The sequence below is a fragment of the Sebastes fasciatus genome, chromosome 20, assembly GCF_043250625.1.
Source record: "Sebastes fasciatus isolate fSebFas1 chromosome 20, fSebFas1.pri, whole genome shotgun sequence".
NCBI classification, from domain to species: Eukaryota; Metazoa; Chordata; class Actinopteri; order Perciformes; family Sebastidae; genus Sebastes; species Sebastes fasciatus.
In genome coordinates this window covers 14,482,973-14,622,901 of record NC_133814.1, presented here as the reverse complement: position 1 = coordinate 14,622,901, position 139,929 = coordinate 14,482,973, and the positions used below count along the sequence as shown (strand labels likewise).

Sequence of the window (139,929 nt, the reverse complement as noted above, 5' to 3'; positions counted from 1 at the left end):
ACATGAACATTGTAGCCTATCGATAAATTACAGCAGCCTCGTTCTCACCCCCCGCATTGTTTTTGTATTCATATGGCTTATGAGGCACGCCGTAAATACGCTGGCGCTGCGCCCTATGGCATGGAACACCCTGCCATTATGAATCAACCAGAGAACCTGATATGGAGAGGGCAGAAAAGAGTACCAGCAACTTGTGAGACCAAAGAGTAAAATATAGAAGTGTCTGTACTGTGACTACCGGCCCACTTTGGGCACTGGAGCTACTCCCAATGGATCGGGATGCTGGAGTCAGTGTAATAAAATAGAGAGACTATAGATAAAGGCTCAAAAGGAGTGCACATTCATGTTCTTCTTTAATGTCTTTTTCTTGAAGTACAAAGGAGCAATAGTATCAAGCATTAATTTTTTCCTTTTTCACACCAGCCTGATGTTCCATAACGTCATAGCTCACACCAACCTGCTGGCCAAATGAATACAAGTGTCTGGCTTTGCAGTGTCACTATTAACCTGATAAGCGAATAATCTGCTTTGTCAAGTAAGACTAGAATGGAAAAGGTCAGTACCCATGGTACAAGTGACTCACTTTCCTGCCTTACCAATTTGTCCCCAAACCATGCAGTGATTAACCTCACCCAGAGGCTGTAAATCTGCCTGGCAGCAGTTGAATAAGAAAGACGGTTCGGGGCACAGATGCAGTTTCTGCACAACTTACCTCCTGGCTAGCGCTGCGTCATTTTCCCAGAAGACAGACTGGCATTGTGGCCAGTCTGGGACGTGTGTACTCAACATTTGTGTGTTTGCCAGATTGGAGAGCTTGTTTGCTCAGCTGCTGTTTTTGCACTGGTGAATGTGCAAGACAGCATTTTATTGGTCATTATTCTGCTGCACTGATAGCAAATCTGTTCAGAGTTTCCAGTTTGGCAGTCAAACGCTTGTAGTCATGACAAGTTTTGTGTCCAAAAATCCTCAGAAATAACTGTTTGACCCAGATACCACTTTGCTGGTTGTTTTCTTTACTTTCATCAGATATAAACTACGTGATTCTCAAACAGGGGTACTTGTACCACAGGGGGTATTTCTGCAGTTTTGCCAGGGGATACATTGAAAGACTGAGTAGCCCAGCTAATTCGATAAAATAGAATTTACATATTGAGTCAGCTATCACACCTGGAATATGTTGCATTTACTGTAGAGAGTGTGTGAAAAGTAGTTGGTAAGTGAGGAGAGAAGTTGCAAGTTAATGAATAAATGGTTGAAATAGCTGCCTCACACCCGGACCACACTGCCTGCATGCGTGACAGCTACCTACATGGAGTTTGCCTTTCACACTGGCCATTTCTTTTCATTATAAATGGCATTTATTTTTATTTTAGACAGAAAAGGGTTAAGAAATGTGTGCTCATTTGTAAATAATAGTATTCATCCACAATTAAATGCCATTACTCCATTAATTTATGGAGCTGTGCAAGTCACTGTATTCTCCACAACACTGTCCTGCAAATATTTCAGAATAAAAGCCTTGTGTTAACAAATGAAGGAGTTCTGTCTACAGAAAAACATTAGAGGGCTTTTATTTTGAAATTGAAAGAAGAAGTGTCGAGTTAAAAAACTATTTTTTTTACTTTTTTCATGTCTGTGACATATTCTACAGATACAGATATTGAAATTGTAGGAGTGTTGCTGGTATGATGTCAATATATTGTCCAAAGATAATTTTCACTGTCTATTTTTGCTGTCTATTTTGGTCGCCTGAACCCTGATGGGTAAAATAACATGTGGTCAACTTCACATGCAATAATTGTTAGACTTTGACATATCGCCAGTGAAGTGAAGGTGACACATCTGACTTGCTGACTTGATCGCAGTCCTAGGACCACATGGTTGGACCCTAGTTTTCACAAAGCCTACTGTCTTCAGTGTAAATGCTTGTTTAATGCTTATTGTGTTACCATTTTAATAAAGATGAAATAATCAAAATACTTAAATTGTGCCGACTGCCTGTTTACACAATACACAATATGTGTTATCAGCTAGTCAAATGTCAATAACATGTTTTTTCTATTCAGTTTTAGTTTCATCTCTCTCTCTCTCTCTCTCTCTCTCTCTCTCTCTCTCTCTCTCTATCTCTCTCTCTCTCTCTTTCTCTCTCTTTCTCTCTCTCTCTCAGGAGTCATTGAGACCTTTCAGTTCTGTCGTCCTCCACTGTACAAACAGGGAGGCAGTTTGCAAAGGTTAAGTTACGTAATGTTACTTATTTTAACACAAATCGTGATATTTTCTTTCCTAAACCTAAATTGTTTCCGTGGTGGTTTAAGAGGTCGTGGTCATTTCATGTACGCTATTTCTAACTAGGTTCCTAGAAATATGGTCCTGAAACTGCAGCCTCCTCTATTGCAGGAACATGATATTAGGTCTGCCATGGCAGCTGAAAAAAAACATTTTTAGGAAAGAGAAAAGTAATGTATAATAATTCAATAAAGTGTTTTTTCCCATAACCACTTAATGCTCAGAAATGTCAACGAAAATTAATACATATTTCTGATCTTTAAATAATGTTTATGCTGTTTGAAGGCTAGTAGACGGAGGGAGATTTGTGTAGTCAAAGTTTATGCAGGTTCATATTCATATCAGAAACCTCATAAGCCAATTGCACTGATGAGCACATTTTGAACCGGAGATAGTAACGTCCTCCAATAGACAATATTACAAATGATCAAGACAAGATGACAGTTACACAAATATACACTCTAATAATATCATTTTCCAAGGTGTAATATAAAAAGTCAAGAGAGGTGGTCCCTATTTTCATTGCTTGCGCTATTAATAATTGCACCTTCTTTTTGTAGGTTGTATTACTTAATTACCAAGACAGTTTTTTTTATTTAATAATAAAAGGCAGAAAAGGGCTTCCACAGTTCAACTGTAACATTTATCCACTATTAAATCCACTGTTATATCATTAATAGTTAAATAACGCCCAGTTTAAAAAGGACGCGTGATGTCCATGAAGGGGTTCATCTGACAGGGCTGCGGGGATACCTCAGACCAAAAAAGGTTGGAAACCACTGACCTGTATATTTTCACATTTCTCTATGTGAATTTTGAATGAAAAGACGTTATTCCTGCCTTTAAACCGAACAGGGTCACTACAGGTCAAAACATACATGTTAGTTGTTGCGCTTCACTTCCTTAAAGAAGCACTTAGTTGCAGCCTCCTCACTTTGGAGAGTCACAAAAGCTGCCGCCGTCTCAACTCAGCTCTTCTGGGAATTGCTTCCTAGCATCTGGATATAATAAAAGTTTAAATTATTGATCAAATTTAGTGTGCATGAAACATCCAACTCTCAATCAGCTGTCACAGCACTGTGCTGAATCAGTCTGTGTACTCAGCTAATCAGATTAATTTGTGTTGGAAGCAATTTAATTTGATAGGATACACCTGAACAAAGCTCGGAAATACTGATCGGGGTAGAGAATATTAAAGCCAATTGAATTTACCAGCATGCTGTGGGTTGATAAGTCTGAGGGAGACTGGAAGTTGGAGTCAGAAGTTTGAAAAACAAGCAGCAGGGTAGTATTTCCAGTATTTAAACGCTTCTCATTTGCAGATGTTTGTGTGCATGTCTCATAGTTAGCTGAATATTATTACACTCTTAGCCTTCCGATTGAAACAATGATTAGCTGACATCTTACGTGTTACAGACAAAAAACATCCTAGTTGTGAGAATGATGTAAATCATCAAGGAGAGGAGCTGAGACTTCTTCGTGTCCCAGAAAAGATGTAAATTTTCTGAAAATATGCAAATTTTCTGGGACACGAACAAGTCTTCATTCTCGAGCCTCTCTTTGAAGATTACTAAATTATCCCACACGGTATTTACTGGATGTGTTACTTAGGTAATCCACAGAGGGGAGATGATTTAATATGATGAAGAACAGTGTGAGCAATGCAAAGGTCTTTTGGGAAATCAAAGATTTTTGTTTTATTGGCCGAGTGCTGGAGGTGCATTTCTTTCTTACGTATCAAAGACAGGAAAAATTATGGCTGTCAGTCACCGAAGGTCTCGCCTGAATCAGGACTTGAAGCAGAGCGGTGTGTGGGAGAGTGACAGAAAAGAGTGCAAATTTATTTGAATGAAAGATGAATAACATGACAGCTTTGCAAAGAAACAAAAGGAGATAAAGATGCCTCTTTCCTGTAAGTTTGTCACCAAAAAAGCAAAAATGATCACTCATTCCTTAATCTTTGCACCACCGAACCCCTGTAATAATATGGCTCTCAGGCCACTTAACCTAAAATATTCAGGTCATCTTTTTTATCTAGTGGTAGACCGATGAAGTCACACATTTATACAGGAACGTCTTCGCCCAAGCAGTGCTTTTCATTTATTAAAAGATCAATCAAATATTTATGAGACAAGCGTGCTTTTCACAAGAGAGATGAACATGTTCATAAATTTTCAGTCATGTAGCAGTTTGGCTCAGACAGGCCATAAATGATTCTGTCTGCTTCGCTAACTCTTTACTGAAATCACTAAAGAAAGGATTCCTTGCATTTAAAGAAAAGAAAAAGCCCCGTGAAGACAATTACTCATTCAAAGCAGCAGCCGCTACTCCTGAGGTGCATATCTGCTAATGTGCACTGAGTGATTTTGTATTCACAGTGTTGGGATTGTTATTCAGAGGGTTTGAAAAAAAGTCTTGGTGGGAAAACCCAATTAGGGTGGCAAGAAGGGGCATGTAATAAGATTCTGTCACTCTGTAATGGAGTGACAGGGCTGGTAATAAGGCAGGCACATGTTGAGCTCTCACTCTGAGCAGATTTCAATCAGGGTCGTCCTGGGGATACAACACCCTCCCCTGCTGGTTAGATGATTGTGAAAGAACACACGGTAACTTTTTAAGACATATGATACATTGTACAGCTTCTACAGTCCACAATGAATGTACAAGAATTAACTGAGAAGGCTTAAAGGTCCCATATCGTAAAAAGTGAGATTTTAAAGCAGGTTTAAGTGCTTTATAAATACTGTTTAAACTATCAAAACGCTCACTATACGGAGAAACACACACAGCCCGTACTCAGAAACTGTGCGTTTGAAACAAGCCATTAGGATTTCTGTCCATTTGTGATGTCACAAATATACAATTATATAGACCATTACACGGTTTTAAACGTAAACATTCTAAATGTGTCCCAGTTTATTTCCTGTTGCAGTGTATGTGAATAACATCAGCTGACAGGAAGTAAACATGGACCCAAGCTGTTGCCTAGCAGCGCAATTCCGTTGAAATGCACTAAAACGGAGCGTTTCAGACAGAGCATGAATACAGGTATATTCAGGCAGACAGTACGTGGAAAATAATGTTTTTTTTTTTACATTACAGCATGTAAACAAGTTCTAGTAGAAACACGAAATACGTGAAAATGAGCATGATATGGGACCTTTAAACATTTCTTAAAATATCCATGATCGACTAATATTCGACTAATCTAATGCTGCAATAATTAGTTCATCAATTGGTCAGTAGCCCAAAATAAATTAAGAAATAAACACGTACATAAATTTTGAATTTCTGTTTTGACAGCCCATTAATGATTGAAGGTTTTGAGAGCTAAACTCTTAATAAATAAAATAAACTAAACTTCATCTTTGATTGTTGCTTATTTAGTCATGAATATTCAACCTTGCATTAAAGGAACCGTGTTTAACATTTAGGGAGATCTATTGGCAGAAATGGAATATAATATTAATAAGTATGTTTTCTTTAGTGTATAATCACCTGAAAATAAGAATTGTTGTGTTTTCGTTACCTTAGAATGAGCCGTTTATATCTAAACAGGGAGCGGATCCTCTTCATGGAGCTGGCTGTAGTTCTCCTACTCGCTTGGCACATTGGAGAAGTTTCAGCTGGTTGCAATCTACAACCTCACCGCTAGATACCGCCAAATCCCACACATGCACTTTTAATTTTATTGTTAAAGTGATGGATTTTCACTAAAAAATGATCGTGACCAAAAGAATTCACGTTAACGAAATTATCGTGATATCTATAGAAAGGTTGAAGAAAAAATTGTGCCATCCGAGTTTGTTAATTGTGCGTTTTTGTGTCGTTTTTGGCAAATGAATTACACTCAAAATTGGGAGGTGGAGAGAGAGTCTGTAACCATAAAACTGTATTTATCGCGACACCCCTAGTATAAAGTGAGACTGGTGCTGAAATGACTTAATCCTTCTCTCAGAGAAACAAACTGCATTCTTTTATTCAGTTTTATCTCTTATTTTGAAAAGATTATATTCTGTAAATAACTTTACATCACAATGCTGCTGACAATGTAAGTGAGCAGTGAAAAAAAGGCCTCTGAGATTGCATTCCTTTTAGTGTAAGCGGTGAAGTTGAAAAAGCTGAGAAAATGGATCTTGAAATAACCATTTTTCAAGTGAAGAATGCTTTTCTTTTTATCAGAACTTATTGTGGCACTCCTCACTCTGAAGCACACCACGGAAATAAAGAGCACTTGAATTGATGTATGGTGAGTCACGGAGAAAGGAAAGAGTTTCTGCAGGGGGAGAGCTGAGCACTATTTACCTAGACGGCCCAGAGCGAGCCTGTGGGCACAACACAGCTGACACCACAAGTAAATTATGCCTGCTCCGATCTCGTATAATGATCAAAAAGAAACTTTAAAAAATGTGGGAGGTTCTCTCATGACCATTTGGACATTTTCTGTTAAATAAAATATCCCATTTGAGTTAAAGTTTTATACCCTGTGATATTTCTGTCTGTTTTGAAGACTAATTTTGTTGAGGTGTGTGAACAAAAGAAGTGGTGTGCATTTACAAAAAGACTGTCCACTTATTCAGTAGGTTGGTGGTTGTAAAGTGAGAGCAAACTCACTTCACACTTGTGATGTTAGCACATAGATACGGATTTATTCATAGCTGCAGGTATCTGTAAATGACTGTATCCATGTCAGGAGGTTAAAATACAACAGAGCTGAATCCTCACATGCCAGATGATCTCTCAATTCACATGATCTCCCCGGCTCACCAAGCTAATGGCGCTGTGCTTTTTAGAGGAGCGACAGTTTCCGTGCTCATTGACTATGGATGAGCATCTGGTCAATGTGGATGTGTGATCTGATCGCTGCGCTCCCCCTCTGAGAGCATCTCGCTGTGTTTCCCTATGCACACAGATAAACATGCAGGCATACAGAGTCACGCTCTGCACCCACATCTGCCTCTGTGCTGGCAAACAAATGCAACTTTTGACTTTACCTGACAATGACTGGAACTCTTGTAAACACGAAGGAGCCTTGTAACTGTAATTGTAAACAGAGATCACACTGATTATTAATGGTTTTGGACTGTTAAAATTTGTGAACAAGTCTTTTTTAGAAAAAATAACCAGTATCCAGACCACTTTTGATGCTGCTTTATCTGATGGACTAGTTCATACAGTACATGCTGTGATAATACACTCAGGTCATTTAATAGGACACAGCCGTTTTTTGTACTTCATAACATTTTTAATATGACTGAGTCCATAAAATGGAAACATGTAGCGCTAGATATTTGCCCTTAGGCACCATTTTAAATATGCAGTTGTAGAAAGTACATTCATCCATTCAAGTGGATACAAGTGTGTGTATACAAACAGTTGTGCATGAGACAGGTAATCTGAAAAAACTCATGTGCATCTGTGTCCTCCGATGTCCTCCAGTGCTCCTAATGGCTTCTGCAAGATTTCACAGACCGGAGGAAAACAACCAAACAGAGCCGAGCTGGAGCCTGTCGTCTCTGAGCAGCTGTCAATCACTCGCTAACTCCAATCAAACGGTCAAACTAGGCAGCCCTGATCAGATGTGAATCAATATTCTGTTACTGTAATGCCTATTTCTCGCCTCAAATGTTTTCCGAAACATCTTGTAGTGTACTGTTTAACTGTAAAATGAGAAAGTTTGTGACCCAGCAGCCACGTTTAGATCAGTTGAGGAAATACCAAGCACCGCCCACCAGCCGGAGCAAACTTTCTCATTTTACAGCTAAACAGTACACTACAAGATGTTTCTGATATTTGATCAGCGCTGATGATTGACAGCTGCCTCTGTTGAATGAACAGCCAATAGGAACGCTCTTTCTCTCTTCTCTAGAATTACAATATGCTGAAAGGTTATTATAGACTTTTTGCCCAATGATGCCAAAAACATTCTGCCTACTGAAGCTACAGTACTTGAGTAAATGTACTAATTGAACTGTCTCAGATTCTATGAGTTTCTTATGAAACTGATTCATTCAATGAGTTTATGTCCATTCAAAGTTTCCAGATGAGTTTGGGGCACAGTGTTGTGTGAGATTAGATTCACCATGAGGTAAGTAAAATATCATGGCCTGATTCAGACGTGAAATTAGTCCAGACTTACATACAGTAGCATGTTTATTCTATTCTACAGATGTAATAACCGTCATTAACTAAGGTAAGTGTAACTGAAGTGAAAATAAGACTAACCCATTTCCCAGACACAATTTAATGACTGACAAATGAGCCAAACAGATTTTCCTTTACAGTTGAATCCATCATTATACAGTAATAATGTCTGTGTGAAGAATGGTCTGTGATTCTTCCCCCCCATCATTTATCGGAGTTAATTTTATCTTACGCTGGACGGAGGTCATTTTGCACTGTCAATGAGTTACATAATCTAATTTCTGTTTCATGCTATTCTTTGCAGTATGACTAATTAGCTCAGGACATCCTCAGATGTGTAATGTCTGGAAGATGGCCCTCCTCTAGAGCACTTTTATCTCCATAGCCACAGTCAAGAAAAAATGAAGTGCCACTGACCAGGCCGCTGAACAGCATGACTTCTGTCAGCTACAGGACAACTAAAATAATCATCTGAAGCTGCAGCCAGATAAAGGCTATAAAGGCTTAGATTTCAAGTGAGCAGAGGAAGGAGTAAAGTACGTTAACTTAGCAGCCAGGGTTTTAATTCCAGAGGATTTTGTCTGGAGTTTCCTCCACTCTGAACTCTTGCCCTCCTGAAATTAGCTTCAAGATCGAAACGACTCACATTCACATTGAAGGCTTTAATATTTGATGAATGTTGGTTTAACCATCGCGGCAGTTGGCACGTGAGCTGCTGGTGCATTTTGCACGCTGAAATACCGCAGGGTGTTTAAATGCTGAACTCAGTCTCACATTTCTATATGGAAAAAGAATAATGTACTCACAGACACACTTGTCATTTCAAATAATTTATTATTTAAGCTGTTGCAATATGAAGTTGTATCTTACCTTTTATATTAACAATAATACATGTGTCCCCTGATGTCAGCAAACCCTGCATTCCCAGATATTTGTTTTACATTTTAATAAATCAGCCCGTGATGACGGAGTCCAAAATTGATCTGTGATTACATTTTGTCACCCATGCGTATAACGGGCCAATGCAAACACTGCACCCAGAGGTAAAAAATAGTTCAAATTGTACAGTAGTAAACATACAAATCAAATGAGCATTCAAACAAGTGTTCAGTACAAGTGATTAATAAATATAGTGTATCAACCTGACTTGTGTTTCAGGGTTTTTATGACTTTTTGATTGACCGTTAGCTAAGCCCCGTCCACCTTAGTTGCTGTTGCTTTGCCCATTATGCTTCCATTATCGCGCGGCACATATGCAGTTTACAATGACAACGGTGGCAGATTTACCACTCAAAATCCTTAGTAATATTCAAACAACGGGTGCTTCATTTCACACAGAGGTAGACAAAAGCAGGTTTTCTCATTTTCTAGCCAGCAACCATCGATTTTGCCAGCTGTATGTTAGCTAGCTAATTAAACTAACGTCAGCTCCATGAGTTGGTTGAAAACTCGGTCTCCAGCAAATTTTCCCAGCTGCTTCTTTTTTAAAATTATGTAAAAGGGGATTTTAAGTATGCACTTCTTGGCTACATACATGATATTGCGCTAAAACACTGAGGCTAAAGCTAATAGCTCTGCGTAAAAAAGTCAGACAGTCCGAAAGTTTCCAGGATGGGCTTCCAAACAGTGTGGAAATACTACACTGTGGATGTGCTTGTCGTGAAGGGGGCTTTTTTTTTTTCATATGACCTGTAACCCCAACTACTGTAGGTCAGTCTTGGCCTTGGAAGTAATTATCAGTTAGCACTATAGGTAGTAAGCTTAGCCAGACATGCTGATATTTGCAGCTTACTTTAGAGCATATAAACGCAGTTTCATCCATTCCTCACACTTCTGCTCTTGTGTTTTTTGGTTTTGGAAAGGTTAAAAAAAAAGACACCAACATCCAAACTCTTTTTGCCAGATGTATCACTCTTAAGGCCCTGACACGCCAAGCGTCCGTAGTTCTAGTTTTTCTGGTTTGTCCCGTTCTGTCGGCTCTAGTCTGTCTGTGTTTGAGGTTTTTCGGGCGATTCAGCATTGTTGAATTGAGAGAAATCACTCTGATTGGCGGTTCAGCTCAAACGAATCAGTGCACGAGAAGAGAAACCGAAGGGAGGAAAGCAAGAGTACAATCAAGAGGAAAAAACACTGAAGGCTCTTCTCATTTTTAATTTTTATCTCATAAAAGTGGTCGGCAAATGCCCGCTTTGTGGCATCTACGTATCATAACAACATTTTGTATATCCTCAGTCCTCGGTCGTCCTGTTTCCCTTATTGAATGACGAATACAGACTACCGCCACCTGCTGGTGTGGAGAGGTTATTTCATCTCACGCAGGCGCATAACGTACGTGCTAACTGGCTGTCGGCCGTGGTCTTTGCGGTGTGTTTGGGTGCAACTTGTCGACCAAAACAAAGGCGACATGAGGCGACATGAGGCGACGAGACAGGCGGCCTTCGTTGCCGCTAGTTCTCTGATGTTGGTGTGTCCCCAGCTTTACAGAGAAGTCCCACTGGAAGCGAACAAATCAAATTTCACCCTCATTTGCTTAAAATTGAAAATGTTCAACTTTCAACCCCTCCCTTTTGTCGAACCGCTGGTCAGTCCCGCAACGCCCGCACCTTGCAAATCGATTCGCTCATGTCCCATAGAAAATGAATGGGGGCAAACTTTTGGAGGCATGTGGGGAAATCCAAAGCTCGACAGACCTGCCATGCCTTACAGTTGCTAAGCTACGATTGGACAATCGCTGCTCGGGGGGGAGGGGTTTAGCAAATGGTCAATTTAGGTCAGTCTTATTTATGACTGCCACTTTGGTGCTTGATTAATTGAAAAAAGTGTAGTTGTTTGAGATAGTAAAGTGTTTGATGCAACTGTATGAACAGAAGTGAAAGAAACAAGCACAAGGGCAGAAGTGTTAGAAGTCAGTGGGGGGCACAGATGGTGATCTATCAAAAATGACTCACAGTATGAGCGGATGGATGGCTTATTGGCGTTGTCCTTCTATTTGTGGCAATGGACAACTTAGTAAAGAGCCCGTTAAGTAAATGTAAAATACTGGCCAAAATCTGCAGAAAAAAAATAAAACTTAGATCACAGTAGTCTTTATTTATACGCAATGCCCATCAAGCCTGATTCAGTTTTCAAAAGTCTTAAAAGGTAGTCTGCAGAAGTCAGCGGTCGGCATTCATTCTGCGCAGTTTGGCGGGCAGGTTGTCCTCTGGCCGACTCCCCATCATGGGGATCTGAACTGGGGTTGGTGTTGTGATGGTGCTAATGGCTGCTGGCAGTCTGTGTTTCTCCAGCTCGCCCTCCTCGACATCTCCATCCAAAGACAGCAGCTGGACCTGCTCCTCCAGCTGTCCTTGCCTCACTACCGGGATGGAGCTGGACCTCAGCCTCTGAATACTAAGCGGAAGGTCTCCTACGCTGGCGGCCTTCCCCCCAGGCAAGGCTGGCCCCGTCTTCAGTCCCCTCCACATGAGCTCCTCCCTGGTGGAGCTCATGCGTTGGAGTTTGCTGGGCCGCCTGGAAGATTGGTCCTCTGCGTGATCTGCATAGTCAGCTGACAGGAGCCTTTCCCTGCGGCCTCCGCGGCCACCGTTACCCAGCTGAGGGGAGGAGGGGGTGGGCGCAACAGAGACAGAGTTGGGCGACGTCAACGAGGACTTCTCCTCCTGCTCTTTGACGCTGTAGGGAGGCGTATTGACCGCAAAGTTGTTGTGGAACTGGGAGTAGTCGACTCTGAAGAAGCCCTCCTCCAGCGACATGACGGGGAGGAAACGATGGCCCCACAAGACTTCATCTTCGGTGTAAGATGTCCTCGCCTGGCATGTCATACCTACGATGGAGAGAAGAGACGTGAAATATTTCAAATACTGACAAGAAAAAGACAAAAAAAGCACTGTAACATTACAAAGAAGATTGTTGAAAGTGGTCTATCAAATAAAAATGGACAGACAGTCAGGCAGGGAACAGAAATGAAATGTGGAGAATTGCTTCAGGGAAAAGACAGACAGAGATATGAAGAATATGACACAGACGGAGAGGAGCTTGTGCCATTGAATAATTAAAGACCCTGAAAATTAAACATTCCGTCATAAATTTTACTTCATGTTACTGAGAAATGCTCTATGCCACAGGGTAAAGGATGATGAAATAATGATTAGGAAATGGGAAGTGTATTCAAAGATGAAAGAGGGGGAAAAAATATATAATAATAAAATAGTAATTAGCTCTAACCAGTGGTTTCCACGATGCCCTCTAGGATGACAACAATCTCAAACTGCTCGTTCTTGAGCGAGCGCTGCGACAGATCAAAGAACGGGCTCTTGGTGTTGATCTCATGGCAGATGGTTAGAGGCGACACCAAGAAGAGCTGGTCCGCCCCCGTCCCAAAACCCACGTCCAGCTCACACTGATCCAGGGGAAGGAACTCACCCTCTGGGGTCTGCCGCGACTGGAAACACAAATGATCAGGACATTTAACGTTTAAATTTTTATTTAAGAGTGATAATTCAGGATCATTTTCAACTTTCTGCTCCACAATGGGGTCAGAGCAAGCAAATAATAACATAATTTAACCACCACTGAACGCTTAATGATGAATTTAAATACCACTGAAATATTTAACTTAAAAAAAAACATATTTCTAAATGTATATGGTTTAAATGATCCTCTTTGAAAATACTAGTAGTTATTTTAAATAAAAAACTTTTGATTTTTGATGAAGTTTGAATTTTTTATATAGAAATCTGGTGTCTGAATTTAAACCGTCCAATTTCAGCAACTTTTTTTTTTTTATTTGGATTTGGGAACACAAAAGAACTGCACCATTTAAAAATGGCATACTGAGAGGGAAATTCAAACAACATAAATTCAGATAGATGATTAAATATTTCAATGCTATAAATTAAATGGTATTTAAAAGAATAGTTTGACATCTTGGGAATTAAGGCTGGGCGATACAGCTAAAATCTTCTATCAGGATATAACTCACTTCATATCTCGATAGCACCGATCCGACTTTTTCAGTCCCGATACCGATAGCGATATCTGGGCTTTGGGTATTGGCCGATACAGAGTACCGATCCGGTACCAGTGTTTCATTAACAAGCTGTATGCCTCACTGTGTGGAAGACATTTTTAGATCGTTTTGATGGTATATATCATCATAATGCCCAGCCCTTTTGGGAAATATGGTTATTCACTGTCTTGTATAGAGAAAAAGACAAAAAGATCAATACCACTCTCTTTAAATCTTCTCATCCAACTCTTGGTAAGAAAGCGAATAAGAGAATTTCCCAAAATGTTGATTCATTAATGTGCTTTTTATGAGACTGTTAGGCATAGCAGGTGTTCCCGATGCACAAGATGAAAAGGAGAGCAAATGGAATCCCTCCAAAATTCAAGGCACGTCTTTGTTGTTGTGCAAAAAGATGACTGTGTGTGCAGTCTGCAAAGCCACATGGCCAGTTTTGTTGGATAATATGTGTGCATGTATTTGTTGCAGGTTTAACCCTGATGGGAATGTAAGTGAAGCTGTGTTAAGGGTTCAGTGAAATTGCTTTTGAGAAGACAATTTTCCTCCGTGATTAGACATAGTTCCACATGAAATAGGATGTTGGGGTTGGAGTTAAAGTGTGGAGGGAGTTAATTTTAGAGCACAAAAGCAGGCGGAAAAAGACTCCAAACTATAGTTGTGGAGGATCGCTTCCATCATCCCCAATAAGAGGGGAAGAAGAGGGGCATGCTTTTGTTCTGAGCCTCAGGCTTTATGTTGATGTTGCTGCAAAATGAAGTCATGTAAATGCACACCTCTGACCTGCTGCTTTTGTTTGCCTGAGCAGACCTGCATGTTTTGTAAAATGGAAATGGGCGGCTGAATCTCCCCAAAAAATCTATGATGACATTTAACAGGATGGAATATTCATTTGCCTCGGAGACTTGGGTTAGTCAACAAAAAAATCTTGGCAGAGACATGGATGGATTTTGATGTAAAAATACACAGAAATGAATATTTTCACATATTTTTGTCATGATAGACAGCAGAACACCCAGGAGAGGGAACAAATCTAAAAAGGTGTTATTAGGACCTTTTGCTCCGTACGCACTTACTGGTAGACATGCTTGGTAAAAGTAAGAATGTGGTCAGTGATCTCTCACATCTCTGTCAGACATCATGAGCATTGGTAACATTTATAGTTCAAGACACTAATCTTTTACTCTCATTGCCAGCACATTAGAGCACTTTAAAACTCTCCGCGGTAGCCTGGCCTCTAAGAAAAGCGTCATTAGATTATGGAAAAGACACTATTGCTCGCTCTTGGGAAACTAAGCTCAATCAAATAAAGTACTCTTTTAGCTGTTAAATTAAAACATGGAATTAGGGAGAAGGCTTTAACTTCTCTATGAGCTTATAAAACCTCTTTTCCTGTCAATTGCAAGCCTCTTACTCCAGCTGATGCGTCAGGAGTGAATGATTTACAAAGGAAAAGATGTTTGTTTCATCCAGAGGGCAAAAAAAAAAAAAAAAACCTGCTCCAACCCATTTGAATTCCACCGTCAACACGAGTCAATAAAAAAGCAAAAGAAATTGCACATTTATAACCTATCCTGTTATGCTCAATTCACATAGCTCTCCCTGCCGCCTCATGTTAACTTGTATGCATGCAGCGAAGCCTCCCTGGCCCTTTGAGCGAGGAGCCACTCGGTCCACAGATGGCAAACAAACTGTCAATTTGTATTCACAGTGATGTTGAGGACAGAAGGGTGTGACATTTCACAAGAAGACGTCTGTGCCCACAGATCCCTGGCTGGGTGAGGGAAAGTGTCACCCATCACGCTGTATCAGTGATGGGTGCTCCCTGAATACGCAGGCAGTCTACTGAATTTAAATCAAAATGAAACTCAGAAAGCCGGAAAGGCGGATGTTTTGCAAAACAGAACAATGTTGAAATGTGTGGACGCCTGGGGAAAAAAATGAAAATGCAGAGAAGAAAAGCTGTACATTTAAAAAAAAAAAAAAAAAAAAAAAGCCACACCACTTGCCTGTCCTGCATGATATATATTATATATTATTTTAATATATTAAATAAATCCATCCATTATCAGTAACAGCTTATCCTATTAAGGGTCGCGGGCCCAATGTCATCGATCCCAGCTGACATTGGGCGAAGGTCGCCAGACTATCACAGGGCTGACACATAGAGACAGACAACCAGTCACGCTCACATTCACACCTACCTTTTTGTAATGAATACGATTATTCATCTAGGCATTTCCCACAGAAAAAGGTTTAGAAGACGCAGCGTGAATGCCAATGCAGGGGTTTTGGATCTGAATCTATGCTTATAGTGTTGAAAAAATAGTTTGTCATTTTGGGAAATATACTTATTTGCTTTCCACCTACCAGCACCTTTAAAGCTCATTAATTAACACGTTTTATCTTGTTTAAAGGAACCGTGTGTAGGATTTAGCGACATCTAGAGGTGAGGTGACCTCCCGCACGCAATGACCCTTTCTGGAGCCAGTTGTTGTAAGAGTAGCGTAGGTCATTTGGAGAATAGCAGAACCAGAGTGTGTGTGTACGTGGGAAGTGAGTGGTGAAGCAAGAGAGAGAGCGGCAGCGAATGTTTGTGAGCGAACAAGTGAGTTTAGCTCTGAGAATATCAATTGAATGTACAGTACAAGTTGCAGTTTGTGCAGAAATAAATGATGCGGATCCTCAAGACCAACAGAAGTTTCCCGTGTCTTGTTTCCCGGCGGCTGAGTGGAGTGACGGGGGTTAACACCGGAGCGAGTAACGTTATTGACTCCGGCCCAAGCAGGAAAAGTTAACACAGTGTTTGGTTTGTCCGTTCTGGGCTATACTGTAGAAACATGGCGGCTGGCTCCGTGAAGAGGACCCACTCCCTATGAGATAAACGGCTCATTCTAAGGTTACAAAAACACAACAATTCTCATTTTCAGGTGATAATACACTAAAGAAAACATACTTATTAATATTATATTCCATTTCTACCAATAGATCACCCTTTTTGTTACACACTGTTGTTTTAATACACACACAAAAATATTTTGCTATCTTCGGACAGTTTTATGAATAGATTTGTGAATTGATACTCCTTTCCGTTTGATATTTTGATATAATTGTACTTTGCATGCAGTTAATTAATCAGCTTCCTGCAGCATCAGGCAAACATGACATTTAAAAACAAGTGTAATACTTTTGCAATTGATTTTTCCATATTGCTGTTGATCTCCGCTTCTGGAAAAAAGCTTCCTCCGTCTCCTATAAGTGGGAGGAGCACATGAAATCATTTTAAAAGCCTGTCAAGACTGTATATTAATTTATTTATTTCATTTAAAAATGTAAATTGTCACTTAGATACTGCAGGCAGGTGTCCCATTTGTCAGCAACGCTCATACAAGTCAGTGAGATTGGAAACCAATTGCCTGGGAAGTCACATTTGAGCCAATTCTAGTCGTGGAAGTGAAGCTGCTGTTTTTTCACATACTGTTTGTAGCCCCTTTGCAACAGAATTATACCTCTGCCAAGGAGGTAGAAACCTGCTCAAAACCAAATGGTTTTAACAAGGTGAAAGCTTTGTGTGTTCTCTTACTGCCGCTAAACAGTTAGTGCCACGAGGGGGAAATTAATGGCCCTTGGAAGAGGACCTGATATAGAGGGAGTGCTTAATTTACCGAGCCACCTGAGATTGAGGTTGAGTGGAAGCAGGCCCTCTCCCTGGTGACTCACTTCCTCCTCAGTGACAGTGTGTGTGCAGGTGTGTGTATGCATAAACACTGACAGTGAAAGTTAGGAAGAAGCGTGTGTGTGTGGACGTTGCTCCTTATAATGCAACTGTGCATTTGTGTGTCCAGCTGGAAGCTTTGAGCTGGACATCAAACGCAACGCTCACAGTTGAGCTGCCATTCCCGATCTTTCGACAGCACCATTAAAGCCAATCCAACTGTCTTTCTCTTTGTGTCTTCTCCTCTCTTTCTCCTCCTCTCTCTCTGCTCGTCCTACAGCGTTACACAGTGGCAGATGTGGCGAGTCGTGTCCGCCTGCCTGTCTAGCTAAACGCCTGTCTATCTGCCACAACTAGCCCTTATCACTTATCTCCTGCTGTGGACCAAGCTACTGAGACGAGCGTCTGTTGACATTGACGAGCACCACCCAGCTGTCCCTCTCTCGCTCTGTTCCTCCGTCTTTTTTGTGTTGTATTTGAGCATTTTTTCCTATCAATGTGTTTCCTCCATGCACTGCTGGCATACCACACACAAACAATGTTCCTTTACATCAAAATCTTATTCTGCCAGAGCTGCAGGGGTCAGCGCACCACTGCATTCTATTGATTTATTAATGAAAGCTGCATTAATATTAATTGAAATTCAAGGACAGTTATCTTTTTGAGTTAATATGCATTATGGATGAAGAGAAATGCACAGTTCTGCCAAGGAATAATGTTTCCGCTCATAATTAAATTTGTTATCCAAGTCACAAATTGCAGTGTGGGCTCTACCAACTCCGTGACTTTTGATACGAAATTTAAGAAGTTTAACTGAAATAAAAATAGCATCTAATGAAATATAACTCAGAAGACCGGGTCTTCTTCGTTCAGTTCTTTTAGTGTGAGTACATCCATGTTAATTTTGTCAATATGTGCCTTTAATTTTTTTAAATAAAATATTTCCTAGTAGGTATCCATTACTAGAAAGTTCTTGCACTCCAAAAGGTCTTCCCACACACTATCACTCATGTTATAGAGTTGTGAAGTGGGAGAAACTATTGTGGGCGCCGCTGGTTCCGGATGTAAAAGTCATTTTTCATTTCTCCCATAGACGTCTTTTTTTATCTTACCAAAGATTAAAAACTGTGTTAGAAAATATATGGTTCGGGTTCTGCACTCCCATGGTGCAGAAACATTGAATAAAGAATAAAAATAATAATGAAGAGAGAATACTGACAACACAATCTGCAGCTTAAATCAATTTACTTTTGGGTTCTGGGTCAATTTTAGATTAGTTCAGCAACTATTGAACTTTACGACTAAGTGTTTTTGAATTTGCTACCGCTCAGATTTGTGCCTCTGACTGGCTTCTTCTCCATTGCAACAGTGGCCGAGGCTCACAGGTATTGTTGTATTTAGACCTGTCCACCATGCCAAACCATAGATAGACTGTATACAATATAAGAAGTGGACGTAGTCACCGTGACGTCACCCATTGGTTTGCGGACTACGGTTTTGAAGCCTCAAGTTCGGCATTTTGGCCGTCTCCATCTTGTTTTTTTGCAACCAGAAGTGAAATGAGAGGGTGGAGCAAAGCACAACTGAACGCTGACTAAGACATGTTAGGCGACCAAAATCTTCCAATGAACTTTCATGAACAGAAAACACCCTGTGAAGGGGTTACATTTCTGAGCTGAAAACACAGTAGTGACCTGTCAATCACAAGGTAGCCACGTCCTAAAGCATACCCTGCTTTATGGTCTATATGACTCTAAATGAGACCATAATTTACTAAATGAACATCATGCTGTATTGAAGAAGACTTGAAACTAGTGATAGAGACCATAAACTCATGTTTACAATGTTTACTGAGGTAATAAATCAAGTGAGAAGTAGGGTCATTTACTCATAGACTTCAATACAATCTGACTTCTTTTTGCAACCAGAGGAGTCGCCCCCTGCTGGCTATTAGAAAGAATGCAAGTTTAAGGCACTTCTGTACTGGCTTCACTTTTCGAAATAATTCAGACTCCATAACATTGAGGAAAGAATATTTCATTAAACTTGGCAATGTCAAGGCTGACACTGTTGTTGATTGCCAATGGAAACATACTGCCAATGTGAGTCTTTAAAGTCTTCTATCACTGCTTCCTGAATCATTATGAAAAAGTGTGAACAAAATAAAGTTGAAAAGAGTTAAAATACTGCACCAAAATATGCTTATGTAAGTTACTTATTACATACACACCATGTATTTTAGGCAGTTTCCCTGGATAGGTTTGCTGCTTTAACAGCAGTAAATAACCTGAGTGCTAATTAAGAATGTGACGAACTTTATCCAGGTATCCAGGTCTCATAAGAATTTACGACCCTGCCTCTCCCTTTAGATAGATTGCAGTTGCCCGTTCACAGTGCGTTTACACAGCTCCGTCATTAGGATTTACTGCAGCATGTCTCATTTCTCCAGTCAGCTTTGTGGGCAACCCATTTGACAGTGACCTTGAGCTGTGCATTACCTGAACACTAGCCATGGCATTGTTTCCACGGTGCAGATATAGTACTATGGGGTGATGTGGAGTAATTTTACTGCACAATAGCCCACTGTATGGTCTGACACCACAATGTCGCAGCTTTATGGGCTCTAAAACATCACTGTCTGTTAACATAAAAGACATATTAGAATACTGCATCTATTCAGCAGCAAGGTGTCCTGCACACTCTTAACGAAAGAAATAGAGGTTTGACCTTAAAGTAAGGTATTAATAGTATCCAAGAAAATCCATGAAACATGTGTATAAAAGTGAGCTTACAAAGCACGTTTTTACCGTTGTCCTCGGGGCATGATTGATGGAACATGAACGTGATGCTTTTTAGCAGCCAATTAGCAAAGTCCCGGATGTCTGACCTTCCGCCAATACACGAATAACTGTGGCTTTAAAAGATGATTTAATGAAAGATCATCGTTTACTGGCAGAAATCCCAGATCAGGATCGTTACATAAATCTAAACCGATCGTTGAAAGAAAGCCAAGGTGTGTTGAACTCAAAAATCTGAAAAACAGATGGGTGAGAAGAACACTTAGACATTCACTTTTGCAGTTATTACATTACTCTCAGGCACGTTCATTTACTTCTTTTTTTTTTCTAAAAGACCTTGGCAGTAAAGGCAAGATTGAGTGAGGTGCAGTGTAGCCAAAGTACAGGTGATGTATCTACTCTGCAACAGTACTGCAGCAGCTTGTTCTGCTTTTTTAATTTTACCTGCTCACACTGGGAGTTTTCCACTTTCCCACTGGGCCTTAAGGTATCAAATAAAGACCATAAATTATACTAACAATTCTTTAATAATAATAAGTCTGTAGTGGCTCCATGTGCCGTAAAAAGAGGTAATTCTACTAAGGCAATATCCACAATATTGGCACACAAGGTCAAACCTCACAGCCTGCCCCATGGGTGAATATCCTGCTGCCTTTACTCTGTTTGAAATAACCATCATAGACGACTATTAAACTCTCTCAATATGACTATTGGTCTCTGTAGAGGGAGAAAAGTTGATGATATAGCATTTGTGCCTCTGTGATGCTGTGTTGATTAACTGCAATTAATTTTATTTTACTTCAGAGGCTGTTAATTAAAGGGGAAATGATAATGAAATGGAATAAAACTCTTTGCAGAGAAAGCTGGAACATTAGCGATAATAAGTTATTGAGTCGTGGCTTTTAATGTGTTAAACTTCTCTTTTTCTCTAATAGATGCTTTTACTCTGATCAAATGAAAAATGACTTAAATGGTATCATAAGCCTGGGAAAATTCTGAGCGCAACTAAAAAAAAACCATTAAGTATAACAACATTAACATACTGGGAGCTTTCTGGTGGCTCTCCCTTGAGGTTCAGAGAGTAAACTGTCACTTGAGATCACCACGCTGCTCCGCGGAGACGACCAAAGCACGACTAACTCTCCCTGTCACAACAAAGCACCGCCGTCCTTTAGATATCTGCTGATGTTTGGACTGGAGAAAAGTAGATTTCCTGTATGAGACATTCCTGCTACAGTGAGAAAACATGCACATAAGACACACAACTGTTAAAAAAAATCAGCTTCTGATCAAAATATATGTGACGTATTATTGTGGTGCAATTTTTTTTTTTTTACAATTTAAAAAAAAAACATTTAACGCCAGAATTGATATATTTGCTTAATTTAAGTGTTTGCCCAGGTAGAAGGAAGTTACCGCTTTTATTGTTGTAGTCAGAGTAACGTGACGCCATATTCGTTCCGTATCCGTCACCAAAACAAAACGCAGCCGGCTGTAGTGAGCCAAAAAGACAAAGCAGAGAACGGCGGAGGGTCCGCGTGGATACCACCTGCACCCTCACATATTAAATCCAGAGTGGTAAACACTACACATACAGTAAAGTATGGAAACACTTTGGCTTTTACACATTGCCAGGGAAAGCAGAGCTAGACATCATGGCTAAAGCTCCATGCTAACTCTGTCATAGAAAGGAAACGTTATCGTAACGCGCGGTCAAGCCAGCCGCCACTCTCATCTCTGTGGTCAAATCGGCCGACGCTACAACTGTAGAGCACCCATATACTGACATTTATGTTAAATACATTCAAACAGCCCTGATGGAGCTGACTATGGATGTTTAAAGAGAACAGAGCTGACGGGAGGGCTAGCGGTGAACTTGGCGAAGTTAGCGGACATATACACGTGTGACTACGTCCGGTTTTCAAAATAAGGTGTTAACAAAAGGAACTGTATATACAAAATACATATATGGAAATAAGATTTATTGGATTATATTCACCAGAAGTGTAAAACATTACATGTCCCTTATATATTAGGAGATACCACTAATTTGTGAGGGAAATGTCTTAATAAATAATGCCCGACAGTGACGGATATATTTGACTTCAGGACATCTCAGACTACATACATCATCAAAAAATCAAACATTATTACTATATAAATTTAGATGTTTTCCAAAGTAAAAGTCCCTAGAAGTGTATGATTCAACTTTTTCCCATGGTCTAGTGTTAACAAAAATCGCAATAAAGCATAATATTGAATCGCAATACTTGTAGAATCGCAATAATACAATTAAATATTGTAATACATATCGAATCGGCACTCAAGTGTCATGATATTATCTAATCGGGGGATCGGTGAATCGTCTCAGCCCGAGTAGACAACAAGTGCTGTCCAGCCATAAATTCTGCAGAAAGCGAAAATATTGTCGAGACCTCAGAAACACATTTGGTGAAAAAACAACCAGGTGTGATTTTAGAAACTGCAGTGATTGACACTGCAGTTTCTTTTAGCTGTGAAGTTGACACACTTTTGTTTTATATCCTAGCAGCAGCTGCCTCAGCTCTTTTCATCCTCCATCAGGATTCCTCCAGCTCTGAAACCAGCATACACTTCATACATCACCGTCCAGTCTCAGTTCTTCGGATGGCATTTTGTTTTAAGGCAAGACTGACCTCAAGAAAACGTCTTTAGCACATTGAGGCCCACTCAGTAAAGGAATTGGTTCAATTGATCTTTCAGTCAATAAGCCCACCTACTGTCCCCCGGGGGCCCATTCATCTCATCTGTGTACAGTCGTACCAGGCACACACCAGAAACACAACACTCCCAGGACAAATCCTGCTACTAGAGTAACGTTAGGGTGACCGGGTGTCCCATTTTACAAGGGACTGTTGTTGTTGTTGTCCCACATATTGAGACGATGTCCCACATTTTCATTGGCTCTAGGACAGAAGCTTTTCTAAAAATCTGGCTTTTATCCAATGACTGTGAAGAAAGCAGAGAAACGCTGTCATCACAGCGGCTGTGTTTGCTGTCAAACTGCACACACAGTGGGTCAAGTGCAGGTTGACCTGTCACCGTCTTTGCTACGCTATGTCCAACGGGGCATAAACTATGCAGATTTAGGCGGAATATTATGGAAACTACCACAAAGAAAAGGAAATGCAACTACAAAGACTACATACAAGTGGGTGAAACTGGTGTAAGGCGATTTCTCAGAGTTTTTTTTATGAAATTTGCCAGTTATTTTTCAATTTCACACAGTGGGGAATACGACATGAAGAGACACAGGACATGTGAGTCTCACAAGAAACGTCAAAAAGAGATGTGTGCCGGTCTATGGATGCTTTCGGGCAAAGCATAGAGATGTCACGAAGTAAAAGGACAGAATAGAAATGTTTATTTTTAAGTTAGATAGACATAATATCAAAATTTTGGACTACATCTCAGCCTTGGTAACGTGTCCCACATTGTCCCACATTGTCCCACACAAACACTCTTTGTCCCACATTTGATTTGTTGCTGCTCATTAAAATAGCCCTAAGAAGCCTCATATTAAAACCAAAGCTTCTGCAAATCACAGAGACCCCTCAGGGAATGCCATCAATTGTGGAGATGAATGGGAAATTCAACGCATGACTTGGAAAGCACTCATAAAACACAATGAGTGTTAAGCAGAGACGTCTCTGGTTAGCTGGCCTTACAGTTGCAAAGCCACTACCGATTTTTTGTTGTTTGTTTTTTTTCTTTCTTTTTCCTGTTTTTTTTTTTTTTTTTTTCTTTTCTCTTTCTGTAGCTAGCTGTGGTTGTCTGTGCAGGGAATTGAATTAAGAGTATTTAAGGAGCAGATTGTAATGTGCATGCTGTAGTTGTCTCTGTGCACTCATTGCTGTCTTAATTTCTGCATCTGTGTTTTAAATTTCTAGATGGTTTTAATGCATGTGCATCATTTTTCTACTGCAGCTAAAATGTAATGCTTCTGTAAAGTGTTTGCTGGTGTTGACTAACATGTTTTTTTTTTTTTTTCCCCTCCTATAGCTGAAAGTGTTTACTGTTGAAATGTGACCAGCTGTGGTTTGTCTGTGCAGGGATGAAGGAACAGTACAAAGCTGTAAATTTCAGCGACAGTATAATAATGTTAATTTTACAGTAACATAAAGGCAACCCTGCTGCCAGTTCTTTACTGTTATTTTACTGGGAAATTCTTAACAGTGTAGTCTCAGCCTTGATGGTGGCATTTCAAGGAGGCTCACTGCAGCAAAAGTGTGCCAATACTTTTATTTATAGTGGACATTTTGCTGCACCTTTTACTGTGTCACCTTACCTTGATGAGTTTGCACCTGATCTGCGCAGACACCATGTGGCTGTTCCTCAGGTTCCCCACCCGGAACATGAGGCACAACTTCCCATCCCTCTGCGAGATCACCGAGTCCTGGCTGAACATCAGCGTCTCTGCGCGCTTGTTCGGCTGCGACATCTTGATGAACATGCAGCCGATGAGGAAAGCGTCCACGATGGAGCCCAGCAGCGACTGGAACAAGAAGAGGACGATGCCCTCGGGACACTTCTCTGTAATGTACCGATAGCCGTATCCGATGGTCGACTCCGTCTCGATGAAGAAGAGAAACGCGGAGGGAAAGTTGTAAACATTGGCGACGCACGGCGTGTAGGACTTGTCGTGTCCGCCGCTTTGTCTCAGGTCGCCGCGGATGAAGGCGATCACCCACCACATCGAAGCCATGACCAGCCACGCCACCGTGTACGTGAGGATGAAGATGAGCAGGTTCCAGCGCCACTTGAGGTCCACCAGCGTGGTGAAGAGGTCGGAGATGTAGCGGCTGGTCTCTCCGCCAAGGTTACCGTGCTGCACGTTGCACCGGCCGTTCTTCTCCACGAACCGCTGCCTCTTCCTCTTCGCAGGTGCAGAAGAGAAAGAAGAAGTCATGCCCTGGTTGGTGTTCACCACCTGGTAGTCCTCGCCAAATTTCCTCCGTAAGGCTGACATTGTATAAACACTTGTGCAGAATCAGGCTCTTTTACACACGTTTGGTACTACCCCCCCACCCTGGCCAAAACCATGCATCAGTGTGCGCCTCGCATCCTCCTGTGAGGTTGGAGATGCGCCTCTCCTCTCCTGTAAAAATTAATCCCTAAGTGAGCAGAGATTCATTCACATGAGTCTGCTGCAACTTTTTTTGTTCAGGTCTCATCCGCGGAGGAAAAAAAACATTTTAAATGCATTCATATAGAGCTCGATTCAAAGGCTGTGTGTCCTCCTCTTTTACGCACGTTTGGTACTATCCCCCCCGCCCCCCACCTGGCCAAAACCATGCGCATCAGTGCGCGGCTCGCATCCTGTGAGGTTGGAGATGCTGTGGGGTGGAGATACGCCTCTCTGTGAGGGTGGAGATGCTGTGAGGTTGGAAATGCGCCTCTCTGTGAGGTGGAGATGCGCCTCTCTGTGAGGTTGGAGATGCGCCTCTCTGTGAGGTTGGAGATGAGGTGGAGATGCGCCTCTCTGTGAGGTTGGAGATGAGCCTCTCTGTGAGGTTGGAGATGAGGTGGAGATGCGCCTCTCTGTGAGGTTGGAGATGGAGGTTGGAGATGAGGTTGGGGATGCGTTTCTCTGTGAGGTTGGAGATGGAGGTTGGAGATGCGCCTCTCTGTGAGGTTGGAGATGCGCCTCTCTGTAAGGTGGAGATGCGCCTCTCTGTGAGGTTGGAGATGCGCCTCTCTGTGAGGTGGAGATGAGGTTGGAGATGCGCCTCTCTGTGAGGTTGGAGATGTGCCTCTCTGTGAGGTTGGAGATGAGCCTCTCTGAGGTTGGAGATGAGGTGGAGATGCGCCTCTCTGTGAGGTTGGAGATGCGCCTCTCTGTGAGGTTGGAGATGGAGGTTGGAGATGAGGTTGGAGATGCGCTTCTCTGTGAGGTTGGAGATGGAGGTTGGAGATGAGGTTGGAGATGCGCTTCTCTGTGAGGTTGGAGATGGAGGTTGGAGATGAGGTTGGAGATGCGCTTCTCTGTGAGGTTGGAGATGATGTTGGAGATGTGCCTCTCTGTGAGGTTGGAGATGCGCCTCTCTGAGGTTGGAGATGCGCCTCTCTGTGAGGTGGAGATGAGGTTGGAGATGTGCCTCTCTGTGAGGTTGGAGATGCGCCTCTCTGTGAGGTTGGAGATGAGGTTGGAGATGCGCCTCTCTATGAGGTTGGAGATGTGCCTCTCTGTGAGGTTGGAGATGCGCCTCTCTGTGTGGTTGGAGATGTGCCTCTCTGTGTGGTTGGAGATGTGCCTCTCTGTGAGGTTGGAGATGAGGTTGAAAATGCGCCTCTCTATGAGGTTGGAGATGTGCCTCTCTGTGAGGTTGGAGATGCGCCTCTCTGTGAGTTGGAGATGCGCCTCCTTCCTCTCTGTGAGGTTGGAGATGCGCCTCTCTCCTCTGTGAGTTTGGAGATGCGCCTCTCTCCTCTCCTCCTGTAAAATTAATCGTTAAGTGAGCAGAGATTTATGCGCAATACATGATTCAGACTTTTTTACGCACAGGAGTCTGCTGCAACTTTTGTGTTCAGGTCTCATCCGTGCAAGAAAAAAAACATTTCAAATGCATTCATAGAGCTCGATTCAAAGGCTGTGTGTCCTTGGTAGGTAGATATCCAGGTGCTGCTTCAATGGACCCTGTGAATGTTGTGAAGAATAATAGCAGGCTATACAGTGCGCGCTTCTGCCTGAGGGAACACGCTCTTGTAGGAGTGACTTCAAATTAAAGATTGTGGACGAATTGCAGCTCGGGTGGTTAATCCCTCTTCCACAGTGGAGGGAGGGTACAGAGAGGGAAATTATTTTTTTGTTTTGGCCTGTAGCCAATCAGGTAAAAATCATCAGAGCGAGTAAACAGTGTATTACCATGAAATCAACCTTGGGCAGCCTTTTAGCCTTTATTTTTACTTTTAAATTTGTTTCCTGTTGTCTAATTATCTCAATCTTGAGGAAAACATTGTTCTATATAAAACTGGTTATTCTAAGCAGTGTGGTTGGATTGGTGGCCATGTGGTTCCCCCTAGTGGTACTGCAGTGGAGGTAAACCTGAGGTTGTTAGATATGAACTGCATTATACACTATAGAACAGAGGAGGAAGAAGTACTCAGATATTTTACTTAAACCTGCAGTAGGCAGAATGTTTTTGGCATCATTGGGCTAAAAATTCCACAATAGCCTTTTAGCATAATTCATTGTTCTGAGAGATAACTAAACTTCTGCTCCTCCTCATGGCTCTGTTTTCAGGCTTTAAAAAACAGTCCACAGTTTTTTATTTATTTACTTATATATTATTTTATTTATTCTTCTTTATTTTTCCACATTTATTTATTTACTTATATATTATTTTATTTATTCCTCATTATATTTCCACATTTATTTACTTATATATTATTTTATTTATTCCTTTTTATATGTCAACAGTTTTTTATTTATTTACTTATATATAATTTTATTTATTCTTCTTTATTTTTCCACATTTATTTATTTACTTATATATTATTTTATTTATTCCTCATATTTTTGCATTTATTAATTTACTTATATATTATTTTATTTATTCCTCTTTACATTTCCACATTAATTTATTTATTTACTTATATATTCTTTTATTTATTCCTCTTTATATTTCCACATTTATTTTTTACTTATATAGTCTTTTATTTATTCCTCTTTATATTTCCACGTTTATTTTCTTATTCTTTCAGATTTATTCTTTATTATTGCACTCTTATGACTCCACAGGCAATGGCACTAGTCCCAATATGATATAATATCAAGTTTGAATACATGGAAAATTTGGAAACATTGTGATTTCCTCTGTAGTTGTTTCATCATTGTCAATTTATCATCTCACACTCCTACAACAGCCCTCTAACCTTGCTGTTTTAATTAATTGGAAATAAAGGCTGATAGGGAAAACAGAACGACGGAGACACATCCAGTTGGACGTAGTCCCAGGCCTACAGGAAATGAGTTGTTCAGTTTTAGGAGTGTGTACACAATAAATGGCAATGAAAACAAAATGGAAAAACACTTTAACAGGCTGGAGTTTTTTGGATTTGGACATAATGACGGGGATTTTTGTATGAAGGTACAGAGGACATGGGATGTTGGAATTGGACTGTGGCCAAATTAACCTTCAGTGGTCAAGTGTTTTTTTTAATTTTTAACAGAAATATGCTATGATTCATGTAAAAAAACATACTGTTTTGTTTGACCTGACAGGTCTGTGTACGATCTGTAACATAATTCAAACAGGGGCGTGATCTGATGAGTCAACTCAAACGTAATGTGCCACAGTCACATTCAACTGTTATCTTATTATTTTATTTTGTTGCTATAAGCTCCTCTGAAGCACATGCCCTGAACTCATGACTGAAAAGACATAAATCTGATAACAGGCAATTACAAATTGATAATGAAAACCACATGTTTATTCAGTGAATTATTAAAGATGAGGTGTTTTTTGCTCTTATCTCTTGGCAGAAAAACCCTGAAGTGTGCGATATAAACTGCAGAAAAAACAGTATTTTTTTCTAATACTTGCTGATATTAAATATCAAATGAAAATGCATCAGCAGAGAAAGGAAAGCTCTCAAGGGTTATTATGTAAACAATCGAAATAACCAGTTCTACCGAACCACAAACATGAGAGTGTCCTTTCCTTTCAACATTTGAAAGGAAAGGACACTCTCATCATGTGAATCCATCAAACACCAACAGAATATTTTCTATTCAATCAAAGGACCATAGTAAGAGGGCAAAAATTGGGCCATGATTGACCCCCACGGTAATTTAGGTAATAAGTTCAGTGTGAAGACAATATCTTCACAGAGTCCACCATGTTGCTCCACCATGATTCTACAGTAGCCTAAAGCCCAATCCCAATATTCCCCTAAAGCCTTAAACCCTGAACCCTCAGGGCTTAAGCACCAATACTGACTTTATTAAGTTAATAAGGCAACTGCTAAATGTGACCAATCCACATACAGTTTCTTCATCCAAGTCATTATACAATTCAGTGTTTCCACTACTAAACTATTCAGTCATGGCAGGCCACTAACTCTAAATTTAGGGCCACAAGCCCTGGCGTCATGTTACCTGAGCTGATAAAAATGATCTTAATGAGTGAAAGCACTGGTATACCTTTATACCTTGAGTTCAGATATCTGGAGTGAAAAGTTGGATTGATCCATAATTTTGTTTATGCGAAGCACATCTGTGCAAGCCTCAGTAGGATCTGAGTTGAGCATATTTGTGCTGCCCCTTTGAGAAAAGCCTATATCATGCAATCATGCATGCAGAATACAGCCTAAATTATCACCACGGTTTACTCAATCCCTGTATGATACACTCTGAACTGAACATCTAACCTCCTCTGGAGCAGGTTCTGTTCCAGATAAGAGATCAACTCGTATAAAAGCACTGCCTTCTGACCAATCAAAGCTCGGTGCACGGATCATATGATAATATTACGCAAAGATGCCGCTATCTTAGCCAGGACACTCATGAAAATGCGATTTTCAATATGTTGCCCATTCCTGATTGTTTCTATGGTACGACGTTACGACAGAGTATTACGGCCACATTGAAGAAAAACAATAAATCTGAGATTTTGAGAATAAAGTCATAACATTACAAGACTAAAGTCAGAAGTTCACAAGAAAAAAGTTGTAATTTTACGTGTTATTTTCTTTTTTTCTTGTAAAGTTATGACTTTTTTTTCTCGTAAAGTTATGACTTTATTCTTGTAATATTATGACTTTTCTCGTAATTTTACGACTTTTTTTTCTCGTAAAGTTATGACTTTATTCTCGTAATCTGTTGACTTTTTTCTTGTAATATTACGACTTTTTTTCTCGTAAAGTTATGACTTTTCTCGTAATATTCTGACTTTTTTCTCGTAAAGTGATGACTTTTTTTTCTCAGAGATATGACTTTTTTCTCGTAATAATACGACTTCTTTTCTCGTAAAGTTATGACTTTATTCTCGTAATGACTTTTTTCTCGTAAAGTGATGACTTTATTCTCGTAATATTACAACTTTTTTTTCTCATAAAGTTATGACTTTTTTCTCGTAATATTATGACTTTTTTCTCGTAAAGTTATGACTTTATTCTCGTTATATTACGACTTTTTTTTCTCGTCAAGATATGACTTTATTCTCGTAATAATACAACTTTTTTCTCGTTAAGTTATGACTATATGACTACATTACAGTTATGACAGATTTTTTTCTCCTTTTTTTTGCCTAAAATGGCTCTTTTGATAGTAAAGTTTGCTGACCCCTGAGTTATACAGTATTCAACCAGTATTGCCCAGCAATGCAAATCATTTTTTTCTGGTTAATACAACAGGCCCTAATATGATTAAAGCAGCAGTAGGCGAGACGCCGATCAAAAGGTCAAACTAGGCAGCGCTGATCAAATATTAATCAATATTCTGTTACTGTAATGCCTATTTCCCACCTTGTGGTCGTTGTTTTCAGAAACATCTTGTCGTGTACTGTTTAGCTGTAAAATGAGAAAGTTTGTGACCCGGCAGCCATGTTGAGATCAGTTGAGGAAATACCAAGCACCGCTCACCAGCCGTAGCAAACTTTCTCATTTTATAGCTAAACGGTACAGTACAAGATGTTTCTGAAAACATTTGAGGCGAGAAATAGACATTACAGTAACAGTACATCAGCTGCCTCCGTTGAATGAACAGCCAATAGGAACGCTCTCTCTGAAATGACCTGTGATTGGCCAAAGTCTTCCGTCACAGATTTTTTAAAGTCTGAAAACAGAGCCAACCCAACCCTAATTACAATATGCTGAAAGGTTATTATGGAATTTTAGCCCAATGATGCTAAAAACATTCTGCCTACCCTCGCTTTAAATAAATTGCCAACATACAATACCCGGTATCATAATTTAGCGCTGGGGAATCTGTGCTTTTGGGACAAAAATCACACACCGTGTACCTTTTTTGTAACAAAAAGTTTTTATTGGCTTCTCTAAACCGTTCATCATCTCAATAACAGGTACAGCCTGGGAAATCATATCACAAGGGGTCTAGAACAAATAAGACAAAGGGATGGGGAGGCCTCTGCTACAAAATTTGGTATTGAGGTGACAGTCAGAAAAAAAAGCCATACAAAAATGTCTTTATCATGCATACTGGAGAAAAACTCAAAAGAAATTGAGAACACACATTTTTAGTGTTTTTGTACATTTTTGTAAACAATATCCTTCTAGAGATCATATCAAAACACATTATGGCAAGTAACAAAAATAAGGGATATAACATGAGAAAAATGAATGTTCTATGAGGCATCTAGAATGCAACACTGCTTGGCGTGGATGTTTTTTACAGAAAAAAAAAAAAAATACATTTGCATTTTGACGAGTCATTTGCTCTATAATTGTAAACACAGGCAGTGTTAAATGATTATACAATATGTCGAACCTATACTACAAATATTTCCACTACATACATGAAACGCGTGTCCCTGCTTTCTTACGCTTTAGTGATATGAGGTATATTTAGGTCAATCTTATTGTCTTTTTCTTTTCTTTTTTTTTTCTTCTCCATCTCTCACCCACTCGTTTTCTCTCCTTTTAAAAGCATAGTGTGTGTTTGGAGTGAGGTGGCTGGTCAGTCAGTCTTTGTTCCCTGTGATCTGAGCAGCTTCAAAGTCTCTTGGCTGTGGAGCTCACAGACATAGGAAAAGGAAAAGGGTGCGGGGGGGGGGTTTCGGCTCACAGGAAATCAACTAAATTAAATATCAACCCTGGCTGCCGGGATAGAATGGCTTTAGCCACGGAAGACAAAGAAGGCCATTGTTTATTCTTGTGAGTGCAGGGCTGCATTTTGGGGAGGGGAGCTGGGTATAACTTAACTTTTCGGTTTTTTAACTGTATTATTGAAGCAGTTTTTTGCAATTACTACAACAGTGGGGTTAAAAAAAACGTAGATGGAAAGGGGGGGTAGAGGGGGTGCAGGTCCGGTGATTACCTGCCAAAAATATCTGCTACTGAGTTCTGTTGTGGCTAGTGGAGAATAAATAAAAGGGTTTGGGTATGCAACCAACACACCCAATGGGTTCAAAGATATAAGGGTTCCAGCATGTCAGCCCGTCTCTCAAAACACTTAAATACAAAGATGTACTCTCAAAATATTGTATAACAAAATTATGGCAAATCATCTTTTTACAACATCACCCGACAACCCGTAAGAAAAGAAAAAAAAAATTCCCCCCTCCCCTTCTCTTCTACCCTTGAGAAAAAGCAACAAAATACATTTAGATGCCCATGGTCATGCCTAGTCAACCCCTATCAAACCCTATTAAACAATAATCCAGCCCTCCCTTTCCGCCCTCCCTCCCACTCATCCACCCAACCTCCTTCCCTCCCTCCCTCCCTCCCAACCCCGTTCACAGTTTTCTCCTCTTAAAATAATATTAATAATCATTAGCATAATAATCACGCATCACATATGCAAATTGAATGGGTTGTTGTTGCTTCCAATGATGATTTGTTTTTAAAAAAGTGCTTGTTTGATTCCATTGACACAAAAAGGAACAGCAAGGAGTGGAGTAGAAAAGTGGTGACTTGTTTTTTAAAAAAAAGAAATCACTTCAGCAACAGCACGGTGAAAAGTTAACGGATTGATGTTCATTGCTTTCTGAGACGGCCGTAACAGCAAATGGGTTGCATTTTTGTATAAGCTGTGTCTTTTTCTACTGGCCACTGGGGGGCACAACCGGAGGAGGAGTGCATGGGTTAGACAGGCTTCATCAACAGTCAAGTTATGTTCGAACATCCTCTTCACTTCAGAACATGCAGCGTGCTGGACTCCACTACGATTTTTTCAACTACCTCGTGTACAACATGTGGCTCTCAAAAGAAATGTGGATGTCTTCACATTGACACAACAGTACCATAATCTCAACAAAGCTACACGCAGTAGAAACCAAACATGATCATGTATTGTAATTTGTTGTTCTGACGAGTTTAAAAAAAAAAAAAAAAAACACAAAAATCAAAGCTTTGTAGTCTCAAAGTACACCTGTAAAAACTGTGCTAATTGCATCTCATAATACAAAGTCTTATTACACAATTTTGCCTATTTTCCTGAGTTAATATGTTTCTTGTAACAGACAATATATACTTTTTTTGCAATTTGAATTCTGGGCCTTTCCCTGCCACAAATGTTATTATTGAAATTATCAACATTATTCATTATTACTTTACAATGGTATGATGATTGATAAAACACAAGGGTTCAGAAAAAGAAAAAAAAAGAAAAAAAATTCAAGCAACTTTATAGCTACCCTCTAAATGTTTTAAATTACATTTAAATCTACGGTACGTTCATATCAAAATCACTACTCTTAAACAAAAATTAAGCGACTAAATACATAATAAAAATGAGAATAGTTTAAAAAATTGCATTTTGAGGCCATGAAAGACCCTCCCTGGTCATTTTGTATTAACATTTAATGGCAGTGTTTAAAAAACAAAACTTTGCTACAAGAACAAAATTAGGATGGGTATAGGGACTGTATGGACAGTAACAGAACAGCCTCCTACTGGATTCACCTCGTTTGACCCTTATCTGAAACTTTGGCTTGTCTGGGTTTTTGATCCTGTACTCACTGGCTCACCGACGTCAGCTAACAAACTGGTATACCCTGAGAATTCTGACACTGGAGTCCGTATTCGGTGGTCGACCTCTGCCCCAGGATCACTGCCATAGCTCAGAGGGGTCCCCCGTCCTGACTTGAACTGGGAGCCAAAGGCCTGGGCGAAGTTCTCGATCTGGTACGTGGTTTCTTTAGGGGGGATCAGTGGGGACAGGTCTGGGTAGCTGGAGCCGTTGGACGGCGCAATGCTCCCTCCGGCCTTGGGCTGCTGCCCCTTGGAGCCCTCTGCCGAGGCAGTCAGGTCCTGGGGAGGTAGGTTGAAGGCGCCGGGGGAGTGCTGCTTCTCCAACTGCTCGGTCAGCTCCTGAGATGGCGTCAGCTGCTGGTGGCTGGTGGGTTCCAAGCTGAGGTGGTAGCCTGCCTGGGAAGGGGAGCTGACGAGCATGCCATAGTGGGACTTGGAGGAGGATGAGGAGGAGTTTGATGAAGGGGCGGCGATGGGCAGAGGGGAGGAGACAGCAGGCGGGTAGACACAATCCAGTGGGGATGTGTTGTACACGTGTTTGTCTGAGAACAGGGGCCCCGTGGGACTGGAGCTGCTGGACAGGAGTGGGAAAGGCCCCGTTTGGCCGAGGATGGGGAAGGGCCCACTATGGCTGGTGCGCTCCAGGGCCTGCAGGAGGAACTTCGAGTACTCGCTCATCACCGCCGTCTTGTCACCGCCGTTAGGACAGTCATCCTCCAGCTCGGGGGTAACGGGGGCTGCTGGCTGGAGGTCTACGTGGTGCGGGTGGTCCGACAGGTCGAACGTCACGTCGTGGTGGTGTGTCCCCTCTGGCTTATGGCTGTAATGCTCTAGCAGGCTTTGCAGTACCTCATCTGGAATGCCCGACTTGTCGTGCTTGAGATCCAAAGGCGAGGAGTCCAGCATGGCCAGCGTGGGCTCCGGCCCCAGGGAGCCCTGGATGACACTGTTGCCCTGGGATGCCATGTGCAGTGAGCTGGCTCCATAGTCATTGTTAACTGCATGGAGGTAGCGCCGCTTTTTCACAAACTGCATTGCATCATCGTAGTTGCTGCTGGTGGTAGGCCCCTGCTTGTTGCCCCCGGCTCCCTGGAGCAGACCCATGTTATCCAGGCCAGACACCTCCACATGATCCATGGAGCCAGGCTTCTGCCCCAACCGCTTTTGTCCGTCAGCGCTGTCTTCCAGAGAGAGGAGGCCCTTGTCCAGGCCCTTGCGGCCAGCTTTTTTAAAGACCAATTTAGGCGTGCGTCCCTGCATGGTTGGGCCGGAGCCCGAGGGGTGCTCCATGCTGAAGTCCTGCAGGCCCAGGTCACGGGCCATCCCCCCGGAGGACGAAGCGGCTGATGCTGAGGCATTCTTCTTCCTCTTGCCCTCACCGTTTTTGGACTTGGCCCTCTTGCGTCCGGAGGTGGTAGAGTTTCCCTGAGTGAGTGAATAGCTGCCCTGGCCTAGCTCCGCATCGCTGAGCTCCAGCATGCTCGGGTCCAGGCCCTTCTTTATGGCTTCTCCACAAGTCCGTTTGTGCTTCAGTAACCGGTCTGTTCTTGAGAAAAACTAAAAAATGGAGGGAAAACAGACGAGAGGAAAAGAGAGATATCAGCTCTAAAAATCCTATAGATGTTTATTTTCTTAACAACAGAAAATATACTGCAGAGGTACCATTTAATTTCACGAGAGCATTAAATTCCCTGACCTCTTCTGACACAACTAATCCCATTGAAACAGGGCTTTATAAGGGATTTAAGTGGGGGAAGTACAGAAAGACACATTTTTATAATTGCTAATGATAATAATGCATGTTACTCATACACCCTGTTCAATAAAGGATCACTGAAAAGGCATTCAAAGTATATACAAAGCCAACTGGCAAAACACATGAAATTGAAAGACAAAACAGGGGTAAGCTACTTAGCAAAGAGACTACATATAACCTACTTGTTGGCAGGTATCGCAGCGATATGGCTTCTCGCCACTGTGTGTCCTTTTGTGTCGCTCCATATGGTACTTCTGGATAAAGCGCATGTTGCACTGGTCACAGCTAAAAGGCTTCTCTCCTGCAAAAGACAGATTACAGTGTCAGGTCATGTGTCACAACAGCAAAGTTTATATAAACTGATACTGGCAACAAGTGAAGGCATTCATTCCAAAAAACACTTCAGTATACTAGTTATATCTAAGTGCAGAAACTCACCACTGTGGATCTTTTCGTGCCGCTGGAGCAGATACTTCTGGATGAAGCTCATGTTACACTGACTGCACCGGAAAGGCCTCTCACCTGTGCGATCAAGAGTACAACAATCCGCTCACCACATTAATTAACTCAGAGCCTGTCACATAACTGTGTCTACCACATGGTCGCAATGACACATGAAACACCCGTTGCGTGACTGCGCATCAAAATAAGATGTATGAGACTCACATCAATTGTGATATGCCAATACTGCAGAGACTCTTTTGTCAGATAAAGTTACACTTCAAGTAATAATGACAAAACAAGGGAAATGGTTTAAAATAAACTGAGGTTGTAAAAAAAAAAGAAGAAAAAGTTGAGTTTCCCTTTAAATCATTTATGAGTTCAAGATCAAAGAGCCAAATGAGGAATTCCCAGCAAAGAGAATGACTAAGACGTCCAGAAACACATGAGTAAGCACCGAGTCATCCCTGGGTTTAGCGATTGTCTGCTTTCAAGTCCCCAAGCACTCATGGTGAATGGGGGATTAGTAAGAGAGAGTGCTGTTTGCATTAATGGTAAATCGTGTTTTTTGTGTAACCTTGGTAATATAGCATTATACCAGATCCCATGCATAATGGATCTGGGGCTGTATATTTAATCAAAGCTACAACAGGGATCTTCAACACAAGCATACTGTTTTGTTAATCTGTTAGCTACATTACAGTCTGACACAAACGTCTCTTATGTAGCAGAGACACTGCCTCCTGTAGCTGTATCTGTTCTGCTTCTGAACCCAACATATCCTGCGTGCATCTTATATCCCTTTTATCAGCATAGGAGATCTAATCCACAATGGTGCATTTGGTGAAAAAGGAGTAGTGGACTTAGGTGGTTAAAACATATTTTCACTTAAGACAGACTTTAAATTTATAAACTCTAGGAAACTACTAACAGTCTAAGGAGAAAGTAAAGCAGTGACATGCAGCGAAAGTCTCTCACCTGTGTGTATGAGCACATGTCTGCGCAAGTGGTAGGAGCTGCGGAAGGCCGCATTACAGTGCTCACAGATATGTGGTTTTGAGTTGGGGGACATGCAGGCTCCATCTGCATCCAACATCATGGACTACAAGGAGAAAAAAACACAAGTACAAGTAAGATACTGTTTCCACATCATGTTAGCACAAACTAATGTAGAGGCTAAAACCATATACATATTTTTCTGGTGTAGTGAAGGACATGAGGAAAACGGATAAGTGATTAACCTTTGCAGCGTCGTTGCGTTTCCTTCGTGCTTTGCCTCCCTGCCCATCCCCGTTGCTCCTCCGCCCTCTTCTACCCGACGACTCTTTTGGCTCTTTATTAACCGGTCTCCCAGGCATCTAAGTAAAAACAACAAGGTAAATTCTATAAATGGGCAATTAGGGACAGAAATCACTACTGCAAGAGGAAACAAAAGTTCAAATAAATAGTAACAATCACTTGAAACAATATTTAGAACCACAACCCCTCCTCACCGGTTCTCCAAGGGAGCGGACGTTGCTGAGGCTGAGGTCATGCAGGAGCATGTTCTGGTGATTCTGGTGATTTTGGTGATGGTGGTGGTGGTTGCCGTAAGACATGTCCGGCATGTCAGTGCCGCTCTTCCCCGCGCCCCCTCCCGCACAGTTCACCCCTACTCCTCCACCCCCGCCGTAGAGGGGCATACGGTAATCCAGCTCGCTTAGCCGCTCCTGCTTAATGCCCATGCTGTGGAGGAAGCCCCCCGTGTTCATAGTAGTGGCGCCCTGGTGTTCTGGGGGCGAGTCGCGTTCTTTCTTCAGGATCATCTCCTGAGGGAGCTCGCCCATAACGGACTGGGAGGCCAGCCGTGTGAAGCTGGTGACGGGCGGCAGGTGGCTGAACATAAGCATACCTGGTGCAAAATTGGGATCCATGCCACCGTTGCGCAAAAACTCATTGCCTAATTTGTCTTGGATAATACTCATGGTGGTGGTTTTGCTTTGTGCAGGGAAGAAGGGGGGCAATGAATCTAAAGAGGAATGCAGGAGGAGAATATCCTGAAAGAGAGGGCAGATAAAAAAAAAAGAGTCATGTTAAGTATTGATGATTTCAGACATGGATAAGTATACAATCCAAAGTTATTGTCACATTTTGTTGTACATCTTTATTATAAACACCTCATCTCTTATAAGTCGCCCAGTTAAGTATATTAAGTCACTGTTACATAGCCTTCACAGTGTGTACTGTGTGCACTACAGTGTTCTCTGAATTTCCTCTGCCGCCGATTAATTACTTAATTGGATTTATTAGGCTTTACGTAACGGAAGCACTGCGTACAGTAATCGGAAATAAAGCCTCACTTTGAGCAACTTTATGAAATACAGCAGAGCATATTGAAAAATCTGTGAAATTAATAAATACTGTTAATAGTAGATTGAAATGTATGCATCAAAAGTGGAGAAGAAAAGATACAGAACCACTCAATATATATCAATTAGTGGCAATTCTAGTTATTTCTCGATCTGAGCACCAGACTTTTGGCACAGCTTACTTAACATGCTTAAATCTAAATGCAATCAATATTACAATCATAAATATTTGAAAGAGATATAAGTGTTACAATGGACCAAATTCCATATCAAACCCCAAATAAAAAATGAGGTTAGCCATCATCAAAGAACCTACTATTGTCTATAACATACATCAAATATAACATTCATTAAAATAAAGTTAAATGGAAAATTAATTCATGCAGTCAACATATGCCGAGGTATAAGTATGGGACAATAAACTGATATTTTCAGGTGGAATTTCATTCATTCTCACTTTGCAATATCATTTTCCACTTGTGCAATTTTGTTAATAGTGTGTTTATTGTCAAGACTGTATATACTGCTCCTATATTTATACTTCCTTCTATTTAAATGGTTCATATTTTGTTACCCTTTTTTTAGCTCTTTTTTTTTTACTGTGTTAGCTGATGCATCTTGTTTTTTGCACTATCCCCTTTGCTGCTGTACGCTGCAAATTTCCCCACTGCGGGACTAATAAAAGGAATATCTTATCTTAAAATACAAAAATGTGGTTAAAAAAGCTCCACACATTGAGGATGAATTATATCAATGAGTCATGTTGTGTGAGGGTTTGATGAAGTGACTTTAAATTAAAAATGTGGAGCTCTGCACTTCATCAAAATACAAGTTACGGCACTGAAACATTTCTATATATTATGTTCAATATAAGAAGGGGATAAAAAAAAATCCAAATTGCCTCGGAAATATTAAATCCACATCCTGTATTGTTCTGCTAGTGGCATTTACTGATTACTTTTGATGAATTTAATTCATTAATGAAAGACGTAGAAGCAGAGTCAATCGGGAGCTGTCTGTGTTTCTGAATATTTTCACTTTAACGTTGGCTTCAAACACTTGATTTTAATGTGTTTTGTATGATATTATTCTATGTATTTATTTTGCTATTGTTTTATGTTGTGGTGTCTTTGAAACTTTAAATGTATGTTTAAATGCTGCTGTCTTGGGCCAGGTCTCTCTTACAAAAGAGTCTTAATCTCAATGAGTACTACCTGGTTAAATAAAATAAAAATTAAAAATAAAAAATAATAATAATAATAATAATAATAATAATAGTAAATTTAGCACCACATGTGTCTTGGACTGTAGCCAAAATAAAAATATGTGCAGCAGCTTTGATAGCTTTCAGACAGACATCCCTATTGTTTTCACACTTTGATGCATGCTGGACTACACTTGCTTGCCATTTTTGGGCTAATAAACAAACATGAATGAAAAAAAGCTGGAGGCATTTGGTTGCATAGTATTTGGCAAATTACTCTGTTCACTACACTACACTAAAACAAACGATATTTAGGTCAAATACAGCTCGACATTTCAGGTCAAATTGGGCAGTCTGGTGACTAATCGAAACATGAAGACACACACAGGAGACTGTATTGTTTAGTCTACAGATCAGTCGACCATTTGGCTTCACACCGGATCCACCAGCTTTTGTGATGCATAATAGTTAGCCTGCTAGTTAGCATAGCGAGCTAACCCGGTTAGCCACAATGAGACACAATCAAACGCACCTTTAACACCTCAATCTCAACCAAAACAAGACGCTAAAACACCCTAAAAAAAGCCCAAGATTCAAGTCATTCAAGTAAAAGTCACACCAAACACTCCTATGGTCTCAAATAAACCACATGTGAAGTAAATAAACGTGATCCGTTATGACAATAAGCTTGTTAGTGCTGCTATCAAAGCTAGCTCGCTGGAAAACAGGATTTTGAACGCAATATATTGTCTTATTTACACGGCATTAATATGAGGGGAATCATCCTTAAACTAAACAGCATGAATGGATTATAATAATATAATAATTCATTTAATTAAACAGCAAGTTTGCTTTAAAGTCAGACACATAAAATGCTCAATTTAAAGCTTTGATGAAAATCAAATGTGTCTGGTTGTCTGGCGCTATGAGTGAGGCTATTAAACGCAATATATTGGGCTATTTAAACACTAATTATATATAATATAAAAGGGGAATCCTCCTAAAAGCAATTAGATTATAAAATATAACAACAGTGGTTTAATTAAACAGCAAGTTTGCTTTAAAATCAGCAACATAAAATGCTTTAATTCCCAATCTTTGATGACCAATCAAATCTGTCTGGTTGTCTGGCGCTCTCTTTATTGTGAGCTAACTTTAGCGTGTAATTACAACCTTATAATGCTTATAATTTAGCACATTTACCTAGTAAAAACATCAATTTAGAAACTGCGGTACACGTGGACTTTAAATCAAGTGATAAAGCTGAATAAACACGCTTTGATGCAGCTGTGTTTATAACAATCGAGCTGCCATGAGCTAGCTAGTTAGCAGCTAGAAAACCCGCATTACGGCCCATGCAACAGAAACAATGATGCTGAGTCTCTCGGTGTGCATCTCCACACAAAACCCTCCGTCGCTTGAAATCTCGACAGAAGACAAAGCTTTCATTTATATAGTTCGTTTAGTCGGCCACTCACCTACACATGACCGCAGTATGGGTTAAAACGTGCCTGTATTCGCTCCGTATTCGCCGCTTTTTGGGGGGGTTTTATTGCCAAAACATTGTTCTCCGGCGGTCGCTGCTGCTTTCGTCCATCTTGTCCTGGCGCGGGGAATTGTGGGTGTAGAGCAGCGGACGGGTCGTGAGAGGAGACAGAAGAAGACGAAGGGCTGCTGAGAGAGAGACTCACTCACTGGACACAACACACTAGTAGACCTATAGTGAGCTATGAGTAATGTAAAAACAGCCTGAACAGGTTAAACATGAACAGATAGTGTAATAAAGAGAGAGACATGGCACGTGCAAGTCTTTGTCTTTGCATGTAATACAGGACACAAGAAAAAGGTGCATTAACATTCAAACTCCCTCCTCATTTTACAATTTTATATAGATTTCATAATGCTAAATTGGTATAAACGCAGACATTAAAGTCATTCCCACTTAAGTGTTGAACTGCTGTAAGTCAGGTTTATGTAGGCATAAGAGAAGATATACTTTTATTGGGAATTACATTACAAACACTAAATTAAAACAGCATCAACAACAATAATAAACAATTCCACACAAAAAAAGGGAAACAGTTCCACAGAAAAAGATGTTTCAACACAAACACAGTCCACGTACATAATGGCACATACTATCACACACAGCATGGCAGCTATTGCACCCAGGTAGTGCACTTCACCGTCTTGCCCATATTGCACAGACAATAGCCTAATATTACACAGATGCAACATATTGCACTGTCCCTATTTAACATATTGCACTGTCCTTATTTAACATATTGCACTGTCTAACCATATTGCACTTAAGGGTCGTGAGAGGAGACAGAAGAAGAAGACGAAGGGCTGCTGAGAGAGAGACTCACTTACTGGACACAACACACTAGTAGACCTATAGTGAGCTATGAGTAATGTAAAACAGCCTGAACAGGTTAAACATGAACAGATAGTGTAATAAAGAGAGAGACGGCGTCGTGCAAGTCTTTGTCTCTGCATGTAATACAGGACACAAGAAAAAGGTGCATTAACATTCAAACTCCCTCCTCATTTTACAATTTTATATAGATTTCATAATGCTGAATTGGTATAAACGCAGACATTAAAGTCATTCCCACTTAAGTGTTGAACTGCTGTAAGTCAGGTTTATGTATACGGCATAAGAGAAGATATACGTTTATTGGGAATTTTTCCTGGACTCCGTCCAACTGCAGTTACAAACACTAAAATTAAAACAGCATCAACAACAATAATAAACGATTCCACACAAGACAGGGAAACAGTTCGACAGAAAAAGATGTTTCAACACAAACACAGTCCACGTACATAATGGCACATACTATCACACACAGCATGGCAGCTATTGCACCCAGGTAGTGCACTGCACCGTACACCGTCTTGCCCATATTGCACAGACAATAGCCTAATATTACACAGATGCAACATATTGCACTGTCCCTATTTAACATATTGCACTGTCCTTATTTAACATATTGCACTGTCTAACCATATTGCACTCAAGGGTCGTGAGAGGAGACAGAAGAAGGGCTGCTGAAGGTTTGAGAGAGAGAGAGAGAGAGAGAGAGTCTCCTCACTGGACAACACACAAGTAGCCCTATAGTGCGTTATTAGTAATGTGGTAATATAGTAAACACCCTAAATACGTTAATATGAACAGATAGTGTAATAAAGAGAGAGACATGGCGTCGTGCAAGTCTTTGCATCTAATACAGGAGACAAGAAAAAGGTGCATTAACATTCAAGCTCCCTCCTCATTTTACAATTTTATATAGATTTCATAATGCTAAATTGGTATAAACGCAGATATTGGGCCTATATCATTCCCACTTAAACGTTGAACTGAATCCTTTAGTGACATACAAGGTACTTGGCAATACTTACTTGGAGTAGGGGTGTAAGAAAATATCAAGTCAAGTCAAATTTATTTCTATAGCACATTTAAAACAACATGAGCTGACCAAAGTGCTTTACATACATATGCAGAATAAAAACAGGTCAACAGAGCAGACAACAAAATCACACATATCCACTGCGCTATAGTAATGTAAAACACCCTGAACACAGTTAACATGAACAGATAATGAGAGACATGGCGTCGTGCAACTCTTTGTCTCTGCATGTAATACAGGACACAAGAAAAAGGTGCATTAACATTCAAACTCCCTCCTCATTTTACAATTTTATATAGATTTCATAATGCTGAATTGGTATAAACACAGATATTAAGGCCTATAATAATATAATAATGCACACAGTACACTTTCATAGACTAAGCTACTGGAGTTACCCTGCACTATACTCATTTTTAACAGTCTCTTCTGCACTATATTCACTTTTGTAAGAGGAGACAGGCGAAGGGCTGCTGAGGGTTTGAGAGAGAGAGAGACTCCTCACTGGACGACACACAAGTAGCCCTATAGTGCGCCATTAGTAATGTAAAACACCCTGAACACGTTACACATGAGTAGATAGTGTAATAAAGAGAGACATGGCATGTGCAAGTCTTTGTCTTTGCATGTAATACAGGACACAATAAAAAGGTACATTAACATTCAAACTCCTTCCTCATTTTACAATTTAATTAATCATTCCGATAAGTGTTGAACTGCTGTAAGTCAGGTTTATGTAGGCATAAGATAAGATAACATAAGAGAAAGATATAGGCAAGGCAAGGCAGCTTTATTTGTAGAGCACATTTCAGCAACAGGGCAATTCAAAATGCTTTACATAAACATTCAAGAACATTGAGACAAAGTGCAAAAGAACATTAAGACATAATTAAAAGGAGCAGAGGAGCAGAGTACAGTAGAGACTCCGGCCCTGGAGACCAAAGCTGCAGTCTCCCCCGCGTACTACAACCGCAGCCAACACTGCTTTGCAAGACGGGCTTCACTAGATATATGACTTTGCGGTTTTGGTGCTTTACTAGATATAACTTTGCGGTTTTAGTGCTTCTGTGTAATTTGTGTTGGGGTCTTGTCTGAACAGCGTAGCTACACGCGAGCGCGCATACTGTATGCGAGCGCGCATGCTGTATGCGAGCGCGCATGGGACACAGACCCGGGTGATTTATACGTGTAAGAAGTTACAAACAGTCCCTTTAACCTGCTGTCAGGACCGGCCGATATTTGATCTTTTGGAGGTTGTAGCGGGCTCCGTTTCACAGGGGTCCCTTGACCTCTGACCTCAAGAAATGTGAATGAAAACGTATTCTATGGGTACCCACAAGTCTCCCCTTTACAGATATGCCAGGTTTATGCTAACCCCATGCAGTTTGGGGCAAAAAGACATGCAGTTTTTTGCATGCAGTATAAATGTGTTATTTTTGCCTATTCTAAAATGGTGTATTTCTGAGGCCTGTACTACGAAGAGAGTTCAACATACCCAGAGTACCTTCTTGTTATCTGGCTTAATGTAAGTATAAAATAGTACCACAAAGTGGAGAGACTCAAGTTAATTAAGTACCTCAAAATTGTTCCTAAGTAGGCCACAGTACTTGAGTAAATTGGTTATAATACTTTGACAATATGATATCAACTGTGAGTAAAGAGCCTGAAATCAAGAGCAACCCCTGCTTTCTTTAATTGCACTCTTTATTCCAATTTACTTCTCACCCTGCTTCTTCAAAATACATAAATTGAAGTTTTAAATACTTTCTTTATGCAGTTGATGCTTGTATTTCAACAGACACAGAAGCCAAGACTTTCATTCTTGTAGTGGATGCACACACCTTGCTCCTACTGTGAGAGAATCCAGTTTACCGTACGTCATGTGATCCTTTCAGGGATCAAATGTTGTTGATGCGATAGTGAGTCACCCCCGTCGTTTAGACACGAGGCCCTGCTGCCAGAGGATGGAGCTGTTTTCCACCAAGTAACTCTCCTGACAGACATAAACCCAGATGAAATATTGACAGTTGATTTTATAATACCAGTCGCTTGAAATGTTTTGCATGTTGTACAAGTGGCCTCCTTAATAGGTGCTGGATGAAGATTCTTTTGTGTTTTTTCACACTGTTGACCTTGATGGCTGTGAAAAACCTGTTTCCCAGACACTGAAGAGATGCTAGAGTGTCCTTGTCTTTTGTAGGGAATAGAAAGCAGTTTCAACCCTTTTGTACTGTTTGAATACACATTTTAGTAGCCTCAAATTAGACGGAGCAAGCTGTGCTCTCTCTTTACGTACTCTTTTTGTCTCAGGGTAAAATTGAGTCCAATCAAACATCACTATCCAAATAAATTAGAAACAGCCCTTAACCCAAGTGTAATAGTTTCCTGATCTTAACCGTAGTTTATTTGCCATAACCGCAATCTTTCCGTAACCTAAACCATACACTAGTTGTCATGTGCAAATATTGAAGAACATTGTTATTGTGAGTTATATGGGCTTAATGCATAATCTAAATACATCAACAACAAGATATGTGTTTACATATTACAAATTAATGGAAAAACCTGAATAAATAAGTGGAGAAAAAAAAAAAGTGTTGTTAAATTTAATATTTATTATTGTAAATCTTCTGCCAATAAACATTGAAATGGAAAAAGAAAGTCACTAAGTACATTTACTTATTTTAATTATAATATTTCCATTTTCTTCTACTTTGTATTTTTACTCCACTGACTTTCAAAGAAAAATATTGTACATTTTTAATTTATTATTTGATAACTTAAGTTACATTGATTGTACAGATTAATAATAGAAAATATAATCAACAAATAAATTCTGATGTAATATAAGGAGGGCGGGATTTCACATGCTACCCAGCAGATAAAGTATATTAAGTCGTTAAAATTAGCCCCATCTTTAACAGTTTCGACATGAAAGTAATATACATATTAATGCATCAATAATTATAATGTACTTTAACTTTTGGTCCTAATGCTTTTGTAAGTTTACTTCAGTAAAAAAATGTAATGTATGACTTTTACTTGTAACAGTATTTCTACACTGTAGTATTGCTGTTTTTACTGATGTACAAGATCTGAGTACATCTTCCACCTCTGCACTTAATGTTGGTTTTCCTTTTATGTGTCACCCATTTTTATAATTGGGCATGACGTTGCAGTGTAATTGGTGTTCAGAGTCAAGGGTCCTCAGGGGAATGACTATCACTGCCACTTTTTGCCAAGCTGTTGTCAGCATCCCTCCCTCACCCACATGAACATTATGTTCACACTCTAATCACAGTCGTCATTGCCAGGAACAGCAGGTTGGGTGGAGTTAAGGATGGCCATAACTGTAAGCGACTTTGGACTTACAGTTAGCAAGAGGACACAGTTATTGCGCTGTGATCGCACCTCTGTTGACTCACGTCAACATGTTCATAAAACCTGCTGGTGAAAAATGTAGCTGGGTAAATATACTGTAGATGTCTTCATTAGCAGGAATGAAGCATTTACCTGCTCTGAAACAAACTCTTCATGTAAAATATAATTAATAATAAGATGAAACCCAGTTCAAAAATTTTAAATTTACTTTTGGAGACATTAACAGTAACGTTTCTTAAAAGATTGTGAGGAAAAATGAATAGTGAAATGGGATTTATGGGAAATGTGGTCTTAACATAATATTGGATAACGTTGGTGTGATTATGTTGATTGTTGGGTGAAAAATAAGGAATATCATTGGGAACGATAGAATCTAATATACCATAAAGGCTTTGACAATTTAAATTATGTATTTACATATTTAAATTACATAAATGATGTGTATTTGCATATATAATTCAGGAGTTTGACATGCAAGTATTGTGTGTTTCTCAACTTATTATAATTGAAAGCTTTAGGCTTATTTCTACTGATTTAACTGATGTTAAACAAAGCTTTAACAGCAACAAAGATTTAAATTTAGTTGTTTTAGATTTAGTTGTATGTTCATTAGAGAGTGAGAGCAGGTTCCAATCCAGCGTTTTGAAGACATTTTTTGAAAGGTTTTAAAATTATTATTAGTATTTTCATTTTGTATTTATGTGAACGCTCCAAATTGATGGGTTTCTATTAGTTCTGTCAAAGTTAACGCGATAATAATGCGTTAACGCTAATTCATTTTAACGGCATTCATTTCTTTAACGCATTAACACAATCGATCTTCAATCAAGGTTGTACCGGGCTCAGTTTTAAAGCTAGAGTGAAGACACTGGTATCATATGAAACCTAAGGAATCCATTGGTATCAACCATGTCATACTAGCTCGTCACGAAAGAGGTTAAATAACGCTCCAAACTTCAAACAACCTCTGACCTCGAGATATGTGAATGTAAATGTCTCCTCTTTACAGACATGCCCACTTTATGATAATCACATGCAGTTTGGGGCAAGTCATAGTCAAGTCAGCACACTGATACACTGACAGCTGTTGTTGCCTGTTGGGCTTGAGTTTGCCATGTTATGATTTGAGCATATTTTTATGCTAAATGCAGTACCTGTGAGGGTTTCTGGACAATATTTGTCATTGATTTGTGTTGTTAATTGATTCCCAATAATAAATATATGCATACATTTGCAGAAAGCAAGCATATTTGCCCACTCCCATGTTGATAAGAGTATTAAATACTTGACAAATCTCCCTTTAAGGTACATTTCGAATAGATAAAAAAATGTGCGATTAATTTACGATTAATAGTGATTAAATATTCTAATCAATTGATAGCCCTAGTTTCTATTTATCTATAAACCCATTTGTTGTGTTGGCCTTAATTAACCAACACCCATGGAAACCGGTGCTTGAACTCTTTCACCCATAGTTAAAATATACTTGTTTTTATCTTTAGGCAATTTCAGCCATTTTTCCACTGACTGATTATCACTTACCATGATGACGCTGAAGGGGCGTAAGACTTTAGTCATGTGTTAATTCAGATATGCATCTAGGATCAAAGTCAACTTGGAGATAATATCATTTTACGGGTGGTGATAGCCCAGTTTTCATTGAGCTTTAAAATAATTTTAAAACATGACTTCAGTCATACATTTTTAAGATGAAGGTTTAAAACTACTACTAATTTTGATTTCCCGAATGTTCCAACTTTCATGTTGAGTTGTTGTAAACCTTATTTTTTAGCTGTTAAACTGTTCAACACCAAGATCGTATTATCTTTCATGCTATGACGTCTTTGAATCAAAGGTCACGTTATCCTTCGTCCCACCCCGTTTTATTGGCCGCCCAGTTTCCGATAAGACCGTTCTATGTGGGTTAAATCACTTTCTGAAGCAACATTTTTCGACTTTTTCGTTGGTAATTGCATTTTGCCTTCATGGAAACAGTTTCTGTGGCGTTGTGTGGACACTGTCATGTTTTAATTGGTCCTGTGAAGAAATTGTGTTTGTAGAAGTTGTTTGTGAACTACCATAAATTCATAAAATGACTGGAAAGGAATGTAATCTTTGTCCCTAATGTTCATTACGCCCTCTCTAAGTAACTTATGAAGTCTGAGGCGGAGATGCACCATAAAAAGTGCTATTCACTCTAGAAAGAAGCTGAATATTTTCATAAATAGCAACCAACAGTGTTGCATGAATATTAAAGCAAGTACACATTGTTTGTAGGGTTGAGCGATATGGTCAAAATCTTCTATCCCAATATATGTCATTTAATATCGCAATAATATATAACAATATGTATCACGGTATAGCATGTTTTCTGGTAATTCAATAAATAAATAGTCTATATGAAATAACCACATGGTAAGCCTATTTTTATATACTCCTGTGTGAATTAAATACTTGACAAATGAAAAGTACTGAGTATTTTTTCATTTAATTAAGGATTTTAGTGCAAGATGAACATAAAAGTTTCAAGTGAAATTATATAGAAAAAAATTTATAAATATTTCCAGCCGTACACTGACTATGTTTACATGCATGCACACAAATACAGAGTAATCTGATTAAGACACTAGTTTGATTTAACAGAGTTTGATCAGGTTTTCAGAGAAATCTTAGTTAGTATGTGGTTATTATTAATTTAGATGACGCAATTGTGTATCACGATATCTCGATATACAATTTCATCATGATACAATTCCTTTGAAAGACGATAAATTGTCGTATGTATTGAATTATCACCGAGCCCTAACTGTTTGTCATTACACTGGGGTAGTATTTTTGTTTTTGTTCTTGTTTTATTAATCCTCCAATTCTGTTTTACATGTTTTCAGCTATGACGATAAGTTCAGCCAGGAAACATCTGCGCAGTGTTGGGGAATAACTAATTACATGTAACAGAGTTACGTAATTAAATTCCAAAATAAATGAGATTCTCATCAGTTACAGTTATTGAGAAAACATATGTTATACAGTACATATATATATATATATATATATATATATATATATATATTTGTTAGAAAAGTAATCAAATGTAATAAGTAACATTACTTTGATGAAGTAATTAAAATAGTTACATTACTTATTACATTGTTAATAGGGTAACTAGTAATCTGTAACATATTACGTCTCAAAAGTAACCTTGATGTACGTGACATACCTTGGGGGTGCCAGTGTGATGTCTTTGATATTGCACAATGATAATAACCTCTGTCCGTAAACTCTCCTCTGCTTTAAAGCTTCCTCCTTATTCAACTGTGCTCTGTATGATATCCAGAGCATTAATATTGCAGCAAACAACTATGTAAAGATAAAGAGGAATAATGTCTACCTGAGCAGAGAATGAAGTCACTCTTCCTCTGTGTGTGCTTTGTTGACATAGCCGGGCTGGCCACGCGTGCCTTTTAGTGCATGTGAGAGTGCCCCACTAGCTAGCTCATGGCCATCGCTCTGTACTGCGCTCATACGTCGGTTGCAGGCGTTGCAGGCGTCGCAGAAGCGTCGCAGAAGCGTCGCAGAAGCGTCGCGGGAGCGTAGCGCCCACCCTCCAGTTCCCCCTCAGGTAAACACTGTTAGCTCTGTCAGCACTGTTGTCGTCGTTTGCACTGTTAGCGCTGTTAGGCGTGCGGAGGCAATAGAAATGCTCTCAATTCCGCATTTAGCACCTTTAACACTATTTATGTGAACATCTCATGTAGCACTACATACGGAAAACATGTCTAGTTTTGACCCAAAGCGTATTTTCGTCACAATCCAAAACCTCCCATGAGTGGCCGCCCCAGCCAATGAGCCATGTCAGGTTTGAATTTCAGGTTGGCCTACATCATCACTGGGGAACTTTGTTGGGTTTTTATGAAAGCAGTGAGGATGTTAGCATCTTCTCTAGTGTAATTTGAAGGTTTCTGATGATTCAGTAAGTGTTTGCTGAGATAATTTCACGCTATCACTGCCAGCTCTTCTATTCTTTGGATTTTCTCTAAATTAAATTTGTCTGAGATTGTGTTTTGACGATGATAGCTCTTAGATCTGACATACTTTCTGGACATTAACAATAACAAACAAACTGACAGAGACAGATCTATGTCATGGAAGATTGATATACAGATAAATGGCTTAGTAGACGGAAACAAGGCCCATCGAGTCTTCTTTTCTGGGCGGGAAATGTACTTTGGCACACAGTGCCGCCCTCGTAGGAGTGGCTAATGATTAAAACTGCCAGTGGAAGACACCTGAGCCCTAAAGCCTCGTCCACTCATAACCCTCTCTGGCTTTCTTTCTTGTGGTGAAGTTTTGTCAGTAAGTTATTTTCCAATGGCTCGAGAATTCAGACTCCTCTCTGTCCTTTGGCTAGTTGTGGCCTGTATTGGTAAGTTGCCTGATCTTTAATTCATATATATATATATATATTCTTGTCTTTCCGTCTGTTTATATACTGTAGATTGTCTTAAATTTTACATTTTGTTTTAGGATTAAATAAGTCCCTACCCAAAGCAGAGATATTTTCATCACACATCTTATGTTTAAATAGGCATTTTATTAGATTAGATAAAAAAGATCTATGGCATTGCATTGCTTATTACCGTAAATCTATTCAGTGGTACCCTTGCCAGTAGAAAATGGAAAGTAATGATGTAAGCCTGAGTGCTGAAGCAACATTAAACAGCCTGTTGTTTTCATATTTAATATCTTTTACCTCAGTTTTATTTAAAATCTAAAATCCATACATCCAGCTAGTCAGAAATCAGTTCAAATGAAGGCGCAATTTGCATAATTGCTTCAAGCTTGACCTAACAACCATTTTTTACCTCAGGATGTTTGGTGCACACACAATAAAATGTCAATATTTAACTACTGTGTTGATGCAGACAATCTGACCTTACCTTATGACCCTGTTGTTACCTTCCTTTGGAAGTATATTCCGATCAAGGAAGTCTCTTTGTTCCCCTTAGACCATCGAGTCTGGTTAATGCTTTACATGTTTAAAGCCTAAATAAGCTTTGAGTGAGCTTTATGGTGCAGACATAGGACCTGTTCAATTTAGTTTTTGGGACTCATATGAACTCATATGTATCCAGTTTGCATACATGAAAAGGAAAAACATATAACAATGTGTATTGTATTTCAGTTTATGTCTTTGTTTGATATGTTTTCATCAAGGCATCCCTTACATCCTCAATATAAAAGTGACATATTGCTTAAAAAAAATAAAAAAATTCCTTAGTTTGGATGTGATTGAGAGTTGACTCTTTTTGGTGCACATTAATTAACTTGCTTCTAAATTTGTCACTGAACTGACACTTTACTATCTGAGAGCCTTAATTTCTTCTAAATCCCTGTTCATACAACCATGAAAATATGTCTATTATATTGTTTTTAGACCAAAGGCAGAACAATAAGTCAATTATAGCCTACTAATTCACTGTCTCAGCTTCAATTTATGCAACATTAGATAGTGTCACCACTTCCTATTGATGCCACTAATCTAATTATCCAATTTACAATTACAATATTAACTTTAATAACAATGAAACCACAATGCTCAGCCTTTTACAAAGTGAACAGCTGGACTTTTTCCCGGCTATCTGTATAGAATATGGCAGGACCGCGCCTAGTTCAACAGCCACCCTTTAAGCTGTAACTCTCCTTGCTATGATTAGTCCTTTATATCTTCAGGTAAAGGAAAATCACTGCCTGTAAACCCATAATTCATGCTGTTGTATTGTAAAGTTTTATATATTTCTATCACGGCATGTCATATCGTCATGATATGCTGGCTGGCATTGGCTTTTGTTAATAATTTGATGGTGATAAAGCTATAACCTTTTTAAATTTGGAGGTTGAATTTGAGAAACTCTCTTTTTTCTTTTATACACACAGCTGTAGCTGCTACAACAACTACAGAAGTTTCGCCCACTTCACCTGAAGGAGAAGATACGGCTAATACAACTGAAGTTACTACAACACCTCAAGCACCTACGACTACCACACCTGTAGCTACTACAATAACTAACGGATCTACGACTACCACACCTGTAGCTACTACAATAACTAACGGATCTCCGATTACCACACCTGTAGCTACTACAATAACTAACGGATCTATGATTACCACAGCTGTAGCTACTAACGTTACAACAACTACGACAGATCAGACAAATACAACCGTAGATGCTAATACAACAACAGATCCGGTTGATCCATCCACAAGACCACCTGTTCCTACAACCACACCAGGTAATTCCACCTGTGTCCAAAAAATTTAACTTTTCAAATTGTCATTGTTTTAGATGCTCACATAATGCTGAAAACACTTATTGTTGTGTGCATGATTTTTTTCTTCTTCTTCTTCTTCTTTTGACTTTAAAGACCCTTGTGCTGTAAACCCATGTCCCCATGGGAGCACCTGTCAGGCTCGTGTCAATCAAACCTTTACATGCTTGTGTTTGGCTGGTGAATACAATTCTGGCAGCGGAACATGTGAGAGTGGTAAGTATTTGGTTTGCAAAGTGTGTAGGCCTATATGTATCTGTGGGATGTAGGAGGACCTTGTTAAAGTAGAGTTGCTGTAGTCGATTATTTGTACAGTAATTAGCTCAAATTCATCAGGTCAGTCAAAATAATAAGCACCTTGGAAGACCAGTGCTACTTCAATCAAAAAAACTAGCAATTCATTAATTGTGTAAAAATGCAAGAATAGTATAAATAAATATGAATATTAGTTTAAATGTACTGTATAAATAAATGCAGTGTTAATGCCAGAGTAAGCCACATTATTGCACAGCGGAATTATTGCACTAAATTATTGTACTGTTAAGTCAGTTCAAGATATGATAAATTATAGGGTTATAGCTGCTGATAGGGGTCAAAAAAAGTAATAAATATGTTGTATATATATGTATAAATATACAACACTTTACAATCAAATAAACATGTCTACCATTTTCTAGACTAGACAAGGGTATATTTGATCCTTAATACAATCTATTTACTTTAAGTTGTCAACATCTGTATGACATGACATGTATGAAATGTCTATCTTAGTTTGAGCATTTTACGAGTAAATGTTTGTATCGGTAGGCACACGGAACTGACGGCGTTGCATGTCGTCAGTAAGGGCAGCTGGTTAAGTCGGCATTCGATGCTAAGCTAACTGGCTGCTAGCTGGAGCCTTTAATTTATTGAATAGATATGAGAATGGGTTTATCTTCTCATCTAACTATTGGCAAGAAAGTGAATAAACGTATTTCCGAAATTGTTGAACTATTATTTTAAATAAATAGTTATGACAGGAGTTTATGTACAACTTTCCTAAAAGATGATGTTTTCCTATTTTAGCCAAAGTTTTCCCTGGAAAACTAGGCCTGCCTCAATTTAAATTCCATCAAAGTATGACTGACAAGACATCACCACAATTTCAAGAAGCCTCGCAAAATATTACTGAAGAGGTAAGCAACAAGTTCTCTCCTTTTTTTTTACGTGGCTTTTTTTTTTTTTTTGGAATTAAGGCCTTTCAGGTAATGCACGCCCATTGCTTGAGTTTCATGTTTTCGTTTTTTTAAATATCCCCCATCTACTCCAACAAACAACAACTGACCAACAGCTAATGTGGCAAATAATAAATAATTCTTCCTTTATTTCCCTTAAACATGTTTGAATTTTTTTTTTACCCTGAAGAAGAACTGTCTGTGGAGTTCACTGCCAACAGTGATCGTTCATTTTACTCACCGGTGTACACTTAGCCATTAAACCTGATGCGTGTGGTAATGAATGTACTATGTTGCTACACAATATCTATCAATCGCAGGAGTGAAATTGATCTAAATGGGCTGTGCGTTCCCAATCAGATGATGGCCTAAACAAAATTGTGTTTTTTTCCAAAACACAGCTGCTGAGGGTTTTCGGGGAAACTGATGGTTACTCTGGATCTATAGTGCTGGAACTCCGTAAGCTGTAAGTCACAGAGTCACAATGGTGTTTACCATCTGACTCCCTTACAGTCCAGAACCATACTTCCTACAGTACACTTACTAAACATTGAACTTAATAATTGCAGAATGTAATCATCATTAAGTGTGACTTTTGTCTATATAGGCCCAAAGGTAGTAAAGTTTGGTCATGGACGGATGGGGCCAGTGCAGATGTAGAGATCTTCTTCACAGCAAATACTAACATCAGTTCAGCAGACGTTGAAGGGACGATAGAAAAGGCTGCCACATGTGAGGGCTGTACACTGGCAGGGGGAACTTTCAATGGTAAGTTTATTTATCAAGTATATACGTCAGTTCTTTATCTAGTATGATGGTGAGATTTCTCTAAATAATATTCAAACAAGACAGATTTGTTTTCAGGTAGAAAATAATTTCAGAGTTTTGTTTCAAAACGCAGTATGCTATGTCTGCAGCACAGTCTGAAACTAATTCATTATTCTGTCCATCACAAATGGTTTGGTTTTATTTTGTCCTATCAAACACTTTTGTTCGTAGATGTCACTGTTTGGGCTGCGAAATGCAGAACCATCTACTGCTGTGATGAGAAAACGCGATGAGAGGATTGGCATCAAAATGTTCTTAGTGTTTCTGTTGGTACTTTAACATAGTGACGTTTTCTGTGCTGCAATTCTTCCGTAATAATTACTTGAATAAAATAATTCATAACGGACATGTACAGTTCTTCCGCGTGTCTCAAAAGGAATCCTTGAGCATGCTTGTACAGACATTGGATCATGCATTATCGTGCATTATTATCATACTGTCGGAGAAGTGTCTGTGTTTTTGTTCCCCTGCTTTGCGCGGAGCTGACACCCGACCGTCCGTTCTCTCTCCTCCCCGGCTCTCTGAAGCTATGTGCCCCGCTGTTGTCTGGCAAAGGCAGCGTTGCTGGTGGCGCAGAGGTCCCCGGGGACCGCCGGTACAATAACTTTTTATTTTGATGTTAATTAAATGTACCCGAATTTACGAATATGTAGGATATTACTAATGACATTCCTGTAATATTACGTCACAACGTCTGCTGTATCGGCCATTTATTTACTACGTGTTTATTTGCATATAGAGCGGGGAAGTGAGATCGGATCACAAGTGGTCACTCAAGATGCATTCTAATACCAGGTGTGAACAGACGTACTAAAGATGTCCACTTGTGATCTGATCACTGAGGACGCATGTTAACACCAGGTCTGAACGGGGGCTTCTATGTTGGTGTGGCACAGCCATCCAGTACAATCAATTTTACTATTTTATTGGTTATTAGTTTATTTGTTGTGGAGTGTTTTTTTTTTCTCCAGCAGTGTTTGTTGCTTTGACATGCTTTTCTTCTTGGAGCTTGCTGCTTGTAAATCCTTATATTCCTTTCTAGGACGTTTTTCTTTTTTTAATCCAATAGGTATTTTTAACAACAGACATAGTGACTTACCATTATTTAACATACTGCATGCCAAATCATTAGCATGCACACTTAAGGTGTCCATTTTAGTGCCAATCCTCTCATCAGCTATATGCTATTGGTTAAGATGACCAAACTTCTATAATGTTGTTGTAGCGTTTTCAAATACTGCCATGTTAAAATCAGATTACATGTGCCCTCTGTCATTGCATATATAGTGATCTTTGTACAGTGAGTGTCATTCAGCCAATGAGTAATAATGTCTCACTGATAATGGTATTTCTCAACTGCTATCAGCATACTGAACATTTCAGACCACAGTTATCATGTAGTTTTTTTTATATATTTTGTACCACTGTACTTGTTTGAATTAGGTGTACTGACGCTATCTTCTTGTGTTTCCTTCATTTAAAGGTACAAGCCTGTGTGATCAGAAGCCCTGTGAATTGAAAACTTCAACATGCGTATCGAAAAGTGGTTCTTTTGGCTGTAACTGTTTGGCCGGTTACGTTAAGACGGACTTCAGTAACAGAATGTGCATTGGTGAGGGGGAGTGAGTGGGAGAGAGATAACGTGTGTTATATAATGAGGTTTTTGTTTTTTATCTGAACTACAAACCTAAACTCAACCTTTTCTACTTTTGCAGCTTGTCCCAGCGGTAAAATGGCAGATGGGTCCGAAGCATGTATCGAGTGAGTTAAGTGGTTAAATAACATATTATGGGAAAAGCTGAGAGCCTCTGTAAATATGACCTGGGTCCGTAGAGAGCCTGGTTATCAATGAAATCGTAAAATGAATCAATCTTCTTGTCTTTCAGTTGTTCATTCGGTCAATCTGGTCTTAACTGCAATGAATGTGAGTATACAGCACATGTTTGACAGTAAAAAGGCAAAAAACAACAACAAAACAATTACATAATGACAATCTTTATTAAAAATAAACATACTAAGAAATCACTATTTGATAAGAAAGATACAAAATTGTTGACAACACATAAAAAAAAAAAAAAAAGAGTAATTTATGAGGAAAGTAACTTAAACTATATCGATTTATACAAATCTTCTGTATGTCTGTTCTAGGGGAAACATAGTCACTTAGTCAGGGGTCGTCATTTTACTCAATGATAAAGAGGTCCCTTAAGGAAAAAGGTTGATGACCTCTGCATTAGACATAAGATTGAGTTGATGTTTCATTAATATCAAGTATGTTTTAAGATACTATGTGCACTTCTAGTGCAATTTTGAAGTTGAACTAGGTACTCCAGTTTTGCAGTGGTCCTCCATACTTGTTTTACTACAGGATACTTCACGATATTTTGAAATGCTGACTAAATTGATATTTGCAATTTATCAGATTTCTTGACATGTAAACAGACTTTGATGTTTGAAATCAGTGGAGTTCATTATTGCAATGACTTTGTTTTGCCTTTATTGTGAAACACTTTATAGATTTAGTTTTCCATAAGAGAGTTGTTATTAAAGCCATTTCAGTAGCGTAACCTTGTTATTGATGTCCTTGTTGTTGTATATGTTAGCATGGCAACTGGTGCTGGTAATCGTCGGCACCGTGCTCGGGGGACTGCTGCTCATCACACTCATTCTTCTGCCTGTATTGTTACACAAAAAGTGAGTTTCTCATTTATTCAGTCACCCACCTATAGTCATTCATTATTGCCTCTGCCATGTCTTCTCACGCTTCACATTAACCATTATCCGATTAACATTAAATTTGGCAAATTATGTCATAGAAAAGAAGACTATAATGCAGAAATACAGACACAGAGAGTGATGTATACTTTTGTTTTATCCTGTTAGATCGTCAAAGAAGAGCTCCAAGAAGAACAACAAGTCAGATACTGAGAAGTCTTACAATAGTCACCTTCCTGCCAAGGCACCACTGGTTAACAACGGCTTAGCCAACGGCCAGGCTGCCTCAGTTAATGGGCCGGCCAACAGCCTGTCAGCCTTTGCCAATGCTGGGGTGCCTAGGATCCCACGGGCCACATCCACCAACAGCTGGGACAGCAGGACCAACCTGGAGATGGCTCCGAGCAATGGCCGTCAAAACCTGATCCCTATGGGGAAGAACCCGGTTAGTATTACTCTGTGTGTGTTTTATGTACAAAGAGGAGCAACGTGGGAGAATAGTAAGGGTAAATTAAAGAAATATAAAATGTAAAAGAGTGTTTCTGCAACTACGGTCACTTTTGACTGTCCCAAATTGAAAAACAAAAAATTCAACCTCTATGAATATTAATTTGAACCATCAGAGTATATAAACAGGTACACAGAATGACATATAGTCGTTAAGATTTTAATCTGTAACATGTTTATTTTTTATGGTTTTTATCACTTCTCCTTACTAAATGTCCTTACCACAACATTACAATAACATACATTTTACTTTTTTAAATTCTATAATATTTTTAAGACATTTAAATACATTTTCCATCAAGCTTTGTACATCATTGTAAATATTAATATAACAATATTTTCTAAAAATAACGACTAAAGCTGTTGCGGTAAGGACACGTTGCAGAAATTACATTTTTGCTAATATTGCAGATAAATGGTCTGCTATGTTAGCTTTGACTCTTAGCATCTAATATACATGAATTCAGCAGTAATATTAAGTTATTTTTTAAATGCAATTCAAAATACACAATTACTAAGCTAAATGGTAAGGACACACAATATATACTTCAGAAGAAAAGGTGATCTTAACTTTGTTTTTTTGGATCACCTAGGGTGGGCGGCCCAACATGTCATCCATGTACTCACCTGCTAACTTTTGTTTCCATAGAAACTATATTTGTTTGGCTCAGAAGTGTGGGACAGGCATATTTAGATGAAAAAAATCATGTAAATGATTTGTTAACAAAAAAAACAATTTTAATAAGGTGTAAAGTAATATGTACATGAAACAATTCCATTTGAAATAGTGTTATATTATAATTGAATTAGCTCATTTTACATATCTCACAATTGTAGGACATGAAGAAAAGTGGTGTTTGGACCCATAAAATGCTCCATAAATTTTTATTAAATCACATTATTTAGTAATTCTTTTTTTATGTCAAGATGAGTAATAACACTGAGTATATATTTGGCAATAATTGCACTGCAAACTTTATAAAAGGATTTCATAAAAGGGTGGAACAGAAAGAGCCAAGGTAGAATGCTGAGCCAAAAAGAAAGGAAAGTATTCAGCAGGGTAAAGAGAAGAGGAAATCTGGGATATACATGCTTCGTTTTGCAATTCTCTCATAAAGAAATCCTCTTTTCATCGTAGCGGCTCTACGACGACCATGAAGACATGAACCCGTATGCTCAGGCTCGACCCCAGAGCAGCCTCTACGCCCAGGCTCGCCCCCAGAACAACCCCTACGCACAGAATCGACCTCAGATCAACCCGTATGATCAGAGCCAAGGCCACAGCAACCCTCACTACGTGCACGACAATGGAAGACGGTTCAATTAATGAGGAAGCACAAAGGTTTATCCTACAGTGACATTTACCCAGATCAAAAGCTGCTTGGAGTTTTATTGGAATCACCTCAGAATTCTCTTTTCTTCTATTTTTTCCCCCAAAATAACTGTATACTATTAATACCCCATTATGATAAGAGTATGGTAAGAAACAGAAGCATAAGGGTTGTGTGCAATGGTTGAAGAAATGTGCAGCAGTGTGAGCTCTATTCTGACCAATTATAAGCTGTCATAAATCATTCCTGTCTTTCCTTGACTAATCTTTTATGAGAGTTTAGGATATGAGATAAACTGTAGGTCTTTTGAAAGGTTTCTCGCTATTTTTGTTGTCAATCAATTGAAATATTACTCTCTTAAGAATGTCTAATTGTTTACTGGCATTGAAATGAGGAAATGAGGAGCTGTTTGATATCTTTCTCTTGCCCAGATAATGTCTCGCTCGTCTATGAATTTACAGGTAATCATTTGTGTTATGTTTAAGTCTCAATTTTCTGTTTCACTCAGTGAATGAGACGAGTTTCTTTTGTTCAAATATAATCCAATGAGTTATTCCCTTAAATTAAGACAGGTTAGGTCCCTCTATATATTTCAGTATAATTTGTGTAAAAGGTTTACTACATTGAAATTATTTGATGTCTATTTTGTACAACTAAGAGTATATTTTGTTTATTTTTAACCACTGTCATATCCGATTGATACCAAGCTGTTATTCAACACGAATGGAAATATTTTACCACTTATTGTATTGTATTAGTTTGTCTTTGTCACTCATATCTATGTGATATTTAATTAATTTTAACCCCAAAAAAAATAAAGGACTTTCCACTACTTGTGATTTTTCATGGATTCTTTAGCCATCTCCATTATTAAGCATTCTATTATTATTGTTATTATTGTTACATTATTATTATTATTATTATTATTATGAGCTGCTTCTGTCAAGTTAAATATGTTACCCTATACCAGTGGTTCTCAAACTATGGTACGTGTACCACTGGATCTCTGAAATATTTTTAAAAAATGAAATAAAATTAATTTAAAAACATAAAATACTATCAAAATACTACTACAAATTAAAATACCTTAACCATGAGATCATTGAAATGAGATTTAAAATAAGTTTTGGCTTTGCTGTTACAAGCTAAACTGTAATGACAAGATAGTAGGCGGAGGTAGCTAAAATGATGAAGGGTTCAAAAACACTGCAATCGTGGCTCCAAACGGGAACTATTATTATGGTTTTATGGAAGAGTTTAAGTGCCAGCTATAGTGGTACCCCTTTGAACAGCATGGCTGTGGCTGACATAGCCTGAATAGGGTAGGCCTACGCTACTGTATTTTAACATCGGTCATAATGGTGGTACTTGGAGAGCCAAATATTTTCTGAGGTGGTACATGATGTAAAAAGTTTGAGAACCACTGCCCTATACCATCTGTGTAACGGTGGTTGCAGTGTGCACTGTGGTCTTGTTTTATATTGCCGCTGGAGGTTGCCAAAGTTTAACTAACACAAACAATTGTGCAAGTGATGAAGACGGGGTCGACAAACAGTGTGACACATTGTGCTCTGCATTCCAAATCACATACATTTTCTTTTTACTTTTAGTAGATTAGGTATTTTGTAAGGGTAGCTGCAGAGCTACCCTTACAAAATGCGTACTTTTGCATGCAGTATTCATACAATTTGGACATACGTCTTCGTCTTAACATTGCACCTTGAACTTCGCCCCTGTCACTCATACATCCACTGTGCAGAGGATTGTGGGTCGGTATAGCCAGAAAAGCATGCTGGCTTACTGCAAAATGCGACCGGATGTAGTAGGACATTCTGGTATTTTTGGCATACTGTATTTGACATACTATGTATTGGGACATAATAAATCTTCTCCTGGCATACTAAATAGTATGGTAGTATGGGTACTGGAACAAACAGATGGTTTGTGTGTCCACAGGATTTAAGTGCCTAGTCTTGACCAAGTGGTTTTTCTGCAGGTTAACTTTACTTTTAGTGACATATGATCCAAAAGAAGTGAAAATATTATAAATTCAGTGTGTCCCTTTAAAGTAATACTCCAAATATACTTTGATTTACCAAATGGTGTTTTTTTTTTTAATCACTGAATTGTCCTCAAAGTCTACTTTTGTGCTTTGGTGGGTGAAAATGTGTCCTTTTATAACCCTGTAGATCTACAGTGTTAATGGCACCTGAGTTGAAAGCAAATCAAAAAGCATTGCTACTAGTGTCATTTGTCAGTAACATGCAACAACAGATAAACAGGGGCTACACGTACAGCAGGTGTATCAGTCAGAAAAGCACATGATTTTAAGCTTCAGTGGCTGGGAACACATGGTTGTAAGGAACTGATCATGTTGTGGGAAGCAATATTCCTTTGTGTTATAAACCAATTAAGCAGATTTACTGTGACAAGGTCACACATCGTAAAATGCAATAAAGACGCCAGTAGAAGCTGCCAATATTCAGTTTGTTTGATAACTGTATGTAGCTATGATAATGTCTCAATAATGTGGCAATGATTTGATATTTACATGCCACACACACTGCCGCTCCTTTAAGTCAATGATAATCTTTTATTGTTCTTCTCAAACAAGGTTGAATTCATAGACCATGATCATACTTATCTGCATAAATTCAATTAAGTAATGAGAAAGATGCCCATGTGAAACTGATTAACCCACATCTCACCTCTGTAACACCTCTGTTGTACTAGTAACTGCTTTATTTAATCATTTAATTGTTTCTTTTCTTTTTTTCTTAATTAATAATGTTTGTCTTGCATTACATAACCATTTTTACTATTTTCTAGTAATATTTTTCTATGAAATGTGCATTTTTCTTCCTCTTTGGAAATAAAAATTACAAACTGAAATCGTATGGTTGCGCAAAAAAACCCAACCTTATATGTTACATTTATAATGAAAAATATAAAAGTAGTTCCTACAACACTGCTATTGTTCACCAACCCCTTCCCTGTATGCAATTACAAATGTACTATCAATCATATTTATTGCAGGAATAGTGTATTTGGTTGCAATTTGTTAAATAGGTGTCACATATGCTCCTGTACACACAGGTGCACACAATGCTTACAACTATAACTCTCTCTCTCTCGCTCTCTCTCTCTCTCTCTCTATATATATATATATATATATATATATATATACTTATGTATTAATTTAGTAAGATATTTTTTCTGCATTTATTTAAATGTGGAAACAACATAAATACATGTAGAAATAAAACTCATAAAAAATGGATATGAATAAATGAAATGAGTAAATGTCCTCATATTCATCAGAGACATTTTACCACCATAAAGCCTGTAGGTGACATACATTTATCTGTCATTAACCACTCGTTTAGTTTTCATGAGTTTAAAGTGTCACAGTTACATGATGCTTTTATCTAAAGAGAGATCAACACAAGCTGTGTCTCACTGGGCAGATGTTCAATGTTGTTTCAGCAGAGATGAACAGAGATGCTCCACTTCCTCCTCTCGTGGTCTGATATCTTCCTCTTCCCCGCTGGACTCCTCTTCCTCCCATTCTCTTCCAGGACAGAGACGGCGTGGGTGGACAGTGGACACAGAGCCGCCACCTAAACATTCAGTCTCTGCTGCAATAACAAGTTAACGCAGGCGACCGCGGCCGACTTCACTGCCTCTCAGAGGCTGCAGCAGGTTCAGTTATGTTAGCTTAGCTTGTCGGGAAGGAGGTTAAATAACGCTCCAAAGTTAGACTAAAGGGTTAAATGATGTTAATCCCCATAGGAGACATTTCATTGACCTCACTGTATAAAATGACCTCTGGTGACCTCTAGGATAATCAAAGCCTCATGAAACTTTACAGCCACAAACTAGAGACCTAGAGCATTCAGAGGATGGATGGATCAAACTAGAGACCTAGAGCATTCAGAGGATGGATGGATCAAACTAGAGACCTAGAGCATTCAGAGGACGGATGGATCAGACTAGAGACCTAGAGCATTCAGAGGATGGATGGATCAAACTAGAGACCTAGAGCATTCAGAGGATGGATGGATCAAACTAGAGACCTAGAGCATTCAGAGGATGGATGGATCAAACTAGAGACCTAGAGCATTCAGAGGATGGATGGATCAGACTAGAGACCTAGAGCATTCAGAGGATGGATGGATCAAACTAGAGACCTAGAGCATTCAGAGGATGGATGGATCAAACTAGAGACCTAGAGCATTCAGAGGATGGATGGATCAGACTAGAGACCTAGAGCATTCAGAGGATAGATTGATCAAACTAGAGACCTAGAGCATTCAGAGGATGGATGGATCAAACTAGAGACCTAGAGTATTCAGAGGATGGATGGATCAGACTAGAGACCTAGAGCATTCAGAGGATGGATGGATCAAACTACAGACCTAGAGCATTCAGAGGATGGATGGATCAAACTAGAGACCTAGAGCATTCAGAGGACGGATGGATCAGACTAGAGACCTAGAGCATTCAGAGGATAGATTGATCAAACTAGAGACCTAGAGCATTCAGAGGATGGATGGCTTTCCTAGCTATAGATTGACAATAAGGGGGTTTCTAAGCAGTTTACACAACACAAGTGCTCGACATCCAATCGCCGGAAAAATGCCAATTCTTGCAGAAATCTCCAAAATGTCAAAAGTTTTTGATCCCAAATCACAGCATGGTCTTTTTCTCTGGTGTTCCTCAAGGTCTTGGTGTCTTAATGTGGTATTTTGGAGGGATTATTGATCATTTTTATCAATTCTCCAGTGGTAAAAAATGGTTAAACTTAGCACCAGATCTGTGTAACAAATGATATCAACCCCAAAAATTGCTGCAACAACTTGCGAGACATAATAGAGCATGGGGATGGTTTATTTCTTGACACACAGAGCTGAGCTGCATCTCAGATTAATCTTCAGGTTCCAGCTTTCAGATGATGTTCACCACTTCTATGTGACATCTACTGTTGACCTGCTATCTCCCCCTAAAGACCCCCTGCACCGCCCTAAAAGAAGACTAGAACAGGTCTACTGTGGGTCTCAGAGGGTTAACCACCAACCATATCCATAACCTAACCTACAGGAAACGTCAACACAACACAAACAAAGACACACTCATCTGCAGGTATGGACAGTGTAGGCAAATGTCCGGGGTGGCGGGGGACAGTGATGGTCACAGCAGAGAGAGTAAAAAGAATAACGATGTTGTGTTGGATGCAAATTTCAGATGCAAACACGAATTCCATGTTGCTGGAGACGTCAGTCATTCTAACGAAAGCCCCAAAAGAGACATTTGTTTATGCTCAAACGACAAAGGATGGAAGTGTTGTGATGGAGTTATAGAGCCACAACATCCACAAACCACCATCATCATTACCTACAAAGTACTTATTTGAATCCAAATAATAATCCCCTAAAGCCAAACTAGTTATTTACCAATGAGTGATTGTCTTCACAACTTCTAAACATTATTCATCGTTTGAGCCGTCACATGCAAAATGATCCATTCAGTTATCAAAATCTGTCAGACATGCATGTATATTCCATAAATATCTATATGTATAGGTTAAATTAGTTGTTGTTTTACTGAACTACAGCAGCTTTTGTCATGTTGCAGGCTTGTTGCTATCACAAAGTGGCTGATGGTGTGCCACTGTGGTTCAGAGTCATGTAACACTTTGCTACACAAATACATGAACTGTGAACGCAACTTCTGCATATCCTGTTTCTCTGTATACAGTATTATAGCCTGCAGTATTGACTTTTCATCTGTAAACTCTGACCTACTGTTGAGATGTGAATCTAAACAGCTCAGTGCGAGACACATTCAGCTGGACGGAACTGACATTAGTGAGCAGTCAGCGTCAACAACATTAGAATAAAACAGAGATTTGTATATAAGAAACATTTGGTGAAAAAAAACATGTAAACATTTTGAGCAGTGAGACTCACACCAGGACAAAACAACTTTTCACTTTGGTGGCGGGTTGAGAGGCTAAAAATGGAAAGATGGGAGTCTAAAAAACATCAGTCTGAAACACATCCTGCCATCTGCAGACAGACAGACAGACAGACAGACAGACAGATAGACAGATAGACAGACAGACAGACAGACAGACAGACAGACAGACAGATAGACAGACAGACAGACAGACAGACAGATAGACAGACAGATAGACAGACAGATAGACAGACAGACAGATAGACAGACAGACAGATAGACAGATAGACAGACAGACAGACAGACAGACAGATAGACAGACAGACAGACAGACAGATAGACAGACAGACAGATAGACAGACAGACAGACAGACAGACAGACAGTACTGGAGAGTAAGACAGAGACATTAAGGTGAAAGAAACAAAAACTTTAGTTTACATTCCTAAATTATGCTCAAATTGCAATTTAGCGGGTTGTGGAGTCATTTTTCTTAAACATGACTGGCAAAAATGAAAAAATAAATAAAAAATTAAAAAAATAAAAATAAAAATAAAAAAGTAAATAAAAAAAAATTAAAAAATTAAAAAATTAAAAAATAAGTAAATAAATAAATAAATTAGTAAATAAATAAATAAGTAAATAAGTAAATAAATAAATAAGTAATAAATAAAAAATAAACAAGTAAATTAATAAAAAAATAATAATAATAAGTAAACAAGTAAATAAATAATGATAAAAAAACTTAATCACGATTAAACGCATGATTGTTCATAGTTAATCGCAATTAATCACAAATTAATCGCACATGTTTTATCTGTTCAAAATGAACCTTAAAGGGAGATTTGTCAAGTATTAAATCCTCTTATCAACATGGGAGTGGGCAAATATGCTTGAGGTCAGAGGTCAGAGATGACAGCTTTTCCTCGCCAAAATTTAGCGTAAGTTTGGAGCGTTACTTAACCTCCTTCACGGCAAGCTAGTATGACATGTTGGTCCCGATGAATTCATCAGGTTTAATAGTTTCATATGATACCATCAGCTTTAAAACTGAGCCACTACAACCTCGGAAAGATCAAATAGCGGCCTAACCATATTTCTTAAAAAATTAAATTAAATAAATAAAAAACAAAACAAAAAAAGTTGGGGCGAATATATTACTTATAATATTATTATATATAATATTATAACTTCAGTTTATGACCAAATACCTGCAGAACTAATGACGTTTATCAGCCTCAGCATGTTATAGTGTCACTGGGATGCATTTAACTCAGTTTAGCTTCACAGAGCTGCAGACTCTAGTTAAAGAGAGAGAGAGAGCGAGAGAGAGAGAGAGAGAGAGAGAGAGAGAGAGAGAGAGAGAGAGGAAGAGAGAGAGAGAAAGAGAGAGAGAGAGAGGAAGTGGAAGTTGTCCAGAGACTCTAAACTACTCTTCACAGGTCTCTTCACTTTAAACAGCAGTGAGTTACATCAACATCTGTACGGGATCCTGACTGAACACCAGACTGTTTATATGGTGAGTGGACTCATTTGAACATCAGATAGATATAGATATTGATATAGATATAGATTTAGATATAGATTAGATAATTACTGCATGACATGAGTTTTAAAACATGCATGAAATGAACAGAAAAAGCAGATTATGAAGGTGTATTAATGGCAGTGATTGGGGGGGCAATGAAACATCTGACATTGAAAGAATAAAGTCATAATTTTTTAAGAAAATGTCATGAAAATATGAGGATATATCTACAGTTTCTGGGACTTTAGACGTTGATGACAGAAAGAAAAGTGTCCTGATGAAACGTGGTTGTTAGTTATCACCACACTCATTCATGGTTATTTATTTATGTTGCCTGTTTGTCCTAAATTTGTTCCTAAATTATGCACAAATTTGCATTTTGGTGGGTTTTTAACGCTGATTCAGATTTGATTTGTAGAGTTGTTTTTCTTAAAAAAAGAAAAAAAAGAATTATATATATATATATATATACTGCATATGCCTGTTGATTGATTAAAATATTTAATAAAATTAATCACACTTTTTTTATCTGTTCAAAATGTATCTTAAAGGGAGATTTGTCAAGTATTTAAATATATGCTTGAGGTCAGAGGTCAAGGGACCCCTTTGAAAATGGACATGACAGTTTTTCTTTGCCAAAATTTGTTGTTAGTTTAGAGCATTATTTAACCTCCTTCACTACAAGCTAGTATGACATGGTTGGTACCGATGGATTCATCAGGTTTTATAGTTTACTATGATACCATCAGCTTTAAAACTGAGCTGCTACAACCTCGGAAAGATCGAATAGCGGCCAGACTAAATCGCAAGTTGAGCAAATTTGTTATCGACTGCCCTGTAAAATATATATAACATATAAATACTAATATTTCTTAATATTTTTCTCATGAATATAGTATATAACTACTATAATATCTATTACAAACTACTATCAATACAGGAAGAAACATTAACTACATAATATATTAAAATGTATAGAATTTGTTTTTACATTTTTGGACTAATTATATCAGTTAGGGACTGATGAGTTCACCAATTAACTAACTAACTAACTAACTAACTAACTAACTAACTAACTAACTAACTAACTAACTAACTAATTAATTAATTAACTAACTAACTAACTAACTAACTAACTAACTAACTAATCAACTAACTAACTAACTAACTAACTAACTAACTAATTAATTAACTAACTAACTAACTAACTAACTAACTAACTAACTAACTAACTAACTAAAAGAGAAAACACACTACAGTTTTCTGTCTGGTTTGTTGTGCTTTGGGAATAATAATAATAATAATAATAACGCGGAAAAATACAATTCAATTAAAAAAATAAACATAAAAAAATAAAAAATATATAAATACATGTCAGGATGTTTTGTCGGGAACACTTTTTAGGGGTCTATGACCTATTTTGAGTCAGGAAACAAAGAGATTTAGACTTAACATGTAGGCATATTTATATAATTTATATGCATTTATATATATATACTGTATATAAAGCGGAGGAGAGAGGAACGAGAGGAGGAGAGAAGAAAAAAGGATGATTTTATTATTTATCAAAAAATAATATATGATGAAATTATATATATATATATATATATATATATATATATATACAGTATATATATTATCCTGAGAGCCTCAATGATGCCGTATTTAGTAAGTATTCAGATCCTTTACTGCAGTAAAAGTACTAATACTACACTGTTACAATACTTACTGTAACTTTTACTGTAACAGTGTTTTCAGTACGACATCCAGGGATTTTTGGCATATTGTAGATTTCCATACTGCGTACTACATGCTACATTCTGGCCAAATCAGTACGTACTACTAGTATAGTATGAGGTTTAGAATACAGCCTTACCCGTCATGTCATCACATTGTGATGTCATCACATTCTCATGACATGTTGACATGAGAATGTGATGACATGATGACATGAGAATGTGATGACATCACAGGTAAGGCTGTATTCCAAACTGTCTCATGACATCACAATGTGATGTTCTGGAATCGGCTGTGATTCCTGTGATGCTGAGTTTGGCTTTAATCTAAAATGTTACTTATAGGAGAAGATTAGTGAACCAGACAGTTGTTGACAAGCTGATTTAACATTCAGGTTAATTTAACATTCGGGTTAATTTAACATTCAGGTTAATTTAACATTCGGGTTAATTTAACATTCAGGTTAATTTAACATTCAGGTTAATTTAACATTCAGGTTAATTTAACATTCAGGTTAATTTAACATCCAGGTTAATTTAACATTCAGGTTAATTTAACATCCAGGTTAATTTAACATTCAGGTAAATTTACCATTCTGGTTAAACAGTTTAACGTTGACAGTCGACTGTAGGGTGAGTACATTATTTACATCTCCATGGATCAAGCATCATTGTTACTGAGCTCTAAGGAGCTTTGGTTCACCAAAGAACTGAAAACCTTCAAGGAAGAAAACGACGCTCTGAAGGAGATCGCCTGGGAAAGAAAAGTCCAACTGTTGGAAGCCCAGCAGAAGGAACTGCAGGACAACTTTACTTTGGACCTTGCTGAGAAGCAACGAGGCTGGAAGACGCAGCAGACTCAACTCCAGATCAGAGTGAACCATTTGACGTGGCACATTCGCGATAAGGACGCTGTTATCCGTGGTCTCCGTAAAGAGCAGCACGATAAGGACCCTGCAATCCCTGATCTCCGGCTGGAGCAGCACGATAAGGACGCTGTTATCCGTGGTCTCCGTAAAGAGCAGCACGATAAGGACCCTGCAATCCCTGATCTCCGGCTGGAGCAGCACGATAAGGACGCTGTTATCCGTGGTCTCCGTAAAGAGCAGCACGATAAGGACGCTGTTATCCGTGGTCTCCGCCAGGAGCAGCACGATAAGGACGCTGTTATCCGTGGTCTCCGTAAAGAGCAGCACGATAAGGACCCTGCAATCCCTGATCTCCGGCAGGAGCAGCACGATAAGGACGCTGTTATCCTTGATCTCCGCCAGGAGCAGATCGATAAGGACGCTGTAATCCTTGATCTCCGGCAGGAGCAGCGAGGCTGGGAGACGCAGCAGACTCAACTCCAGATCAGAGTGAACCATTTGACGTGGCACATTCACGATAAGGACGCTGTTATCCGTGGTCTCCGTAAAGAGCAGCACGATAAGGACCCTGCAATCCCTGATCTCCGGCAGGAGCAGCACGATAAGGACGCTGTTATCCTTGATCTCCAGCAGGAGCAGCACGATAAGGACGCTGTTATCCTTGATCTCCGCCAGGAGCAGATCGATAAGGACGCTGTAATCCTTGATCTCCAGCAGGAGCAGCGCGATAAGGACGCTGTGATCTTTGATCTCCAGCAGGAGCAGATCGATAAGGACGCTGTTATCCTTGATCTCCGCCAGGAGCAGATCGATAAGGACGCTGTTATCCTTGATCTCCGGCAGGAGCAGCGCGATAAGGACGCTGTGATCCTTGATCTCCAGCAGGAGCAGCGCGATAAGGACGCTGTGATCCTTGATCTCCAGCAGGAGCAGCACGATAAGGACGCTGTTATCCTTGATCTCCAGCAGGAGCAGCGCGATAAGGACGCTGTTATCCTTGATCTCCGGCAGGAGCAGCGCGATAAGGACGCTGTGATCCTTGATCTCCGGCAGGAGCAGCACGATAAGGACGCTGTTATCCTTGATCTCCAGCAGGAGCAGCGCGATAAGGACGCTGTGATCCTTGATCTCCAGCAGGAGCAGCGCGATAAGGACGCTGTGATCTTTGATCTCCGGCAGGAGCAGCGCGATAAGGACGCTGTGATCCTTGATCTCCAGCAGGAGCAGCGCGATAAGGACGCTGTTATCCTTGATCTCCGGCAGGAGCAGCGCGATAAGGACGCTGTGATCTTTGATCTCCGGCAGGAGCAGCGCGATAAGGACGCTGTGATCCTTGATCTCCAGCAGGAGCAGCGCGATAAGGACGCTGTGATCCTTGATCTCCAGCAGGAGCAGATCGATAAGGACGCTGTGATCTTTGATCTCCAGCAGGAGCAGATCGATAAGGACGCTGTGATCCTTGATCTCCAGCAGGAGCAGATCGATAAGGACGCTGTGATCTTTGATCTCCAGCAGGAGCAGATCGATAAGGACGCTGTGATCCTTGATCTCCGGCAGGAGCAGCGCGATAAGGACGCTGTGATCTTTGGTCTCTTCCAGGAGAAGAAGAGTCTCAATGAAAAGCTCGTGGAGACCAGAACCGAGCTGTTGAGCTCTGCAGATGAACTCCGACAGAGAGAGGACGCCTGGCAGGCCAAATACAAGGCTCTGGAGGACAATGTCACAAAGGTCCTGACAGAAAAAGACCAGATCTGGAAGACTAAGGTCAGTCAGTTGGAGGACGTCAACAAGGACCTGACGGACAGAGAACAGAGCCTGGAGACCACAGTCCAACACATGGAGGTTGAGAAGAAGCTCCTGGAGGACATCTGCCTGAAAATGAAGAAGAAGATGAGAGGAGTCTTTTCTCGCAGGAGGACCGAGGATCGAGAGACAACATTACAGAAGATGAAAAAGGAAGAGACGGAGCGGGAGGGGGTGGAGAAGAAAGAGAAGAAGAAAGGTTGTTTTCGCTGGATGCGCAGGTTCTTCCTGAAGCGTGACGGCAACAGTCAGGTAGAGGAGGCTGCAGCTCAGGTTGGATACCAGCAGATCCCTCTTCCTCCCCCCTTCGCCTTCCCGTCTTCCCTCCACCCTTACCTTCCTCTCTCAAACTCCCCCTCATCCTCTACGTCATCACCGTCCCTCCACCCCTACATCCCTCCTCAGTGATTAGTGATTAGCACTGCAGCCTCACTGAGACACCTCCACCTGTCCGGCTGTGGGGAGTTTGTATATTCTCCCTGTGTCTGCGTGGGTTTTCTCCTGGTGCTCAGGTTTCCCCAGAATTCCTAGTTATGCGTGAGGCTAACTGGACACTCTAAATTACCTCCAAATATCTTTTTAATATATTTGGTGGTAATTTAGAGTATTCAAAAAAATTTCAATCTATCATATATCAGTAAGGGTTTTCTCCTGGTGCTCAGGTTTCTCCCACAATTCGTAGTTATGCATGAGGCTAACTGGACACTCTAAATTACCTCCAAATATTTTTTAAATATATTTTTAGGTAATTTAGAGTATTCAAAAAAAATGTCAATCTATCATATATCAGTAGGGTTTTTCTCCTGGTGCTCAGGTTTCTCCCACAATTCCTAGTTATGCGTGAGGCTAACTGGACACTCTAAATTACCCCCAAATATTTTTAAAATATATTTGGTGGTAATTTAGAGTATTAAATTTTTTTTAAATCTATCATATATCAGTAGGGGTTTTCTCCTGGTGCTCAGGTTTCTCCCAACGTTTCTAGTTATGCATGAGGCTAACTGGACACTCTAAATTACCTCCAAATATTTTTTAAATATAATTTTAGGTAATTTAGAGTATTCCAATTTTTTTTCAATCTATCATATATCAGTAAGGGTTTTCTCCTGGTGCTCAGGTTTCTCCCACAATTCCTAGTTATGCGTGAGGCTAACCGGACACTCTAAATTACCCCCAAATACTTTTAAATATATTTGGTGGTAATTTAGAGTATTCAAAAAAATGTCAATCTATCATATATCAGTAGGGGTTTTCTCCTGGTGCTCAGGTTTCTCCCAAAATTCCTAGTTATGCATGAGGCTAACTGGACACTCTAAATTACCTCCAAATATTTTTTTAATATATTTGGTGGTAATTTAGAGTATTCAAAAAAAATGTCAATCTATCATATATCAGTAGGGTTTTTCTCCTGGTGCTCAGGTTTCTCCCACAATTCCTAGTTATGCGTGAGGCTAACTGGACACTCTAAATTACCCCCAAATATTTTTTAAATATATTTGGAGGTAATTTAGAGTATTACATTTTTTTTAAATCTATCATATATCAGTAGGGGTTTTCTCCTGGTGCTCAGGTTTCTCCCAAAGTTTCTAGTTATGCATGAGGCTAACTGGACACTCTAAATTACCCCCAAATATTTTAAAAATATATTTGGAGGTAATTTAGAGTATTACATTTTTTTTAAATCTATCATATATCAGTATGGGTTTTCTCCTGGTGCTCAGGTTTCTCCCACAATTCCTAGTTATGCGTGAGGCTAACTGGACACTCTAAATTACCCCCAAATACTTTTAAATATATTTGGTGGTAATTTAGAGTATTCAAAAAAATTTCAATCTATCATATATCAGTAGGGGTTTTCTCCTGGTGCTCAGGTTTCTCCCAAAATTCCTAGTTATGCATGAGGCTAACTGGACACTCTAAATTACCTCCAAATATTTTTTTAATATATTTGGTGGTAATTTAGAGTATTCAAAAAAATTTCAATCTATCATATATCAGTAAGGGTTTTCTCCTCGTGCTCAGGTTTCTCCCACAATTCGTAGTTATGCATGAGGCTAACTGGACACTCTAAATTACCTCCAAATATTTTTTAAATATATTTTTAGGTAATTTAGAGTATTCAAAAAAAATGTCAATCTATCATATATCAGTAGGGTTTTTCTCCTGGTGCTCAGGTTTCTCCCACAATTCCTAGTTATGCGTGAGGCTAACTGGACACTCTAAATTACCCCCAAATATTTTTAAAATATATTTGGAGGTAATTTAGAGTATTACATTTTTTTTAAATCTATCATATATCAGTAGGGGTTTTCTCCTGGTAATCAGGTTTCTCCCAAAGTTTCTAGTTATGCATGAGGCTAACTGGACACTCTAAATTACCTCCAAATATTTTTTAAATATAATTTTAGGTAATTTAGAGTATTCCAATTTTTTTTCAATCTATCATATATCAGTAAGGGTTTTCTCCTGGTGCTCAGGTTTCTCCCACAATTCCTAGTTATGCGTGAGGCTAACCGGACACTCTAAATTACCCCCAAATACTTTTAAATATATTTGGTGGTAATTTAGAGTATTCAAAAAAATGTCAATCTATCATATATCAGTAGGGGTTTTCTCCTGGTGCTCAGGTTTCTCCCAAAATTCCTAGTTATGCATGAGGCTAACTGGACACTCTAAATTACCTCCAAATATTTTTTTAATATATTTGGTGGTAATTTAGAGTATTCAAAAAAAATGTCAATCTATCATATATCAGTAGGGTTTTTCTCCTGGTGCTCAGGTTTCTCCCACAATTCCTAGTTATGCGTGAGGCTAACTGGACACTCTAAATTACCCCCAAATATTTTTTAAATATATTTGGAGGTAATTTAGAGTATTACATTTTTTTTAAATCTATCATATATCAGTAGGGGTTTTCTCCTGGTGCTCAGGTTTCTCCCAAAGTTTCTAGTTATGCATGAGGCTAACTGGACACTCTAAATTACCCCCAAATATTTTAAAAATATATTTGGAGGTAATTTAGAGTATTACATTTTTTTTAAATCTATCATATATCAGTATGGGTTTTCTCCTGGTGCTCAGGTTTCTCCCACAATTCCTAGTTATGCGTGAGGCTAACTGGACACTCTAAATTACCCCCAAATACTTTTAAATATATTTGGTGGTAATTTAGAGTATTCAAAAAAATTTCAATCTATCATATATCAGTAGGGGTTTTCTCCTGGTGCTCAGGTTTCTCCCAAAATTCCTAGTTATGCATGAGGCTAACTGGACACTCTAAATTACCTCCAAATATTTTTTTAATATATTTGGTGGTAATTTAGAGTATTCAAAAAAATTTCAATCTATCATATATCAGTAAGGGTTTTCTCCTCGTGCTCAGGTTTCTCCCACAATTCGTAGTTATGCATGAGGCTAACTGGACACTCTAAATTACCTCCAAATATTTTTTAAATATATTTTTAGGTAATTTAGAGTATTCAAAAAAAATGTCAATCTATCATATATCAGTAGGGTTTTTCTCCTGGTGCTCAGGTTTCTCCCACAATTCCTAGTTATGCGTGAGGCTAACTGGACACTCTAAATTACCCCCAAATATTTTTAAAATATATTTGGAGGTAATTTAGAGTATTACATTTTTTTTAAATCTATCATATATCAGTAGGGGTTTTCTCCTGGTAATCAGGTTTCTCCCAAAGTTTCTAGTTATGCATGAGGCTAACTGGACACTCTAAATTACCTCCAAATATTTTTTAAATATAATTTTAGGTAATTTAGAGTATTCCAATTTTTTTTCAATCTATCATATATCAGTAAGGGTTTTCTCCTGGTGCTCAGGTTTCTCCCACAATTCCTAGTGTGCGTGAGGCTAACTGGACACTCTAAATTACCCCCAAATACTTTTAAATATATTTGGTGGTAATTTAGAGTATTCAAAAAAATGTCAATCTATCATATATCAGTAGGGGTTTTCTCCTGGTGCTCAGGTTTCTCCCAAAGTTTCTAGTTATGCATGAGGCTAACTGGACACTCTAAATTACCTCCAAATATTTTTTAAATATAATTTTAGGTAATTTAGAGTATTCCAATTTTTTTTTCAATCTATCATATATCAGTAAGGGTTTTCTCCTGGTGCTCAGGTTTCTCCCACAATTCCTAGTTATGCGTGAGGCTAACTGGACACTCTAAATTACCCCCAAATACTTTTTAATATATTTGGTGGTAATTTAGAGTATTCAAAAAAATGTCAATCTATCATATATCAGTAAGGGGATTCTCCTGGTGCTCAGGTGTCTCCCACAATTCGTAGTTATGCATGAGGCTAACTGGACACTCTAAATTACCTCCAAATATTTTTTAAATATATTTTTAGGTAATTTAGAGTATTCAAAAAAAATGTCAATCTATCATATATCAGTAGGGTTTTTCTCCTCGTGCTCAGGTTTCTCCCACAATTCCTAGTTATGCATGAGGCTAACTGGACACTCTAAATTACCCCCAAAGACTTTTAAATATATTTGGTGGTAATTTAGAGTATTCAAAAAAATGTCAATCTATCATATATCAGTAGGGGTTTTCTCCTGGTGCTCAGGTTTCTCCCACAATTCCTAGTTATGCATGAGTCTAACTGGACACTCTAAATTACCTCCAAATATTTTTTTAATATATTTTTAGGTAATTAGAGTGTTTAAAAAAAGAAGTCAATCCATCATATATCAGTAAGGGGATTCTCCTCGTGCTCAGGTTTCTCCCACAAAATATATATTGAAATGAATAAAAAATAAATAAAATAAAATTTAATTAAAAATCAAATAAACAGTGAAATATAATTTCATTATGTCTGCCTCTCTGAATAAATGTGTACAGTATAAATACAACTTTATGACATTATGGTGGCTATAAAGTAGAAGTACTGGTATCTGTTTAAGTTGTGATTTCAACAACACTGAAGCTGATCAATAAAACGATCAATGTGACTAATAAAAGATGTTCCAAATAGTATTTTAGACGCTGGTTAACAACATGAGCCGGTTCTGTAATAAACCATGTGACCTTCATGACTGACGGGTTCATGATTATTTTTAATATTAGCACCATTTACAGGTAATTATTAAGCTGTCATTTCATTATTATCAACAGACAGTTGTAAACTACTCAAACATCTTTTCTTTCTGATTGTGAATCACTGGTGTTGAATACATGAAGCTCACAGTACACAGGTGGACAGGCAGAGAGACAAACATCTGGACCATGAGTTTATCCAGATGTTTTCCCTCGTTGTGTGAGTTGACTGATAACGAGTTGATCACTCACATCCTTTTCTACTACGTCTGTTTTTTCACTGTGAGCTGAGTTGATGAAACCACCCTATTTTCAGCTCTAATCGTTGCACACAATCTAGAAACACGCTTCCTCTGAACGTTCAGCTCTTCTAGCGAAGAGGATCGTTGCATCACTTCCTGCGCCAGGTCATCTAGAAGGCGGAAAGCAGAATTTGTTGCTGCTGATCAGCATCTTGTTCGTCTGTGTCATCCAAATTACCAGCCAATAAAGTATGAGTCAGCTTAGAGGAATCGCTAAAACAAAAGTCTGTGTAGGAGAAAAATGACAGTTTGTTCTAGATGTATGAGATAATTAAATGTCCTGATCTCCTTCCTGCTCGCCAGGATATTATAATGACCCCATGTATGGAGGATGGCACCTGCCAAAGTAAAAAATAAATAAATATATAATGACTCAATAAATAAATATGTCATTAAATGTAAAAAAAAATTATATTGAAAATAAATGTAAACGAAATAAATGCAAAATAAATAAATAATACAGATAAATACATAAATAAATAAAAGATAAAAATTAAACAGAAGAGTAAATAAATAAGGGAATTAATTAATTAATTATGAATAAATAAAGAAACAAATTATAACAAAAATATCAAATGATGTTACATTTTTATCAATTAATTAAATTAAAGATAAATAAATAAATAAATGACTCGATAAATAAATATGATATTAAATGTAGCAAAAATAAATGTATTATTTTATTATTATTATTATGTTTTACCATTAATTAATTGATAAAAATTGAGGGTTTTTTTCATAAATGTATGACTTTAAAATCTCGCAAATTTGTGAGTTTTTTTCTCGTAAATTTGCCTCTTTAATCTCAGAGAATACGTGAGTTTTTTCTCGTAAATTTCTGGCTTTAAAATGTGTCATAAATTTGTCAGTTTTTTCTCATAAATGTGCCACATTAATCTCAGAATATCGGAGTTTTTTCCTCATAAATTAATGACTTTAAAATCTCATAAGCGTCTTTGAGTTCTTTAAAAGCGCTTTATAAGTTGAATTTATTATTATTATTATTATAAAGTTAAAATGTGACGTAAATTTGTGATTTTCTTCTCGTAAATGTGTCCCATTAAACTCAGAATATCTTCATTTTATTTTCGTAAATTTATGACTTTAAAATCAAAATATATATATAATATATAATATTAAAAAATATATAACATAAACACAGGAAGTCAGAATCATGATATTTTTAAAGTTATTAACTTGATATTGATCGTTTCCAAGTGAGAAGCAGAAGCCGGCGTGTGATCGCTTTAGTGTTTAAAAGTTGAACTTCTGTACAGATCAACTCGGGGAAACAATCATTTGGCGACAGCAGAAGTCACAGGTTCGAGACGAGACTCGGGTCGAGACAAGACGAGGGCTAAAAATAAAAGAATCAGGACAGGAAAACAGAAGGCGTCCTGGTGTCAGCGCGGACTGTTTTTATAGGCGTTTGATGGAGGAGGACCACAGTGTGTGTTGGACCGGGATGAATCGGTGGTGGGAGGAGGGAAGTGTGTGTGAACAGCAGGACAAACAGGAGTTCAAGACGCTTTTTATTTGTGCACGTGTCCCCGTGTAAACACAGCGCTGTGTGTTCAGTTCATGAACATAAAAGGCTTCTGTGGGGAGTTAACACACCGACACGGCCTTTGTTAAATGTAAAAGAGACTTATTAAGAGTTCTCCTGACAGAGAAACGTACTTCTACTGTGACATCTACTGTTCATTATGTTCAAACTGTGTTGTTTGTGTGTTTCCAGTGATGGAACACCTCAACGCCACCCGTCTCCCCGGCAACCAATCAGACTTCAGCAGCATCTTCACCCAGCAGGTGCTCCCGCCGCTCTACTTGGTGATCTGCGTGGTCGGGGCGTCCCTGAATGGCGTGGCCGCCTGGATCTTCTTCAGGGTGCCCAGTGACTCGGGCCTGGTGGTCTACCTGAAGAACATGGTGGTGGCCGACCTCCTCATGCTGACCACCTTCCCCTTCAGGCTGGCGGCTCAGCTGGGTCTGGGCGGCTGGCGCCTCCACGTGGTCACCTGCCGCTACACCGCCGTGCTCTTCTACTCGTCCATGTACGTGGGGATCCTCTTCATGGGGCTCATCAGCCTCGAGCGCTACGTTAAGATCGTCAGACACACCTCCTCCTCCTCCTCCTCCTCCTCATCCTCCTGCAGGTCCCGGTTGGGCGGCGTGTCCTCGCTGCATGTCCTGCAGAGCGTCGGCTTCGCCCGGGTGCTGGCGCTCCTCACCTGGAGCTTCCTCCTCGTCTGCGTCCTGCCCAACGTGGTGCTGACCAGCCGGCCGGCCGACAAGGAGAGCTCGCGGCACTGCATGCAGCTGAAGACGCCGCTGGGCATGCAGTGGTACCGGGTGTCCACGCTCCTCAGCGTCGGCCTGTTCTGGGTGACCCTGCTGGTCCTCGCCTACTGCTACGCCTCCATCGCCTGCCGCGTCTACCAGTCCTACCGCCGCGTGCGCCGCGACAACAGCGACGTCTGCCGGAAGTCGAACCGCAGCATCTTCAGCATCCTGGCGGTGTTCTTTGTCTGCTTCGTGCCGTACCACGTCTGCCGCGTGCCGTACACTCTGAGCCAGATGCCGGAGTCGGGCTTCAGCCCGGACGCCCGCTTCCTGTTGTTCCAGCTGAAGGAGGGGACGCTCTTCCTGTCGGCGCTCAACGTCTGCCTCGACCCCATCATCTACTTCCTGATGTGCCGAACCTTCAGAGAGTCGCTGCTGAGGAAACTGTCGAGAAGAGACCGGAGGAGGTCGCTGACCACCGGCCAGAGTCTGAGCCACATTTAGGAGGAGAGGGGACAAGGAGAGGAGACAAGTAGACAAGGAGAGGAGATGAGGAGAGGACAGAGGAGACAAGAGAGGAGACAAGGAGAGGACAGAGGAGACAAGAGAGGAGAGACAGGAGGAGGTCGCTGACCACCGACCAGAGTCTGAGCCACATTTAAGAGGAGAGCAGACAAGGAGAGGACACAAGGAGAGGAGACAAGAGAGGAGAAGAGGAGAGGACAGAGGAGACAAGAGAGGAGAGACAGGAGGAGGTCGCTGACCACCGGCCAGAGTCTAGGAGGAGAGGGGACAAGGAGAGGAGAGGAGGAGAGGAGATAAGGAGAGGAGACAAGAGAGGAGACAATAGAGTCACTGCTGAGGAAACTGTCGGGAAGGAGAAGGCACAAAGAGAGGAGACAAGAGAGGAAAGTAGACAAGAGAGGAGACAAGGAGAGGAAACAAGGAGAGGACAAAGGGATAGGAGAAAAGGGGAGGAGGCAAGAGAGGACACAGGGAGAAGAGACAAGAGAAGAGAAAAGGAGAGGAGACAAAAAGAGAGAGGAGAAGAGATAAGGAAAGGAGACAATGACAGGATACAGGGAGAGGAGACAAAGAGAAGAGACAAGAGAAGAGACAAGTAGAGGGGACAAGGAGAGGAGACAAGTAGATGAGACAAGTAGACAACACAGGGAGAAGAGACAAGGAGAGGAGGCAAGAGAAGAGAGGAGATAAGGAAAGACACAAGGAGAGGACAGAGAGAGGAGAAAAAGAGAGGAAACAAGAGAGGAGTTGAGATAAGGACAGGACACAGGGAGAGGAGACAAGGAGAGAAGAAAAGAGGGTACAAGGAGAGGAGACGAGGAGAGGAGACGAGGAGAGGAATCAAGGATAGAGATGTGGTCCTGTGTAAATGCAGACTTGTATAATTGTATATAAATATCAGTATATATATATTAAAGTATAGATATTAAATAATGATTGACAGTCTCAGTTGTGTTTATTGATGAGTCACCAGCGTGAAGGAGAGAACAGGAAGTGGTGATGTGGAAGTGAAAGTGGACGCAATCGCTGGGCATCGAACTCACGGGACCAGAGACGGCTGGTGAGTTCAGTTCTCCTCCGGCGTTACCACGGCAACCGTCCACTTCTCAGTAAATTCAGCTGATCTGGTTTCTGTGGCTCTGAGGTCACTCTCTTCTCTCTTTTAGATTATAATAACTTTAATTTTTATATACGTTTGAGACGGAGCACACAGCTCATCAAATAAAATCACACAGTAATATGCAGTGAGACAAAACAACAGTTTTTTGTATAGTAGATGTTAATATTAAAGTTATTTGTCATATGCACAATAATTTCATAGAAGCAGCAGTTGGCAATATTTTTTGTTCTCAGGCTGCTCTAACGCTGCTATAAAATAAATATAAAATCACACAAGTAAGAAGGGGAATTTAAAACATAAAATAGTGCAGCTGGTCAAATATAGGAATATAATATAATATGATATAATATAATTCAATATATTATAAAATATAATATAATATTGTGTAATTAAATATATTATAAAATATAATAGAATAAAATAAACTATAATAAAATACAATATAATATAATATCATATAATATAATATCATATAATATAATATATTTAAATATATTATAAAATATAATAAAATAAAATATATAATATGATATAATATAATATAATAAAATATAATATAGTATAGTATAATATAATATAATATAATAAACTATAATATAATACAATATGATGTGATATAATAAAATAAAATATAGTATAATATGATACAATAAAAAAAATACAATATAATATAATTTAATAAAATATAATATAATATAATATAGTATAATATAACACAATATAATATAATATAATATAACATAATATAATATGATATAGTATAATATAATATAATATAACATAATATAATATTATATAATATAATATAATATAACATAATATAATATGATATAATATAATATAATATAACATATTATAATATGATATAGTATAATATAATATAATATAACATAATATAATATTATATAATATAATATAATATAACATAATATAATATGATATAATATAATATAATATAACATATTATAATATGATATAGTATAATATAATATAATATAACATAATATAATATGATATAATATAATATAATATAATATAATATAACATATTATAATATGATATAGTATAATATAATATAATATAACATAATATAATATGATATAATATAATATAATATAATATAATATAACATATTGTAATATGATATAATATAATATAATATAACATATTATAATATGATATAGTATAATATAATGTAATATAATATAACATAATATGTGACCCGCTCTATCAAAATGAGTCGTAAGTCGCGGCAGCGCATTCTTGTAAAAACACGTTTTTTTATGAAAAAGTGTGTTTTGGGTTGTTTTGTTTTTTTATGCGTTTCTGAATAAATAAAGTCTCAGCTTTAATACAAAGTAAGAATCGATGTAAAATTCAAATGATAAGTCTAGTTTTGAAGCTCTTAAACATAACGTTGTCGTAAAGTTTTTACCGGAAGTCCGCTGTATTGACGCGGCTCAATAGAGCTGGTTGACAGAGGAGATAGCTGCTTGACAAGATGAATTCACGTGAGGAAAACATCGCTCGACTTTTAAATTAAATTCCTGTTAGAGGTGCTACATCTAACGACAACTGGACCGACTTAAATTCAGATTATTTCACCGCACCGGGTGATGAGGACAGCGGGTGATGAGGACAGCGGGTGATGAGGACACCGGGTGATGAGGACAGCGGGTGATGAGGACACCGGGTGATGAGGACAGCGGGTGATGAGGACAGCGGGTGATGAGGACAGCGGGTGATGAGGACACCGGGTGATGAGGACAGCGGGTGATGAGGACAGCGGGTGATGAGGACAGCGGGTGATGAGGACACCGGGTGATGAGGACAGCGGGTGATGAGGACAGCGGGTGATGAGGACACCGGGTGATGAGGACAGCGGGTGATGAGGACACCGGGTGATGAGGACAGCGGGTGATGAGGACAGCGGGTGATGAGGACACCGGGTGATGAGGACAGCGGGTGATGAGGACAGCGGGTGATGAGGACAGCGGGTGATGAGGACACCGGGTGATGAGGACACCGGGTGATGAGGACAGCGGGTGATGAGGACACCGGGTGATGAGGACAGCGGGTGATGAGGACAGCGGGTGATGAGGACACCGGGTGATGAGGACAGCGGGTGATGAGGACAGCGGGTGATGAGGACACCGGGTGATGAGGACAGCGGGTGATGAGGACACCGGGTGATGAGGACAGCGGGTGATGAGGACAGCGGGTGATGAGGACACCGGGTGATGAGGACAGCGGGTGATGAGGACAGCGGGTGATGAGGACAGCGGGTGATGAGGACAGCGGGTGATGAGGACACCGGGTGATGAGGACAGCGGGTGATGAGGACACCGGGTGATGAGGACAGCGGGTGATGAGGACACCGGGTGATGAGGACAGCGGGTGATGAGGACAGCGGGTGATGAGGACACCGGGTGATGAGGACAGCGGGTGATGAGGACAGCGGGTGATGAGGACACCGGGTGATGAGGACAGCGGGTGATGAGGACACCGGGTGATGAGGACAGCGGGTGATGAGGACAGCGGGTGATGAGGACAGCGGGTGATGAGGACACCGGGTGATGAGGACACCGGGTGATGAGGACAGCGGGTGATGAGGACAGCGGGTGATGAGGACAGCGGGTGATGAGGACAGCGGGTGATGAGGACACCGGGTGATGAGGACAGCGGGTGATGAGGACACCGGGTGATGAGGACAGCGGGTGATGAGGACACCGGGTGATGAGGACAGCGGGTGATGAGGACAGCGGGTGATGAGGACACCGGGTGATGAGGACAGCGGGTGATGAGGACAGCGGGTGATGAGGACACCGGGTGATGAGGACAGCGGGTGATGAGGACAGCGGGTGATGAGGACACCGGGTGATGAGGACAGCGGGTGATGAGGACACCGGGTGATGAGGACAGCGGGTGATGAGGACAGCGGGTGATGAGGACACCGGGTGATGAGGACAGCGGGTGATGAGGACAGCGGGTGATGAGGACAGCGGGTGATGAGGACAGCGGGTGATGAGGACACCGGGTGATGAGGACAGCGGGTGATGAGGACACCGGGTGATGAGGACAGCGGGTGATGAGGACACCGGGTGATGAGGACAGCGGGTGATGAGGACAGCGGGTGATGAGGACACCGGGTGATGAGGACAGCGGGTGATGAGGACAGCGGGTGATGAGGACACCGGGTGATGAGGACAGCGGGTGATGAGGACACCGGGTGATGAGGACAGCGGGTGATGAGGACAGCGGGTGCGCTGAGCCGGGTCGGACGCCCTGCTAACGCTAGAGGCTAGGCTAGCTCTCAATCCGCTGATCAGGACGGAGAAAGAGAGTTGGAGGAAGGCGAGGAGGAAGATATTCCACTCATGGCTGAGCCGATGATGACACACAGTGTCTCTGATTAAAGTTATTAAATCAGGACAGTGTTAAAGAGACTGAGATCGCCCGGCCGGGAGTACCAGTGTAGCTGCAAACTGTACAACAGCGCCGCTCTCTACTCCGGAGGAGATGAGAGACCCGATCAGATGAAAGAAGTGACTGATGGTAAATTCTGATAGTTAAACTACACTATCCTTATTTTATCTGTTTGTTTTAAAGACTTTTAAATCACTAAAAGCACTATAGAGCAGGCTAAGAAGCATTAATAGCAGCTACTAATGTGTGTGTCAGTGTGTGTAGTCTATAGGTGTCTGTCTGTCTGTCTGTCTCAGGTGTGTCTCTCAGGTGCCTGTCTGTCTCAGGTGTGTCTCTCAGGTGCCTGTGTGTGTCAGTGTGTGTAGTCTATAGGTGTCTGTCTGTCTCAGGTGTGTCTCTCAGGTGCCTGTCTGTCTCATGTGTGTCTCTCAGGTGTCTGTCTGTCTGTCTGTCTGTCTCAGGTGTGTCTCTCAGGTGCCTGTCTGTCTCAGGTGTGTCTCTCAGGTGCCTGTGTGTGTCAGTGTGTGTAGTCTATAGGTGTCTGTCTGTCTCATGTGTGTCTCTCAGGTGTCTGTCTCCTATACATTATTATTATTAATGAGGAAATGTTGTGAAGTGTTTAATTCATTGAAAGAAGTACTGTATCTGAACATAATCCAGGCAGCTGTTACCTCCTCACCACACCAGGTTTTATGAAAACAATATACAAACGTCATTTCTAGGAGACAGGGACAGGGACAGACAGGGTTGCTGTGAGAGACACAAAAGGTGAGGATATCATTTTAAATAGCAAAAGAAATAGCTTAATGTATAGTAAAATGATATGTTGTATATTAATCTGATATCACATGGTGAATAGGCTATGTTAATGAATATAGGGCTGTATTGATATGATAATGATCAGGCCTCATTCAACAATGATTCAACATGATTTAGCCAGCCTAAAATCTTTGAGATGACTTGATTTTTAACTTTATGCTTTTCACTTTATGTCATTTTGTAGATGAGAAACATCTGGATCTCCTTGAGAAGATCAGCTCCCATATGACCCTGTCAAAGGATACAGTGAGCTGCAGAAGAAGCCAGCAGAATGAGCACAGGCACCACATTTCGTAGTCTTTCTATTATATCTATATTTCTATTATATATTATATTATATAATATTGTACATACATAATATGTACATAATATTTGTTCATATGCTATCCATTTTCTAGTATAGTTTTTTATTGTTTGGATATGGACTTGTAAGTTTGTGCATGTACCTGTGTGCACATGGCTCCATATTTAATATTTTTAATTATGTATTCTTCATATAATTATTATTATATTGAAATAAACATATACTATATATTATATCATATGTACAGTATATTTTTTTTATATTTTATCAATTTTATTCCATACATTTTGGATTATTTTCTTCATGGACTTCTAGCCCTATCTACTGTACTGCTTGTGGTCATACACGTGCACGTGGCCACGTGCACGTCACGTGCTCGTGACTATGTGCACATGTATGCATGAAGGTATGTGTAGGCTACATTATGAAATGTTGGGTGTCACTTTTGACCAAGAAATATTGTGTTCATTTAGACTTGAGTCTTAATAAATGTGTTTTAATCAATGCAAAAAATGTCTGAATATGAATTCTTATCTTTAATGCCCTTTTTCTCAAAAGTAATGTTTCATGACACTCGAACTTTGAAAGAGCATATCTCATTGAATATTTGGCATAGAAAGATAATCTTGGTATTGCCATAAAGCTGAGACTTTCCTCTTTACAGTCAGACAGATAACTCAAAATGTGTTTCGGGGTCAATGTGACTCATAATGATGGAGCAGGTCACAAATATAAAACAGCTCTTTATAGGATGTAAAGAACCGATGGTGAAAAACACTCATGATCACTATTCTCATATAGTCTGTATTAACTGACAGTTTCAGCCACAGGTCTAGTGTTAACTTCCTGCTGAAGGGTTACACAAAAATGACTAGTTACTTTTTTTTGCTGATGTAGACAACATACCAACATGTAAAAGTTAATCTTAGATGAAGTTTATGTAAAAGAGCGAGCCATAAAAAGCTGTATTACTCCTCCATGTCACATTATTGGTCTGCTGGTTGCTCCAGGTTCTACATCTCAGTCCCAGAGGCAGTATCTTCTCCAGTCTCATTAACAGACGCACATTTAGCATGAGTGTACACACTTGGTCACACTAACACTTACATTAAATTATGGGCCTTAAAGGTCTCCATCTGCTGTCTCTTCTGCTGCTGTCCCAAGGAATTCAACTTGCTAAAGGTATGTATATACGATTGATTTCACAACAATGTGCTTTTTAGTCACAAATTTGTTAAATAAGAGGAGAACAAAAATGCTTGGTAATGGTCAGTAGTGGGATTTGGGGGATTTTTGCATCCCCAGAGTTATTTTCACCAATGTATTGAGTTGGGATTTCATCTTTCATAATTATGGTAATTTTTGAGCTGCACAGAAATGCTCAGAGATCATTGCTTAAATGAGATTTGAGTAAGTTGACATCCCAAGATATGATAACATTAATAAAAATCATGATACTTTTAGTTGTTTTTAAATTGTCAATATCTGATTTTTAAAAATGTGCACTCACATGTGATGTCGAAATGTTGTGGAAATAATAAACGGTAGTTAACATCTAAAGTATGTTAAAACATTAAAGTCATGCCTATGCAAGATTTTCAGTTATAAATTCACCAAACTACAAATTTTGTATTGTTTTTCATTCAAAATGACATTTTACAAAAAGGTGAAAAGTCCTGAATGCACACAAAGTGCACGTCTCTGTGCTGTTTCAGACATCAATGATCTATCTGAAATGATTGGCTGTATACTCCGAGGTCATAAGAATTTACTGTTCATTCATGGTGAAGAATTAACTATCTTTTAATGGTTGAATCACATGTTTTAAGGTTCAAATGTTGCACACAGAGTGTGGCTACAGCTGTCATAAACATGGTAACTCATTTGTCAAGGAAACAGTAAAAAGCTCTTTTTCATTTAAGCAACATGGACATCTGACATTGTGTTTTAAACGATATTTAATGTGTGAATGACCTCTGTGACTAAAGCCCACATCATAACCATAAAAAGATGAATGATGACATGTTTTAAATCCATCCATCTGTCTCTGTGTGTGTGTGTGTTTTCTGCAGGAAGTTGTGGCAGTGGGGAGTTTCAGTGCACTAGTGGACAATGCATCAACATAGCTTGGAGGTGTGATGGGACTAACGACTGCACAGATAACTCAGATGAGCAGAACTGTCGTGAGTATTTAAAACCAATCACTGGAAACACACAGCACCAAGCAAAACTATCTAAAAACAGTGATTCCAGTGATTTCATAAATTCAACTCATAGACATACTGTATATGAATGTCTGTGTAACAACTGGGAATATGATGTTTTTCAGGAAAAAGCAACAAAGAGAAGAGTACAGAAACATAAAACCATGCCAGACCCCTTACAAAAAAAGTATTAAAGTGTGCTATTAGTATACTTCTTTTAAACTTAAAATAAGAAAGTATGTTATTAGCTTCACCCTCTTTCGTTTTCTCTCCCTCTCAATCTGTCACTAACCTCATCTCATTTTGGCTTCATCCCTCTGGATCCTGCTGTCCATCCACATATTGTCACTCCGTGTAGCCTCCAATTTTCTTCTGCTTTGGAATAATCTGTCCTGCTTCATCTTTATTTCCTACTGAAGCCCTCCGTCTACTCCAACCTGAACCTCCAATATTTTATTTTTCATGAGTGCAATTTTAAAGTAGCCCACTTGTACTCAACTCTAGGACTTCCATTTTATGCAGGTTAATAGCTGACTTAATTACAACCCAGAGGGAAATGCTGTTCTTAATTATACCAAAAAGAAGTTTATTCAATTGTGATATTAGTATACTTCTTTTAAACTTAAAATAAGAGAGAATGCTTTCAGTTTGCTTTTTATGTACTTATCAGAGATATACTTAACAAAATTATACTTAAGTATGCTTGGCTTATACCAACAAGTATATAGAAAAGTCTAAGTGTACTTGGCAAGTATACAGAAAAGTCTAAGTACACTTTAAAGTGTACTTTCATAAACTAAAAAGGGGGCTACAAGTATTTAACTAGTAAACTAACAGTATACTGTAAGTTCACTTGTACTATAGTTCATATTATAGTTGCAGTACAAAATACAACTTGGATGTAAACTACTTGTGTACTCAAATTTACTACTCTTACATTTAAAGTATACTTTTATAAACTAAAAAGTGGACCAATTTAGTCCCAAGAAGTATTGAAGTGGTACACTTACAAGTATACTACTAGTACATTGGTATTAGTATACTTATTACATGAAGTATATTTGAGATTATACTTGAAGTTTACTTCATAAAATAAATATGAAGTATTTTTTTGTAAGGGAACACAGCATATTATTTATGTGTAAACTCTTCAATTGTTTTTATCTTTGTGGCAGCACCTCCATCGTGCACCTCGCAGGAATTTAAGTGTGTGACAAGCGGTGAATGCATCTCTTCGGGGTTTGTCTGCGATGGAGATGAAGATTGCGTCGATGGCTCAGATGAACAGAGAACCTGTGGTATGCAGAGTGATTGATTATGTGCTGTTTTTAACAATGAGAGACTCTCATAAACTCATATACGTCATGAAAATTGTCTCAAAGACCACTAGATGGCCACATCAACTCACTATAAAACCAATGCCTTTCAATAGGAAAATGTCCAAATTAAATTTGTAATACCTGTAACCAATGTGAACAAAAACTAGGCATGCACTGATCTGACTTTTTCAGTCCCGATACCGATAGCGATACCTGGATCGGCCGATACCGAGTACCGATCTGATACCAGTGTTTCATTAATAAGCTGTATGCCTCACTGTGACTGGGATCATTCTTTTATGTGTAAGGCAACATTAGGCTTGATTTAAACATTGCTTTCCTAAAACTAAATGTAACAAATAAATACATATACATAGTCAGTTTCAGCCTGATATATGATCCGATATCGGTATCGATGCATACCTAACAAAAACATACTTAAGATAATAAAACAAATTTCCCAAACTTTATGATATATTTCCTTAGTAGTTTAGTAATAAACAGATTCATAGGTAGGTCAAGGTTTTACTGTGATTTCCTTCTTCCAATATACTTTGTTCATGGCTCTCCATGTCAGAGTGACAAAAGTATTCTGGACAAACAAAAATGACCCATAATGACAAACTCCCCTTAGCATTTTGTCATTTTATTATCAAACTGTGAGTCTAATTTCCCCGTTATCATTGCATTTTGAAACCAAACCCACCCACATGCTCTTGGTTCAGGTGGACGGACCTGCAGCCCAGACCAGTTCCCCTGCAAGGAGGGCCAGTGTATCCCCGCCAAATACGAATGTGACTATGTAAAGGACTGCGTGGACAACTGGGATGAGAACGACTGCAGTAAGACTTTTACATCCACTGTGAACTTACAACACTGTACTTTGATGTCAGTCCACAATTCACTATATTTGTACAGCCTACCCCTATTCTCTAATGATTGGTTTTGAAAGGGATCATTTTATTAGCATTATTGGGCAAAAAATTGATTGTCCTTTTAAATAATAGAATAAACTTGTGTCTTTTTTGCAGACTATCCACGTTGCACTGAGAAGACGTGTGCTAATGGAGCCTGTTACAACAACTCTCAGCACTGCAATGGGCTGCAGGACTGCAGAGATGGCTCTGATGAATACAACTGCAGTGAGTAGATAAGACCTACAGCAAAACCCAATGTTTAAATGACAGTGATAGGTTTGCAGATACTTAAGAATATATATGTATGTATATATATATATATATATATATATATATATATACAGTATATATTTATATATATATATTCTTATATTCTTATATATACTTATGTTCTGTAACACTGAGAAAAAAAAAGTAGGCTAATCTAGGCATTATTATGTTAAAGTATAATTTAAAAAAAGATGATATGGTAGGAATAGAGCAGTGATGTTGTAATGTAATGGTTTTACTGGGATGAAAATTTCTGCCGCTGCAAAATAAACAAACATATGGACCATAGGACATATGGGTAGGTTATTAAAAGTTGAGTTACTAATGTAATACATATTTGGACCACAGCCAATCACAGATTTTCCACTGGAAGTGACATGACAACATTATATTAAAAATGAAAATCAGAATCAGAATCAGAATTGTGTTTATTGCCAGGTGTAATACACTAGGAATTTGCTTTGGTTTTGTTGGTACAAATAAGCAGTAACAAATAATAGATACAACGTTAGAATAAAATAAGAATAAAAAAAGAAATTGAAATTCTACCAATATACAATATAAGCTATAAACAAAAATAAACATGATATAAACAGATAGTGCAAATATTGCACTTTAAAAAAAGATGTATAATTATGTATATTCTATTCATCTTATTTTTCATAATATTTTTCTATGACAAGACATTCATATTATATTTGTCTTGTGTTGTACACAGTTGTACAGTGTAGGAGGGTGAATGTCACTTCCGGCCGCCATGTTTCTTTGGTTTAAGCTAGCTAAATCGCGGTATAGTGTCTAGAAGGGAAGTCTCGCGATATTTCACACTTTGCGGGTTCCCTTCTAGACACGAGCCTAAATCGGAGCCAAGGGAAAGATACAAATATCTTCATCATTGAGCAGCAGAGGGACTATTTTTTATTCCAGCAGGACAAAACAGTGGTCCAGGAATCTGGGAATATCTTTAAAACAGCCGTAAGTGTTGTCAAATGCTCATAGTTTTTTTGTTTGTTTTTTTAACCAAACGTTGTCTATTTATCTTTGACAGTGACGTTAGCTAAAGTAACGTTAACTTGAATGTTACGTTAATTATCAGTGATAATGAGGGGCACAAATTGGCGTTGGAAATCGCCTATATCAGAAAAATTAGATCATCATTTTATATTTTTTAGCTATTATTTAGTTTTCATTTCAATTCAATTCAATTCAATTCAATTTGCTTTATTGGCATGACTGTCAGGTGAACAATATTGCCAAAGCGTCAATTCAATAATAAATAAAATTTAAAAAAAAGAACAAAATAAAAACATATATATACATATATACAATTCATTAAGCAAATTAAAATATATAGATATTTAAAAAGAACATGCATGTAAATGGAAGAAAAAGATAAAGAAGTAATTCATGTTTGTTGTGTCAATAAAAAAATAAACAAATAAAAAACAATTAATAACAATATATTGCAATATCAAAGGATAAATGTAAAAAAAAAAACATGAAGTAGAGGAGTAAATAAAAGGCAGAGTGTGAGTTACATCTATTATGTGTTGTTGTTGCTGTGGTTGTCTCTTAAAGGCTGTGACATGCACTGACATATCCTGCAGTTTCTAAGGCGATGACACTATTTTCTCCAATTTCCATTTCTCTCACTAAGCCTAGCTATGTATAATGTTATGGTAGCTAACCTTAAACCAGACCCTTTGGCTGAAATTGAAATGTATTCTAATGTTGCTTCAGTTTAGGTTGTCCATAGCTTATTTAGAGGTTGTTTGACTTGACTTGGCTTGACCACTAAAGTCAAGTCAAACAACTAAAGCCACTAAAGTCAGTGTATATGTTGTGTTTGATTTTCAGCCACACAGCACTGTCCCATCCACCAGTACCAGTGTGCCAATGGCTACTGTATCCCTCGTCCCTTTGTGTGTGACCACTGGAACGACTGTGGGGACAACAGTGATGAGCAAGGCTGTGGTAAGGATGAAGTGACTCAACAATATTTGAACAGAGGTGTCTCATTAATGTCAGTATTTCTCTAAACTGCAAGTGTTTCAAGAGGACAGAGTTGAAAGTGTTATCTTGTTAAACAACCAACCTGTTTTTTTAAACATAAAGGGAAGAACTGCAACCCCACTAAACCAAGTTCTGTGTTTTCTTATGTATTATATACTACATATTATGTAATAATTGTAAAATTAACGTAATTACTGTTTGTAGTTAGATAGATAGATAGATAGATAGTAACTTTATTGATCCAGAGGGAAATTCAAGTTTCCAGCATCACAGTTCCATAGTGCAAAAACATGTTAGTAAAAAGACAGTAAAAAAAGTTAGTAGTGCAAAGTACAAAGTACAAAAAAAATATATACCAGATATAAAAATACAAGGAGATGAAGAAAACTGTTTATAGTGCAGGATAACAGCTGTGATACAGGCTATTAAAAAAGTGAATATAGTGCAGAAGAGACTGTTAAAAATGAATATAGTGCAGGGTAACTCCAGTAGCTTAGTCTATGAAAGTGCACTGTGTGCATTATTATCTGTCCTGCAGACTGTCCTCCTTTGAGAGTCTGTCTGTTGAGCACTTGGGGAGCAGCAGCCTGCTGCTAAACAAGCTGTGTATAAATTAGATAATAGATATTGTGGGTGTATAAAGATGGACAACAGCTATTTCTGTTTAAAAGACAAACTGTTTATTATTCTGAATATATTTACCAATAGATTCACATAATTCTTGAAAGTTATGGACAAATCCAAAAATCACATTATACCTTTCAGCTGTAGGAAATGTTGCAAGTGCAATTGTTACACTCCAATAAAGGCTTATCTATTAGTATTGTATTTATTGGTAAGAGGAGTTTTTTTTTTTATATGGACAATTTGATTGACATATACTGTATGTATGGCCAGAAGTTATTTACTATCAATCACAGATAGTCTATTCCAATCAAAAAATTAAATTTTTGAAAAAGTGTTGATATTTTCAAATGTCAAATTTGGAGTAAACCATAATAACTGTGAGTCCTGTCTATTTATTTATGATTTTAAGTGTACCCAAGCTGTAGTGGCGGTGAGTTCACATGTTCCAGTGGCCGTTGTATTCCTCAGCGCTGGGTGTGTGACCAGTTCAATGACTGTGGGGACTACAGTGATGAGAGAGGATGTGGTGAGAAAACTTGTTCTTACAGGTTCACTAATAATTTGAACTGGAAATCCAGTATAAACATTAAGAGTTGTTATAGAACATTGCAAAAGAGTGAGTTGCGTTGATATAGCTGAGAAAAATGATAAAAACACTATGAGAAACAAATGACAAATGATTACTTACGTAGTGGAATAACTGAAAAAAATATATTAGTAAAAGACTTTTAAAAAATGTAAAGAATAGTTTAGGTAAGTTCAAAGAATAGCATGTGGAAATATTTCTAGTTTGTAATGTAATCACATGTGTTTCTGTGGTTTTTAGATAGTAACTCTCGAGACTGTTACCCTGGTGAGTGGGGATGCCCAGGCTCGCCAGTATGTATACCATTGGGCAAAGTGTGTGACAGCAAACAGGACTGTCCTGGAGGAACAGATGAGACCAACTCCACAGCACAGCAAACCTGCAGTAAGTCACACTAAACCACAGAAAACATGCGTTGTATGCCTATTAATATTTGTTTTGTGAAAAGAGCCTCATCAGACACTGAATTACTGTTTCCTAAATGAGAATCATCTGGTCACATGAAGAACATCCTGCATCTGCGGTACTTTCATAGGGCTATAAATTTAGGTGCAAAGGTTCTAGACATTATAGCTCTAGAAATGATTCTCAAAAGTCAGCTGTTGAGACTGTGATATGATCCTTATCACTGCCTTCACACACACCTGGTTTAAGATTAACTTTTTTTCATGCTGGTCACGCTACTGATAATGATGCACTTGCAGACAAAGCTGCGTAGATGATGATGATCCCAAATAGAAACTTAAACTGCAACCTAGATTGGACCATGATGTTGTTTTATGTGATTGTTACTCACAGGCCTGGAGCGGTGCTCCACCTTGAGTTGTGAGTACCTCTGCCACCCGTCTCCTCAGGGAGGTGCTTGCTACTGCCCTGATGGTTTCACTGTAGCCAATGACAGCCGTTCCTGTGTAGGTAAGTGTCATATATTGTATTTGTTTTTATAAAAACAAAATCTATATTCTTTAAACGTGTACTGTAGCTAAGCAAAAGGAGAATGTGGTACTATTATACAAAACCGTGCTTAGTAAGAATGAAGTGATGGAGTTGGATCTGGAGTGGTTCATTTCTAAGATCTCCTAAACATTATTGCAGGATGTGTGGATTAGTGCCATGGTAACATCAATACATTACAGGATACCATATTCTGTAATATGATTTTATTAGGACTGCCAATCGATGAAAATATTGAATCGTGATTAATTGCATGATTGTCCATAATTAATGGACTATGACTTGCCCAAAACTGCATGTGATTATCATAAAGTGGGCATGTCTGTAAAGGGGAGACTTGTGGGTACCTATAGAACCCATTTTCATTCACATATCTTGAGGTCAGAGGTCAAGGGACCCCTTTGAAAATCGTCATGCCAGTTTTTCCTCACATGTTTTGGAGTGTTTTAGCCCTACTTTTTGTATTAGCTTACAAAGTATCCCAGATCTTGTTATACAAATTACTGGTATAGCTCCTCATATTAATGCCTAAAACATTAAAAAAATGTCTGTTTGTTCTATTGCACAGACTATAATGACTGTCAAATCTGGGGGATCTGTGACCAGCTGTGTGAAGATCGTCCGGGTACACACCACTGTAGCTGCGTTGATGGATACTTCTTGGAAAAGGGTCATGTCTGCAAAGCCAATGTGTCAGGTACAGGGTGCCGCATATCACACAGTAGCTTTATACGATATAAATCTGTTGCTACATAATCTGTGATTTGTTTAAAGATTAATATGACATCATTAAGGAGACTTTATTAAGTGATCATGCAATCTCTGGTGTGTTTTGCTCATAAGGATAAGAGACAATATTTATCATTCAACATAACATTTACTAAAAGTTCATGTTTTTCTATACATTTTCTAAAATATGTGTATTTTTGTGTTTTCCAGCTGGATTGCCACAGCTCATTTTCACCAATGGGGGTGATGTGATGATGGCTGATATACACGGACGCTTTGTCAGAACTCTGGTGCCGTCCCAGGGCAAAGGTTACGCCGTAGGGGTGGCATATCACTGGCACAGCGACACAGTCTTCTGGAGTGATACATATACCAAAAAGGTCAGTCTGGATCATTGTCTGGTGACATTTTGTGACGACAGTATTCTTTCCCCGTCACCTTTTTCATAGCTTCTTTTATATGATTGCAAAACACCAGCTTCTTGTGTATCTGAACTGCACCTCTATAGTTCAGCAGCAATAATCTCTGTTAGAAGCTGTGCTGGAGCAGCGGTGGCTTATATTCTTTTCTCAAGGGCACTAAGGAAGTAGTTGAGTTGGGAAGAAAAACCCACTCATCCTAAACCCTTTCATTCTTTTGCCAGGTGTACTCTGCCAACTACAATGGGGGTAACATTAAGGAGATTCTGACTGCTGCAGTCCAGAGTGTCCAGAACCTCGCTGTGGACTGGATCAACTTCAAACTCTACGTCTTAGAGGCCATGATGGAGCGTATCGACATGTGCGACTTTGATGGAGGGAATCGGGTCACACTGGTGGCTGAAAACCTGCAGACTCCTCATGGCCTCGTCCTGGACCCGACAGTGGGGTGGGCTCAAATGCTTTATGACATCTGATTTTAATAAGATAATGCAGTGTATGTAATGTATGTCAGTATTGCGATTTTTTTCTTCTTTTTAAATTAAACTTAAATGATGCGATGTGGTAAATACTGGTCCAAAGTCTGCTCTATGTCATTTGATGGTATGACATGTTTACTTTATCATTTACGCTTATCAGTTAAAGCTTATTTATGGTAAAATACAAAGTAAATCAGAGTTTTAAATAGGGCTTGGAAATATGATGATATAAAATGTCAAAACGATGTATAAAAATGTCTATCGTATATATTTTTCTATATCGTTTCTATCACGATATAGGCTAGGCCTATATTTATTTTATTTTTCTCTATAATTTCATTTAAAACTGTTAAAAAAATACTCAGTCCTTTTCATTTGTGATGTATTAAGGGGGATACAAAATTAGGCTTTACCATGTGGTTACATTATAGACTATTTATTTATTGAATTATCATAAAACATGCTATATTGTGATATATCATTATCGAGATATGAAATGACCAGCCCTAATTTCAAATGAATCCTGTTAAAGAACTCTATAATTCTATTATACCAAGTGTTTTTATATCTACTTAACATGGCACCATATAGCTTATATAGCATCCCTGTAAGTCTTTATTTGTTGTTTGTTTGCAGCTACATGTTCTTCACAGACATGGGCGTTGGTAGTGAGCAGATGAAGCTTGAACGTGCCTTCATGGATGGCAGTAATCGAGTAGAGCTGGTGAAGAGCAGGCTCGGCACTCCAACGGGAATTACCCTCGATATCGTCACCCAGAGGGTCTACTGGTCTGACAGCCACTTTGACACGGTGGAGACTGTCACCTACAGCGGTTTGGATAGGTAAAGGTTGCACTGAAAATGTTGTCTAAAAAGGGACACATCCATGTTGTGCTCTCCTTGACGGCCATTCTGAGGTGTTGTTGTTTTACCAGGAAAATAGTGCTCAACGGTGGATTGCAGGCTCCACATCCTTTTGGAATTGCTGTGTTTGAAAACCACGTGTTCTTCACTGACTGGACCAAGATGGGTGTGGTGAGAGCCAACCGGTTCAACGGCAGCAACCCAGCACTCCTTTATCGTACCACAAAGCGACCGGGCCATGTTGTAGTCTCACACGCTGCCCTGCAACCTGTTGGTAAGGAGACGCACTTCCAACCTGTTACACGTTAGATTGAGCTCAGTGGTCAGAGATGTCCCAGGGTTTCTGCTGCTGGCATGGAATAAGGGGAGGCACTACAGGTGGGTGAATAGGATAAAAATTTCAACTAACGGATACAACTATGAAACTTCCTCAGTTGATTACTTACATTAAGGCAATTATGTTTTGTATTACAAGTTTTCTGAAATATTATTGTTTCATTTTGTTGACATATTAGAGTCAAAGGTTTTTACAGAGGGGATTTTGGATATCTCTTTCATATATTACCATGAAACTTCCCCCAGTTGGTTACCTACATTAAGACAATAATTTTTTCTATTACAAATGTTCTGAAATTGTCTGTTTAAATATGCAAATGAGTCATTATCTAATGCTACTTTTTGGTGAATTAGGAGAAATCTACAGACACAAATAGACAAAGTGGTAAAAGAATCATCGAAATGTGTATTTTGGATGTTTTCTTTCCACTAGTCTGAAAGCTGACATGTTATGGGAGCAAAAATCGGGAAAAAAACAACTATGTTTTTGCCTCTGTTTTTTCCCCCTTTATTAATTAATTCCTACTTCACCTTTTGTGTGTTTCCTGTTTGGTTTTCCTGTTATTGCTCAGCAAATTATTATTGTTAAACACTGAGAAAGTACAACCCTCTCTTTCCTTTTGTGTAGCACCAGATACACTCTGAATCCCATTGGTTATGTTTATGAATTAATACTACACCAATGTGAAAAACAAAACAACTGTGCTGTCATAAAATGACCACATCTGTCATGTCCCGCAGTGATGAACCCTTGCGGCAGACACAACGGCGGCTGCCACCAGATTTGTGTGTTGAGTCACCGCACCGACAATGGCGGTCTGGGCTTCCGCTGCAAATGTCGCCATGGTTACGACCTGCACGCTGACCGTCAGACCTGCTTTAGTGAGTTTCCCTTGACTGAGGGCAAAATGACCTGATTAGAGTTACTCAGTTCACAATATTCTCTGTGTTGTGCTGTCAGATCATAAAACTACCAATGATATTTTCAATATTGTACACACATTTTCTGAATTAAAGGATATTTTTCCATCTAGAATATATATATATTTTTTATCTCAATTACCTTCGAACAACAAATAGTAAAAAATTCGGAATTAAATTGTTAAGACAGTATGTTTACATGCTAGTAATCGCTGCCACTCACCCTTTGAACAGAGGTGAAGGACTACTTGTTGTTGGCCACCTCTCTGGGAGTGCGGGGAATCCCACTGAATTTATCCCTCCAGGAGGACATCACCCTGCCCCTCACGGGGCTCGGGACGACTTTCTCTGGCTCTGCTGTGGAGTTTGACGGCAGCGAAGAAGCCCTTTTCTACAACGACAGGTCCAGAGGCCTCGTCTATAAGTCCAATCTCAATGGCACTGGTGAGGTTTTACAAGAGCAATAAGTGAGATTACATGTAAAATAAAATGTTGTTTCTGTTCATTTGTTACCCATAGGATATAATCTTACATTTTGTCTTTCAAGGCTCTATTCTTTATCCATCACCATATTGATTTTCTATATGCATTCTCAGTCCAGCAGATTTTGACAGGCAAGAGAGTAGGAACGATTGACGCCATGGCTTACGACTGGACCTCCAAAGTCTTGTTTTGGACCACAAGCACCTACAAGTCAGTGGTGGCCTTCAGAGTCACAGACAAGTCCAGACGAGACATTGTGACGGGATTAAGGAACCCAAAAGGAATTGCAGTGCATCCCAGTGCTGGGTGAGTGCTCAACCTTTGCAATTAAATATCACAGTCTAGTAATGGCACTGCAGAAATACCTTTCACTGATATCCTGCATATGCAGTATTCTCAGTATCAGTTTGCTGTAACCTACTGCATTACTCCAGTTCAATAAATTAGATTGCTGCTCTGAAAAACACAGAAAAAGCAATACATTTAGGCTTCATAAATTGATACCAAAGTTAACTGATTTCAGAATATTCTATTTTTGACTGCCACTAAACAGATCTATCCTCTTGTGTGTCTAATCAAACGCTGATCCACAGCTACTTGTTTTGGTCTGACTGGTACCGTCCAGCGGTCATAATGAGAGCCTTCACTGATGGCAGCAATGCTGTTCCTCTGGTCAACACGACACTGGGATGGCCGTATGGACTTTCTGTTGACTATGTGTAAGTACAGCAATGACCTACAGTGAACAATTCTCAGGCTTTTAGCAAGGAATAAAATAATGTATGTTGTGTGGATTCCTTTATATTCACTGGTTGATTCCTTGTGATCGGTCTTCAACAGGATGGACAGGCTGTACTGGGTGGATTCCCAGTTGGACCAGATTGGTCACATTGGCATCCAAGGATATGACAGAGAGACATTTACCAACATTGGCCAGATCACTCAACCCTACTCTCTAACTATTTATTCAGGTGGGACTCTTGGTCTCTCCTCATGACTCCCACTTATTCTAGTAAACCTATATTACACATTGACACAATAAAACCTGAACTGTTATATATTATAAACATTCATTATTTGTGAGAATATTTGCATTCAGATCAAAACTGTGGTGAACAGAAGGTAACTTAAATGAATGTATAATATCAGTATATCCCATAGAAAAAAACAATAATGCTCAATACTATCAACAAGTGATAAATCTAAATATTTCCTTTCTGCCATATGGAAATGCTGTGCACAACACCTTTGTTCCTATACTGACTGGTAAACGTTACTTAATTAACGTAAAGCCCAAACATTCTTTGGGAAATCATAATACTACTATATATTAACTCACTTTTAAAATAAGTTTATAGCATTTTGTATACATTGTTGTGCATATTCAACACAGTTGCACTCTAATACAATTTAATAAGCCACTTATTTTAGCTCATAACTGTTCTGAAATGACTGTATTATAGCTACTTGTGACTAATTTATTATATTTTGTAAATGTGGATTTGTTTTCCTACTATTTACTGGTGTTTTTCAAAATGCTGAACCATCTGTTTCTGCCTTGCAGACTACCTGTATGTGTCTGATACAAGGACCAGAGCAGTATTCGAGATGAGGAAGAGGGATGGAGGAGGAAACATTATGATCAGACAAGGAATCACCGGCATCATGAACGTCAAGGCCTACACAGCTGACTTCCTCAGCAGTAAGTTCACACACAGCATTGGAGTCTGCAGATAGTTTAACACTCCAGTCCTATAGTAACTGATGCAGAGTGGTACGTTTAGATAACTGTGTATATGATCAGGACCAAGAGGAGTGGACTAGTAGAGCAGTGACGAAATAGAGCTAGAGAAGAAGAGACTTGATCACAACTGCAGGGCCAGGATGATAGTTTTGCTGTGACTCAGCCAGATATAATAATCCAGAAACCCGCCGACTGCTTTTTCATCATTTTCCTCACAGCGTTCACCAGCCGCTGCAATATGGTGGCCAACGGGCTCTGCAGCCACTTCTGTTTCCCGACTCCTGCCTACAGTCGAGTGTGTGGCTGTCCGTACGGCATGAAACTTCAGCCCAATCAGAGGGACTGCATCAAGGACGATTCTATCCCCCCTCCTGAAAACATCTGTGGTGATTACTCCTTTGAGTGTGATGAAGGACGCTGTAGGCCCAACTCCTACCGTTGTGATGGAATTGCTGATTGCATAGATAAGAGTGATGAGGCCAACTGCACTGATACAGGTGAATGTATAATAAAATAAATGTAGTGGAAGGAAATTATTGAGCAAACCATTTTATCAATCCATCTGTCTTCCTCATTTATCTTCACCAGGAGCGACCTGCTCTCCACGAGCGTTCACCTGCAACAACAAGCACTGCATCATGTCCAGTTGGCGCTGCGATGGCATGGATGACTGCGGCGACGGTTCTGACGAAATTAACTGTCCCACTCGTCTCCCCACCACCTGTGCCGCCATCTACTTTACATGTGATAACAACAGGTGCATCTCTAAAGTATGGCTGTGTGACGGTGACAACGACTGCGGCGACGGCTCTGATGAACACAACTGCAGTAAGTATGTAGGGACTGTCCATTTTACCCTGTGTGAGAGAATTCTGTGCAAACAGATATTATCTTGTAAATGTAATGTAACAAAGTTCTGATAAATGAGCTGTGTCTATGATTGACAGATTCAACCATCACTACATGCCCTCCTGCCTACTTCCTGTGTCCCGACCACCGCTGCATCCACAACTCCTACGTGTGTGATGGAGACCAGGACTGCCTGGATGCCTCCGATGAGAAAAACTGCGGTAGGAATCACTATAACTTAAATGTTGTTGCTTTCTGTTTTATTTATGTTGATCATTTATGCAAGACAGGCAAAAATGGGGTATGACAATACCTGTTTATGTTTTGTTTTTTACATTTACATTTTTCAGTTTACTTATCTTTTACCTCTTATTTTCCTCCTTTCCACCTTAAGAGTTTGCCTGTGCCTCCTATGAGTTTGCCTGTGCCAGTGGGGATCAGTGTGTCAGTTCGAGATATCGCTGTGATGGAGTGTTTGACTGCAGGGACCATTCTGATGAACGAGACTGTCGTAAGTTAGCAACACTGACAGACGATAAACAGTGTATATGTAAGGTATAATGTACAGCGAGCCGTAGTCCGACATTAGAACTGCATCCATAGCAACGGTCTGTTATAAAGAAAATAACAGACCGTAGAACGCTGTGATTGAGCAATCAGAATCAAGTATTCAGCGAAGGTGTGTAATAAAACAAATATAACAATTGTGTTTATTAGTTATGTCGTTATGTCCAATTGCACCACTTGAAATTAAGCCTGGGCAATATGACGATACATATATTATCAAAACAATATAAAAATGTCTATCATATATATTTTTCTATATTGTTTCTATCACAGTATAGGCTAGGCCTATATCTATATCTATCTATTTCTTTTTTCTCTATAATTTCACTTAAAACTGTTATCTTCATTTGCACTCAAGTTCTTAAAATGAGATAATACTCAGTACTTTTCATTTGTATACAAAAATAGGCTTTACCATGTATTTCATATAGACTATTTAGTTATTGAATTATCATAAAACATGCTATATCGTGATATATATATCGTTATCGAGATATGAAATGATCTATATTGTTATAGAAGATTTTGGCCATATCGCCCAGCCCTACTTGAAGTCAGCTTTATTGTTGATATTATTCAATCAGATAGAAAATGATTATTGTCCTGAATAAATTAAAATGCTAATTGATAAATATTACACCTCTTCCTCGATGTTCAGTGTTTCTTATTTCTTTTGGTGAGTAAATGTAATTTCACAGAGAAATCAGTTTCATTTAAAAGTAATTCTTAAATACGTGTTGCTCCTCCAGCCACTCGAGGTCCAGGCCTCTGCCACAATGACGAGTTCCAGTGCCAGACCGACGGTTTCTGCATACCAGACGAGTGGGAGTGTGACGGCCATCCAGACTGTGAGGATGGATCCGATGAACACAACACCTGCCCGCCTATCACCTGCAGATCCAACTATTTCCAGTGCGCCAACAAAATGTGCATCCCGAGAAGCTGGCTGTGTGACGGCGACAACGACTGCCGCGACATGAGCGATGAACAAAACTGCCCCACCCCTCCATTTCGCTGCCCCTCCGGACAGTGGCAGTGCCCCACCGACCAGCTGTGCATTGACCTGGACAAGGTGTGCAACGGCGAGAGGGACTGCCCCAGTGGAGCAGATGAGTCACCTATCTGCAGTGAGTTTATAAAATATCATGCATTACATGTCTTACAAAAACAGAATAAACTGAATGATGTTGTAAATGATTTAAAGAGTGATATGAATAATTAGAAAGTAATACAAAAACTAGGGCTGTCAATCGATTCAAATATTTAATCGCGATTAATCGCAAATGAATTACACATTTTCAAAATGTACCTTAAAGGGAGATTTGTCGGGTATTTAATACTCTTATCAACATGGGAGTGGGCAAATATGCTTGCTTTATGCAAATGTATGTATATATTTATTATTGAAGATCAACCAACAACACAAAACAATGACAGATATTGTCGAGAAACTGCATTTAGCATAAAAAAATATGCTCAAGTCATAACATGGCAAACTCAAGCCCAACAGGCAACAACAGCTGTCAGTGTGTCAGTGTGCTGACTTGACTATGATTTGCCCCAAACTGCATGTGATTATCATAAAGTGGGCATGTCTGTAAAAGGGAGACTGGTGGGTACCCATAGAACCCATTTCCATTCATATATCTTGAGGTCAGTGGTCAAAATATCCCTTTGAAGATGGCCATGACAGTTTGTCCTCGCAAAAATTAAACAAGTTTGGAGTGTTAATTAGCCTTCTTTGCAACCAGCTAGTATGACAATGGATTCCTTATGTTTTCTGGTTTCATATGATACCAGTATCTTCACTATAGCTTTAAAATTGAGCCCACTACAACCTAAAAATCGCAAGTTGCGTTAATGCTTTAAAGAAATTAGTGGCGAATTTGAAACTTCAACAGCCCTAACAACAACATATCAAATAAAATTAGAGCATTGTTAAAAAAAAAAAAGTAAAAGACTGTAGTTTATTAGCACAAACGTAGCACAATTTAATGCACTAGAATAAAAAGCAACATAAAGACAAACATTAGTGAAATAACAGAAATCAAAGCAAAAAAGTCAGCAACAACAAATTTACCACGATGCCTAATAAATGCACAATACTAACTCACTGGCTTGTAATTCTATGAAGACCAAGACGACTGTGTTCTGAACAACGGGGGCTGCAGTAACGGCTGTGTCCAAGGACCATTTGGGGCTCAGTGCACCTGTCCACCAGGATTTCAGCTCCTCAACGACTCCAAGACCTGCGAGGACATCAACGAGTGTCTGATCCCTGGTTTCTGCAGCCAGCAGTGCTTCAACGAGAGAGGAACGTTCAGGTGCTACTGCTCATATGGTTACCTCCTAGAACCTGATGGGCGCACCTGCAAAGCTACAGGTAAGCAGCAAACATAGCTGCAATTAAACAATGCTGAATTGATGTAATACCAAGTTTCAAGTTTTTCAGTTATATTCTGGGTGTATATATAGTAGATACATGTCTGTTTAATGCTCAGTGATACAAAACAAATGAAGTCAATGAATTACTTGAATAAAAAAAAACCTAAATGCAGCATTTACAGGAACTTAAAGCAAGGTATACCATAGTGAGATACTAACAAAGTTATACACTAAATGCAAACAAAGCAGAATTCGAATGTTGGAGGGAAACAAGCTCTTTTTCTGCCCTTAGACCCACTAGCAGCTGTACTTCTGGTTGCCAAACGAAGCCAGATCATCGCCAACCGGATCAACATGAAACCCCCCCAGATGCGTCCAGTGATCAGCGGTTCAGGCATCGTGACCGTGGACTTTGACCGCGTAACTTCCAGAATCTACTGGGCCGATGCCTCGCAGAAGAAGATATGGAGTGCCTACCAGAATGGCACCGACAAACGCCAAGTAAGAGAAATGACAGCACAGATACATTAAAGCAAGAGATTTCAACCACTGGTCACAAAGTAGTCACCTGGGCCTACGTAAACTAAATTGAACTGTGCAACATTCTCAGTTCAATGTGTCCCTGATGTTCTAGGTGTTCTCCTCTGGTCTGATGGTACCAGAGAGTATAGCTGTGGACTGGGTGGGTCGGAACCTTTATTGGACCGACTCTGTCATGGAGAACATTGAGGTCTCCACTCTGGACGGTCGCTTTCGGAAAGTCCTCCTCAACAAGAATGTCACCAGCCCCCGCGGACTGGTGTTAGACCCCCGTAACTAGTAAGTAGAGACTCTTTGGGAGAAACTGACATAGATGGTTTTTAATTTGTATTACCTACAGTAGATGACGATCAGCATGCCCCCAGCTTGGAGAAACAGACAGGAGCACCGGCACCAGAACAAAGCAATACAGTGCTGTGGACGGGGACAGCAGAAAAACTTATTTTAACCACCTAAAAGAAAGGCTCACCTAAAAAAGTCAATATCCCGTTAAGTGTACGCTATATTTAAAATATTTTCAGACGGCGAACTGAATTGAAAGTGAAACGTATCTATACTGTTTTTGTCATCTGAGCCTGCTGGCTTTGGAGAGAGCTTAGATAAGTTTAATTTTCAGTTCAGTTCCCCGTCGGAAAGTAGAAGGAAAGGGCTGTCTGACGGCAAGATAAAGCGGAGAAAATAGTCTAAATATAGCGTACATTTAAATAGATATTGGTTTCTTTTTTGGTGAGCCTTTCTTCTAGGTGGCTAAAATAAATTTGTCTGCCATTCCCGACCCTCCCCGTATTGCTTTGCTTCGGTGTCGGTACTCTTGTCTGTTTCTCGATGCTGGAGGCACGCCAACCGTCATCTACTGTAAGTAATACACCTACTATGGATAAGTACCTCATATAACCCGACTTCAAAACACCCGAACTATCCCTTTAATATCAAAAATACTCATCACACTGTCATTCCTCCCAGCACCTACCTGATGTTCTGGGCAGACTGGGGTCAGAACCCCAGGATCGAGCGGGCCGATATGGACGGAGCCATGAGACGAGTCATTGTCAGCACTAAGCTCTACTGGCCCAACGGCCTGGCCCTGGACTACACCACCCGCAGGGTCTACTTTGCTGATGCCTACCTCAAATATATTGACTACTGCGACTATGATGGCAATAACCGCTATCAGGTCATGGCAAGTGACATGGTAGGTTTAGTTTGATTCAGTTGTTTGAGAAAAGACAAAGGGGATATTTTACTCATGGCACCAAATCATCATTGCAGACAGTCATCTATTTTGTGCTAGTTTTTATTCATTAAGGGACATTTTCATATCAGAGATTATTATGACTGTTTGGGGCTATATTAAAATTAAGACAGTTTCTTGCTTTCTTATTATTTATTCTAATAAGTTTGGTTCCTTCATACAAGTATCTTTTTCACTGACATTGACAAACAGCCTGAACATTTGAGACGTGGTACAAATCAGGGAAGATTTATGTATATCACTACCTTCTTTTAGCAGTTACACATGGTAAGATAGGGAGCTCCTTGATAAATGAATAAAGTTTAAAAAATGTCATCCCTGTGCACCTCACACCAGGTTCTCCAGCACCCACACGGTATGACCATCTTTGAGGACAACATCTACTGGTCGGAGCGCTACACCAGCAAAGTGATGAGGACCAACAAGTTCCATGGTGGCAACGTCACCATTCTGATGAACAATGTCTACCAGCCCATGGGCATCGTTATGGACCATCCCATCAAACAGCCTGCAGGTAACTTCCAATTAAACAGTAAATCTTACTGGCATACTTTTAGATTTCTGAAGTGTATTGAGATGATGCAGCGTAGGAGGGTAAAAACCTGTCTAATCTGTATACAGTGAGTTTAATTTGAGCTCTTTAGAGTTGTTGAGGGCCAATTGTATATCTTCTTGAAAGCATGCTCCTAAAGGCCCAGACACACTAACCCGACATCAAAGAACTAGCGGCGATGAAGGGCGACTGTTTCGTCGCCTCACGTTGCCTTTGTCATGGCCGACATCTTGCATTTGAACACACTACAAAGACTACAGCTGACGGCCAACTACCACGTACGTTCTGCGCCTGCGTGAGATGAAATAACTCTCCCTACCAGCAGGTCGCAGTAGTCTGTATCCGTCATTCTAAAAGGGAAACCGGAAGACCGAGGACTGCAGATATACAAGTCGTTGTTATGATACGTACATGAAACAAAGCGGCGTTTGCCGACCATTTTCACAACACTCTCACTCACCACTTAGCTTCATTCCAGATGTTCATGTTGCTATGAAAATATCCGCTGAACGATCAGATGAGATGAAGATGAAAAATGAGAAGAGTCTTCTGTGTTTTTCCTCTTGACTTTACTCGTTTTCTTGCGTTCCTCAGTTCCGTTTCTCTTCTCGTGCACTGATTCGTTTACGCTGAACAGCCAATCAGAGTGATTTCTCTCACAGACGGGCTCCGCCGCCAATTCAACATGCTGAATCGGCCAAAAAAGCCTCAACACAACACGTGCAGACTGGGTTTGGACTAGACTAGGTTCGGCTTGGTGCGTCAGGGCCTTAATGCTTTATGCTAACAACATGTTAATGTCTTTAAGGAATACAAGTGCACAGACAGCATAAACAGCAGTAGGAAATTAAAAAAACAAACATAGCAATCTAGACGAATTTACTCCGAAAAGTGTTGTGCATGTAAAAACTCCACCACAATGGCTGCACCAAGTTATCATTTTAGTATGACAAATTGGATAGTATGTTGAAAAAGTATGTCAAATATATTAAGTGTGATTGAAGGTGACACTGTGGTCTTGTATTTAGCCATTGACCCATGCAGAGAACACCTGTGCGATCAACTGTGCCTGCTGACAGGCCTGAGACCCAGGTACTACACCTGCCACTGTCAGTCTGGTTGGAAGCTGAATGCTGACAAACGCACCTGTATTAAAGGTATTTTTTTTATTTTTTTTACACAGTAACTTTTATTTGTTATAGTGCTCTCTGGATGTTGAAATCTGTGTTCCTCTCATCATGTGTACTTTTATTCTATTTTAGATGAGACTGCCTTCTTGATGGTGGTGAGAGATTCAGTGATCTTTGGCATTCCTCTGGACCCCGCTGACACTTCCAACAATGCAATGGCCCCCGTGTCGGGCATCAGCCAGGGGCGGGACATCGAATTCGATGACCAGCAGCAGTTAATCTACTGGGTGCAGAGCATTGTGAGTGGAGGTCTTAAATTGAACCTTGAAGAAACATTTTACGATATGTAATGAATTAATTTATAAATGTGTTATTACAGGCAATTGTGTAAATCATATCCCATGTTTCTTAAAGACTTGTTTTGAAGCGCGGTCTCTGATTTTGCTCTAATTTCAGGGTTCTATATGGCAAGTGACAACCAGCGGTACCAACAGATCTGAGTTTGCTCCAGCTGCTTTCATGGGCTCGCCGTCTGGTCTGGCTTTTGATTGGATAAGCCGAATAATGTATTACACCAATCCCACTGCTAAAACCATAGAGGTAAGCACCTTTTGAGACAAAATGATGTTATGATGAGTTATGATAACGGGCAATACAATGAGAAATAGAACCCAAAACTAGATTATTAGAAAACAAATGAATAGATTAAAGATGTAAAAGGTAAATGATACTGTTGATAGAAGGGGAAATCCAACACCTGGGGAAAAAAGATCAGCTAGAGAGGATGCTGTAGTGTTGTTAAATGTAACATTTTGAAAAACAAGCATACTCATACCCTGTTTTCTATTATGGAACATTCAATCTCAGTTACATTCTTTACAGTTGTATGTTGGATTTCTTCTTGGTCTGATTTAATTTGTGTATTTGATGTATTTGTTATATATTTGTTTTGTTTTCTGTAACGTACCATTCATATTTTAACATCTGTTTTTTTTTTTATTCAGTATAAATATAGGTGCAACTCAACCCGTTCTGCACAACTTGATTGGTTGATGCCTTTATTCACAATGCGATTCAAAAATCAACCTCATTCCAAAAAACAATTATGCCGCTTTTTCACCGCATAACATTTGCATTCTGTGTGAAAGCACTCATGACGAAAACAACAGTTTGAAAAAAAAAAAAAATAACGCAGTGTGTAAAGGCCTTTATATCAGTGTTTTATTACTTGTTTTCTGATTTTACATCATCATTATGCAAGTAAGTAAACACATTTGTAATTTTCACTTAGGTTATCCGTGTGGATGGAGACCAGCACTATAGGAAGACCCTCATCACCTCCACTGGTAAACCGGAGGGAGTAGGAGAGCCCATTGGAATAGCCCTGGATCCAGCCCGAGGGTAAAGCCTCTGCTCAACCTACTCTGTGTATTTGCTCTATTTCTTGAATTCAGTGAACAATACTTACTGTACAGTATATACTTGCTGGCACTGGAGAGACGGACCCAATAGACCAGGACCTGATTAATTGGACAGCATTAATTGAGCAGACGATAGCAGGCTGACAAGGACAAAGTGGTCTAATTGTTTGAAAGACCATCACATAATTGGAAATTAAGAGGATTTATATCTCCAGCAACAACATCTCCATCTCAATCTTGTGATATAAATAACCCACCCCAAACTATAACACAGTCAGACATTTGTGCCTGCATCTTAACATTGTTGTACTGTAGGTAAAAATAATTCTCTGTGTATATTCTGAATGTTGTTTTAAGAATAGAGGAATTTCACACATAGATCAATTTAACAGCAGGATGACTGACTCTTCAGTTGTTTCTCACATTTACACTTTCACCTCACAGGAAACTGTTTTGGACAGACAAGGGGTCAGACAGTGTTCCTCCAAAGGTTGGCAGCGCTGACATGGACGGAGGAAACCTCAGGAACCTCTACACAGCTAACCTGGAGAACATAGGATTCATTGCCGCTGACATCTCTACAACAAAACTGTACTGGGGTGTGTCGGGCTCAGGGGTGGTATGTACACTATGCATGCTCAACATATAGACTAAGAACAAAAATGTTGTCAGGGACTGTATATTTCATTTTAAGCTGCATTTTTTGGGGATGTTGAGGGGAAAGATTATCCGCAATTGAGTTTCGCACCTTTTTTATGCTATAGTTTACCAAACTTTTATGTAAATGTCATAATGAAATATCCTTTTGATACTTATCAATGTCACATTGTACAACAAATCATTTCCACCCCAATAATGTGATGTCTTTAGACTAAGCTTGTGTTTTCTATTCATGTTCTCCTTGTTCTTATGTTACCTCGTGTGTTACTCATAGTTTCATCTTCATCCTGGTCCTGATTCAACTACTTACAGTAACCTCTTCCTTTTTGCTTCCCTGTTTTCCCAGATTGAGAGTGGCACCATGGACGGAGTAACCCGGTTCACGGTGGTGAGTGGCCTGTCCCACCCGTGGGGGCTGACGATCCACCAGAACCATCTCTACTACACCGACCTGGACTACGAGGTCATTGAGAGGGTGGACAAGGACACTGGTGCCAATATGGTGGTGATGAGGAGCGGCATGTCTGGCCTGCGCGCCCTCAAAGTTCACGCCAGAGACAGTATGTGGACTCACTGGTTTTTAATTTAACCCAGAGGTGTCCGTCCTTGTTTTTTTTGGTGTTTTCATCCAGACTGTTATATTATGCAACAGATAATTACTGCAGCCAGCGAGTGGGAGTGTCGTGTCTTCCTCAAGGACGGCACACAGCAGGATCGAGCACCACTTGTATTTCATCTTTTGAATGGAGCATCTGTGTTGATAAGGCTTTTTACCATCACAGTCGTCATAGTTCTTTCTTTTTTTTTAAAATAAGGATATAATCAGCGAAGAGTGGGAGAAGATTTTTTTCTCTCCTTCACACCCCTCTGTGTGTATTATTCATGAATAATAAGACAAATGGTTGATAAGGTAGTGGTAAATAGAGGAATTAATACCTTTGAAATGCTCTATGAATTACACAGAGCATTCAGTAGTGCATATTAACAAGTCACACCTGTTTTATTCTGAATGTCACATATATTTTCATACATGCAGATGCTGAATAGATAAATAGAAAGATAATGATTATTAACGCAAAAAATAATAATGATAAAAATAAACTTTATAGCTTTACTAAAACATGTGCATTACAACAAGAAGAATCAAAACAACAGAAAAACACAACTAAAAAAATGAAAACCATAACAATTATAGATCTATATTTAAAAGTATTTCAAAAAGGTGTGATTTAAAAGTGAGGGCGCCCCATGGTTTAGGGGTTAAGGTGCCAACTGTAATCTGCGAGTTCACACTACACTAGAGCTAGCTAGCTCAGAGTTCAGTTCACGCAGAAATATTTGTCATAGGAAGCTGTCAAACATTTTTCACATGAGGAGAAAAACTGCAGCCTCTTTCCCTCCTTCAGATATTGTTCAAATGTCCATTTTTATTACAGTAATATGGGCTCATATTATCCAGTAAAACTCACCTCTACCACTATCTTTCTCTCTCCCGCCTCAGACTCGGCAGGGACCACCAACGCCTGCAGCTCCAACAACGGGGGCTGTCCCCACCTCTGTCTACCCAAACCAGGCAATCAAAAGACCTGTGCCTGCACCACGGGCTTCAACCCCTCTCAAGACGGCTCCCGCTGTGAACAGTACGATTCCTTCGCAATCGTTTCCACCCCCAAGTACATCCGTGGCTTCCACATAAACAGCTCCGACCACTCTGAGGCTATGGTGCCTGTCGCTGGATGTATGTTTGCTTGATATTGTTCTGCATTGTGTAATTTTTTCGCTACAAATACCAAATTATCAGTTGATACAAGTAGCATTTTTTATCTTTTGCAGCTTCCTACTCCATTAAGAGCAGTCTGGACCTCCATATTGAAGCTGGCTTTGTATACTGGACTGACAACAGCACCTACAGCTCATACAGGGGCATCTTCAGGGCCAGAACAGATGGAGGGCGTTACAACGTTGTCCTCAACTCAGGCATTGGAAAAGGAGGCATCCAGGGCATCGCTGTTGACTGGGTTGCAAGTATGAAGCCACTCTTTACAGATACAGGCAGATTTACAGGCTCCACGAACAAATATATTAACTAGTACTTACATTAATAATTAATCGTACTTACATTAATAATTAATGGTACATTAATTACATGCAGAACTGAACCCCTAGCTGTCAAGCACTAAAGCTGTGTCTCTCAACTTGCAGTAATCTCTCCATTAACTTTCTTAGATAACTTATACTTCACCAATGCCTTTGAGAGCGAGACCTTCCTGGAGGTGCTTGCCATCAACACCACCTACCGAATGATTCTCCTCAAGTCCTCCCAGGACCGGCCCCGTGACGTGGCCGTCAGCCCCAAGCTTCGCTACCTCTTCTGGACCGATGGTGGCCAAACACCCAAAATTGAGCGGGCCCTGCTGGACGGCACCAACCGCACCGTGTTGGCATCCGAAAGCCTAGCGTCACCTCGTGGCCTTACCATTGATTACACCAACGATTTCCTGTACTGGACAGATGATGTTCTTGATATGATCTCCCGAATGGCTCCCGATGGCACACAGAGGCAGATTATCCGTTACGGTAGCCGGTATCCATCTCCAGGAGGGATGGCTATATTTGGAAACTACATGCTGTGGGTGGATAAAAAGCTTGGGAAGCTCTTACAGGCCAGTAAGGACCCAGCCAATACCGACCAGCCAGAGGTGAGAGTTAAAGCCGACTGATTTAACACAGTTTTAGCTTTCACGATGATGCTGTTTTGCGATCTCACAATGAAATAACTAAATAATCTGTATAATTTACACAATATGTGGTGGAAGCTTGAACAAATAAAAAGAATAATCTTTAGTTGCAGCCCAAATAATGATTTAGTAGCACCATAATTTCTCTCTCAGAAAAGTACTTAAGAGCGAAAGAGAGAGACAGACTGTGTAACAGACAAGAGTCAGTTGAGAACAATTAATGACCCTGCTTTGAATGTGCTACGCCCATGCCACTAAAATAACAAAACATTTTTTTTTACTGCAGGTAATTCGAGACAATCTTAATGGGTTGATTGACGTCACCGTCTTTGACGCTCACGTCCAGCCTACATCTGCCAACCAGCTGGGCTTCAACCCGTGTCAAGAAGATAACGGACGCTGCCAGCAGCTCTGCTTCGCCCTGCCAGGCCAGGAGAAACCGAAATGTGGTTGTGCACACGGGTCCCTCCTTAGTAACGGAGTAACATGTGGTTACGGACAAGACGAGTTTCTAGTTTACACCACAGACTACACGCTGAATAGCTTGAGGTTAGACCCTGCGGATCACAGCACCCCTTATCCAATGGTGAACTTGGGCTACAACTTGATGGCTTTAGATTATGACTTCAAGGAGAAGCGAATTTTCTTCACCCAGTATATGGGAATTGGTCGGAGCAGAATTGGCTACGTCACCACGACATCAATCACCAGCCCGCCTGTCAATATAGCTACAAGTGAGTTTAACTGTTACTGTGTCCTCTTTGTTCGTGAACTCCATCTTGTAATATTCTTTTCTTCCTATTTTATTTTTCACTCTCTTCTCTCACCCCGTTTCATTTTCTAATTTCCGTCATGATCTTATCATTGTTTTTGTCCCTCTTTATTCAATATCCTCTCCTCTCTGTTACACAGATTTGGATGACCCAGAGGGATTGGCTTATGATTGGGTCAACAAGCGTCTCTACTTTACTGACTACTATCGCCGCAATGTCCAGTCCATTGGGGTGGATGGGATGAACCGCTCAATCGTCGCTCATGCAAACCGTCCCAGAGGCATCATTGTTGACCCCTGCTATGGGTAAAAGCATCAGATTATTACTTCACTACCTAATGTCTACAGATAGAGCTCCTCTCCTCCCTTCTCACTCTGCTCTCTCTGCCCAGTTACCTGTACTGGACTGACTGGGGCTATCCAGCTAAGATTGAGAGGGCCACACTTGGTGGAAACTTCCGGACCTCCATCATTAACAGCAGCCTGTCAACGCCCAATGGCCTGTCTCTGGATTACGAGGAAAGGATGCTCTACTGGGCTGATGCGTCGTTGTATGTACAGTTTTTTTCTATACTATGCTGCAGCAGATCCCACACTGCTCACATTTTTTGACAACTCCTCTTCTCCCCCCGCAGAGATAAGATTGAGAGGGCCACTCTGACTGGTGAGAACCGACAAGTGATCTTGCGGGGGGTCCAGTACCCGTTCGCCATGACTGTCTTCCAGCAGGACATCTTCTGGACCGACTGGACCGAGAGAGCCGTCTTTAGGGCTGGGAAGGACGATGGCTCTGGCTTCGCAGTGCTGGTCCAGGACCTGCAGTACCGACCAAACGACATCCACGTTTATGCCGCATCTAAGCAGGAGAGCTGCTCCAGCTCCTGTCAGCAGTTCAACGGAGGCTGCAGTAATGTCTGTGTTTCCGGTAAGAGACGACTTTTCCTTGTGGGTACTACTAAACAAAGCTCTGAATCCCCTCTAATACTCCATTTTAGGGCTGCAACTAACGATTATTTTCATTGTCGATTAATCTGTTGATTATTTTCTTGATTAATTGATTAGTTGTTTGGTCTTCCCAAAGCCCAAGATGACGTCCTCAAATGTCTTGTTTTGTCCACAACTCAAAGATATTCAATTTAATGTCATAGAGGAGAAAAGAAACCAGAAAATGTTCACATTTAAGAAGCTGGAATCAGAATTTTTACTTTTTTTTCCTTAAAAAATTACTCAAACCAATTAATCAATTATCAAAATAGTTGGTGGTTAATTTAGTTGATGACAACTAATTGATTAATCGTTAATGTTTCAGCTTTACCCCATTTGAGTTACACACCAACTAACAGTCAAAAGACAGTGATTATACAGGTTACCTTGCCTTAAAAATCTAAAATTGTGAATACAGCTTTCTCTGGACAGATCGCCTAATGTGCACTGTACTGGGACAGTTATTCTATGCATCTGACTCGTCAATTTTTGGTGCCTGAAATAATTACTAATAACAATAAAATCTTCCATAAAACCTCTTGAAGCTTTAACCATGATAGACATAATACGGGTAAGTATTTTGGTTTTCAATTGAGTGCTTAATTTCAAGTTAGAACTTGCTCACTAAGACATCAGAGCAAGTAGAGAAAGTTCTGAACGTCCTAATCAACACAAAGAGACGCACAGTACTACTAATTAGAAAGAGTTTATCTCTGTGTTCCCTTCATTTTCTCTCCATTCTTACATTCCCCTCACCTCCCGTAATCTCTCCTGCAGGTCCACTGGGCCCAGAGTGCCAGTGTCCTCATCAGGGGAAGTGGTTCCTGGCCAACAACGGCAAAGACTGTATCAAAGATACAGGGAAACGCTGTCAGCCAGAGCAGTTCACCTGCCTCAATGGCAACTGCATCTCAGCACGCTGGAAGTGTGACGGCACCAACGACTGCCAGGATAACTCGGATGAGCTGGAGAGAGTGTGTGGTGAGAGATGAGGTTTAATCTGACTTTAAACAGCGGATGGCTACCAGTTAATGTACATATACACCGTTACTGTATATACACAGTTGGCCTTTATCTCAGCATTTCATTCATTTATGTGAAGACAACTAATTAAAATTGTTATTTTTAAAGTTTGGACTATTATTTAAGATATAACCAGGAGAAGGGCACAGTGAATACCTAACCCTCATCCTGCATTAGAGAGATACGCAATTAAAACAACCAAAGAGCTAATAGAACAATGGCCAAGCATCAGGGAGAAGAAAACACTGAATTTGTCAAATAAGAAGCTTAAATAAGAAGCTTAGTCATGGGTCGTCAGTTTACTCAATGATGGAAGGGGGGTCCCTTAAGGAAAAAGGTTGGGAACAAACTTTGGGTTGCAGCTCTTATTTGCTCTTAATAAATGAGAATCAACAGAAAGCTTAAAACATAAATATCACGACAAGAAAGTAAATCGGCACTGTGTTGTTCCTCCTTCTCAGCTTTCCACACCTGCTCAGCTATGGACTTTACCTGTGACAACGGGCGCTGCGTGCCGCTCGGCTACATCTGCGACTACACAGACGACTGTGGCGACAACAGTGACGAGCGAAGCTGCCCCTTCCCCACGTGTAATCCCGCTACCGAGTTCACCTGCAGCAACGGACGCTGCATCAGTGCGGCCTTCGTCTGTGACGGCCACAACGACTGCCGAGACAGCACCACCTCTGACGAAATCAACTGCCGTGAGTGATGATTAGTGGGATTGATTTAAGAACTGATGGATTGATTACTTGCAACAGCAAGATTGGAAAAATGGTTAGGAAATTGTCCTTCTCAAGTAATTTGTTCCACTTCATGAGTAACCACCTGCTCTTTCCTACTAGTTTAAGTTCCCTCGAGCAAAGCATTACTCAGATACTAAAAGAGAAGAATATCACAGTTGTAATGTCCACCTTCAAGGTGTGATTCTGTGCTGCTGAATATGTAATAAAATATGTGTCCTGTGTTTTTTATCTTTGCCATCTCCAGCTGACAGGACGTGTCCTGCGGGCCAGGTCAAGTGTGAGCGCAACAACATCTGCATCTACCCTGAAAACCTGTGCGACGGCTACAACAACTGTGGAGACAACAGTGATGAGAATCCTCTCTTCTGCGGTAAGTTTAACACTCAGCTGCTGAGCGTAAGAAGGAGAGACATGCTGGTAAGAGCTGTATCACCCACAGAGTGTATGTTTTACCTTCTGAGTAGATTCAGTACATGGATTTATGTCAGGATTTGTGTTCCCGTGCTACAGCGGGTCGTACATGCTCTCCGGATCAGTTCCGCTGTGACGGAGGGAAGTGTATCCCCAGCACATGGGAGTGTGACTCCATCCGTGACTGCAGTGATGGGTCAGATGAACCTCCTTCCTGTGGTGAGTTCTCTGCATTTACATTGGACATTTTGGCTTTTTAGACAGTTACAACCCTCACATTCAGTCTAGATATCTTAACATGTCTTGATTGCTGATAGGAGATCAAACTTTTGACTTTGGAGTTACACGCCATTCCTTTTTATGTTTCTAGTAGGATTTTTAGTTGGTTTAGTCAGCCATTGCATTTGGACGACAACTTTTTATTTTTATTTATTATTTTTTTAAAGGATAGTTGTCAGTTACCTGTTATTTATACAGTCAATCACCATTTGCTCATCTTTTTGCCTTAAAATCTCATTTTTAATTTTTGTGTTGCTGATTAGTGGTTTGTGATTTGAGTAGATCTCTTAATGCGTCTTGAAAATTATTTATCTTTCTGTTTTCATGTGCAGAGGATCAAATCAGAACATGCAGTCCCAGCCAGTTCACCTGTACCAATGGAAACTGCATCCCCCAGTCATTGGTCTGCGATGGCAACAATGACTGCTGGGACAGCAGTGACGAAGCTCCTGAGCTACAGTGTGGTGAGATAGCACTTTATTTATTACACCGAGTGAAGGTAATACTGGTAATCTATTTATTTTAGGATCTTGATCTTGATCTTGCACATGTTTATGGTATCATATAGTTCATCCATCACTGGCAGACCCTTCTCATCCTCTCTCTGTCTCCTTCAGGCCAGCGTACCTGCAGTTCCAACCAGTTCACCTGTCCAACCTGGATCCCCGGCTCTCCGCGCTGTGTGCCCTTCAGCTTTGTGTGTGATGGAGAGAAAGACTGCGCCAACGCCGCTGATGAGCTCCATAACTGCCCCAACCGCACCTGCCATATGAACGAGTTTGCCTGCTCCAACGGGCTTTGCATCTTCCTCCCCTTCCAGTGAGTAGGAAGTGTGTGTGAGGGAATGAAAGTAGACATTTGTTTACCAGTCCGGAAACTAATTTCCTTGTACTCCGCCTCCCCAGCTGTGACCGTGTGAACGACTGCGGGGACGGCAGTGATGAGTTGGAATGCACCTATGACACATGTAGCAGCAGCCAGTTCACCTGCGGGAACGGAGCCTGCATCCCCGCCTACTACACCTGTGACGGGGAGAGCGACTGTATGGACGGCTCAGACGAGGCGGACAGCTTGTGCGTCACGCCCCAGCCCACCTGTTCCCCCCAGCAGTACATGTGCAAGTCAGGCGAGTGCATCGACATCGGTAAGGTGTGCAACGGACAGAAGGACTGCCAGGACAACAGCGACGAAAAAGGCTGCGGTGAGAGATACAGAAATATGAGTTTATGTGACAATATTGATGTGAGTGTAGGAGACAACAGCATCTCTCTCACACGACCAGGCCGCATATTTGGCCATCACTAAAATACAGTTTTACTGTTTTGATTTAGTGCTGACATACAATAGGGTTTCTTTCCAAGGTTATTCACTATCCTTAAATGTATGTCCGGTTGGGTACATTTTGTGAACCGAAATATGATAATATATAATATACGTCTTGCATGAGGCCCATTTTGTATTAATGATACAATAAAAGAGAAGAAGAAGAAGAAGAAGTAGAAAAAATGCTCAAGTTGGAACCAGCAAATATTTAGCTTTTTTTTATGAATAACTTAAATGATTAATACATTTCCACAGATCAATTTCAAGATTTATATAGTTTGAACTTAATCTCTGAGAATCTTTTTCACTCATTTAAAATCACATATCTCTCAACTCGTATATCTGTGTCACCTTGTTTTCCTGTCTTTTCTCCACTTTGTCTTCTTTGCTTGTTCTGTTTAGGAATCAATGAGTGCCGCAACCCGTCAGTCCACAAGTGTGCCCAGGTCTGCACCGACACCCTCACCAGTTACTACTGCTCCTGTAACCCCGGCTACCGACTCATGCCAGATGGCAAAGCTTGCGAGGACCTCGACGAGTGTTCCAGCACACCCGCCGTCTGCAGCCAGATCTGCGAGAACAGTGCTGGCTCGTACCACTGCAAATGTGCCCCGGGGTACATCCGTGAACCGGACGGACGCACCTGTCGCCAGAACAGTGGCATTGCCCCATACCTGTTGTACAGCAATCGCTACTACATCCGCAATTTGACCACTGACGGTTCACGTCTGAGTATAGTCCTGCAGGGGCTGTCCAACGTGGTGGCGTTAGATTTTGACGACAATGAGAAGAGGCTTTATTGGCTGGATGCAGGGGCAGGAAAGATTGAGAGGATGCGTTTTGACGGGACTGACAGGGAGACACTGGCGGATGCGGATGAGGATATATTAGGAGCTGAAGGCCTGGCACTGGACTGGGTGGGCAGGTGAGTGACATGGGAGGAACTTCATTATTAAAGCTGTCTTTGTTAAATTCATTAGTCAAACAATAAGCAGTCCAAATTAGTGCGAAAACCAATTTTAAATCTGCAGGAGAACTTTGCTCCTTTAATTAATATGATTTTTTTGTAAACACTGTTATTATGAGCATTGAATCAGACTGACTGACTTAAACATGGCTGCAGGGAAGTCAGTGAAATCTTTTTTATGTCTGCTGCAGGAAGTTGTACTGGGTGGATGGTTACTACGGTTCAGTTCATGTGATGGAGCTGGATGGGCGCTACAAGAAGAGGCTGCTGACAGGAGAGTTCACAGATGGAAATACCACTTATCTTATCAGCCGACCTCAGGCCGTGGCTGTTAACCCTAAATATGGGTACTGATGCACACACACTCACGCACACATTATTGCAGTATTGCAAAAACGTTTCTCTTGTCAGGGCTTATTGTAGCTGCAGTGGAAATCTAAAAGCCAGGAATCTCTGTCTGTCTTTCTGTACAGTATGTGTGTCCTTTGCATATCTCGAGAACCGCTCATCCGATCGACTTCACTCTTGGCAGGTGTATTGCTCAGGACCCAAGGGAAAGTGCAGTGTCATATGTGGTGTAATTTGACCAGATGGTGGCGCTATAACAGTGAACGTCACTTTTTGAGCCTGTAACTTCTGAACCTAAACTCTCAGAAAAAAATTTTTTCCTGGATTCTGTGGATCCAGACGAATCTATCGATACAAGCCATGCTGCCCATTAGCGTAAAGATTCATTTTCCACCGTTTTGAATATTGTCCAAATCATATTTCTTGCTACTCCTCATACAAATTTTGAGTAATCATCACCAAATTCGGTACAAAACATCTCTGGACCAAGCTGGAAAAAGTAACTGTTTTTGGATTGTTGATGTTCCATACAGATTTGCTATGGCTAGTAGCTCAAATGCTGTGGGCAGGGCTTATGTTTAAAAAAAAATGTCATGTCTCCTGAACGCTTTGTTCTATTGCGACCACATTTGGAGGATGTGTAGATATGATGTCTAAGTGACCATGGCAAATTTGATGCCATTTGGCCAATAGGTGGTGCTGTAGCAGCATCATCTAATTATCAAGGAAGGAATCTCTTTCTGTCAGTCTCGTATGTATGACCGTCCTTTGCATATCTCGAGAACCGTTCAGCCAATCAACTTCACTCTTGGCAGGGTGCAAACAGCCATACCGCGGTTCTCAACAACGCTGCAGGCAAAACTTCTGGGGGCCAAACAATCAGCCCGTTCCCGACGGGCACGCGCTCCAAACGTTCACTGCACTCGTACCCAATAATAGGCATTTACATAGGCTATGTAATCTTGTGCTGTCTACACTGGTCCAGTTAGGCACAGGAATAGGAAAGGTAATAAAATGCGTCCAGAAATACAATATTAGGTATTAATACTATAGCTGTTTGCTATTTGCTGAAGATTAATAATGGTAAATATCCACAACAATTTACTCTTTAATCCTTTTGTCTCGCCTCTTTTTTCCCTAGATGGCTGTACTGGACCGACATGGGTGACACAGCATATATCGGCAGAGTTGGCATGGACGGCAGCAATGTCAGCGCCATTATCACAACCAAGCTTGAGTGGCCCAGTGCTCTGACCGTAGACTACACCACCAACAAGATCTTCTTCGCTGATTCCCACCTTAACTTTCTGGAGTGAGTTCAGAGATTCAGACATAAGTCCATTTGAGCTGCCATTAAGTATGCTTCAACGTGTATTAACCTTCCATTGCATCAACGTTCAGCTTTGCAGACATGAACGGCCACAACCGACACCGGGCCATGGCTGGTACACTTCCCCATGTCTTTGCTGCTTCCGTGTTCGAGGACTGGATTTACTGGACGGACTGGAACACACACACAGTGGAGAAGGCTCACAAGTACACTGGTGAAGAGCGCACAATCATGGGCAACAACACACATCGGCCACATGACATTCGCGTCTACCACCCCTACAAGCAGCCTCGCAGTACGTACATCTCTGTAGATGCTTATATTCTTATTGTCTCAATGGACTGCAGCTCAGAATTTACTAGTATGTTGTTTTTAATCCACCTATTTCGCAGGTGAAAACCCCTGCTCCTCCCATCCCCTGGCCTGCAGCCACTTGTGTCTGATTGCTCCCGGTGGGCAGCAAGCTTCCTGCCAGTGTCCAGATCACTTCATCGGCCTCTCTGTGGGCTTCAAGATCCAGTGTGTCGCCGACTGCTCCAGCACACAGTTCCGCTGTGGGGACAATGAGAAGTCAGTCAGATATAAAAACCACAGTTCTCACAACTCCATTCATCTAGCCAGTCTCACTGTTTGTTCACAGTAAACTCTATCCAAGTCTTTAGAAAACCTACAAACAAAACACAACATTCATGGGTGTTTACATTGTTGGAAACTGAATAAATGCAACATTGTGTTTATTAAAACAATAATCTACTTAGATTAAAAAAAAGTGTATTGTTTTCACATTTAAATTCCTAGTGTAGCAGATCAGCTAGGAAATGTAAATGTCCGGCCTCTTTGCACTTCACTGTTTTTCAAATCTGGCCCTCCTAAAAACGTAATTGACCTGAACTATACTGTCATTGCATTTTAAAACAGTCTACACAGATCAGTTTACAGGTTGCTAATTTCTATTTCTGTTTATGGCAGATAATTGTGCAATAAATAAGGCTGATGAAAGATGTAATTGATGATTTCCTGATAGCTTTCAACAATTAGATTTATTGTGATTGTTTATTAGAATGAATCCCAAATGACACAATACTCTGCATGCTTTGGATCTTTTTATGTAAAGTCTGCAGTACTGGTAAATTAGTCAAGCTTTACTGGTTTTCTGTTTTTAAATAACACTGTAGGGAGTCAGTATGTGAATATTGTAGGTTAATCTAGATTTACGGCTCAGTGTTGGTACCATTGTAAGAAAACAGTAAAAGGTTTTGTTTATTGACAACATATTTGACCCCATTTCAGGGATAGAACGACGAATTCTTGGACTTAATTCCATCATTTTCTCTGGTGTGTACACAGTCCACCAAAGAAGGATACATGCATTCAATGTCTGTCTCTAAGATATACTAGAAAACAAGAGCTAAAGAACTAGAATCATATGAACAAACAATTGAAAAAAGCAGACAAGGTAAAAAGTAGAGGCAGAACTAGAGGGTGGATTATAAAAAAAACCTAACCTGTTTGTGCTCTCTATTGTCCCTACTGTAGGTGTGTTTCTATATGGTGGAAGTGTGACGGCCAGTCAGATTGTGGTGATGGCTCAGATGAACCTCAGACCTGCCCGCCCCGTTATTGCCCCATTGGCCAGTTCCAGTGTCAAGATGGCAACTGTACCTACCCCGGCTTCATCTGCGACGGAGACGCAGACTGCCCCGACAGCTCAGACGAGGATGCGGCACTCTGCAGTATGGAAATTAAAATAGTTACTATGATTAACTGCAACTTTAATTTCAACAAGTTGTTCTACACTGGCAGAATTGAAAGTTTAACTGTTATTATTTTAGGTCTGGTCGGATTGTATTTTTAAATTTAACTTTTGTTTCGAGCTTGCTCATAAAGTACTGAAGAATATCTTTTTTTTTGGTTGAAATTAAGTAGAGCTGCAACAATTAATCGATTAGTTGTCAACTATTTAATTAATCGGCAACTATTTTGATAATCAATTTATCAGTTTGAGTATTTTAAGGGAAAAAAAGTCAAAATTCTCTGATTCCAGCTTCTTAAATGTGAATATTTTCTGGTTTCTTTACTCCTCTATGACAGTAAATTGAATATCTTTGAGTTGTGGACAAAACAAAACATTTGAGGACGTCATTTTTGGCTTTGGGAAACACTGATTGACATTTTTTACCATTTTCTGACATTTAATAGACCAAACAACTAATCGATTAATCGAGAAAATAATCAACAGATGGATCAACAATGAAGATAATCATTAGTTTCAGCCCTAAAATTCAGGCTTTGTCCCGGCTTTATCTGCTCAGGAGAAGCTCTTGCACTTAAGAATTAGTTCAGGCAGATGGTTCAGTTTGGATTTACCTCAAATTTTCAAACACTAGTCAAGCTGCAGTCTGTCCCCGTAGGTGACCACCGATGCCAGGAAAACCAGTTCCAGTGTAAAAACAAGAAGTGCATCCCTGTGTCCTGGCACTGCGACGGATTGGACGACTGCGCTGACGGCAGCGACGAGGACACAGAGACTTGTTCCCAGAAGACCTGCCGACCGGGACAGTTCCAGTGTGCCAACGGGCTCTGTCTGCCGTCGAGCTACGTGTGTGATGCCCAAGACGACTGTGGGGATGGATCGGATGAGCCGTATGACACCTGCAGTAAGTGGCACATTAGAAAATGATATAATGACACAACCTAAACTGATGATCTTATCCACATTGCTGAGCCAGGAGAGAGAGGTATGATGTCTTAAGGAATTAAAGCCCCGCCCCCCACAAGTGAAAATCAAGTTTTTAACCTTGTTAACACTTGGGTTTGCAGCTACTTTTCCTAATTCAGTCACTCAGCCCTGAAAAGGGGGGTCCCCAGGCATCTTCCAGTCCTTGTGAATGATTTGCCGTCCAATCATAATACATCTGAGCCATTGAAGGGAATTTTTTCATGGAAAAAAACTTCTAAATATGTAATTTTGATGAACAAATATGAGTTTTTAGAGGTTTGTTCGATGCCAGGAGAAGAACTTTAAACCTGTGACACTCTTGATTTTCCTCATACTTGTGATGAGCACTCAAAAGAAAGACACTGCTGTAGCTGATGACAGCAGTTCACTGTGGCAAAACAGAGCTGACAGTATAATCAAGCATAGAGCTTTGTTTTGCAGTGATATATAATCAATGTAGACTCATCCATGTCCCAAGAGGAATCTGAGTGAATTAATGATGTTGAATTGTGTTTTTTCTAAATTTAAGAGGCACAAACTATTGATCTTTTCCCCTCTCATCCTCTTACTTACTGTCAGTTTTGCTCTGTCTCATTTGTGCCTTTCCTCATCATTTCTCATCTCCTTTGTTCTCGTGTAATTTTCTGTGTCTCACTCACCATTCTCACTTCTTTCCCATGTCTTTCTTTCTCTGTTCAGTGGGTCCCGACTACAAGTGTGATGACACTGAGTTCTCCTGCAAGACAAACTACCGCTGTATTCCTCAGTGGGCCCGCTGTGACGGCACCAACGACTGCATCGACAACAGCGACGAGCAAGGCTGCGGTCAGTGCCCGTGTGTCAGCAGATGTGTTATGTTATGTGAAGGCAGGGCTGTAACAAAGACTGCACTAGTTAAGAAAAATCTAATTTAGCAGTAAATACTGTGTATTGCTGTATATGTTTGTTTTTTAAAAGTGCTTAAGGAGTTTCTTGAGGATGAACAGAGATGTAGATTTTTTTTTGGAAATAACAGTATGAATTTTTTCCACATTTTACCATTAAGACACGCCAAAACAAGTTAAAGAGAAAATAGTAGTATGATAAAGATAAGCACAAATTGTAGGTGATGTAGGATCTAAACATACCACTTTGCACAGTGCACAGCAAGTTGTATGTTGGTGTGTTGTATGGTATGAAGTTTTAAAGATTGCGTCATTTTAGTTTTTCTCATTGACCACATGTTGAATCATTTTTTTATCTGTACATTTTTCTTTTTCTTTGTCTCCCAACAGAGGAGGTGACCTGTGATCCTCTGGGTGATTTCCGATGTGACAACCACCGCTGTGTCCCCATCCGCTGGCAGTGTGATGGCACCAACGACTGTGGTGACGGCTCAGATGAAAGGAACTGCCGTGAGTGTCATACTCCATATTATTCTGCTCAATCCATCACAAACCAGCCAGAGTCGAGTGTCCACCAGGGTTACACAGAAGTATCTAGGTTTTATTTTTTTTTGCAGTTTAGCCCTGTATTTTGGGTTATGATTAAATCTGGCAGTTGCAAAACCCATTTACTGATATCATTTTCCATAATGCTGACCTAACCTTTCTGTTTTAATCATACTTACTCACACTGTATACTGCAGCAAATCCCACACTATAGATTTAAATCATCTTTAAAAAAATGCATCTTTGTATAGTTTGAGCCGGTGCAGGGTATGCATGAACAGTAAGACCTCATTCTGATTTCATACTGAAGATATGTGTGTCTCTTTCCTATGGTGATTGTGGTCTATAGAGCCAAGACCTTGCTCTGAAAGTGAGTTTCGATGTGACGACGCACAGTGCATCCCGGGAAACTGGGTGTGTGACCATGACAACGACTGCGGGGACAACTCAGACGAACGGGACTGTGGTGAGCAAGCGTTACACACAAACTCACTTCCTCGAAACATTCTGTGTCATAAAACAACACTCGTTACCATCCTGGCTCTCTTCCAGAGTTGCAGACGTGTCGTCCAGGTTTTTTCCAGTGCGACTCGGGTCACTGTGTCCCCGCTGCTCTGCAGTGTGACGGCCGGGCTGATTGTCAGGACCTGTCAGATGAGACCACCTGTCGTAAGTAAACAACTTGAAAACTAATGGAAAAGTGTCTGCTGGCCCCGACAGCGTTTTAGTGCATTTGTATTTTGTTTTTATATTGTGAGTGGGTGAGTATGAGGTACCTGCATGTCTTAAAACTTAAATTATTCAATTTTAAAGTCCTAAAAAAATATGAAAATGTCTAAAATACGCTACAGTAGGACAAACAGCACAAACAGTTAAAGAAGCAGCTTACACTAGCACAGCAACAGTTTAACCCAGTTATTTAAATGTGAAATTGAAAGTGAACAACACCCAGAACGTGCATTATAATTGTCCAAAACAACTGCAGTGTACTATAGTACAATAATTGAACCACAGAGTAGCTTTACAAGATCTAATGGACCGTTTCACCAAACAGTTTGGGTTAAATCTATACCAGTTGCTTTGTGTTTTCACATCCAAACACTAGATATGGTGTGCTTAAACTGTGGACTTTATTGGATAATCAACAGATCTTCTTAAAGTAAGAGTGATTAACTATTTTTCCCTACCCCAACAGCTACTCGGTACCCAGGAGGCCGTTGGTGCCCTCAGAGCCTGTTCGAGTGTGCGAACCATATCTGTGTGAACCCGGGCTGGGTGTGCGATGGCATGGATGACTGTGGTGACCGCTCTGACGAACAGCTCAGTTTATGCTGTGAGAAACATTTTGTTTATTGTGTTTGACAAAGTCCTGTGAAAAGTAATTTGTCTGTATTTCTCCCTGTGTGATCGACAAAATAATTCATCCCTCAAAGCACATCACAATTCTAATCCATATCTTAACTAATGAACTTAAAGGAACAGTGTGCAGCATTTCGAGGGATCTATTAGCTATGTTTTCATTAGTGTATAATCACCTGAAACTAAGAATAGTTGTGTTTTCGTTAGTTTATAATGAGCCCTTCATATCTACATAGGGAGCGGGTCCTCTTCACGGAATCCTCCATGTTGCTCCACCATGTTTCTACAGTAGCCCAGAACGGACAAACGTAACACTGACTCTAGAGAGAGCCTTTTCGCATTTTTACGTTACCTGAAGACCTCCGTAGTTCTCCGACATGCTTGTGAAACTCCGGTAGGGTGAGCCGTAGAGTGCAAAACCGTAGCACCGCCAGCCACCGCCTGACTTTCGTTGCTCCTAAAGTAGTGTTATTATGGTAAGAATGGTCACGGTTTTGCACTCGGTGGCTCACGTTACCACAGTCTTGGAAAGGGAAGAGTGAGCGGAGGGGTACTCAGTTGGTTGCAATCTGCAACCACACCACCAGATGTCGCCAAATCCTCCACACTGTACCTTTGATCTAAGGATTGAGAACATATTTTGCAAATTGTCATATTAGTAATTTCTCTGCAAACAGATTTCTTTCCCCTCTTTCTAAAATACTATAAAGTGACCAAAGAATCAGGAGCTCTGCAGCTGCTTCCCCTGTTGATTATACCTCATAATTAAGTCAACAAAGGTGTAAAGAGAAGACAGTAAAAGACTTGACAAGCTAACATGATTCAAAGTATCAGTATGTTTAATCATTTATACTCACAGAGGTCGTTCTAAACTCAGATTTGTGTATGTTTGACCAGTGAACGTCACCTGTGAGATGCCATACAGGTTCCGCTGTGCAAACGGCTACTGCCTCTACTCCGGCCTGCTGTGCAACCAGAAGGACGACTGTGGAGATGGCAGTGACGAAAAGGAAGAACTCTGTATGACTCACACCCACATATGCCACAATCTGTTTAGGTCATCAGGGCTGTTGTGAATAGAAACACAACTCCTCACCAGTTGGAGGGTGAATTTTTTGTATAAAACTTTGCGTGGGTAACCAAATCGGTTTCTTAAATCCTCCTGAAGTGTGGCAGAATTAAAGCATTTTGAAGCACTGTTTCACTGTTTTTAAAGCAAAGGGGCCAAAGACTGTCATTTCAAAAAGTAACAGCCGTTGTTGAGGACGATAGCAGAGACTCATTAGCTTTCAATAAACTTAAAGACTACTGAGACACAGCTAAACAAAGGCATTAAGCTAAACATATAAGCAAACTTAATAAGATAAAACTGTATTTATCCCGAGGGAAACTGCTGAACATGTAAATATACATTATTATATATTATATACAGGCAAGAGCTGGACAACAAACTATTTATATACTGTAGATGTCAGATTGTTACTATTACATTATCAAAAAATAGTTAGTTAAAAACACAAATAAAAGAAGTTTGAGCGAGGCACGGAGATGTAAGTACACAGAAACTAGCAGAAATGCAGAGGTAAACATAAAAACAATTGTGTATAGATGTGCTTTGCCTCTGCATACAATAAATTAGGTTTTGTGTGCAATGCAATACATTTATTATATATTTTTTAAAACGGCCGTTTTTTTTTCTTCTTTTTAGCCGTAACCAGATTTGTAATAAGTTCAGGTTCAGCAAATGCACCACTAATCATCCGTTTCTGGGATCCCCAAGGATTAGTGGGAACATCATTAATACCTCCTGAACCTTCCCCTCTGAGGCCAGTGAAATGGGAAATCCCAAAATGACATCAGTGTGTCTGCACAGGACACAAAGCCTGCAACATACAAGGGATAAGGAAATAGTCTGTTTTATGGAATTGTTACACAATCAGCTTAAACATCAATCAGATCAAATTATTTTGAGAGGAGATTAAATAGTTAGGTTCAGAGAGGAGGAGGACATCGGCTAAAGCCAGTTGTTGTTGGGGTGGAGACGGTAAAGACAAACGGGGGGGGGGGGGATCTGTGGCGAAGCCTTCAGTTGAATAAGTGATATAGTGAATATAGTATTGTATGTTGCCATGTTAGTGTATATAAGTATGTGCTTACATTTGAGTACTGTGTGATTGTGTGAGAGCATGCCTGTCTGTGTACATGCTTGGGTTTTTCGTGGGCGTTTCCACAGATTTCTATTTTGGTATTTACTGTAGAGAAAGCTCTGAATTCAATGTTAGACTCGTGGAGGTGGACATGTTACCACAGACGGGTTGTATACCCACTCAACCTTCCCTGTGCACTTGTGTTGATGACTCAACCTCACTGTGTCCTTCTCAGGCCGCGAGCCCACGCTGCCGCCGTGCACACTGGAGGAGTTTAAATGCACCAACGGACACTGTGTGGCCCTGCCATACGTATGTGACCACAACGACAACTGTGGGGACCGCACTGATGAATTAGGCTGCAGTGAGTAGCACGACTAAACACTTGTTCACTTAGCGTAAATATCCTCCTTTTATGCCAGTTTAGAGTCAGTTTTGAAATGTTGCTATTAAATGTGACAGTTATCTCGTAATGTTTCAAGATGACACACAACTGCATCTAGATTTCAGTATTGCAAAACATAATTATAGCTTATGTATACCAGTCATTCCAACCTTTGGAGGAAGAACATTTTTCATGCATTTCAACATAAACAGCAGTATATCCCAGTTAAGGCCAAACTCTGATATTGACTCTGTCTATGGCCATAACACCACAGGTGGACAGAATAATCTGTTGGCCCATTTATTTATGGATGCATAAAGGTTCAGCCATAAAGAAGCAGGGAATCATTGTGACCTGGATTATAGTCAATAGTTGTGGTTTCATCAAAAGTATGCAGCTCTTACATGAGAGACAAAAAGCTGTTCTTAATGTGTCTGTGTTGTCCATCTCCAGATTTTGGCAATGATCGCAACTGTGAAGAGAATCTGTGTCAGCACGTGTGCACCAACTTGAACGGCACTGGCTTCATCTGCTCCTGCAAGCCCGGATACAGAGTGGACCCAGACAACACCTACACTTGCCTGGGTATATACACACACACACACACACACACACACACACACACACACTCTTTGGGGGCCTTTGAAATTACAGCACATGAATAAACACGTTATCAAAATTCTACTAAAATCACTCAAACAAAATAAAATTAATATTTAATAAAGTATCGTGCCAGTTATTGATCTGGTGTGTAAAATCATGATAAACCTTAACTCTTTCTCACAATTTCTTCTCCCTCCTGCAGACATCAATGAGTGTGAGGTGTTCGGCACCTGTCCTCAGGTCTGTAAGAACACCAAGGGCGGCTACGACTGTGAGTGCGCCCAAGGCTACCGGAAAGTGGGCAACGGCAACATGTGCGAGGCTGCAGGTGAGAACAAACTGTTTATAAGCCTACGTTTAGACAAGATACATTTTACAGTAGCAAATGAAGTCGTCAGCACTCGCAAATAAGTATGTCATTCTTTTAATAATGCACAGTAGCACAAGGAAACAGATGCATTTCAGCCCGAGGCTTTCCTCAGTGTTTCTGAGACATTTGTGGGTGTGACCACTCTTAAACAGCATCCAGGAATCTGCCAGGGATTACCACTCAGCTGATACAAATCACTAAAACATCATCATCACAAACCGGATACTAGTAAGAACGGTAGTTGCAAGAAAATTTAAGTCATAAGAAGAAATATATCAAAGTATGTTCTTGCAACAATCCAGTGTCAAGTGTCCAATTAATTTACATGTTATCAATAGAAAATGCATGCATGAACATTAGGGCTGTCAAAGTTAACGTGATAATAACGTGTTCACGCAAATCCACCACTAATTTATTTAACGCATTAATGCAACTTCTGACTAATGCAAATCTCTATACATTTTGAACAGATACAAAATGTGCGATTAATTTACGATTAATCACGATTAGCTATGGACAATCATACGATTATATATTTTAATCGACTGACAGCACTAATGAACATATACTGTATTAACTCATCATGTGCAGAACCTCCATAGAAAATACAAATACATATACCAAAGATAAATATTAGTAAGAAAAATTATATTGCATTCCGTTATTGCAACAACCAGACAGGTGTCCACTTGAATAGCACACTAACAATAACGAGAAATTTTAAACAATAAAGATCAAGTTGACTTGATGGCTTACTGAATTTTTTTTTTTTTTTAACTTCATTTAGATATAATAAAGAGTCATAAGACAGCAGGGCTGCCCTCTCTTAGTCGATTAGTTGACTAATTCAGTTGTTTTGGTTTTAGTCAACTAAGATTTATTTAGTCGATTAGTAATTTTTTATGCTTTTTTCATGCTGAATGAATTATTTTCAAGAAACTTATGAGCACATCTCTGGTAAACACAAGATTTAAAGTGGTGCTTTTGTGTGATTCTTTGTGGAGAAACTCCAGTTTTTCAGATCCATCGGTTAATTCAACTAATCGATTAGTCGACAAAATCGTCTAAGTGTTATTCGACTAAGAATTAGGTCGAGGACAGCCGTATAAGACATACTGTATATAAGTTGTATCTACTCCCTCTTTTTAATAAATATTTTTAAGAGTGGCTTAAACAGTGTAAAGTGTAAATGTCTGTGTTTCGTTCAGGAGCGACTCCCCTGCTGCTTCTACCAGAGAACATTCGTATCCGGAGGTTCAACCTGCAGACGGAGGGCTACCACGACTTCCTCCAAGAAGAGGAGCACATTATGGCTCTGGACTACGACTGGGACCACAACAACACCGGATTCAGTAGGTCACACACAGATTAATACTAGAAACTAAATACAGCAATGACACATGTTAAATCAGAGGAACTTATTTGATAATGTCCTTGTGTTTTGTCAGGTATGGTGTACTTCACTCTAGCCGGTAAAGACTCTGTAGCAGGTGCCATTAAGAGAGCATACATACCTTCAGTGGATGAAGGCAGTAACAACATCGGCACTGCTGTTGACCTCGGCATCAAATACATCACCAAACCAGACGGCATCGCTGTGGACTGGGTTGGCAGGTGCGCTTGAACTGACATTTCTGAACTTACCTGATTCACATTCCTTTCGCACTCTGATGCCTTGAGCATTTATCAGTAAAAGTGCTGTCCTTAAAGTAAAGCCTTTGCCTTATTTTTAAAGAAATATACAGCTTCTTGAAAGAAAGTTTGCATGTGTCAAAGCATATTTTGTGAATGGTTTTGTAATTCTTCTGCCCGTAGAAACCTTTACTGGGCAGACTCCAAGGTAAAGAGGTTAGAGGTGGCCATGTTGGACGGACGCTACAGGAAGCAACTAGTCAAGACTGAGCTAGGCCACCCGTCCGCTCTGGCCGTCAACCCACGACTGGGGTAAGACATACAGGGCTACCACACCTGACTTTAAGCAACTAGCTTACAATTTGTAGTAAATTAAGGAATACGTTTATTGAATATCAGGCAGGTAATATAGTTTGTGTCACTTAATGTTGCCCTTTTCATACATTTTAAATCTGGTTTAATCTGTTGGAAGTCATTTGCTATTAATACTGTTTTTCCCTTTAAACATTTGTGGAAAGTTTCTGAACTAAAAATTCGTAACACATGGTATTTGTACATTTGTAATTTTCTCTCTCATAGAAATTCTCATTCACACTACAGCAGAAATGACAGAGGATCTAGCGGTTACTGTTGTATTTATCTCTGAATGAAAAGCTAAAAGGAAGGCACTTTAACGCGCCATATCTCAGAGCCCAGAGCTTTAATCTATGCTACGTTTCTGTAGGATGTTGTACTGGGCAGACCGAGGGGACGCAGCCAAGATCGAGTGCTCTTGGCTGGACGGTCAGGAGAGGAAAGTCCTGGTGGCCGATGGCCTGGGTTGGCCCACTGGTCTGTCAATCGACTTCACCAACGATGACAGAATCTACTGGTCTGACTCCAAGGAAAGCCGCATAGAGTCTGTTCTGCCTTCAGGAGACGGCCGTAGAACTGCCGTCTTCATAGGTGAGGATTAGGAAGGACAGTGAGTTAATTAGATAAATGTGAAACTGTAAATGAAATTATTAGGTGCATATTTTATCTAAAGGAGAATATGTTCATATGTGATGTTAGTTTTCAGAAATTCCATTCATCCTCAAGAGATCTCCTTCAGTTAAATTGTTCACATATTGTTGTCTAGATGTGAGAAACCCCTTCAGTGTGAGTGTGTTCGAGGACCACGTTTATTGGAGCACGCAGGAGAAAGGCGAGGTGTTCCGGCAGGACAAGTTTGGCCGCGGAGTCAAGACCAAGCTGCTGACTGCTGGGCCGTGGCTGACCCAGGTCTCTGTATACCAGCAGCAGAGATACAACTCCCTACCTAGTAAGCTGCACACACTCATCAAACACAGTATCGCATTCTGTACTTTATTAACCATGGAGTATAATGTGCATGTGTTTTTTATTGTTTATGTCACTCTAATAGAATCGTGTGCATTGTTGGTATATTAAGTTATTATTGTGTTAGATATTATGAATATCCAGTGATTCAATGCACATAAAGTATTGCACTTTTTATCAGCAATAATCTGCAAGAAAGTCAAATGTTACTACAGGAAGTCAACTGTGATTAACAGAAAGTCCAGTGAAAAAGACATCACAGTAATGGCCACATCTATAAAGACAGGAGATGGCAAAGTCCCGCTTGCAGAAATTATATCTAACTCAAAAATACTCAAACCAAAAACACATCTACAGTTTTTTCAGATTACCATTTTCAAATATGTGAGTCATGCACTTTAACTTTGTTGAAATGAAATAATCGAAACACCTTTCCTTGTCTCCTGCAGTGAAGAATCCGTGTAAGGGAACCTGCAGCCACCTGTGTTTGCTCCGGCCGGGAGGTTACACCTGCGCCTGCCCCCAGGGCACCAGCTTCATCCCCGGCAGTCACACTGAATGTGATGCCGGTAAGAAAAAGTCCAATTTATTTTCCTCAGTTTGTGACATAAAACCATGGGGCATCAAGTAGTGAAGCTGCAGGCATTAATCTCAGACCTCAAATGACCATTTGCTAACCCCCGCCCCCCGCTGCTACTCCGTCAAGCTGCCAGAGCTACCAAAAAGCCCACACTGTCAGAAGGATCTACAATATGCGTTTGAATATATCAGGATGTCAAACTGATTCAGCAGCGAAAACAGGTTAAAAAGATAAAGATAGAAGCTAAAGCCTACAGATCACAGTGTAAAAGCGAACAACCACATCACCATTGAGACAGAACACAATGAAAGTAAGGAATAACACTCTTACTGTAAAGCCAGGTAGAAAGGTCAATATTGATACAGCTTGTATAATTTTTCAAGTAGGACGTAATATGAAGCAAAATATCAATAATATATCAATATGTTTGGCTTGAAAGGAGGATACTCCTTCCTCTTGCCTGGGAAACTGTGGGTAGTGTTTTAATTAGAGTAGACAAAGTGGAGGTTTTATAAAAACATGAATCTCTAGTACACCTAAAATTCTATTACATCACTATTGACGTCCCATTACTTTACGATATTTTCTGTAGTAAAAGTTCCTTTCAATGTTGTGATTGTTGTTGATATAAATGATTTCAGGGTTTGATCCTCCGCCCACCATGCCTCCACCATGTCAGTGTGAAAATGGAGGCACCTGCTACTTTAATGACAACAAGGCTCTTTGCAAGTACGAAATGTTTTAGTTTTTACAATCAGAAAATTGAAAATACACATACAAAAATATATTCATACACAATATAATACAAATAAGACAAACTAATAAAAAATTGATGCACAGGCAAATACATTTCTCAACAAGTACTGTACATGAGCGCAGCGTTTTGAAATGTTACAACTCCAATGTTTGTATTTTGTCTCACAGATGTCCTCCAGACTGGTCGGGAGATTACTGCCAGACAAACGTGTTTAACGTGGTCGCGTCCTCAAGTATATTTGATTTTGTTGCCAAAAATATAACATTCAAACATTAAACTTTACTTCATTATTAATAAGCTGCCCCTTTGCCCTCTCCTCCTCTGTCCATCCATCTCAGTTGGAATAGCGATTGGGGTGACAGTAGTGATTGTGATTCTGCTGGCTGCTCTGGTCTATGCTGCCAAGAAGAAGTCCAACGTGCTGGAGAGGGTACGGAGCAACTTGCCCAGTATGCCCAGTATGCCCAGTATGCCATCCATGCCCTCAATGCCGTCCATGCCCAACCTGCCAACCTTCAGGTGAGATTCTGTCAGAAAACGAATATCTGAAATGTTTATTTTCATAAATGACTTGTCCACAGTTTTCTTCTTCTACTACAAAACAAGAAAAGAATAGAAAGAAATTAGATTGTTTTACTTTAATGAAAACTAGAATAAAAATGTATGCTTTCAATAGTGAGTATTAGACTCACTTATAGTTTTTCTATTTTACAGTCAGGGTATGTTAGTAAGTTATGTACAGCATCACGTTACGGCTGAATTATTTGTGTGTCTTGATGAATTTCAGAAATGGTTCGTCTCCAAATGCATCAAAAACAGAGGAGAGTGAAACGAATTATGCAGTGGTAAGTAGAAAAAACAGCCACTCATGACAAGTATCATTAGGATTTCATCCATACTATTATTGATACTCCTTATTGGTCTTTATCGGAACTTTTTTTTTTTTATTGCTAAAAACATTTTATTAAAAAAGAAATACATTCTGAACAGAATTAGGATTTATTTACATTTTAAATATATAAAAATAGTGATTTTAAAGCAGCAACATGTTCATTAGCAAAGTCACTTTATAAACTCGATAATACCTGGAAACAAACATGAAATCTAAATAAAATAAATACTATTCCTGCCATTTAAACACTGGAATTTAAACAGAATGAAGAACATAGAAATCAGTAGGAGTGGGAATCATCAGAGACCCCATCATACGATATTGGGATTTTAAACATTTTGCGATATTCTGAGTATTGCGATAAGGTATATTGCGAATTATTACCTTTTTTGCAGATTGTCAACATCTGTTTTTTCGAATAAGATACAGTTTTCACTCTGTTCATCTCAGAGTTTTTCCTCAACAAACTTTTGTGTAACTTTAGAGCGTGATTTAGCGTTGTTTGTGTCAAGCTAACATGACATGGTTGGTTCTAGTTTCATATGATACCAGTATCTTCACTCTAACTCTAAGACTGAGCCCGCTTAATAGTTTATATTCTAAAAGTTTGATACTTGACGTCCGTGTATCAATCAAATATATCCTCAAAAAATATTGCGATACTGTGCTGTATTGATTTTCTCCCACCCCTAGAAATCAGCAGCTATCACTCATTCATCCTCTCTCTTACTACTAATAATTTAGGACTGGTTCCAGGGCATCCCTATTCATGACAGAAGCACATGTTTCATATCAAACATGTCACTGACTGCCAATCATCAAGTCTTCAGATAAACAAAGAGCTGTTATAGTCATCGACTTGTTCTTTCTACTTGTCGTCTGTTATCAGGTTCCCAGTATGTCTGTGTCCATGGTGGGAACAGATGGGAAGAGTTTTGAGAACCCAGCGTATGACGTTGGAGAAAAACCTGCTGCCACGACGAGCACGGTGGCAGCCACCTCCGCTCCTGATGGAACAAACGAGGTCGATACACAGAAATCACTGCTCGCCTGTAGACGTTATTGATTCTTGCTTGGTTGCTGCATATATGACATGCTTTAGATTATATGCCAAAGGGCAATATTGTGAAGAACACACTTTTCCCTTATGGATTTTTTCCCCTGCAGCAATGCCCAAATTCATTTTGATATTTTTGTTACAAACTTACTGTAATTCTTTTATCTGCTGTTTTTGAAGTTGGGTACCTATAATTCCTCAGTTTTGTACTGAGAAATGTAAAAAACGTAAATGAAAAGTGTGCTCAAATGCAGCGCATCACTTTTGATTTCAAAGTTTTATATTTTGATGAACTCAGTCGTGTGATCCTGTGTTTCCATCCTCAGGAGAACATTAATAATCCTTTGTATATGGAAGAAGTTAAAGTTGTGGACGAGCTCACAAGAAGTGCTAACATACCCGCCCCTGTCAACGAGGTTGGTTTCACATTAATCACCTATTTAATGTCCCACCAAAGGATTTACATATCTAATAACGAAAAAGGCTTCATTCTAAAATATCACACCACATTGAAGAAAATGCAGAGAAAGAAATATCTATTATTACACAATAAATCTTACTGGGTTTTTTTCATCAATTATCTTCTAAGAGTAAAACCCCAGAGAGTTTTATTTTGTTCTGGTTTAATATTCCTTTAAAACATTTTGAATTTGTCTACCTTGTGGCCATTTCAGGAGCCTTTTGAGAGCCCAGCACACTCAGACAGAGAAGATGTTGACGTCACTTCTACACAGCCAGCTGCTTCGAGCCCACAGGTAGCCATGGAGACAACATGTTGCACAATGTTTAATGCTCAATATCTGAAATGAAATATCTGCCTGGACAGATTTGTCAAGAGTAGATGTGAAGGCAGTGAATTGTTTGTATTTGCATGTGTGTACATGTGTGCTTGTATACTGTATATTCTCAGTTATTGAAGCATTTCGTTTCCCCTTTTTTCCAGCAGTTTGAGCCCATTGGGGACGACAGTTTTGAGTCTTTCAAAAACCCCACATACATGGTGAGTCCAGAATGACAATAAGTTCAGGGTTGAATGTGTCGGGGAGAAAACAGGCAGCATTAAGTGTTTCATAACATCGTCCATTGCTCTGGATTTAATAAGTCTAGCTACATTTCATTTTGACATAGAGAGCTGTAACAGTTCTGCACATGATGGCCATGAAGCCTTGAGATGTATATGTTTTTACTTTAATTTGGCAACTTCTTAGTAGCAATTCACAGCTCACATTATCCTTTTTGTAAATTATCTAACATGATTTTAGTAGGGCTGGACCTAAATATTGGACAATTGTTGGGTAGGTAATCAATTTGTTTGCACACCAAACCTTGAATATGTTTCTTATTTAATAACAATACAAACAACAATACTGTAAAATAACAGAATCCTTCAAAATGTCATAAAAACGAAAGACACGTGTTGCAGCGCTATTTCGTCCATCTCTGCCGAGAACGGAGAAATGTCTCTCTGAGTCGTTCCCCGGTCATGTCATTACGACATGCAGAGAGAGACCTCGTCGCTGTTGCTTATGTTGGAACGAAAAACATGCAAGGCTAGGGCCGAAAGGAAACCTCCACAGGCTGCGTTCTGCACAGGCTTACAGCCAGGCGCTGCCGGAGAGGCGGTACATTATGTGCAGAGACAGCAGCCTCAAAATGGCGCCATTTAGGGGGAGAGGGCCAGACGCGAAAAAGCATGCGTGGGGGAAGCCTCTGATTGCGCGACGGAGAATGAAGAACCTGTGCTGCCCGTTAACCGAGAGGTTAAAGCGCTCCTCTGTTCACGGCTTCGAATATTCGCTGTTGTTAAAACCGAAGCTCCTGAGCCCAAAAAATGGTATTTGGGACGTCCCAAGATTTTAGTGAGTCTCAGAATTAACCTGGCTATTCACAAATTTTTTGAAAATGCAAGATGATTTCATTTTATGTTAAATATTGTATATTATATTCATATAAATGACATGAATCAGCTCGGAAACAATCTATCTCGTTGCTGGCATTTTTAGTAATTGTGATCTTCCAACAGGAGAACCCAGCAGATTCTGACATTTGATGTGACCTCTACATCTGGAGATTAGACGGGTCCACGTTTCAGGACTGAAACCTCATTTATTCTCACAGTAACAGTAACTGCACAACTCAACAAGCAGAGCATTTCAAACAGACCTAGAACAAATCAACCAAGACAGTTTGTAAAAGAAAGATATATTTTGTGTGGATAATATAAATTTGGGTATATACACATGCTTGTGTAAAAATATTTTACAGACATGATTTAATGTAACTGATATGAGACTCATACAATAAGTGATTGGATTGAATATAAATGTGTAAATGATGTGTTTATGATTAGGTTGTTTTATATCTTTATGTACGTTTTGATTGAGAGAAAGTTAAATATTAAACCTGCTAATATCATCACTGTGTATCTGTGTTTTTTTTTTTTATTAAGCTTGTTAGATGAAGCCCCTGATACTGAACATTGTTATAATCTCTTCATCTTACTTTCTTTGTGCGACAGTGAACATATCACAGGAGGATCTGTCATTACGACAAGGCCGAGACTCCCACTGGTGCTCATCACAGATAGGATTCTGATCCCCAGCTACTGTATCTGACCCACTGAGCTAAGAAGAAATGATTTCTCATTATCCATTTAATAACACAGAAAGACACAATTTGAGGCCGTGATCACAGAGCAACAGCAGTGACTCTGCTCCTCTCCCACTGTCACTAATGTCTGAACACATCAAGGTCTCTTTGAGCTCGCAACAACTAGGCCAACGAGATGAGCAAAGGGACAAAAGGAAAGTGAAAAAGAGAGATAGAGGGGCTGAAGAAAAGTGCAAACACAATAGGGAGGAATATAAAGGGAGCCGTGACTGGTGTGTTTCTATGTTGTTGTCCGTGATGATTCATAGTGCATGTTTCAATAACAAGACATCTCTGACCGTCAGCCAATACATGTACTATACCGCTCACTGAGAGACACAGACATGGAGGGAGGGGATGAATAGCAATAGATGGATTTGAGGGGGGCGGACCAAAGAGGCATGCAGCTTGCAGCATGTGTGCACACTGTGCTGCCTTCATGAGCTGTCAGAAAAGGTACAAACACTCATGAATAATCCAACAATGAGATTCCTGAATGGTCAGGAAGTTGTTTATGTTATTACTTTTGTGAAAGGTTAAAGTTTGTATGGAAGCCCATTTCTGCCAAGAAAAGAAAAAATGTATGGAACACTTATAGCACAAAAATATATATACTCTATATTATACTATATTATGAGATGCTATGGGATTTTATGACATAATAAGTCAAGATTCTGACTTTCCATAAAATCTGAATTACGATACACTAGTAAAAAACTTTGATTTGACAATTTTGACTTACTGTGACAGACAATACATTTTCAATACCAACATCTATTTTTTCTTTTTCTGGCAGAAATAGGCTTCCATACATGTTTTGCATTTTGTGTGAAAATTGAGAAATATGTTATATTTCTGTTTCCACTTTTTGTTCAGTTCTCAGTTACTACACAACTTAAAACCACTTTAAACGAACAGTCTAGGCTGGATTATCCTGTCAGGGGGCATAAATTTGCTGTTGGGCCTCCTTACTCCCAGCTCACACAATATTATTTGCTTAGAAAATCCACCAATTGAACACAGTATAACTAAAATAATAAAAGTGTCAACTATGGCTGCAACTAACGATTATTTTCACAGTCGATCAATCTGTCGATTATTTTCTCGATTAGTCTATTAGTTGTTTGGTCTATAAAATGTCAGAAAATGTGAATCAGTGTTTCCCAAAGCCCAAGATGACGTCCTCAGATGTCTTGTTTTGTCCACGACTCAAAAATATTCAGTTTACTTTCATAGAGGAGTAAAGAAACCAGAAAATGTTCACATTTAAGAAGCTGGAATCAGAGAATTTTTAATTACTCAAACCCATTAAACCTGCAGTAGGCAGATTGTTTTTGGCATAATTGGGTAAATATTCCATAATAACCTTTCAGCATATTGTAATTCAAGTGTTCTGAGTGAAAACTAGACTTCTGCACCTCCTCATTGCTCTGTTTTCAAGCTTTAAAAAATCTAGCACGTGAAGGGAGACTTTGGCCAATCACAGGTCATTTCAGAAAGAGAGAGCGTTCCTATTGGCTGTGCTCCAGCTGGTGGGAGTGTTTGGTATTTCCTCAATTGATCTCAACATGGCTGCCGGGTCACAAACTTTCTCATTTTACAGCTAAACAGTACACTACGAGATGTTCCTGAAATCATTTGAGGCGAGAAAAAGGCATTACAGTAACAGAATATTCATTGATATTTGATCAGCGCTGCCTAGTTTGACCGTTTGATCGGATTTCACGAGTGATTGACAGCTGCTCAGAGACGGCAGACTCCAGCTCGGCTCTGATTGGTTGTTTTCCTCCGGTCTGTGAAATCTTGCAGATGCCATTAGGAGCACCGGAGGACACAGAGGCACATGATTTATTTTTTTACAGATTACCTGTCTCATGCACTACTGTCAGGATATCTTTTTATAAAAAATAACTTTTTTAAATACTCCATTTCTACCAACTGCTGCTTTAATAAATTATCAAAATAGTTGGCGATTAATTAATAATAAATAATTGACAACTAATCGATTAATCGTTTGCAGCTCTTGTGTCAACT

General features: G+C 39.6%; 5 protein-coding genes across 6 annotated transcripts; 3 read left to right on the top strand and 2 right to left on the bottom strand.

The window, feature by feature from the left end:
• Nucleotides 1-11,093: 11,093 nt before the first annotated feature.
• Nucleotides 11,094-25,450, bottom strand: LOC141758208 (G protein-activated inward rectifier potassium channel 1-like). The gene is made up of 3 exons (XM_074619382.1): nucleotides 24,294-25,450; nucleotides 12,655-12,871; nucleotides 11,094-12,253 (listed from the first exon to the last, which is right to left on the bottom strand). Exons 1-3 carry the CDS (start codon nucleotides 24,972-24,974, stop codon nucleotides 11,586-11,588), a joined length of 1,566 nt encoding a protein of 521 aa, XP_074475483.1. The 5' UTR covers nucleotides 24,975-25,450; the 3' UTR covers nucleotides 11,094-11,585.
• A 6,100-nt stretch (nucleotides 25,451-31,550) lies between these two features.
• znf281b (zinc finger protein 281b) lies at nucleotides 31,551-41,068 on the bottom strand. 2 transcript variants are annotated; one of them, XM_074619380.1, is made up of 7 exons: nucleotides 40,886-41,068; nucleotides 37,349-37,891; nucleotides 37,097-37,213; nucleotides 36,835-36,957; nucleotides 35,853-35,946; nucleotides 35,597-35,715; nucleotides 31,551-35,215 (listed from the first exon to the last, which is right to left on the bottom strand). In XM_074619380.1, the coding sequence occupies exons 2-7, from the start codon at nucleotides 37,817-37,819 to the stop codon at nucleotides 33,602-33,604; spliced, it is 2,538 nt and encodes an 845-aa protein (XP_074475481.1). In that variant the 5' UTR covers nucleotides 37,820-37,891; nucleotides 40,886-41,068; the 3' UTR covers nucleotides 31,551-33,601. The 2 variants fall into 2 exon arrangements, with proteins under 2 accessions (XP_074475481.1, XP_074475482.1); XM_074619381.1 differs by having other exon boundaries at nucleotides 35,853-35,936; nucleotides 36,834-36,957; nucleotides 40,886-41,067.
• A 9,439-nt stretch (nucleotides 41,069-50,507) lies between these two features.
• On the top strand, nucleotides 50,508-59,952 carry muc13b (mucin 13b, cell surface associated). Its single transcript, XM_074619034.1, has 12 exons — nucleotides 50,508-50,621; nucleotides 52,133-52,489; nucleotides 52,622-52,741; nucleotides 53,591-53,700; nucleotides 54,141-54,205; nucleotides 54,347-54,507; nucleotides 56,051-56,179; nucleotides 56,283-56,328; nucleotides 56,454-56,491; nucleotides 57,171-57,261; nucleotides 57,451-57,727; nucleotides 58,928-59,952. Exons 1-12 carry the CDS (start codon nucleotides 50,567-50,569, stop codon nucleotides 59,114-59,116), a joined length of 1,638 nt encoding a protein of 545 aa, XP_074475135.1. The 5' UTR covers nucleotides 50,508-50,566; the 3' UTR covers nucleotides 59,117-59,952.
• A 6,565-nt stretch (nucleotides 59,953-66,517) lies between these two features.
• LOC141758474 (P2Y purinoceptor 14-like) lies at nucleotides 66,518-79,244 on the top strand. Its single transcript, XM_074619943.1, has 2 exons — nucleotides 66,518-66,595; nucleotides 78,114-79,244. Exon 2 carries the CDS (start codon nucleotides 78,116-78,118, stop codon nucleotides 79,160-79,162), a length of 1,047 nt encoding a protein of 348 aa, XP_074476044.1. The 5' UTR covers nucleotides 66,518-66,595; nucleotides 78,114-78,115; the 3' UTR covers nucleotides 79,163-79,244.
• Nucleotides 79,245-85,967: 6,723 nt separating this feature from the next.
• lrp2b (low density lipoprotein receptor-related protein 2b) lies at nucleotides 85,968-137,647 on the top strand. The gene is made up of 81 exons (XM_074620927.1): nucleotides 85,968-86,034; nucleotides 86,925-87,035; nucleotides 88,232-88,354; nucleotides 89,101-89,217; nucleotides 89,407-89,517; nucleotides 91,420-91,536; nucleotides 92,612-92,728; nucleotides 93,029-93,172; nucleotides 93,587-93,703; nucleotides 94,311-94,439; nucleotides 94,682-94,851; nucleotides 95,115-95,338; nucleotides 96,006-96,212; nucleotides 96,305-96,507; nucleotides 97,311-97,451; nucleotides 97,725-97,939; nucleotides 98,092-98,279; nucleotides 98,567-98,692; nucleotides 98,814-98,944; nucleotides 99,538-99,675; nucleotides 99,936-100,214; nucleotides 100,306-100,545; nucleotides 100,665-100,787; nucleotides 100,961-101,077; nucleotides 101,883-102,260; nucleotides 103,268-103,516; nucleotides 103,811-104,019; nucleotides 104,153-104,337; nucleotides 105,022-105,250; nucleotides 105,647-105,824; nucleotides 106,892-107,020; nucleotides 107,126-107,292; nucleotides 107,450-107,593; nucleotides 108,285-108,394; nucleotides 108,859-109,033; nucleotides 109,421-109,634; nucleotides 110,576-110,812; nucleotides 110,908-111,099; nucleotides 111,301-111,773; nucleotides 112,099-112,546; nucleotides 112,725-112,890; nucleotides 112,977-113,135; nucleotides 113,220-113,509; nucleotides 114,346-114,549; nucleotides 115,053-115,295; nucleotides 115,582-115,707; nucleotides 115,848-115,967; nucleotides 116,360-116,491; nucleotides 116,645-116,846; nucleotides 116,933-117,228; nucleotides 117,753-118,275; nucleotides 118,509-118,664; nucleotides 119,807-119,977; nucleotides 120,067-120,290; nucleotides 120,388-120,565; nucleotides 121,532-121,728; nucleotides 122,407-122,652; nucleotides 123,414-123,539; nucleotides 123,989-124,108; nucleotides 124,494-124,610; nucleotides 124,697-124,813; nucleotides 125,340-125,477; nucleotides 126,401-126,523; nucleotides 127,886-128,014; nucleotides 128,489-128,620; nucleotides 128,841-128,966; nucleotides 130,217-130,360; nucleotides 130,457-130,622; nucleotides 130,824-130,952; nucleotides 131,365-131,585; nucleotides 131,761-131,943; nucleotides 132,410-132,529; nucleotides 133,182-133,269; nucleotides 133,465-133,529; nucleotides 133,636-133,816; nucleotides 134,085-134,142; nucleotides 135,079-135,213; nucleotides 135,573-135,662; nucleotides 135,921-136,001; nucleotides 136,190-136,246; nucleotides 137,270-137,647. Exons 1-81 carry the CDS (start codon nucleotides 85,968-85,970, stop codon nucleotides 137,294-137,296), a joined length of 13,878 nt encoding a protein of 4,625 aa, XP_074477028.1. The 3' UTR covers nucleotides 137,297-137,647.
• The last annotated feature ends 2,282 nt before the right edge of the window (nucleotides 137,648-139,929 follow it).

What these genes read in the sequence shown, in the direction of transcription:
- LOC141758208 (XM_074619382.1), bottom strand. Translation starts at nt 24,974, where the DNA reads ATGTCAGCCTTACGGAGGAAATTTGGCGAGGACTACCAGGTGGTGAAC. An exon ending in TCAGGTGCAAACTCATCAAG is followed by an intron (nt 12,872 to 24,293) that starts GTAAGGTGACAC and finishes TTGTGTTTCCAG; the next exon opens with TCGCGGCAGACCCCAGAGGG. An exon ending in GGGCATCGTGGAAACCACTG is followed by an intron (nt 12,254 to 12,654) that starts GTTAGAGCTAAT and finishes TCTCCATCGTAG; the next exon opens with GTATGACATGCCAGGCGAGG.
- znf281b (XM_074619380.1), bottom strand. Translation starts at nt 37,819, where the DNA reads ATGAGTATTATCCAAGACAAATTAGGCAATGAGTTTTTGCGCAACGGT. An exon ending in GCACGAAAAGATCCACAGTG is followed by an intron (nt 35,716 to 35,852) that starts GTGAGTTTCTGC and finishes TGTCTTTTGCAG; the next exon opens with GAGAGAAGCCTTTTAGCTGT. An exon ending in GCTGCGATACCTGCCAACAA is followed by an intron (nt 35,216 to 35,596) that starts GTAGGTTATATG and finishes TCCATTTTTTAG; the next exon opens with TTTTTCTCAAGAACAGACCG.
- muc13b (XM_074619034.1), top strand. Translation starts at nt 50,567, where the DNA reads ATGGCTCGAGAATTCAGACTCCTCTCTGTCCTTTGGCTAGTTGTGGCC. An exon ending in GCTAGTTGTGGCCTGTATTG is followed by an intron (nt 50,622 to 52,132) that starts GTAAGTTGCCTG and finishes TTATACACACAG; the next exon opens with CTGTAGCTGCTACAACAACT. An exon ending in CAGTAACAGAATGTGCATTG is followed by an intron (nt 56,180 to 56,282) that starts GTGAGGGGGAGT and finishes CTACTTTTGCAG; the next exon opens with CTTGTCCCAGCGGTAAAATG.
- LOC141758474 (XM_074619943.1), top strand. Translation starts at nt 78,116, where the DNA reads ATGGAACACCTCAACGCCACCCGTCTCCCCGGCAACCAATCAGACTTC.
- lrp2b (XM_074620927.1), top strand. Translation starts at nt 85,968, where the DNA reads ATGGGCCTTAAAGGTCTCCATCTGCTGTCTCTTCTGCTGCTGTCCCAA. An exon ending in AGATGAACAGAGAACCTGTG is followed by an intron (nt 88,355 to 89,100) that starts GTATGCAGAGTG and finishes CTCTTGGTTCAG; the next exon opens with GTGGACGGACCTGCAGCCCA. An exon ending in TGACGAAAAGGAAGAACTCT is followed by an intron (nt 126,524 to 127,885) that starts GTATGACTCACA and finishes TGTCCTTCTCAG; the next exon opens with GCCGCGAGCCCACGCTGCCG.